The sequence below is a fragment of the Myxocyprinus asiaticus genome, chromosome 10 (assembly GCF_019703515.2).
Source record: "Myxocyprinus asiaticus isolate MX2 ecotype Aquarium Trade chromosome 10, UBuf_Myxa_2, whole genome shotgun sequence".
In the NCBI taxonomy this organism is placed as follows: domain Eukaryota; kingdom Metazoa; phylum Chordata; class Actinopteri; order Cypriniformes; family Catostomidae; genus Myxocyprinus; species Myxocyprinus asiaticus.
Genome location: NC_059353.1, coordinates 50,662,034 through 50,779,592, shown reverse-complemented (window position 1 = coordinate 50,779,592; position 117,559 = coordinate 50,662,034). Strand labels below are relative to the sequence as shown.

General features: G+C 37.2%; 1 protein-coding gene across 3 annotated transcripts; it reads left to right on the top strand.

Moving 5' to 3' along the window:
- The first annotated feature begins 29,823 nt into the window (after positions 1 to 29,823).
- On the top strand, positions 29,824 to 98,591 carry LOC127447006 (neuronal membrane glycoprotein M6-b-like). Of its 3 annotated transcripts, none has more exons than XM_051708443.1 (7): positions 29,824 to 29,902; positions 72,322 to 72,508; positions 73,750 to 73,906; positions 78,653 to 78,821; positions 79,309 to 79,382; positions 81,174 to 81,239; positions 92,625 to 98,591. In XM_051708443.1, the coding sequence occupies exons 1-7, from the start codon at positions 29,899 to 29,901 to the stop codon at positions 92,772 to 92,774; spliced, it is 807 nt and encodes a 268-aa protein (XP_051564403.1). In that variant the 5' UTR covers positions 29,824 to 29,898; the 3' UTR covers positions 92,775 to 98,591. The 3 variants fall into 3 exon arrangements, with proteins under 3 accessions (XP_051564403.1, XP_051564402.1, XP_051564404.1); XM_051708442.1 differs by lacking the exon at positions 29,824 to 29,902 and adding an exon at positions 60,936 to 61,133; XM_051708444.1 differs by lacking the exons at positions 29,824 to 29,902; positions 92,625 to 98,591 and adding exons at positions 60,997 to 61,133; positions 83,962 to 89,953.
- The last annotated feature ends 18,968 nt before the right edge of the window (positions 98,592 to 117,559 follow it).

The window sequence follows — 117,559 nt, the reverse complement described above, 5'->3', positions numbered from 1 at the left end:
AATAAACATAAGTAACAATACATGCATGAATTTATTTGTTTATTTGTTGTTTATATAATGTATATATAACAAAAAACAAATACATAAATAATGATACATAAATTAAAATGTAATTTTATATTGTATATGCTTATATACGGTATATTAAAAACAAATAAACAAATAAGTAACAATACACAAATACATTTATTTGTTTATTTGCTGTTTATAATATATAAACAAATAAATTACAATACATAAATTAAACATTGTATATTTTATATAATTGTATTAACAACAAATAAACAAATAAGTAACAATTTATAAATCAATTTATTTATTTGATTTGCTGTTTATATAATACATAAACAAAAACAAACAAATAAGTTACAATACATAATGTTATTTGACTGTATATGCTTATATATATTAACAACAAATAAATAAGTAAAAATGCATAAATTAATTTATTTGTTTGTTATTTGTTGTTTATATAACAAATATAAACAAAACTAAATACATTACAATACATAAATACAAATGTTATTTTGTTTTATATATATATATATATGTGTGTGTGTGTGTGTATATGTATCATTTCTACCAAATAAAAATAATGCATAAACAATAGGCTCACCAGCATACCTCTTGGGAACCCAGGTTGTCTTGGAAACAGATTCACTTAGCACATGATTGCAAATGCTAAAAGGTTGTGCTTGTTGCCGGGTGCAGTGTGTGAGTGACAGACGGACAGAGAGGGTCACGTCTGCATGACTGACTGCTGAATCACATTAAATATACACACACATGAGGGAGGTGTTTCTTGTGGTTTGTCTTAGCTTTTTGTTTTTGTGTTCATTGAAAAAATAGCTGACTTCAATAAAAGCTTTGTAGTCTTTTATTATTCATGTGTAAATCCTTTTAAAATAGGATTTATAAAAGCAGCAGTGTGTAACAGTGATTTTACTGTGCTTTGTGTCCAATAAAATCCTTGAGTAACGTATCGCTTTATTAGCAATAAGATAAAACATTTTTACACTTCTTTGCCTCACATGAAAAATTAACAGCATTTTTTGTGCAAACACTGCCATGCACAGAAAATTATTTGTGAATAAAGGGAAAAGCAGAGAGACTGACAGGAAGATGAGATTCAAAACATTAATGTATTATTAAAAAGCAGCTATCAAGATCATTTTATTCAGCAATATAAACACAAACGGGTTCAAACTTATGTGAGTTTTCTGCCAAAATAAACTGACTGACCTGGTTTCTTTCTCATTTTTTATTATTGCCAATGATTAATTCAGTAATATGAACAAAATAACACAAAAGAGAAATACATACTGTACATTAAGGACAAAAACAAACAAAAATGTATCCAAAATGAGTTCAATTCAATGGGATTTTCTCAATGTTTTGAAGGACGATTTTCTGAAGAGAAGTTTGTTTAAAGTATAATCTCATTACCAGATCAGATGGAAAATAACCATTATGACAGAAATATTAACAATGTGATACACAAGAAAAAGGTTTTTCTATAGTCTCAGGTGCTTCACCTTGTTCTGTATGATTCGGTGTGAAGCTTCAGGCGGTGAATAATAGCTCGTTGATCTCCAGTGTGACAGTCACTGTCACTGAAGCTCTGATGCCGTCGAAACTCATTTCCTTCAACATCTTTAAATCAAACACTGTCTGACCTACAAAACACACTGACAGTCCATATTATGCGTATTACCTCCAATCATGTAATCTGTGTCTGTCAGTGTCAAAACAGACAAGGACAAAATAATATGTGCTTTGTTTTTAAAGGGATAGTTCACCCAAAAATGTAAATTCAGTAATTGTTTACTCACCCCTGTGTTGTTATAACTCTATATGACTTTCTTTCTTTTTCTGAACACAAAGGGAGAAATTGTGAATAAATGTTGTGCTCAGTGATGTCATACAGTGGCAGTTTATGGTGACCACCTCTTCAAGCTTCAAAAGAACACAAAAGTATAATTCAGAAGTCTAGTAAATTATATCATGAGACTCATGATTGTTATGAAAGTATACGATAAGATTTGATGAGAAACAAACTGAAATCTAATGTATTATTTAGTGAAAATGTTCACTGACCGTTGATCTCTTGTGTGCGTTACATTTACATTTATACATTTGGCAGACACTTTTATCCAAAGTGACTTCCAGTGCCCTTATTACAGGGACAAACCCCCTGGAGCAACCTGGAGTTAAGTGCCTTGCTCAAGGACACAACGGTGGAGGCTGTGGGGATTGATCCAGCAGCCTTTTGCTTACCGGTTCAGTGCTTTAGTCCACTACGCCGCCACCACTCCTGCATTCATGATACGGCACGAGAGCAACAGTTCACACAGCTCCCTCGTGACACTGGGGCGTTCAAGCGAAAACTCGTATTGTTTATCTAAAAACAGACAACAGAACTTACTAAACATGTCTGAAGAGTTTGTAGTTGAAGAATTGATGCATTTCTATGCCCAGCCTTATTTTTTGGGACCGGTTCCAGTACACAGCAGACGGAGTTACCCGCGTGATGCTGAAAATAGAAAACAAGCGATCGATAGAATGAACCATCGCTTGTTACGGCTGGCTAGTATAAAAACTCTGATTACCATAGAAAATATACGTTTTATCATGTGTCATTTGCTGTCACGTTAGGACACGGTGTGAATGTGTTTGATTTCCGAGTACTCTGTTCAAAAAAACAAGGCTGGGCATAGAAATGCATCAATTCTTCAACTACAAACTCTTCAGACATGTTTAGTAAGTTCTGTTTTCTGTTTTGTGTGCAGTTGTGTTGTCATTATCACTGTGGAGGAACTGTACTTGGATAAACAAAACAAGTTTTTGCTTGAACGCCCCAATGTCGTGAGGGGGCTGCGTGAACTGTTGCTCTCATGTCCTATCATGAACACACACAGGAGATCAACGGTCAGTGAACATTTTCACTAAATAATACATTAGATTTCAGTTTTTTCTCATCAAATCTTATTGTATGCTTTCATAACAATCATGAGTCTCGTGGAATAATTTATTAGACTTCTGAATTATACTTTTGTGTTCTTTTGAAGCTTGAAGAGGTGGTCACCATAAACTACCATTGTATGACATCACTGAGCACAACATTTATTCACAATTTCTCCCTTTGTGTTCAGAAAAAGAAAGAAAGTCATATAGTGTTATAACAACACAGGGGTGAGTAAACAATGACTGAATTTACATTTTTGGGTGAACTATCCCTTTAAGGTTCTTCAGAAATGTTTCTTTTGTGTTCCACAGGAAAAAAATATAAGTAAACTGGTTTGAGGGTGAGTAGCTAAAAGAGTGACAAAAGAACTATTGCTAATGTGAGCTAAGCCAGTGGGTCTCTTCACAAGACAGGTGAAAGATACAATCCTCCAGCGTGCCTTTGACTGGTCATTAAATCCAGTGAATGTTGAAACTTTGCTCTGGTGGGAAGGGTAATTATGTAGGAGAGGTCTGCTATATTAAAGCTGTGAATTGTTCTTTTTATATATTCTTTTAATATAATATAGTCATTAACTCTGAAGTGATTGCTGTCACAATATCAGAGTAATAGCTGTAATGAACGAAGAATCAGTTTAAGACTCTGTATATGTCAGGTTCGCATGTCTTGTGTGACGCATCATCTTTTATCAGGGCGGTCAGGGTTGCACTAATGGGGGAAAAAAAAGTTCTTCATGAGAAATGAACCATTTCTGTTTTAAATAAAACTTCAGACGAGTTATTTAGCCATTAGAGAGAAACCGGTTTTCTGTAATATAACACAACTTTCTCTGAAACTCTGTGCGGAAAAATGTTTCCTCCAAACCACAAAAACAAACCCCCGTTTATTCTAGGTTACGTTTAATTTATTGATTTTATGTTTGTCCATGTGAATACAGTGCATCCGGAAAGTATTCACAGTGCTTCACTTTTTCCACATTTTGTTATGTTACAGCCTTATTCCAAAATGGATTAAATTCATTATTTTCCTCAAAATTCTACAAACAATACCCCATAATGACAACATGAAAGAAGTTTGTTTGAAATCTTTGCAAATTTATTAAAAATAAAAAACGAAAGAAATCACATGTACATAAGTATTCACAGCCTTTGCTCAATACTTTGTTGAAGCACCTTTGGCACCAATTACAGCCTCAAGTCTTTTCGAGTATGATGCTACAAGCTTGGCACACCTATTTTTGGGCAGTTTCTCCCATTCTTCTTTGCAGGACCTCTCAAGCTCCATCAGGTTGGATGGGGAGCGTCAGTGCACAGCCATTTTCAGATCTCTCCAGAGATGTTCAATCGGGTTCAAGTCTGAGCTCTGGCTGGGCCACTCAAGGACATTCACAGAGTTGTCCCGTAGCCACTCCTTTGTTATCTTGGCTGTGTGCTTAGGGTCGTTGTCCTGTTGGAAGATGAACTTTCGCCCCAGTCTGAGGTCCATAACGCTCTGGAGCAGGTTTTCATCAAGGATGTCTCTGTACATTGCTGCATTCATCTTTCCCTCGATCCTGACTAGTCTCCCAGTTCCTGCCGCTGAAAAACATCCCCACAGCATGTTGCTGCCACCACCATGCTTCACTGTAGGGATGGTATTGGCCAGGTGATGAGCGGTGCCTGGTTTCCTCCAGACATGACGCTTGCCATTCAGGCCAAAGAGTTCAATCTTTGTTTCTCATGGTCTGAGAGTCCTTCAGGTGCCTTTTGGCAAACTCCAGGTGGGCTGTCATGTGCCTTTTACTGAGGAGTGGCTTCCGTCTGGCCACTCTACCATACGGGCCTGATTGGTGGAGTGCTGCAGAGATGGTTGTTCTTCTGGAAGGTTCTCCTCTCTCCACAGAGAAATGCTGGAGCTCTGTCAGAGTGACCATCGGGTTCTTGGTCACCTCCCTGACTAAGGCCCTTCTCCCCCGATCGCTCAGTTTGGCCAGGCGGCCAGCTCTAGGAAGAGTCCTGGTGGTTCCAAACTTCTTCCATTTACGGATGATGGAGGCCACTGTGCTCATTGGGACCTTCAATGCTGCAGACATTTTTCTGTACCCTTCCCCTGATCTGTGCCTCGATACAGTCCTGTCTCAGAGGTCTACAGACAATTCCTTGGACTTCATGGCTTGGTTTGTGCTCAGACATGCACTGTTAACTGTGGGACCTTATATAGACAGGTGTGTGCCTTTCCAAATCATGTCCAATCAACTGAATTTACCACAGGTGGACTCCAGTCAAGTTGTAGGAACATCTCAAGGATGATCAGTGGAAACAGGATGCACCTGAGCTCAATTTTGAGTGTCATGGCAAAGGCTGTGAATACTTATGTACATGTGATTTTTAATAAATTTGCAAAGATTTCAAACAAACTTCTTTCACGTTGTCATTATGGGGTATTGTTTGTAGAATTTTCAGGAAAATAATGAATTTAATCCATTTTGGAATAAGGCTGTAACATAACAAAATGTGGAAAAAGTGAAGCGCTGTGAATACTTTCCGGATGCACTGTATATGAGAATTAGAATCAACATGAAATGCTGTTCACGACCTATTTTTATTCCGTAATCTGGCATATTTCCGAATGAAATATTATATTCAATGAGAAAAAAAAAATGTACGGTGGGACTTTATCCATTGGATATTGATCATACGATGCCTTTTGGGGCCTGCGTAGCTCAGCGAGTAAAGATGCTGACTATCACACCTGGAGTCACGAGTTTGAATCCAGGGTGTGCTGAGTGACTCCAGCCAGGTCTCCTAAGCAACCAAATTGTCCCGGTTTCTAGGGAGGGTAGAGTCACATGGGGTAACCTCCTCGTGGTCCCTATAATGTGGTTCTCGCTCTCGGTGGGGCACGTGGTGAGTTGTGCGTGGATGCCACGGTGAATAGCATGAGCCTCCACACGCGCTACGTCTCCGCGGTAACGCACTCGACAAGTCACGTGATAAAATGCGCGGATTGACTGGTCACAGACGCGGAGGCAACTGAGATTCGTCCTCAACCACCCGAATTGAGGCGAGTCACCACGCCACCACGAGGACTTAGAGCGTATTGGGAATTGGGCATTCCATATTGGGAAGAAGAAAAAAAAATGTCAATAGTTGCCGATATTTTTCATAATTTCGTCATTTCAAAATAAAAGTATTTTTAATTATGCACCCAATCTTCATTTGTTCTTATTATTAGGATTTTGGTTGAACAAAAAACTGCTTGAGGGATTTTATTCATTTTGGACTCTGTCTTTGCCCGCCATAGCAAAGAAAAAAAAATGTTTTTACATTCTATAAATTGATTTTAAAAAACAATCGGCCAACTAATTGGTTATCGGCCTTTCCCTCCACCTTAGTTATCAGTATCGGCAAAATACGCTATTGGTCGACCTCTGTGGTAAGACCAGATGTGGTAAGTGATTTTATCACACTAAAATTATATTATGGATTGACCCCATTGACTTCCATTGTAAGTGTCTCACTGGAACACAGATTTAAAGAAAAGGAGGGACGAGTCAAAAATTAATTTTTGTGGTAATCAACATTATGCCACAATAAATGCTGTCGATTGAAAAGTTTTTGGGTGGAAAATCGTCTTGATAACAGACTGAATGTTGTGTGACTGCCATTAAAAAAAACGGTGTCTTGAACTGATTTCTAGCAGCCAGTGAAGGGAATGTTGTTAGAGGTGGAATTCTGTTCTTGTGTTTAATATGGAGTTTTGATGACAGAGTGCAGTTTTATCTCTATAAATAAAGTATGTGACTCCACTTATAGTGCTTCCTGTAGCAGCTGAAGCGAGGGTTAAGCAGGGGATATTTCTGAAGGTCCAAACGTTTGGACTGCAACAATGTCTTCAATTATTGAGTGAAGTACATCACTACTTACTACTACACTTTCAATAAAGTAAACCATGGTACTTCCTCATGAGGGGTCAAACCTCTGCCATGAGCCACATGTATACAGTGTGGTTGATTATGTTGTTAAAATTTCACAATGACTATCGTATGAATTTGTATGGACTGCATTTATGATACTTTTAATAGTGTTTTCTGTCATGTTTGGAACTTTTCCAACTTTAAATTATATTATTATTTTTTTTTGTGTGTGTTTGCAGGATAAATAACAGCATACAGGATCAGAATGAGTAAATAATGGCAGAATGTAAACTATTCCTATTAATTGTTTCTTTGTTTAATTGCTTTTGATAATAAGCCATATCCAAAAAAAGAATCTTAATTAAAAGAGTGCTTTATTAAAGCATAAAATACTAATTTCTATTTTTTTTCCTTCTGGCATTAATAAAATGCATATCAAATACAGTTGAATGCGTTTGGAAAGGTTTGTAGTCTGTCACAATGGATACTTTGGAACTATGTTTATTTTTTGTTCATTCTGCTCATAAAGCTATGTGGCAAGTATTGCAGAGAATGTAATTAATATCTAAATTAAACAATTCTAGCCTGTAATTATAATGTTGATAAAGCTAATAGTGTGTCCTGCTGTGAAGTCTCTCTTTAAAATGATCTATTATCTTCATTGCTCCTCATTACTGATAGTAAAACCGTTCTAATGACTTAAAGGCCTCCTGCAGTGAGAATAATGAGAAAAATTGACAGAGAACAGATAAATGGCAGTTTTATATCATAATAGTAGATACTTTTAACATAACTGAATACCAAAATTACTGATGTTATACATGTTAATTTGGGAATGAGGGCTGACACAGTTTAATCCACAAAATGCACATTTATTTAAACATTTGGAAAAGCAGAGAAAAATACAGTATATCCATTCTAGGTGCCTTGTGTCTATTTCATAAGTGCCCCAGGAACAATGTTTTACCATTTTTTATTTTTTATTTTATTTTATCTTTTTATATAATATCTGTTTCCAATAAAATTCAGTTTAAAACTACACTGTACATTTTAATTAATTTATTTTTTTATTTTAATGGGAAAAGATGTAAAAATGCTACAGGAAGAAAGTATTAATTACTTTAGTTTAACAGTAAAACATTTCATTTCTAACAAGACAATACATGTAATATTACAGTACAAAAGAGCTAAAAAATTATTCTAGATGTAAAAAGTATGAATTACCTTATAATTAACAGTGAAATTTTATATTGTTTAACAAGAAAATGCATGTAACTTTACAGTAAAATATCGCATAAAATAGCATTTTAGATGTAAGAAGTATTAAGTGCCTTAGTTAACAGTAAACGTGTAATTTTAAACTAGATGTAACGTAACATTACAGTAAAAAAGGCATAAACAATTCAAGATGTAAAAACTATTAATTGCCTTATAGTTTAAGATGTACGTTTAACAAGACATGTAAATTTACAGTAAAATATTGCATAAAAATTGTTTTTAGATGTAAAAAGTATAAATTATCTGATCATTAGCAGTACATTTTATATAATGTTTAACAAGACAATACATGTAATATACCAGTAAAATATTGCATAAAAATAGTTTTTTAGATGTAAAAAGTATTAATTACCTTAGTTTAACAAACAATTTGTCATTTTTAACAAGACAATACATGTAATATTACAGTAAAATATTAAAAAATGTTTTTTAGATGTAAAAAGTATGAATTACCTTATAATTAACAGTAAAAATTAATATAATGTTTAATAAGACAATACATGTAATATTACAGTAAAATATTTCAAAACAATTTTAGATGTAAAAAGTATGAATTACCTTATAATTAATAATAAAAATGTATATAGTGTTTAACATGACAATACATGTAATATTACAGTAAAATATTAAAAAATGTTTTTTAGATGTAAAAAGTATGAATTACCTTATAATTAACAGTAAAAATTAATATAATGTTTAATAAGACAATACAAGTAGTATTACAGTAAAATATTTCAAAACAATTTTAGATGTAAAAAGTATGAATTACCTTAATTAATAATAAAAATGTATATAGTGTTTAACATGACAATACATGTAATATTACAGTAAAATATCGCAAAAAAATTTTTTTAGATGTAAAAAGTATGAATTAACTTATATTTAACAGTAAAAATTTAAATAATGTTTAACAAGACAATACATGTAATTTTACTGTAACATTTCGCCAAAAAAAAAAAACATGCTTTTTAGATGTAAAAAGTATGAACAGTGAAATTTTATATTGTTTAACAAGAAAATACATGTAAATTTACTGTAAAATTTTGCCAAAAACATGCTTTTTAGATGTAAAAGTATGAATTTTCTAATATTTAACAGTGAAATTTTATATTATGTTTTACAAGACAATACATGTAATATTACAGTAAAATATCACAAAGAAATAGTTTTAAGTAATTACCTTAGTTTAACAGAAAAACTGTCATTTTTAACAATACATGTAATATTACAGTAAAATATATTTAAAAAAAATTTAGATGTAAAAAGTATGAATTACCTTATAATTAACAGTAAAATGTTATATAATGTTTAACAAGACAATACATGTAATATTACAGTAAAATATTGCAAAAAAATTTTTTTTAGATGTAAAAAGTATGAATTACCTTATAATTAAAAGTAAAAATATATTATGTTTAAGAAGACAATACAAGTAGTATTAAAGTAAAATATCGCAAAAAATATTTTTTTAGATGTAAAAAGTATGAATTACCTTGTAATTAACAGTACAATTTTATATAATGTTTAACAAGACAATACAAGTAATATTACAGTAAAAAAAGGCATAAACAATTCAAGATGTAAAAAATAATTAATCGCCTTAGTTTAAGATGTATGTTTGACAAGACAATACACGTAAATTTACAGTACAATATTGCATTAAATAGTTTAGATATAAAAAGTATGAATTACCTTATAGTTAAAAGTAAAATTTTGTATAATATTTAACATGACAATACATGTAATATTACAGTAAAATATTGCAAAACATTTTTTTAGATGTAAAAAGTATGAATTACCTAATATTTAACAGTGAAATTTTATATTATGTTTAACTAGACGGTACATGTAATTTTACAGAAAAATATTGCAAAACAATTTTTTAGATGTGAAAAGTATGAATTACCTTAGTTGTAACATGTATATAATTTTTGACCAGACAATACATGTAACATTACAGTAAAATCTTGCAACACAAAACATGCTTTTAGGTGTAAAAAGTATGCATTACCTTATAATTAACAGTAACATTTTGCATAGTGTTTATCAAGACAATACATGTAGTTTTACTGGAAAACATTTGATTATATTTGATTAATATAATAATGTTTCTTCTTATTTTATATATCAGTTATGTGCATTGTCGTGTTTTGTTACATTTTATGTTTTAGTTAAACTTTGTCACAATATTTTTTAGCAGCCACAGTTACCAGTTTGTTTATGGTAAATGTAACACACATATATAGTTATTTCTTTTGTTTTTTTAAAGTGTATCCAAACACACATGGCTTACCTACCAAGGAGCAAAAGCTTGCCTGATAATATGGCGAAAGACAGCAGTTGCAATGGTAGGATTGGACAGTAAAGTTTTTAAGGTGGGGCTTTACGAAAGGTACATTGAAGAAGAATCTGAATTTGTGCTGCTGTTAAAGTGGTCAGGCTGCAGTTTTACACAAGCTTATTTTGCATGACCTGCACTGCAAAAATTTACTTTTAGGTTCTGTGTGTGTGTGTGTGTGTGTGTGTGTGTGTGTGTGTGTGTGTGTGTGTGTGTGTGTGTGTGCACATTCCCTGGGTGGGACGGTCCTCATAACCCCTTGTCCTTGTTCAATTTCTTCTCCTGCTGGTTGCTGTGGCAACATACAAAGCTTCTAAAAGCGTGCAATGGCACTAGACAGACAGTCCTGTGTGCATCTGTCATATCATAGTATTCAGTGTAAGCTAAATTCATTACAGACACAACTTTTATGCCAAATCGATTTGTACCACCTGATTCTAAAGAATGTTTTTATAATGTTCATTTGTCATTATTAACAGGATAGGACATTTCTTTTCACATTAGACTACATAGATCTCTCTGTGCCATCATCTGTGTGCCATTTTTAGAATACCAGCAGGGTGTAAACAGTGTTACCATGGAAATATCACACTGGCAAGGGAGCTGGCGTGCTGTATGGCCTCCTCTGAAGGTCTTTAAAGCTGGAGCCATCTTCAACAGGAAACACTGTTTAACATGTGCAGAGAATGTGAGAAAACTCTTCATTTTATTGCTTGATAAAGTTTGCACATGACCAGATATGTGGTCTATATTTACTTGAGTGGATAAAATCAAAATAATAATTAACCCTTGTGCGGTGTTCGTTTGCGAGTCACACTCGTGGTGTTCAGTGGGTCATTTTTTTAAAAACCTTTAGACCTTATTTAGCTTGTTTAGTGTTTAGACCTTATTTAGCTCTGAATTACTAAATTACACCATTCATTTTCATTTTCAACATGCACATTTTATGTTATCTTCACTTCAATAAAAAAAACCTTAATTTCAGTCAATTGAAAGAGTGTCAAAACATCACCATTTGTCATGCATTGGGGGTGTCTGGTGACATCTGCTGGAATAAAAATAATAATAATAATTACATGAAATAACAACCTTGGCCAGTAGATGACTTCAGTGCTCCATGCATTGGGTGATCTCTATAAACTCATGTTATAACAAACTTAATTTCTAGATATTATCTCAAGTTACACATTGGGTATATATTTAGACATTATTAAAAACTATTATTTGTCAAATTATAGCATTTCTTTCTAAACCACTTGTTGAAGTGTCAGATTTTGCAATGATGCTCCACTATGCGGTCAAACCTGACCATGGTGTTACAGTCAAATCTGACTGTGTTACAAAGAAACACAGAGTCATTTATTTGAAACGTCAAACATTAAAATTCCAGCATAAACTTTGTCAAACTGGGGTCAGACTCAGACTTCGACCTGTATGGTATGTTTGGTATATATAGACAGGTTTGTCTACACTTGTGAGGGCCAAATGTCCTCATCAGTAAAAAATAAATAAATAAAATAATCTTTAAAAAATGGGTCAGATGATCATAAATGGTTCAGATGATGTTGATCTTCAAAGTAATGTGTGATGTGCACATGTATGTGATGGTTATGTTTAGGGGTAGAGTTTGGAAATAGAAAACATCATTAGTCTGATATGAAATCAATGGAAGTCAATGAGAGATTGCTAATATAGTCAAACAAACCTTTATTTGTGTGTGGGTGTGTTCGTGTGTTTTCTGCATTATGGATGTTTTATAGTCTCACCCCTTCATTTATGTGTGGTTGTTTTCTGCACTGTGTCTGATTTATTGATTTTTTATTTGAGAAATAATATGTAAAAAAAAATCTCTGTATTTTAGTATTTCCCATTCATTTCCAATGACGGGTCGATTTTGACCCGAAATACCACAAATGCTGCTGTTTTTTTTTTTTTTTTTACGACCACTTAGACTTATCGAATCAAGTCGAGGAAAAGTCACCAAGTCTTGTACTGCTCAGATAAAGGATACCATTTTTTTATTAAATAAACAAGATCAAAGTGGGTCAGAAATGACCCGAGCACCACACGAGGGTTAAGAAATGTATAAAATTTGTCATCAGATTTAAGTTTCTAAAGTCTTGAGGGCTTTGTGTAAGAAACAGACTGGAACTCAAGTTGGTATTTGCTAATTATGTTCCCCTCCGACTCAGCTCTGAAATCTCATTCGCACTTCACAACATTCAATCCAAGAGCCTCATGATCAATGAAGTGATATGTGAGAATCAAGAGTGTCCAAACGGACCTTAAAGTTGTCTGTTTTTAATCTGATGGCACTTAAAAAAACGCGGTGCTCCTGTGCGAGACGTTAAAAAAAACAGCTGGATGCAATGCAACGGTCAAAGACATTCGTCTTGCACGTTTACATAGGAAAACAATGGGAAAAGAGTGCAGATGGACAAAAAAAAAAAAAAAAACGCATTTGGTTTGAACAATCCTTAAGGCTTCTGAAGACTTACAGCACACACGTCATAGACTACTTTTCTGGTTTTTGATAATATAAATCACCAACCTCTTGCATTGTACGAAAAAGAGTAGCTCAGATGTTGTGATCTCATTTTGTATAACGCATGAAAAAGACAATAATACAGCTTTGGATTGGCAAAAAAAATTGGCAACTAAATTAGGTAACTATTTCTTTAAAAATCTGTATTTGTCTTATAAATCACATTGCAGATCTTATAAATCATGCAGTGTCAACATGCAGCAGTATTGATTTTCATCTGACAAAACTATTCATTTTGTTTATAGTTCTTTCAATTGCTCAACATTGTTTTCAATGGTTTACTTCAGATGTGTCTGTTTGGATGGAGATGCCAGTAGTATTTCTCCCCTTCAGGTACAAGCAGTAATGGAGTAATGGCCGGTATTTTCTCTCATAACAGCAGCGACGTGCAGATTCCCATCCAAACATTAATATTTCAGATTCAGAGCCCTGTGGAACAGTAAATCGTATTTTAGAGGAAAAGAGAGGTGCATACTTCTAGACAAACACTGTTTGACAAAGTGAAGTTCACTGTGACTAGGAGGAGGGCGTGGCTGGGCCATGAGGACGCACGCCTGGTGCTGAATTGTCCTAATCAGCCGGGAGGGGGATAAAGACGAGCCGGAGGCGCCAGTTCGAGAGAGACACACACGTGGCTGCTGTGTGTGTGTCTGTGTGTTTATGTTTGTTTAAGTTCAGGTATGTCATTAAAATTATGTTGACTGTTCTGCCGGTTCCCACCTCCTCCTTGCCCGTCCTGTGAACCCTGTTACATTGGTGCCAAAACCCGGGAAGGAGGAGGGATGCGCTGTCGTGGAGTCCGTGCTGCTGCCGTCCGCCATGGGAGGAACCGCTGCCGTCTGCCTGGGGATGGAGGAGTTGCTGCCGGCCGCTGGGAGTTGGAGGAACCGCTGCTGTCTGCCTGGGGATGGAGGAGTTGCTGCCGGCCGCTGGGAGTTGGAGGAACCGCTGCTGTCTGCCTGGGGATGGAGGAGTTGCTGCCGCCGCCAGGGGAGGAGTGGCTGTCATCCGTCAGAGGGCGGAGGAGTGGCTGAGGACCAGGCGAAGGCGTGTCCGGGGACCGGCGAGTGAGTTTTTCTCTCTCTCTCATCTCCCTCTCTCTCTGTCTCTCCCGTTCACTCTTTCCCTATCCCCTCTCCCTCCCCTCATCTCTCCCAGGGCTCCAGAGAGGCAGGGAAGACCTGCCAGCTGAAGGACGGCCGGAAGGGCAACACCTCCACTCCAGGAAGGTTTCTCTGACCTGAATCGAGTGTGATGAGGAGGAGGGCATGGCCGGGCCATGAGGACACACGCCCAGCACTGAATTGTCCTAATCAGCCAGGAGGGGGATAAAGACGAGCTGGAGGCACCAGTTCGAGAGAGAGAGAGACACACATGTGGTGTGTGTGTGTTTGTGTGTTTATATTAGTTTAAGTTCAAGTCATTAAAATTATATTGACTATTCTGCCGGTTCCCGCAGCCTCCTTGCCCGTCCTGTGAACCCCGTTACATTCACCTTTTTTAATCAGCCTTTTTTATGGTTCTTAAAATTCTTAGTAACAAAGGGTGACGCACACAAATGAACTTCCTCTTGCTTTTAAACGTAAAATGAGAACTCACACTCTGTGTGAGAAACATTCAGTGCTAAGATTCAAAAAGATGAGAATAAATTGTAATCGCTAATGTAATTTTTTATTTATATGTAGATTTTAAATGTAATCTGATTACTTTGGGATTACTTTTATAAAAATTTAATAAATTTTTAATTAATTAGAAATTAACTCCTTTTTTTTAAACATTAGTAAAATTATTTTGAAAAATAATTTTTCTGCATTTTTTTTTTTTTTTATTGTTCCAAAATAATCTAATCAAATCGGTACCAAATTTACTCGAATAGTAAAAAATCGTAATTGAATCGAATTGTTGTTGGAGCAAATATTTCCACCCCTTATTATCAGTAAATTATGCACTAGTTATTACTGTTGACAGGTTGGTAATGTAATCAAGAATGTAATCATGTAATTCATGAAAGTAACTGTAATCAGATAACACATTTTAAAATGCATTGTAATTAAATGACGAGTACTCAATTTATCTGATTATGTAATCCAGATTACATGTAATCCGTTACTACACAACACTGGCTGCAATATATTATATACTGTATATGCAGTACTGGATAGTAGCAGATTACATGTAATCTGGATTACGTATTCGTGTTCCTGTAATTAGATTAAATTACATAAATGAATGGCATGAATGTGTCCTTCTGTAAAACACATTTTTTGACACTCAAGTACAAATATAAATGTGCCAAAGATGTTTTACGGGAGGCTGTTAAAAAAATAAATAAATAAATACTGCATGACTTAAAAAGGAAAGTTTGTCAAGACAAAATTTGATGTTGGCTTTATAAAACTTTTCAAATATTTTTTTTTTTAAGTCTACAGTTTATTGACTGAAGGTTATACAAGGTGGACAGAGAGATGGAGAGGTGCTGACTGGAAGACTATTATCTAAAAGTCCTCAAATAATACAAAACAGACATTCTGTTCTCCACAGAGCAGCACACACTGACATCTGCTGTGAGATAATGTGAACTGCAGTCTGTCACAGACGACTCATCAGACACTAAATATTTGTAATTTACATGTTATCAAAAGCACAAAAAATAATACTTTTTATAACATATATAATAAGTTTTACTTGACAGACACATTGTTTTTAATAAAATAAAAAATGAAGCTGTTATTGAGATGTTTAGTGTGCAGTGGTCAACATACAACACTAGAGAGCAGCAGGATTGGATTATTTGCCTTTCAAATGGGTTCATTTATTGACATCTAAATATGCCACATTATTACCAAAATAAGGTCTGCTTAAATGTGAACTTGAGTGACAGGAACTGATTATTCTACTTAATTTAATGAAATCCTTGTCTTGACAGATTACAAACAGCACAAGTGTCAAATCTTACAGTGTATACACAGTCGGTGAATCTCACAGAAACATGTTATTTTTTGTTTTGCAATAAGATGTTTAATTGTCATGAAAATAATCCAATCACAATGGCAAAAAATGGTCCTAAAAATAGACCAAATTTTTCTTCAAGTAAAATATAATTTCTTATTTCTTTATTTTGATTTTGAGATTAAATATGACCTTGACATGATCGACATTCACTGTAAAAAATAAAAAGCTGAGTAAACTTAAAGCAACCAGCTGCAATGCATTTTTGAGTTTACTCAACATTAGGCAAATTAGTTGAACCAACTTAACAATTTAAGTTGAATGTACTTAATGCAATAAGTTCAACAAACTCAAACATATGAATGATTTACACAAATAAATCTAAGGTCAATAAACTTCCATTCTGGACTTTAAGTACCATAAATATTAATATTTGTAACGTAAACAACGAAGCAAAATGTATATTTTCTATCATATCTTCATTTATATGAAACAAAGATAACCTGTAGTTGGGCTGACTGTACACTGAAAACCCTAATAAGTTGACTTTACTCATTTAATTGGGTAAACTCGTCCCCTTAATTGATTTAAGTAAAGGGGTCTCTAAAGCATATGTAATTAAGTTCAATTAACTTGGTGTTCTTATAGAACTAACTTTACTATTTAGGTTAAGTTAACAAGATGCAAGTAGACTTAACTCAGATTTTCTATTTAAATATTGTTGTTTCTACTGTTGTTAATCATTTTAATTGAATTTATTCAATTTTAGGTAAAACAATAGCACAGCTCAAATAAAGGTCATAACTGATTGTAGGTCAGTCATTAAAAAAACTTAATTCTCCAAAGAAATGCATATACACCTGCACTTTAACTGCACAAGAGAATGAGTCAACAGGGTCAGTCACCCTAATGGTGACATCACACGAAACAACTACTTGCAACAAAACGTAAATAATACTACAAAAGAGCTAAAACCTCTATAAATTCTTAATTACAACTATTTAACTACATAACTTCCCTTTGACCAAGGAAACATAATTAAATCATTCAAGTTTGAGTTATTAACACTTAAAATCTAGTCTATGGATTTCTTAAATAAGTTAAATGAACTTAAATATTTGAGTTGAAAACCTGACATTTCAAGCAATACTTAATAACTTGATATTTCCAGTAATGACAATTTTAGGGTTTACAGCGTACAAGAACTGCCAAACTTGAAATTCAATGTTCTCACTGATTCAAATTTTAAGTTGCTTATACTTAAATTGCATACAAGTTGACTGTACTGATTGTTTGGTGTAATCGTAACTTTTTACATTAGGTAGTCCAATCAACTTTTAAAATAAGTCGCGTTCACACATACAGCCTTATCCAGAAAATTACCTACAATTTCCAGTTTAGAGGTCATGTGTGAACACGACCCTTTTAAAAATACTGGTCAATTCAGCTCTGGCAATTTTCCTTAATGCGAAGTTGTATCATTGCCTATAAATTCCCTTATTGATGATATGTGTGAACAGAGCCAGAAGATTACCAGTTTGAGATCATAGAGTTGACTGATAAAATGGAAGTTGGATGTTTTTATGGTAATTATAATAATTATTTTAAGTGCCCTCTGTACATCTTCCAAATCACTGTTTTTTACTGTTGTTTTTTTTTTTTTTTAATTAAATAAAGTGGTGGCGCAGTGGGCTAAAGCACAGAACTGGTAAGCAGAAGGTTGCTGGTTCGATCCCTCGTGTCCTTGAGCAAAGCACTTAACTCCAGGTTGCTCCGGGGGGGATTGTCCCTGTAATAAGTGCACTGTAAATCGCTTTGGATTAAATCATCTGCCAAATGCATAAATGTAAACATGTTGAGACAAAGAGATGAAAAATAAGACAATAAATGTCATGACCTTGCTGCTCTACTAGTTCATTTAAAGTCCACATATTCAGACTACCAACTACACATTTTGTCAAAATTGAGGAATGATCAGGGGACCTGGGTAGCTCGGCAAGTACAGACGCTGACTATCACACCTGGAGTCGTGAGTTTGAATCCAGGGCGTGCTGAGTGACTCCAGCCAGGTCTCCTAAGCAACCAAATTGGCCCGGTTGCTAAGGTGAGAAGAGTCACATGGGGTAACCTCCTCGTGGTTGCTATAATGTGGTTCTTACTCTCGGTGGGGTGCGTGGTGAGTTGTGCGTGGATGCCGCGGAGAATAGCGTGAAGCCTCCACACGTGCTATGTCTCCGCGGTAACGCGCTCAACAAGCCACGTGATAAGATGCACGGATTGACGGTCTCCGACGTGGAGGCAACTGAGATTCGTCTTCCGCCACCCGGATTTAGGCGAGTCACTACGCCACCACGAGGACTTAGAGCGCATTGGGAATTGGCCATTCCAAATTGGGGAGAAAAAGGGAGAAAATCCAAAACAAATCAATAAGAAAATTGAGGTATGACCAAACCAGGTCTCGACTCTGATCTGTCTTGTGACAGACTGGTTTGACTCAACCATACTCTGACTCAGAGAAAGCTATTTTTAAAACTATAGTGAGACTATTTTATATTCCACATTTGGCAACCAAAGAACTTTGAAACCAGTGTTGGCTAGTCGTTTAGGGGGGATGCCATCCCCCTTGTTGAAAGAAATAGCAAAAAGCATACCCCTTGTAAAACCACCATCCCCTTTATCTATACTGTGTCATGTATTATTTAGAAGTAATCATGTTAGTAAAATACTTTCATTCTGTACGTTAATAATAAATAACAAATGTTAAATGACGACGATTAGTCGAGCCATATAGATTAAAGTTAAGACATGTTTGGGGTTGCCAGATATCAAGAGGTGCAATCCCCCTTTCAGATCTTTACATCTGCACAGTTTGGAAATATTTGTCGTGTCCTTCCCAGTGTTCACATGAGACTCATGCCACTGAATGCAATGCAAGTTTTTGTCAGTTCTGCGAACCTTCAAAAATGACCAAGAGAACAGTTCAATAAAAAGAAGGTTAGGATAATATTGTAATGGTACGGTATGTGGAAATCCCTGCCATGTGGCCTGTGAGCAATGCATGAAGTAATAAATTCTTCTTCTAATATCCATTTTTGGCATGAAAAATTATAAGAGCGGCCTCCCTGTTCTGAATGCACGTCACTTTTGGACTAAACGTTCTATTAGATGATGTTCACTGAAGCATGCAAGAGATAAATCATTGGGAGTTTACACTATTGAATGGGTATGTGCGCATACTGTCTACCTTCTCCACTCCCACAGTTTGTGTTTTTAATGAATTGTAAGTTGCTCCTGTGGTGCTTCTCTGTGACATGTCTGTTCCAGTCATTATACGTAGGAAAATTGGTTGAACAGCATTCCGAAAAAAAAAGGGTGCACACATTTCCCCTCTCTCTGCTCTGTAGAATTCATTAAAAATGCTCCGTCTGAAAAATGTGTGGAATTTTGTTTTGTTCCTCTCACATCCCGAGTTCTTCATTCTCTCCGCAGTTTCATTTGTGTTGCATGTTGTGAATACTGCTCTAGTAGTATGCTCTCAATTAACCACAGCGTAAATAAATATATCCAGACATTACATGTGATCTGTGTGGATTTAATAATGCATTTAACTACCAGCAAGTCTGGTCCACTTTAAAGCTTATTCTGACAAAGGACAGCCTTTCTGAGTGACTTGTAAAGCAACAAATCACAGTTTGGTTTGTTTTAACGTTTTCTTTGTTTATACCACAGAGACAGATGAGTTTAGACAAATCTTCTGCAAAATAAAAGACTCATTATAACCTGATCTCGAGTTATCTTCATCTAAAGAAAGCTTCTTGAAAACATTGATGCCACTTTATCATGTCAAAAATACTTGTCATTCATGCGTGTTTCTTTAACTTCAGGCAATTTCATGTCCCAAGAGTTGATTTTTAGAAAAACTAACAGATTTATTTTATATATATATATTATATAAAATATATGATGGTCTCATTAAAACTGAATCATAAACGTTTTACCAGGCCTTCATAATTTATTTTGGGTACTTTTCGGAAGTCTTTTATGCATAGATTTGACTTTTAATTTTGTAACATTATTACATTTTTAAAACTATTATCATTTAAACAAAAACTGAAATAAGCAATGCCTAGTCACATGCTAAAACATGCTAGCAATGCCTAGCTACATGATAAAACATGCTAGCAATGCCTAGCTACGTGCTAAAACTTGTAAGCAACATGTTAACAATGCCTAGCCACATGCTAAAACATGCTAGCAATGCCTAGCTGCATACTAAAACATGCTAGCAATGCCTAGCTACATGCGAAAACCTGTAAGCAACATGTTAACAATGCCTAGCCACATGCTAAAACATGCTAGCAATGCCTAGCTACATGTTAAAACATGCTAGCAATGCCTAGCTACATGTGAAAACTTGTAAGCAACATGTCAGCAATGCCTAGCCACATGCTAAAACATGCTAACAATGCCTAGCCGTGTGTTAAAACATGCTAGCAATGCCTAGCTACATGTTAAAACTTGTAAACAACATGTTAGCAATGCCTAGCTGCATACTAAAACATGCTAGCAATGCCTAGCTAGTTGTTAGCAATGCCTATCTACATGCTAAAACTTGTAAACAACATGCTAGCAATGCCTAGCCACATGCTAAAACATGCTAGCAATGCCTAGCTACATGCTGAAACATGCTAGCAATGCCTATCTACATGTTAAAACTTGTAGGCAACATGCTAGCAATGCCTAGCCACATGCTACAACATGCTAGCAATGCCAAGCTACATGATAAAACTTGTAAGCAACATGCTTGCAGTGCCTAGCCACATGCTAAAACATGCTAGCAATGCCTAGCTACATGTTAAAACATGCTAGCAATGCCTAGCTACATGCGAAAACTTGTAAGCAACATGTCAGCAATGCCTAGCCACGTGCTAAAACATGCTAACAATGCCTAGCCGCATGCTAAAACATGCTAGCAATGCCTAGCTACATGTTAAAACTTGTAAACAACATGTTAGCAATGCCTAGCTGCATACTAAAACATGCTAGCAATGCCTAGCTAGTTGTTAGCAATGCCTATCTACATGCTAAAACTTGTAAACAACATGCTAGCAATGCCTAGCTAGTTGTTAGCAATGCCTATCTACATGCTAAAACTTGTAAACAACATGCTAGCAATGCCTATCCACATGCTAAAACATGCTAGCAATGCCTAGCTACATGCTGAAACATGCTAGCAATGCCTATCTACATGTTAAAACTTGTAGGCAACATGCTAGCAATGCCTAGCCACATGCTACAACATGCTAGCAATGCCAAGCTACATGATAAAACTTGTAAGCAACATGCTTGCAGTGCCTAGCCACATGCTAAAACATGCTAGCAATGCCTAGCTACATGTTAAAACTTGTAAGCAACATGCTAAAACATGCTAACAACATGTTAGAAATGTATAGTAATTTCCATCCAAACAATTTTGCCCCTAATTAAAGGTGCTGTAAGAGATTTCAGCGTTCTACTTCCACAAGACTGAGCCGTTGAATTAGCCTTGCCCCCTCTTTCCAAAACCCCACCCTCCAAAGATACCAAAATGAGCTTTATTGAGAGCAGAAACGGTTGTTAAAAACAACAGCTGCAAAATAGCGTTGTCAACTGACAACTGTTATGAACAACATGGCAAAAAAATTGCTTTAAGCCTCAATAATTCACGGCAACTACAATACTATGAAAACACACAAAATAATTGACAGTCAGAAAGCGTCAGAAACGCGGACACATTTTTATTTTACTGTTTACAAAGTCTAGAGCTGTCACAGAGACCGGTGAGATATCTCACGACACTGATTTCATTAATATCTTTCAGGGAGTAGGACATTTTTTTTGCCTACCTTTCCATGAAAAAATCACTTACAGCACCTTTAAGTTTTGACAAAGGTTAGTGTACTTGTTAACCAAGTAGACAAAGTGTCAATGAAGAGCATGTTTGGGATGAAATATGAGACAAAACAAAGAAAAATCAAATGAAATATCACTTTTTATTGTGCGTCATTTCCAATCAAGCTGTAATTTTGCGAAATTGTGAAAAATAAGTGTGAAAATGTAATTTTATTGTGTGTATTTAGGATACATCAAATGTTAGCTATGAAATTAGCCTTAGCAAGACAAACCAGTTGGTCATTCTATTTGAAAAACGTTAAAAATGTAATTTCTATCAGCCTCATTTCCTGCACAGACTTCTATCAAAGACATTAATGATGTTCTTTAGGTTGCATTTAACCAAGCGATTAAGGTTTGGCTAGTTATAAAGGTTCATTTAACCCCTGCTGATGTCATAACTACACCACAGAAAAAGCATGTTTCTCCATTAACAGCTATTAAAAAGTATCCCTGAATTCTGACAAAATTTCAATTTTTGTTAGTAATTTCAGTAATTTATATGAGCTCCATTCTTCAAAACAGCTTTTTATTCAAAACGGGTGATGTGTGTGTGCAGTATGTGTAAACCTCACTCCCCTGGCCTCAAGAGGTGCACTAGTGACTGACGCTAGAGGCTGTAGCCTTAGCCTCCTCGTTAGTGCGCCCGCCACCCATGCCGGAGACCTGGATGCAGGACCGGTTATAATGGTGCCGTGACCCAGATGGGAGTGAGGTTGGGGGTTGGGGGGGGTAACGGGAGCCAGCTGGTAGGTAGCTGTGCAGTGTGTAAACCTCACTCCCCTGGCCTCAAGAGGCGCACTAGCGACAGATGCTAGAGGCTGTAGACTTAAGCCTCCTTGTTAGAACGCCCGCCTGCTATGCCGGAGACCCCGGTTTGAATCCCGCTCAGAGTGGGTCAAGCAGGACTGGTTACAGTGGTGCCATGACCCGGATGTGAGTGAAGTTTGGGGGGGTGTAACGGGAGCCTGCTGGTAGGTAGCTGTGCAGTGTGTAAACCTCACTCCCCTGGCCACAAGAGGTGCACTAGTGACTGATGCTAGAGGCTGTAGCTTTTAGCCTCCTCGTTAGTGCGCCTGCCTCCTATGCCAGAGACCCCGGTTTGAATCCGGAGCGGGACCAGTTACGTGTGCCTTACTTTAAGGTGGAGTGTGTAATTTCTGTGCTACTATTGGCACCAAATGGAATTACAAAAAAAAGTATGTTTCCAAACAACCTTTGCCAACACCCTTCAGACTCATCACGCTCTTTTGCACTCTCTGATTCCCTATGAACAAATAGGCCATTCTAAATAAAAGATGGTAAACGTTTAACGTCGTAATGAAGAAGACCACTATAACATAGTGTTGCAGAGGAATCAGCTTGTCCGATAACATTGCCAGTGTTACGGTTCAACTGCTTTCAAGTTAAAGGTGGAGAAAGCGATTCCTGAGAAAGACTGTTGACTATTTGAACTCAACAGCCAAACAAACACACCCTTCCCTTCAGTGCACCTTCAGAAGCTCCGCCCCCCCCCCCAAATTCATGCACGCCCATTGCTAGTGCTGTATTTTCCCATTTGCAGAGCCAGGGCTTTTTTTCAATGCACACACAGAACGGACAGCTAGCGGACTGTGAAAAGATATTCACAGATTTTGACAAAAAAGTGTATTGGATTATAATTACACACTCCACCTTTAACTTTTCAAAAAAGAATCAAAAACTGTTTAAAAGAGGAAGAAGAAGAAGAAGAAGAAAAAAAAACAACACAGACTTTACAATAAATACAACAAATTTTTTTTTTTGGAAAGCCAGACAGAACAGAACAAGCTGCTGTATGTCAGATTCTACAGCAATAATTGAGAGTAAGACAAACTTTCTCTGTGGTGACGTTTTAAACGTATGCAATCATTCCAGTCACGTCGTTTAGACTCTCTTAAGGATTTTCTCTTACCACACTCTCAACAACTGTTGCCACACTTTTCCTTTGGATTTAAAGCTTGTACCTATCGGTGAAACCTCTTACCTATTTCCATTGAATTTTTACCTTTAAAGCGTCTTTTGTTGTATTAAAGGAAGGAATTCAGTTCAATGAGGTTTGGAGAGTACCAAAAACCCTCAATGCCCTCATCAATAGAAATGCTTAAAATGGGTATCCAGAAGTTTAGACCCTTAAAGTGACAGTTCACCCCAAAAGTTTTATTCTCTCATCATTATCTCAGGCTCCAAAACTTTGAAGTTAAAGCTGCACTATGTGAGCTTGTATGGTTAAAAATTAACAAATTGCCATTATTGATTGAGTTAATAAACAACCAGTGTTCAAAACAATGTTATTACCTTACCCCGATTCACTACGGTAAGCCTGTAAAAATGATTTGTATTTTAAGCTGTTGGGTCTGATTTGGCACGAAATTGCTGGCTTATGACATACATCCTTGCGTCATTACGTCATGTCCGCACACACAGGAAAGAAGTACCGGCTGTCTCGTTCCCATGTAAACAGTAGATTGCGGTAACGCACTGTTTTAGGTTAAAAAGAGTTAGTTCAGTTCAGTCAGTCAGTCATACTTATACAGTTCACAGTATATCTGCAGTTCGTATAGATGATTATCTGTTATTCTGTACGTTTGGTGAAGTTGTTTACCTGCTATCATGCTTGGACATGTTTTCTGGTAAAGTTGTTGAAGCTAATATTGCTTGTCATGCTTTTATGAATCGAACATTACTCGCGATGTATCTACGTTGTCCGGTGAAGTTACTGTGACATGTTTGATATGTATGACTTGTGACATTGACTTATTGTAACTGTTATATTGCATATTTAAACATATTATTTTCATGTTTAATAAAGTATATTTAATCCCCATCATTGTTGAATCCTTGTTTTATGTTTTTAGTTTACAGTGTTATTGTGTGCATTACATAGACATACTATTGTAGTATAACGGTTCACTTGCATTATCAACTGAGGCTGAAAAATACAATATAACAATAATAAAGTCTTCCATTGAACTCGTATCAGCCATATCACAAGTGTCACCTCTTAAATTGATAAGTGTAGTACAATACAGACATTAATAATAGATAAAACACTTGATAATCATATTAAAATATACCGGTATTGATTGAGGTGATTGAGTCCCCTGTTCTTTATGCAAAAGCACTATAAGTGTAAAATTAATTCATTCAAAATATGTGAATACGAGTGTTGTTTATCTTCATCAAAGCAAGTAATATTTCAGTTTTAAATGTTTAATCGTAGAACATTATATCAACATGAAAATAGCACGATATTACTCCGGCTCTGAATATCTCAGTCATGATCACACACCGGCAATGATGTCCAGGTAAGCTCAAATCATGAGATTCATCTGCCAGAAGAGCAGTACCAAAACACAACTGATGTTTAGTGTTCTTCCAGAAATATTAATAGCCATAGAATGTAGAAGTGTTGGCACGCCTAAGAACATGTAATATTTAATTTGTATTCTTTCTCATTTTCACATTATTGAGGCAAAAACGTTATTACGTGCAGTGCTGGGCGGATTACTTGTGAACTGTAATCAGGTACTGACATATCTAGTTAATTTTAAGTGCATAAAACAATAGAAACATTACATTAATAAACAGTAATGAACCTGAAATCAACAGCAATGACATTTCTAGGTCAAAGCTAACAGCTCAAAATTCTGACACACTTACGTTTAACCCCTGACTACTTAGTAATAGTCCATCTCCTATTCCATAGCTGATATGAATATCTTACTGTTGTAATGTAAAAGGAGCACATGCTCAAAATGTTCATCTGTAAGACTATTGTGCTTCGGGGTAAGAATATGATGATGTAGATATGAAAATGATCAATAAATTAACAATTTACTGATGTTGCCTTATTAATATGTAATCATTTAATCTATAAAAAGTAACTGTAGTCAGATTACAAGTATTTTGAAATGTAATTTAATCAGATTACAAGTACTTGATTTTTGTAATCTGATTATGTAATACAGATTACATGTAATCTGTTACTACCCAGCACTGGTTACTTGACACTTGTGAAAGCGACATTACCTATACATGATGAGGTAAAACCATCCAAAACTCTTTGAAACCAGCAGACTTTGGACGATTGATTGAGTTAAGATTGAAATCGCAATATGGTCTTGCGCGATTGCAAAAGCTTGAAAGGCTGCTTTTAAAAATAGACTGCAATCAGCGCTTCAGTCAGCATTGTGTAAGCAAGCGGCGCCCTCTAGCGCTCTGGACAGTATTTTACATGATTCATTACACCACTATAATACAGAGCTTAAAAAACTTTTTATTTTTAATTGATGTGGTTGACATTTCCCTGGAATTGCCCAACATAATATTTTTGCATAATATGAATTTGTGATGTTCTATTATATACAGTACAAACATGTAAAACATGAGTTCTGCAAAAACAGAAGTGCAAAAATGTTTTAGAAGTCTAAAATAACCTTTTTGTTCATATCAATCATCATGCTATAATATTATGCTATTTTTCCAATATTTTTAAAAATCTTTTTATCTTCTATTTATCTTTCATTGTGGCTCTTTTTTTTTTTTTTATCCTCTTTTCTCCCAATATGGAATGCCTAATTCCCACTACTTAGTAGGTCCTCGTGGTGGTGTGGTTACTCACCTCAATCCGGGTGGTGGAGGACGAGTCTCAGTTGCCTCCACTTCTGAGACCGCCAATCCGTGCATCTTATCACATGACTCGTTGTGCATGACACCGCGGAGACTCACAGCATGTGGAGGCTCATGCTACTCTCCGCGATCCATGCACAACTTACCACACGCCCCATTGAGAGCGAGAACCACTAATCACGACCACGAGGAGGTTACCCTATGTGACTCTACCCTCCCTAGCAACTGGGCCAATTTGGTTGCTTAGGAGACCTGTCTGGAGTCACTCAGCACACCCTGGATTTGAACTCGTGACTGCAGGGGTGATAGTCACTGTCAATACTTGCTGAGCTACCCAGGCCCCCTCATTGTGGCTTTCTTTAACATTTTGGCCTGTCATGTGTTCAACAGATCCAATCCATGTTCAATGGAAATTATTTATTGTTAGAACAAAAGCTTTTGTACCTCATCTGATCTGATGACAAAGTAAGGTAAGTGGCAAAGTATCAGTATCAGCCAATAGGTTTTTTTTTTTTTTAATCGGTATCGGCCAAAAATTTTCTTATCAGTGCATCAGTTGTCAATTCTCCTTAATGTCCAGTAGGTGGCGATATGCACGGAAAATGTGAATCATCAAAAACAAAAGTAGAATGTGGAAGTAAAAAGGACTTACATATTGATCTGTTTCTCACCCACACCCATCATATATCTTCAGAAGTCATGGATTAAACCACTAGAGTCGTAAAAATTACTTTCATGCTGCATTTATGTGCTTTTTTGAGCTTCAAAGTTCTGGACCCTGTTGACTTGCATTGTATGGACCTACAGAGCTGAAATATTCTTCTAAAAATCTTCATTTGTGTTCTGCTGAAGAAAGAAAGTCACACATCTGGGAAGAATTTCATTTTTGGGTGAACATTTTCTTTAAGGAAAATAATGGGAAATACTCATTAACATAATTTACTGTATTTAAAAGATTGGATATTTATAAGTAAAATAAGTTGAGTGTTAAGGGAGTGGGGTTTGAAGGAGTTTAAAAGGCCTTTGATTACATCAACACAACAAAGTCAAGCCAATGATTATGTCTTTATCATCATAATGACGGATGATACAATTAAAGGGATAGTTCACCAAACAATGAACATTTGTCGTTCCAAATACAAATGACTTCCTTTCTTCTGTGGAACACAAAAGGAGATGTTGGGCAGAATGTTAGCAACTTATAGCCTCAGTCACCATTCACTTTCATTGCATCTTGATTCATGCAATGAAAGTGAATGGTGACTGAAACTGAGTAAATGATGCAAAATTATTTCTAATTGTGCATGCTTGAAGTTGCTGTCCAAAAAAATGGACTTCTCTCAAGACATCAGCTTAGATGAGGATATAGTGAAGATAGTTAGATTTGATATTCAAATCACTCTATAAAAATCTGACATTAAACACGCGTTGACCGTTTAAACAGTGCAAGTTCAGTAGTAGTTATTTATAGCTCTATCAAAATTTCTCAAAAGTTATTTCTAATATGTAGTGTACTTTTTACAGAAGAATGTATCCCGTCTGTCAGCGTCTGGGAAAAATTCAAATGACTCATTTTGAGAACAAATGCAAATGATTTACTGCAAGTTGCAATATTTATGATATCATGCATCGATCACAGATGTTCATTGGTCGTTAATGATTTTTTTAGTTTTCACTGGATGATATAAGCTACACTGAATCACACATATCTACATGCCATTTAAAACCGTTCCTGGGAATACTGCTTTCACTTTCTTTGATTCTCAGATTTTCCATTCACTAAAGCCATTTGGCATCTATTGAAAGGGGTTGCAGTTTGGGCCCTTCAGGCTGCTTGGATACCAAATTGCAGTTTGCTGGATCATCGAACACTGAACCAAAGAGCTTGAATCTGACAGTAATGCACTAGGAATAGTGATGAGATTACAGCTCAACTTTACGAAAACTGCTTCAAAAATAAGATGAAAAACAACAACAATTCAACAAAGGACTGTTCTTTGTGCCATCCAAATCAATAAATTGGACAGCTAATGGTTAACATTTAATCCAATATTATTAACACCAAATGAACCAGCCACTTTTAATTTCAGTTATCTCAGATCTCATCTTTTAAAATTGTATGTGTACATAAAAAAAGCCTATTTTTAAGATTTACACATTTCATTTTCATAACAAAATTCCATCAAATTAAACTGTATTTTTATTTATTTATTTATTTATTTATTTTTAATGAAATTAAGTTAATAAAACGTATTTAGTTTCTTTTTCTATTTTATTTAGTTAAAGATTGCTTAATTCAATTTAATGGAATTTTGTTATGAAATTTTAATGTGTAAATCTTAAAAAAAAAAAATTAAGTGGATGTAACGCTACACTGGAACATACATTATTGACATAATTAAAAGTTATTGTGTAACAAACATCTGTGATAGTGATTGTGGTCATCTAAAAATAATTCAAGGAATAATTCACATAAAAACTAATACACATTTTATCATGGTAAACTGTTGGATTCAATACATAAAACTTACTTTAACATGATTTATGCATTTCATTTTCATAACAAAACTCCATCAAATTAAATAGTGTAATTTTATTTTTTGTAAATTAAACTAATAAAACGTATTTCGTTTTATTTTATTTTATTTAGTTAAAGATAACAATTCAATTTGATAGAATTTTGTAATGAAATTAATATGCATAAATATTTTTTTCTTTGTTTACGTAACGTAACACTATGCTGGAACATATGTCATAAATTAAAATGATTGCGTAACAAAAGCCTGTGATAGTGATCGTGCTTAGTGATAATCTAAAAATAATTAAGGGAATAAATCACATACAAATTAAAACACATTTTATCATGGTAAACTGTTGGATTCAATACATACAATACTTTAACATGGAAAAAAAAACTTGATTGGCTGTTTAAAAAAGGTATAAATGCATACATACTCATTTAAAATATTTATAAAAATTATTCACATTAAATCAGATTTTAATAGAGAATGTTTATTATTATTTTTTTAATACCTTTTATTAAACTTGCCAACTAAATTGCATTTTGTATGTAGTACACTTCATCAAATGTTTGGACACATTTAATTTAATTTTCTTATATAAATAACAACAGCAAAAATAATGTATTATTATTATATTATTATTATTATTATTATTATAGCACATAAGGGATAAAGAGGGCGTTCCTGTCTGGTGGGGGCGGGTCATCCCTGCTGCTGACGTCACGCGCCGGTGCAGATCCTGCAGTCAGAGCTCGCGGAATCAGCGTTCCCGTTAAACTCTCCACAGTTGATGCGACTGCAGTAGAAGTCCTGGGACGCTTGAAAATGGGTATGTAAACTTAAAACCGACGTTATTTAAATCTCCGTCACGCTGTAGCGTTACATTGTAACAATTTATGGAATCTTTTTCCCCCACACTGTAACAGTTTACCTTACATTTGCAACAGGACGCGCGTAAACAACTGTTTGAGAAATAATTCGTTCATTCTTTCTTTGCAAAGTCTGTGAGTTTCTGTGTATTTGACACGGGTTTGAGAGTGGCCTTATTCTGGAGAGGTAACTGGGCCACTAAGTGAGATTATGGATTAGACTAAAGGGATTTCACTCACATCAGCTGCATCTAAACCAGCACAACAAGCGAAACTTTAGTGAATAGGAGTATATAGACTGTAGTATGTCGCGTTGGGTTTTTGTAGGCATTTAGTTTAACTATTGGGTGGCTTTATATGGGACTCTTCCTTTGGCATCAGCAAATCTTTGCCCTTCTTTGATTGTTTGAAGTAGGAGAAAAATTAGTTTTCATGTGCTGCGCGCTCGCAGAGTACGAGCTGGGTCGTAAGTATTCGTACGACTTTTGCAACAGCCAGTCATGTGACTCTTCGTCGTCTCCTCCTAAAACGCGAACAAACTCGTGTGATTTCACACGATTTAGCCAACTCGTACGACTTTTCATGAGATCGGGTTTGGCTTCAAATGTGAACGCTTGTGAATGTGTGGAGTTGGTTTTGTAACGATATAAAGACAGAAAGTGCTCGTACTGTATCTTTAAGAGATCCTCGACTCATTCATGGAAAACATCATGAGCATTGCGCGCCTTGTTTGTTAGCAGATGACAGTGAACAGAGCACTAATTCACTTTGTAGCACGAGCCACATATGACTACGTTTATTATAGGAAGACCAATATATTGGTTTTACATATTAATCGGCGCCGATAGTTGCTTTTTGGAACTATCGGTTACTGGCAAAAATCTATGTTGAGAGTTGCCGATAGTTTTTTCGTCATTTCAAAATAAAAATCACCAGCGTGTTTCGAGCTTGTTTATACTTAAAAGTCCCGCATTATGTACCAAATCTTAATTTTTTCTGGTTATTATTGGGATTTCTTTTAAACAAAAAACTGCATCTGGGATTTTAGTAATTTTGGACTCTTTTCTTTGCCCGGCAACATTTTTGGACAAAAACGATCGGCCAATAGTTATTGTTATCGGCAAAATCCACTGTCGGTTGACCTCTAATATTTATTTAATAAAATAGTAGCCTTTTGCGTTTTAATAATCACATTGGTTTACGTAGTGACCTGCTTTTCTGGAAGTGAGAAGCTACCGTCAAAACACACTGAATGGAAAGGGCTTCAAAATAAAAGCTCCGCCAAAATAAAAGCTCAATTTAAATGGAAAAAAGTACAACAGAAATATATATCACTACTGTATAGTTATGTAATATTCACTGTACTACTACTACTAATAAATCAATAGTAATTGTATTATATTTAAGCAATATCTCACATCTGATATTCTCTGTAACACAGCACTTTATTTTACAAAAATAACTCCAGTGTTGTGTTTTGGATTGTATAAAAGCACTTCATTTGATAAAAATAATACAATATTAACCTTGTGCAAACCCCGTGTACACATGCGTGGACATTGTATTTTGGCTTCACTATACACAACGCATAATTTAATTTCATTTAAACCAACTGATCTCAGTTCAGAAGATTCTGTGCTGTCAGTAAAGGGTTAACCTTTTGATATACGGAGTCATGTGACACAACAACATGGCGCTGACCACAGCGGAGTTTGTCTTTGGGAGAAACGGCAACAAAACTACATCTGGTAAGAAACCTAATTAAGTTTTCACATTGAAACCTGTTTGACTCAAAACATTAGAGTGTCTAGTTTCATCCAATATGCTATTTTAAACATTTGAGCGATATATCGAGAAACAGCATGCTGATAAACACAGTGTACACTAATGTGTACTTTAGTGCATACTTTCCTTAGAAATCCTATATTTACATTGAGAATAAATGGGTTAATCCAAAAGCTGAAAAATGTTGCTTTCAGAGGCTTTATATGGCATTATGATGAAAATAAGGTGCATTTCAAACTGTTCTGAGACCAGTGCAGACAGACTGGAGATTAAGTCATTCACTAAATAGGGAGCAAGGGAGCATCCTATAGCTCTCTATGCAGCTAAGTTAGAGAGGGGCCATTCTTCTACAGGGTTAATGCTGGTATCTTCATTTCAGTTTAGAGAATAATATGTCCTATACAGTTTTGTATAGTTTTGAGTGAAGAGAACAGAGTGTCATTTTGCTCTCTGGGTTCACTCTCTGAAGCATGCAAAGAGGCGCCATTTACACACGTTAATCACTATTTAAATGGTCCTGACTGAATTATGGGCTCTGGGACACTAAGAAGGGCTGTGGGCCAGATGGGCAAGCACTGAGACATAGATCAACTCTGTGTGTGTGTGTGTTCACATTCAAACCTCAGGAATCTGATAAACTATGTCTCATCACTTGGTTATGCTCTTAAAGGGATAGTGCACCCAAAAATAAAAATTCTCTTATTATTTCTGCTGAACACAAACAAAGATTTTTAGAAGAGTATCACAGCTCTGGAGGGCCATACAATGTGTGGTAAATGGTGACCAAAACTTTGAAGCTCCAAAAAATACAAAAATGCAGCATAAAATTAATCCAGTGGTTAAATCCATGTCTTCAGAAGTGATATGATAAGTGTGGTTGAGAAACAGATAAATATTTAAGTCATTAGTTTACTATAAATTCTCAGCCTTGCTTAGTAGGTAGCGATGTGTACGAAGAATGCAAATCGCCAAAAAACAAAAGGAGAATAATGTGGAAGTGAAAGTGAATGTAGAGATTTATAGTAAAAAAAGGACTTACATATTGATCTGTTTCACACTCACACCTATCATATCACTTCTGAAGTCATGGATTAATCCACTGGAGTCATATGGATTACTTCTGTGCTGCCTTTATGTGCTTTTTGGAGCTTCAAAGTTCTGGTCACCAATCACTTGCACTGTATGAACCTACAGAGCTGAAATATTCTTCTAAAAATCTTCATTTGTGTTCTGCAGAAGAAAGAAAGTCACACATCTGGGATGGCATGAGGGTGAGTAAATGATGAGAGAATTTTTTTGGGTGAACTGTCTCTTTAAGCTTTTTTTGCTGGTTAGTTTTAGCACAGCAGCTACAGATAACTTATAATAATTCACCCAAAAAAGAAAATTCTGTCAAATTTATTCACCATTCTAAACCGGTATGCTGTTGCTTTTTCCAAAAGGAGAATTTTTGAAGAATCTTCACACAATGCTTTTCCATACGATGACAGTTCAGTTGGAACAACATGAGAGTGAGTAAATAATGACAGAATTTTCATTGTTGGGTGAACTATTCCTTTAAAACATCTTGTTTTTATTTATCCTTCAGCAGCATTTCCTTGTAAAGTTGACGCTGTTTCAACCCAAGTGGGCTTTCTTTTTACGGGATGAACTGAACCGTGTGTTCTGAGTTTTTCAGAAATTTTCTTCAGAGAAAAACAGACCTGGGTTTATTTGCCCCGCCGCAGCTGACAGTGTGAGAATGTGTGAGAGCTTTGGTTTGTTCTCTCTCACAGCACTGGCTTTGTGTGTCTAATTCATCCGCCGTGTCTTTGTGCAACTCCGGAGACTGTTAGCGTTGAAGTAGCTCCAGTGAGCTGGGACGTCCTGAGACGAAGAATACGTAAATGAGGGGCCTCCTTTAATTAAGTTCGTCCTGCATCGCAGCTGCATGTTATCCATAGAGTTGCAGCTTTGACAAAGTAATTATAAAAGTTTCTTTCTTTCTGAATGGGTCATTTCTTTTCTCAGTGCAAAGCTGTGTTTCCTACTGATTTTTTTTACAGATGGATTCAAACATGAGTCTTTTTTAATGATTTGCTTTGTTTCGAGACCCAAGCGTGACTGCTGTGTGCTTTTTCCATTTCCCTTTTTAATTTGTAACTAGTAGCACCTATTAAACATGCAAATAGTTTTCCTAAAAATGTATATCCACATATGTGGACAGCGGGACTAAATTGTGACATTTTTTTAAATAACACTAAACTATAGAAAGTCAGATTTTTTTCATCAAACTATTGATTATGTTTCCAGGAGTGTTGATTATTCATGTTTTTAAGACGTTACAGACATTACATCAGAAATTATCATAATTAATTCAGATTCAAAGTAATGTCCAGCATCATCCAATCACTTTCAGTCATGTTAAAATAAAATGATACATTATAAATTCTGAATCTATGTACTGATTATCATTGTCACATGTCTGTCAAACATGTTGAGTGATCCAAACATCATCTGCAGCCTGAAACTGAACTTTTGATCAGATTTTAGGAGTGAATGCACTTAACTGCATAGAGAGCTATAGGATGCTCCCTTGCTCCCTATTTAGTGAATGACTTAACCTCCAGTGTGCTGTCTGTCTGCACTGGTCTCAGAACAGTTTGAAATGCACCTTATTTTCATCTTAACTCCATATAAAGCCTCTGAAAGCAACATTTTTCAGCTTTTGGATGAACACATTTATTCTCAGTGTGATAATGCACAGTAAATATAGGAATGCATTTATTAATGTTAATGAGTAGAATCGTATTATACAGTGATAACAAAATATATATTAAAATGAAGTGAAATGACCCACAGATGTGTTCATGTTGAAAGTTATTTAAAATGTAACAAGTCTTTTCTACTTTTTTGGGAATAATGTCCCAAAATCCATGTATGTGGACCATGTTTATCAGCGTGAAAAATTAAAAGATTTTTCAATTGCATATCAAATGAAACTAGAGACTCTACTCTTTACATCCAAACAGATTTCAATGAAACAACTTAGAGGTTTCTTACCAGAGGCACTTTTGTTGGCGCTGCATCCGTAGCAGCACTTCACGGAAATCGACGGCATGCTGTTGTGTCACGTGACTCGGTGCGGCAGAAGTTTGACACTTTAAATGACAGTCTAGAGTCTTGTGAACAGTATTCAGTCAGTTTAAATGAATTTAAATTATGCTTTGTGTATAGCGAAGCCAAAAATACAACGTCCACGCATGTGGATGCAGGGTCGCACGAGGTTACACAAAGTTTGATTTTTTTTATTTTATTTTATTTTTGATTTTTTTACTGACCAACCGTTCTAATGCACACTTGAAAACGTCAACATTGGAGAAAAATTCCTTACTGTAGAAGGAAACGTGAAAACATGAAATTTAATTATGTGCATGTCTGTTTAAATGCCGTTAAAATAAATACGCTTAAGAAATGTGAGTATTGCTATTTTCCTTTTAATATATTTTTAGTTCAGTTTATTTTTAGGGTGTGTTCACACTTTTAGTTCGGTTCTCTTGGTTCTATTGGTCCGTTTAGACGTCTTTGGTCCATGATGCATTCATATATCAGTCGAACCGCACCAGAGTTCGTTTGTAGGCAGACCGTCCGAGACCCACTATTCAGGGGGTCTTGATCCGCTTGTTTGGTGTGCACCAAGGTTTGGATAGCAGCTTTTACGTCCTCGTGATTCACGTAGTGATTCGCCTTAATCCGGGTGGCGGAGGGCGAATCCCAGTTGCCTCCGCGTCTGAGACCATCAACCCACGCATCTTATCACGTGGCATGTTGAGCGCGTTGCCACGGAGACTTAGCGTGTGTGGAGGCTTCACGCCATCCATGCTCAACTCACCACACGCCCCACCGAGAACGAACCACATTATAGCGACCACGAGGAGGTTACCCCATGTGACTCTACCCTCCCTAGCAACCGGGCCAATTTGGTTGCTTAGGAGACCTGGCTGGAGTCACTCAGCACACCCTGGATTCGACTAGCGAACTCCAGGTGTGGTAGCCAGCGTCTTTACCACTGAGCTACCCAGGACCCCACCAGAGTGCATTATAATTGAACCAAACCTGCCAAGTGTGAACACATCCTTAATGTTTAATGTAAATGTTTTAATTGTTTAATTTACAGTTAATATATTACTGTTAATTATAACTTGTATAGAAGATACAGATTCGAGTTCATTAAAACTTCATTGTAGATTGTGGGATATTTCAGAATGTAATAAAGCCAAATAATAACACGCTGAGGTGTCTTCATTTAGTGACATCAATGTTCTGAAATTGTTTGCATGCAGCAATCTGTTTGGCCATTAAAGTTGGTCTGATGTACAGCATGGATAATTAGGGGCTGTACAGTGGATGGTCATCCAATATCATTTTCAGAAAAGGCGTCTGGGGAAGTGCTGACGAGTTTTCCCTTTAGACGGGATTTTCAAAGAGGAAGTTATTTGTATTGAATAGTCAGACTTCTGACTATCAGCATAAAATCTGGACCAGTTTGCATCTCATTTCAGCCAAGAAATGCCCATGTAGAGACTGTCTTACTGACATGAAAAGCGATCAATCACAGTTTGTTTTGTTTTTACATGCTGTTTTGGGGTGGGTTTATCTGCAACGGTTAGTCGACGTTATTGATGGTCCAGATGCACTCCAAACACCTAAAAGGTGATGTAGATTGCAAAGGAAGAGGGAATTATAATGCAAAAATACAAAATAAGTAAATACAGAAGCGGTGTCATTGTGAAATAAAGCGGAGCCAGATCTGACATTCCACTTTAGCAAAACTTGCATGTTAGAGTGTCTAAAGAGGAAACAACCCGCCGTTATATCTTTAATGCATCCTTTATTAAAGTTCAAATAATAAGGAACCGGCTCATGCAAATAAACAAACTCTGAAACTCCGGCATTTCTCTGTCGGGTGAAGTGTCCCAATCTAAGGGGAAGAGATTTAAACTCCACATTCTGCATATGCTGCAGTTAGATTATAACATATTGAATCATAATATACTGTATGTGTCACGCTGTGTATATAATCATGAAGAAAATTGGTGATACATTTAAATATGGTTCAAAGTGAACAAAAAGGTAAGAGAGTGTAGTCATAGCCCATTATACATGGCAACAAAATATGTTTTTGATTAAAAAGATTTGGCTTGTTTTCCAAAATAATATCTAAAACTCCTTTAAAACAATGTACATTTACTTTAGGAGCTATACTGCAGAAGAAAAAATTGTTATCTGAGAATGTTGAATACAATATTTAATATTTAAATATTTTAAAATATCTAAAAATCCTTAAAACAAGATACATTTACCTGAGAAGCATCAATGAGATATTTAGACTTGCTTTCAGAGAATATATCTTGAATATGAGTTTTGTCTTTACTGCACTGGCAGAAGTATGAACAAGTGAAAAAAATACACTTATTTTCAGGATATATTCTCTGAAAGCAAGTCTAAATATCTCATATGTTGCTTCACAGGTAGGGATGCACTGATGTATCGGCCGCCGATATTTATCGGCCAGTTATTGACCAAATGAAAACCATCGGCAAATCGGTTTTTAAGCATGAAAACACAGATGGTTTATTTTTAGTTGATTATCATCACACCTGGTAAAAACAAATAATGATAGCCACAAAATGTAGAAGGGTTGGCACTCCTAAGAACATGTAATGTTTATTCTCATTCTCACATTAATGAGGAAAAACTGTTGTTACAGATGTAACAGTTGTGAAAGCAGCACTTACCTATAGGGCTGTCAAATTAAAATTCGAATTTCGAATATTCATCGTATTTAAGAAAAAAATGCACATTCGAATGCTAAAACTGTGTATTCGAATTTTGGATTTGTGCTAAGCACTTACGATGACTTCAGATCGATTGCATTCTTGCGCTAAAAAGGCTAGACACAGTGCAACAAATACAGTTTAACAGAAAGAAGGTGTCTCGATGCTTTTAAAGTTCTTTGTAATTAGACACGTCATCTAAAAAACAGCGCTTCTGCACGAGACACCGAATAAACAAAAACAGGGAAACAAAGATGTTCGTCTAGCGTGCATTTACATAGAAAAAACGAATGGATGGTTGCAAAAGCGTTCGGTGTGAACAGCCCCTTACAGTTGGTGGAGGTACGTCTTGCTCTTTTAGTAAGCGTTTCTCAGAATAAGCAATGAGTTTTTTAAACGCTTTGTCAGGAAAGGAGTTCGACTTGGAAATGTGTGTCTTGAGATCCTCGTGTTCAGTTTCATTCTGTTGTGTTCTGTCTGTTTGAACAGCCCCTGGCCTGTGCACATAGTCTGAGCTGCTTTATGGACCGGATATAATTTTTATTCATTTATCTTATGCACATTAGTTGAAAATGGAATGCTCGTTTTTTAACAGCCAGAAATGTTATTTGCAATAATATATCAAGGTGCTGTATGGTTTATGTATTTAATTGCACCCTCTTGTGGACTAAGGAAACAACATCACTTTTAAAAAAAAATCGGCTGACTTTAAAATTGGAATATTATTAAGGTAACAATTCTAACTTAGTTTATCTGCCCAGTTGACAGCCCTACGTACCTATACATGATGAGGTAAAACCACCTATATGCTTTGAAACTAGCAAACTTTGACTTCTTGGACATTGGTATGGTATCTATTAAGGCTATTGAGTTAAGATTGAAATTGCAATATGGTCTTGCATGATTACTAAACCTTGAAAGCTTTAAAATAGACTGTATTAAGCAAATCGGTCACCATTGTGTAAGCAAGTGGCGCCCTCTAGCGGTTCAACAGATCTAATCATGTTCAATGGAAATTATTTATTGTTAGAACAATAAAAAGCTTTTGTTTCTGTTTGTACATTTTTAAAACATAATTTCTTTGCAAAACAGTGATCTGATGACAAAATAAGGTAAGTTGCAAAATATCGGTATCTGTATAGGCCAATTGTTTTTTGTTAAAATCGGCATTGGTATTGGCCATAATTTTTCATATCGGTGCATCCCTATTCTCAAGTAAATGTATCTTGTTTTAAGGATTTTTAGATCATTTTAAATGGAAAACAAGACAAACTCTAGATAATAATAATAATAATAATAATAATAATATATATATATATTTTTTTTTTGCAGTGAATTTTTTTACTGAATTAAACTGAAAATGTTTTCTTTGTAATTCAATGAATGTCATCTAGAGGTATTTTTAAAAGATGATTTTGTCCTCTTTATTGTTAGTAAGCAAGTTTAATACAACCTTTTAAGCCGTGGCACAAGCAGAATAATCGGTTAAGAGCTAATGAATAATCGTTTCAGTAATTGGCCGAATAGTCGAATAATCGCTCTAATAATCGTTAGATTAGTCGATTATCAAAATAATCGTTAGTTGCAGCCCTAGTGTATATAATAGACTGGTGTGCATGGGGAAAAAAACAGTTCAAACAATTATGCACGCAACCACCAAAAAATAAATGCGTGGAAATGTGTGTCGAATTTGCTATAAAAATTTCTGTCCATCCAAATGTAATAAGTACCGATTATTTCACAGACATAACTCATCCACAAGCAAAACTGTATATTCCGCTTTCTACTAAATGCCGTAAACAAATCTCGAACTATTTTTCAAAGATTTGATGTTACGAACAAGAGGTCAACCAATAGTGAATTTTGCCGACACCAATAACAAAGGTGGTGAAAAAGGCTGATAACCGATTAATCGGCCGATAGTTTTTAAAATTAATTTATAGAATGTTAAAAAAAAAAACAACTTTCTTAGCCTTTCTCTACAATGACAGCCACAGAGGAATAAAACAAACTATCGGCAACTATCAGCATTGTTTTTTGCCAATAACCGATAGTTCCAAGAAGCAACGATTAATCAATATAACCGATATATCGGTCTACGTCTACTACATTCCTGGCAAACTTTGGCCTATTCAGTGACTTGTTATTCATCAAAAGTGCTCGCTATAAACACAAATTCATTTTTAGATGGACTGGTGCACCCACTTACACCCGAAAGTTGCATAGTGTCACCAATCAGATTGGAAGTGGTGATTTCAGCCAGCTCTTGCCATCTGTCCATGAAATATGTATTAGACAGTCATTAAACAGACTCTGGACATGTTGTGTTATATAAACTAGCTTCTTCTTCAATGAGACAAATAAATACTGTAGACTTGTTTGTTTAGGATTGCCTTGTGACTACAGCGAGTTAGAGGAACTAATCAACAAATCATGAGCTGAACTTTAGCCTCGATGTTTTCCACTGTTTTCATTTTCTTCACTTTTCAGCATCAACATAATGAACTCTTGGAAAGTTTTAGTCACTACGTTTCTTCAGCATTGCCTCAGTGTTTACAACATTCAAAACAGCATAAGTAATCATGTTGGCTTGTAATGAAATGTTATGATTTGGTGTCACAGGAGAGTTTATATATTTAAAATCTCATGGGTGTGGTTGTATTTATGTTGTTTGATTTAGTTTGTCAAGTTTGATGGGCAAGTATTTCAGCAGTCTATTTGTCAGAAGCATTGTGTCACACTTGTGTCTTTGTCAGGATTTTGTGTGGTTGGTGGACCTCGGACCCTCTAGGGGGGTCCGGTGGTATGCCCCCCCATGAGGAAAATGTTGTGCATTTAAAAGTTAAATGCATCAATCTGGTGCACTTGAGAGCAAAATTAAGAGGCTAGATCTATGAAGAACTGTGCTCTAGTAGTAATTTAATTATAAACACATTGGTTGCAGGGCCCACGTTGTGTCCTCAAAATGCCTTGGTGTCTCTGATGCGCGTGTGGGGTGGGGGGGTGGGGGGTGGGGTTGCGCTGACTGACTGACTGACTGGGAGTGAGGAATCCTTTGCCGAAGCAACGGCTCAAAACACAACGTTAGAGATCTTTTATTTGTTGGGGGGGGGGGATTACTCCCCTTTTCTCCCCAATTTGGAATGCCCAATTCCCAATACGCTCTAAGTCCTCGTGGTGGCATAGTGACTCGCCTCAGTCTGGATGGCGGAGGACGAATCTCAGTTGCCTCCGCGTCTGAGACCGTCAATCCGCGCATCTTATCACGTGACTTGTTGAGTGCATTACCGCGGCACTCAAAATCGCTTCAAAACCGGATTTAAAACACCAAAGTATGTATACAATACATGTTATTATTATTGTTCATGGTACAATAGATCAGTTATTTAAGACAACCAAAGGTGGTTTGATAATTAATTTGTTTATAACTAATTGCTGCACTGGAGAACTGCATTGCCGACAAGGAGAAGAGGATGCTAACATTAAAGCTAACATTAGCTTTTGGAATGGTTTCAAAGTTAAGGATGGAAACTGCTTACCTTTCCTCTTAATAAGCTGTTTTGAGTAAAGAAAAAGTCACTTATGAGTTCGTGCAGATCTGTTGAGGTTTTTTTTCCGGGGTTGATTCAGGTTATAAACGTGAACGCTCCGAAGAAGTTTTGTTGTGAAGCAGATTTATAAGTTAATTATCAGTAGTAAATCATAATTGCATTTTCACATGAGGTTGACATTAACATGAAGAGTTTTTGCTTTTGCATCAGAAGACCGAGCGCGAGCACAGTACATTGAGTGAACGCACACTCACATGAACAGTTTTATAGTTTTTTGACTATAAAGTTTACCAAACTTTTCTCCATTCTGACAAAATAAACTTCTGTCCTAGCTACCTAATTCCATTGACTGAAAAGTTTTCATTCATATTATACATTTTAAAAACTATCTGATCAATCGGCTATCGGCCCGTTTTCCCACCTTAGTTATCAGTATCGATACAAAATAATGGGTGCAAAACCCACTAGTGTTCGAACTCTACTGCATACACCCCATTGTGCTTTTTGTCTGAAAAGTGTTGTCAGAAAGTCAGTAAGCAATAGTGATGAATGTATGTCCATTGTTTACGTCAAATTTCTGAGAGAATAATCGTGCATAAACATTCTCCAACACAACGCACCTCGAGCAGTTTTTTTTGTGTGTTTTTTTTTTTTGTAAAACTGTATATGATCTATTCCCATAGACTCTTAAAAGCAAAATTAAGCCGCGTCTGAATTACTACTACTACTATTTTTTTTTATTTTTAAAGAGGTATTTTATTAGCCAAACAGCTTGATAGCCAAATAAATATTGGAAATATGCCTCGACAAATAAAAGCTTGCAGGAGCTTAATTTTTTGTCATCATCTTGAAATTTGAAACAACTAATTGAGACTCATGGCTTATATTATATATTATAAAGGTTGACAGCATGCCAGCTGAGAAGGTGAGATATTGTTTCTCCAGCTCTTTGAGTTCAAGTTATTGTGATGGAAAGTTCAAAGCAAAGGTCATGCTGAGCTGGTTAACCGTGCAGCGTGACAAAAAAGAAACAAAGATAGCATTACAAGCGTCATCATCTCGATAGTTGTGAATATTTCTGCAATGGTTAGTTCTGGAATGTGCTCATAATCTCCTCTCGTTGTTTGTCCATTATGTTAATTTGTTTCTCTTGATCATCACAGGGAACAAAGAGGGACATTGTGAATTGTGATATGAAATGATATGGAAGCGTCAGTGTGGAGTGGGAGTGTTTGCTCAAGCATGGCAAATTTTCCTCACATTTGAGCATCAAAGACCCATTCACTGGCCTAAGATAAGATCTTTTGGAGCTTGCCATTGTTGAGGAATTTTTTTCAGTGCCACTTGTTGGAGAAAGCAAAGAGCTAAACAACAAGATGTTCATATAAATAAGTTTTGCTGTCTAAATTAGTACAACTGAAAGGGGTCATGAATTGGAAAATCAAACTTACCATGATATCTTTTTTTTTCATGCCCAATTCCCAGTGACTCGCCTCAATCCGTGTGGTGGAGGACGAATCTCAGTTGCCTCCGCGTCTGAGACCATCAACCCGTGCATCTTATCACGTGGCTTGTTGAGCGCGTTGCCACGGAGACATAGCGTGTGTGGAGGCTTCACGCCATCCACCGCGGCAACCATGCTCAACTCACCACGTGCCCCACCGAGAACGAACCACATTATAGCGACCACGAGGAGGTTACCCCATGTGACTCTACCCTCCCTAGCAACCGGGCCAATTTGGTTGCTTAGGAGACCTCGCTGGAGTCACTCAGCACGCCCTGGGATTCGAACTAGCGAACTCCAGGAGTGGTAGCCAGTGTCTTTTACCACTGAGCTACCCAGGTCCCCCTACTTACCATGATATCTTGACATATAAGAGTTCATAGCACTATAAAAACATACTGTCAATTTCAGAACCGAAAACTTCTTCGTTACTCCTAAAACAAGGCTTTATTGAAACCAATGTGCCAAAACGACTGGTTCTCTACTTCCCCCTCACTATTACGTCATAGTGAGGTATTACATCAGCACAGGCCAGCCTCTGCATAAACAGATCAACGCCTATTTTATCGTCGACACTGCTTAGGCCCGCCCACCGGTCTTGCGGTTAGAGTAGGTGAGATTAATTTTGGAGCAACAGGAGGTATCAAAATGACCACGAAGATGTCAAGACATTGTGCAGTGCCAGGTTGTGGGAAACTAGATCTCTTGCATTTGCTTCAAGGATACCAACATTAAGAAAGAGTGGCTGACGTTTATTTTTAATGAAGTCCTGGATCGCATCGGTAAGAACATGTTTGTTTGCTCGCTTCATTTTGCCGATGGTTCTTTCACAAACAAGACACAGTTCGAAGCAGGCTTTACAGAGAGACTTAAATTAAAAGTTGATGCAGTGCCAGCTATATTGGACCCGATAGTGATGTTGCAACAAACAAGTGTGAGTATCCATGTTAATTGTTTTGCTTCGTATGTTACAGACTGTTAGATGTGTACTAAGTATTTGATTTGATCCTAGTGATTTTAGACACTCGTGTATTAGTTTTAATGCACAGGGATCTCTAAGCAGCATACATTTTCTTGTTCTGTTGGCATGATGGCACAGTTGCCACAGATGCACCTAAAGAGTATTGATATCAATATATTTAGACAATCTCTTTCCTTTTTAATGAAAACATGACTCATTGAAATGAACAACGTATGCGTTTGTCACTACACTGAATATATGATGAAAGGTGAATGTATCCTGTATACGTTTACATGTTGCACAGTAAGTGTATCCTTTCCCAGTTATAAAAGTGATAGCACCATGTATTTACACTTTATTTGGTACTCTCATGCGTTTCTCAGCATTTGTAAAACACCGAAATGTTTCACCGGTGGAAGATGCCCCAACTGTGTAACAAGATACAAACAGTTGTGTCGCGTCTTGGTTTAAACAAGAATAAAAGTAATACCTATTACACAAATTGACAAATAATTACAGTGATTACTTACCACGCTGTCACAGACTGCAGTATCCGTGGTATTTGTGGAGGGGGTTAATTCGGGATCAGACTGTGGCTCAAACATGTATGGATGAATTCCTCCGGTTGTCATTTTTTTTTTAACTATCCGAAGTTTTCAAAACAACCCCCCACACACGTAATGGCAGGGGCGTTTACACTTATCCACATGCAAAGATGTTACCCAATCACAGCAGTGGGCGTTTACACTGAAGTCTTCAAGAGCACACGCCCCAAAAAAATGGAGCATTTGAATCAGAGGCACAAAAACTGGATCTGAATTATTATTAAATTATGACTAATTTTAATGAAAAAATCATATTTACATTATAAGTGGACCTCAAGGAACATTATCAAATAAAATAAAAATCCAATTCATGACACCTTTATAACTTCAGCATAAACGTCCACTGTTCTGATTGGCTAACATCGTGCAGCCCCTCAAATTCAGCAGACTCAATCGGAAGTGAATCAACAAGCTCCACAACATTATAAAACTAAATTTCAGGGTTTACACATCATGCACATCCAACGCATTTCATCTAAATATAGTAAACTGTATGATTTTGTGATCGGGTCTAATGGTGTTATTAACTGCCCCATCCTTCAATAGCAGTTCCTTTGCAAAGCTTAAATCATATTATGACAGATTCACAAATAATCCTCGCTGATATGATCCGAAAGAAAAACCCCACACAAAGTCCAAAGCATGCTGAAACAAGATGGTGATGTGGCAGATCGATCAAATCGATTAAAGGCGTCCATCTAGTTCATGTTTTCATACACCAACAATTAGATGGGCACAAGAAGGGCGCGTTTGTGCTCAAAACAGCAAGAGGCACAGCTGCTGATGATGGCGTCTCCTTTTCAGAGTTGTAACTTGACACAATGTCCTTGTAGAGCCGAGGAGGGCGGGGCCGGGCTGGAATGAGACACACCCGGTCCCCAATCAGCCTGATGGGGCGCGCGAGGGATAAAGGCGGCCGGGGACGACAGTTCGAGAGAGAGAGAATTGCAGGCAGCTGTGCTGTGTGTTTGGTTGTGTGTTTTGTTTAAATTGTTCATTAAATTATTATTTAAGTTGTCAAGCCGGTTCTCGCCTCCTCCTTTCCACTGAACCCCCTTACACTGGTGCCGAAACCTGGGTGGACGGCAGTGTCGAGGACCCTGCGACGGGAATCCCTCCTCCTTCCCGGGTTTCGGCACCAGTGTAAGGGGGTTTAGTGGAAAGGAGGAGGCGAGAACCGGCTTGACAACTTAAATAACAATTTATTAACCAAAAAACACAACCAAAACACACAACTGAAAACACACAGTACAGCTGCCTGCAATTCTCTCTCTCTCGAACTGTCATCCCCGGCCGCCTTTATCCCTCGCGTGCCCCATCAGGCTGATTAGGGACTGGGTGTGTCTCATTCCAGCCCGGCCCCACCCTCCTCGGCTCTACAGTCCTTTAAAAGTGGCTCAAGATACATGACCACGGTCAAAGACGTCTGTCTATTGCATGTTTATATACAAAAATAATTCAAAATAGTCCAGATGGGTCCACTTTGGTGTCCAGGAAAATTAACCTTCTCTCTCTCTCTGTATACAAATGGAGCGCTAGTGGGCGGGGCCAAGGATACAATGACGTAAAGTAGGCGCGAAAGTAGAGAACGAGGCGTATTTGCAGCTTGGTTTCAATAAATGCTTTTATTGCATTGGGGATTAAGTCTTGATTTCTAAAATTTACTGTATGTTTTTTAAAGTAGAATGACCTCCTTATATGTCAAAATATCAAGGAAGTTCGATTCCTCATGACAAGACTCCTTTAAAAGTCCAGACTTTACTGGTTATCCTTGGCCTTTCCGAGCCAAATGTCAGTGAAAACACCAAAAGGCAAACTTGTTATCCTCAAGGAGTTGTTCAATATTTATATCCACCTCTTTGTGAACATTCATTTGTGTTTTTGTGAGTCCCGAATGAATTTGTCATACAGTAGTTTATAAATTACTAAAGACCGTTTGGAATATTTTTGTCCATTTTGTTGGCATAGCTTATTGTTATTAAAGTTCAGCCTGATTTCATGAAAATTATGTGACTGGCGACATTTTTACAAAATTATATTATTTGTGGTTCATTACATGTATTGCAGCAGTTCCAAGGTGAAATGTCCACTGTGTGGCGCTAAAAGCGAGTGAAATGTTCTCTCAAACAGATGAGGTTAAGGTTAATGCTCTATCGAGTTTTAAATCAACAAAACCAACCTCCCTACCCTAAACCATAAACCTAACCTATAGTGTCAGAAAAAGCAAATGTGAGATGAAAAACACAATTAACGTTATTTTATGCTGCTTCTATGACACTTTGGGCTCATGTGTGGACTTGTGAGCTCTTCAGGATTCATACCTCGTTTGTTTTGACTTGGTATGCTTTTTCTTTTCTATTTGATTGGACTAATGGTTGTCCTAAATTTTGTAACTGATGATCAAATATTCCTTAGACCTCCATTGGAAATTTCTGTCTGTAATTACCCAGAACTAGTGATGTCAAAAGTACCGGTACTTCGGTACCAAGTCGGTACTAAAATAAAGAAGATGTCACGATACCAGTGTTTCTGCAGTTCCAGTACAGAGCACCGACTCAATCAGATAACCACTAATCCACTGTGAATCGCACAACACAGGTAGACTATATATTTATATAATTAAATCACAGTATTTGCGTTTTAATGATCACACCGGGTCATGTAGCGAACTGTTTATCCTTCAGAAAAAGAAGTGAAGCTTCCGTCAAAACCATATGTCAAAATAAAAGCACGATACAGGGTACCTTTACACGACAATTATGTACTAAAAATGGAAACGTTTTTTAAAAGTTTCGCGTACAGACGACATCGTTATCAAAATGATCCTCGTTCACACGGATCTGCGAAAACAACCAAAAAGTTGTATTATGCATGCCAGGCCAGTAGTTGGCGATGTAACTTTGTAAAGAAACACTACGCGCCTGCGCACATAAGCATTCTTCCACAGAGCGGTGAATACAAACAATGAAGATGGCGAAAGCATCAAGCAATTTTGTCTGGACGGACGATGAGGTTGCTTTATTACTACAAGTGACCCTGGACTATAAAGCATGCCACCTTATTAAGGACTCCAACTGGTGATCTCATGTTGGTCTGTTCGCCCTGGAGGTAAGGACGAAGTTCTCGAAGTTCATGCCTATAGACTGAACATGTAATACGCGTGCGCATGACGTCATCATTTTCACAAATTCGCGTTTTTTTAATGGTTTTTTTATGTCACAGAGATGATAACGGCATCGTTTTCAAAAATGTGCACTTTGAAACCCGTTTTCAAAAGTTTGTGTTTTCAGGCCCCAAAACGCCGTTGTCGTGTAAATGAACAGCCAAAACGCATCAAAAGTTTTCTGTTTTTAGTTGAAAACGTTGTGTAAACGGCCCCTTAAAATAAAAGCTAAACGCCTGTAATTAAAGAAATTGCAACAGAAATATATTAAAACTGTATAGTAAATTTTAATAGTCACTGTAATAATAGTGATAATAATAATAATTATTAATAAATAAGAATAGTAATAATAAAACTTAAGCAAAATATCACAAGCAAGAGTGCTGCTGTTGTACTAAATAAAAATCCAGTTGTATGTTGAAAATAAATTGTTCTATTTTTTTACGTGTTTAAAGTACAATTTTTTAAGAATTAATTTGATTATACACCATTTTGATGGTGAAATTAAATTAAACATTAAAACATAAAATTCTGTTGATCTAACGGTGAGTATCATATGCTTTGATTTGCACTGAATGCATTCCAAACACATCCGTTTCATGAAAGCTTTGTTGAAATAAGTTCACACTGTATATTCAGTGCACATTTCTTTCCATGACACCATTAAGCATCGCTATACTCTGTGTAGACTGTATTGATGAGAAAGGGTGAAAGAAATCAATACTTTTTGCTGGGTTGACCTAATTAAATTCCTGTAAGCGGGGAACCAGGACATACGAGTAAAGAATATGTTAATAAGTCAAGGAGAATCAAGGCTTGGATTAGACATTTAATACAGGTGGTAAACTGGCCTGTCAATCATGTAAATTAAGGGACATGATTGGATGCTGCATTGTAGGGAGTTAGGTTGTATGACCAAAATATTGCATCATGATATCAGTAATTTGTATCCCTGTTATATACTGTATATAAATATAGCTGCAAGCAGCAATTACGGGGCCAAGCACACCAATGGCATGTATGGAAATATGTTTGGACATCACTGATTATGACTAAGAAAAGTAGCATAACATTAATATGATGCTTTCAGGGTGCGGTCACAGTGACACATACAAGGTTTCATGTCATTACAGCAAAGCATTGCCGAGATACTGTCTTAGATGCTTTTGGTGTCTTGCCGTCTAATTCGTTGGTGCACTATACGAGAACTGTTGGGTCTATTGAAAAGCTTTTGATATCTTTTTGTCTTGAGTATCCCTAGATGATACATGACAAATTTTGTGCAAATCGGACTTGCGGCCTAGGAGGAGTTACAAAAAGTAGGCTTTGCGGTCTCAAATTTAAACAGTTGGTGGCGCTAGAGAGTTTGAGTTAGAGACCCCAAATTTGGGTCAGTAATAGTTTAAAGTGTCCTCTATTAGTGTGCCAAATTTCACAACTTTTTACCATATGATGTTATGGGTTGCCAGAGGAAGAATAATAATAAGAAGAAGAATACTAACAGATACAATAATAACAATTCATTTTTATTATCAACACCTCTTAATAACAGGTTCTTGGTTTAAATGGAAATTGAGAGATATGTAGTGTCATTTGGTGTTCAGTATGCAACCTATTTCCTGTTATCTGCTGTGCTTGAATGAGGCTGCTATTTTCCTTCAATGTGTTTATTAGTTGTTCCTACTGGCCAGATGTCAAACCCCTGCGTGAAATAATATCCTCTATCCTCCTTCACTCGTAATTCTTGGCGTTGAAATTAGTCCTCACTCTTTGCATCAACTTTGTAGGCTCTTTATCAAAACATGCAACGGCATTCGAAGTAAAACACGATCAAGTAGCAGCGATCTTTAAGCTTGTCAAACCTTTCAATTCCAACTGTACTCGTTTGCCACAGAAATGAAGAGGATAGCTTTTTTTTCAGATTTCCATGGTCTTGGAGTGAACGTTATTGTTAATGTTGGTTTAAAGGGAGTCTAAAGGGCTGGAGTTGTTGGCACTGGGCCTGGGAGTGCACATTCAAGTCTTCACAGATAGCTCTTTGTGCTGCTCTCATTTACTGTCGCTGCCGCTAAACAAAAGCCTCTGAATCTCTTTATTTGGCCATAGATGAGCTCTCACCATATGAATGACCACACGGAAGTCTTTTTAGCAAGTCAGTCCACTCGGTGGCCATGTTTGGAATGCTCTCGAGCAGCTATTTTCTACATAAACAAGTGGCATAAAGGTACAGCTCCTATCTACTTGAATGGGGAAAGACTGAAATCTCTAAAATGGTTGATCAAGATTACAATCTTACAAACATATTTAGAATCAGCAGTAAAATCTGACAACACTGGTATCAAAAATACAATTTTACCGGCTTGTATAGCTAATGCGCATTCTCGTTCTCAAGTTGATTGACAGGCAATGCCTGTATCTAAAAGTTGGTTGGCTCTTTTACCTGTTAGGCACGACAACCTTTTCTGCTTCTCTACATCTGTTGACCATTGACTGCCGTTGGGTGTTCCAATTTCTTCCATTAATTTTAATACAATATAGTATGCAGGACTGTACATTTTATTTAATATTTCACTTTTCATTATTTTAGTCACATTTTAGAGTATTGACGCTGACTTCCGCCCCTGGAGTCGCAAGTTTGAATCCAGGGTGTGCTGAGTGACTCCAGCCAGGTCTCCTAAGCAACCAAATTGGCCCAGTTGCTAGGGAGGGTATAGTCATTAGTGGTTCTCACTCTCAATAGGGTGTGTGGTAAGTTGTGTGTGGATCGTGGAGAGTAGCATGAGTCTCCACATGCTGTAAGTCTCCACAGTGTCATGCACAACGAGTCACGTGATAAGTTGCGCGGATTGACGGTCTCAGAAGTGGAAGCAACTGAGACTTGTCCTCTGCCACCCGGATTGAGGTGAGTAACCGCGCCACCACGAGGAGCTAGTAAGTAGTGGGAATTGGGCATTCCAAATTGGGGAGAAAAGGGGATAAGAATAAATAAAACATTTGTTTGAATGCTTGATTTTGATTGGTTGACGGATGTTCTAAGGTGTGCAATTATTTTTCCAGTAAACGCACAGCTATGAAGTAGTTCCAGTTCTTCACTGTATAACGGTTCCATAACACTTCACCAAATTATTTCAGTTATTTCAAAGAGCTGTACAGGCTACCACAGCAAAATAACCAATTAAAACAAATACACTGTTAAGTGTACAATGTCTATAATATCCTAAATTGCTACTCCAATAAGTCCTTAAAAGCAGCGAGCGCAGTCCTCCGTTGCTAGTTCTAAAGTGACGTTTTCGAACTAGCAACAAAGACTTGTGCTGTATCAAAGCTAGACGCTGAATCCGTGGCGGAAGAAAGTAGTTCCACTCACAAGAGTGTTTTAGGGATGAAAACCATAAAGTGTCTTGAGATAAAACCCTGAATGACGTCTTAAGGTGTGGTAACCATGGTATAAATGGAATAATGCACTCCATCCCATTTCATTATTGAAAAATAATGCACACCTGAGGTGTAATGAGCACTCCGCTGTGCGTTGTAACCGCATTACCAACTCAGGTGTGCATTATTTTTCAATAATTCAGTGGTCCGTCATCAATTATTCCTTGCTTATTTCTTGTGGTCATTTTTTTGAAAAACTGTACAAAAAATGCTATAAAAAAATCCTTTATTATTTTCAACTAGATTTTTATTTCACACATTAAACATTTTGTATTTACTTCACTACAATGGCTGTTTGGTTGAAATTATGGTTCCTCTGATTAAAAACAAGTCAAAAGTCAATAGAGTCCATCCTCAAGTCTCTATGATATGGTAATCTGGTCTATGGGATTTTTTTCACCAATTTTATCGTCTATCTTTAGTCAGATGGCTTACAAAAGTAATAGTACACGCCATAGCACAAACCGTGCTGAAGTTTTGGCTATTAATTAGATTTGGAGTTTGTTCAAATCATATTGTCGAGTCCCTCCAGCAGAACTAAAGGATGTTATGTAACATCCATGATTCATCTTATTTTTTGATATTTGTTTCAATTTGCATGTGACACTGGGTCTGTGTTGCTTGGGTTTACAAGGACCACTTTCAGCAGGTGTGCCATGTTCATTTCCCAGCCAAAATTGTTCCGGATTTTCCTCGAAGTATGAAATGAGGAGCTAAAGCGTGTAAAGATCATGTGTGCCAATTGAATGAACATATCCCAGATTATTAAGCTTCCCTTGACAGGAAACGACAGCTGGATGAAATTTTATATCGTGAGAGTTATCAGAGTATTGTCAGTTTTGGGAATTGGAAAAAACAGTGTTGGATGAAATGCAAAATTGGTCCTGTGACCCATATAATGTGTCTTATAATTTATTATTTAGCCTTTATAATGTGATAAATGTGATAGATCTCAAAGAGGGAATTGGTGGGAAAGTTCCAGCCATGGTTGAAACCCAGCTGTCATATGCATTCAATATATGTTACAGGCAACCACATGCATTTTCAGTTTGAAGCCCTATTTATATTTGAAAAACAACCAGATATGTATTGTTAATCATTGGGAAAATCTTCTGATTAGCATTACAAGTTAAGCTCAATCGACAGCATTTGTGGCATAATATTGATTACCACAAAAATTAATTTAGACTCGTCCCTCCTTTTCTTTAAAAATAGCAAAAATCTGTGTTCCAGTAACTATGTTTCCAGCCAAGGATTATAAAATGTTTAGCGCATCAAAATAAAGATCATGGAATTATCGATACAATTTTATCGATGTCGATAAAATTTCACAAGTGTTGACATATATTTTCCATTTAACTTTAGTGCATAAATTCTACGTCGACACGTCAAATGTCATGAAAAACTAGTTTGGAAACCGTTTTTATCGAGAAAAATAGCATTAGCGCCACATTTTTTGTCACATGAAAGAATTTGCATCACATCCGGCCTCTCAACAAACAGCGTAGCGTAGAAGAACACTTGGAGTGATGAGGAGACTAGAGTTTTCTTCAATTTCATTAAAGACAATGACATTATTCTTGATGGAAGTTTTTCCAGACTTTTTATGGACTGTGCGCTTGCAATGACTGTGGACTATTGCAATGCACTCCTTGCTGGGGTCTCTAAATTTACACTAAACAAACTGCAAATTGAGTGGTGGTGGCGTAGTGGGCTAAAGCACCTAACTAGAGCCAGGACAAGTGATCACATCACTCCTATCTTGGAATCCTTGTATTGGCTACCTGTCAGGTTTCGTTTTGATTTTAAAATCCTCATACTCACTTATAAAGCTTTGCATGGTTTGGCTCCTCTGAGCTTTTAACCCTTTACACCCAAAATGTAATCTCTGCTCCTCCCAATCTGGTCTCTTGGTTGTCCATCAGACTCATCTATGTTCTATGGGTGACAGGGCATATAAGAGAAGCACAGACTTTAGGCATTTTAAATATTTTCTTAAAAATATTTCTTCAGGATAGCTTGTACTTGACTCTTTTATTTTTGTATTCTGATTTATAATTATCTGTGATTTGATATACACGTTTTTATACTATATTTGTTTCAATGCTTTGTATTAATATATGCTTGTGTAATGCGCCTTGAGAAGCTACTTTTAAAGGGGCTAAAAATAAAGTTTATTATTATTATAATGTTAATGGACTGTCCATATTTTTAATTCAGGGGTGTAATATAGGATTACAGGCTCACTATAATGCCACCTCTTCTATTTTATTTCTTCTAATTATCCCAGATACAGACATACTGCTCCATTTTGATGTCATCTTCTGGTGTTTCTTACGATTGCAATTATTAGCTCAATACTCTCTCCATTTTACACAAATATGGGGACATCTGGGACGTGAAAGATACACAATTTGCGATATTTGCCTTTTGAATGGAAATGAGCAGGAGACAGCAAATTTCGCAATTTTTTTTTTACGCATTTTCACTTTGTCGATAACAGAACAGCGCAAAAAGTGGATGGAAACTTGGTTGGAAGTGGTTGGGGCCAATTTTTGGAGGGTTTAAAGGCAGAAATGTGAAGCTGTAATTTTATAAAAGCACTTATATTTTAAGTTATTTATATCGTCGTTTTTATTGTCGTTTAGGCATTTACTGCATTACGTCGTCATGGTAAGTTTAAAATTGTATATAAACAATATTAATGCACTAAAATCACGATAACACACTGTGACGACGAGGAGGCGGGGCCGGGCCGTGAGGACACTGAAACGGGCTAATCAGCCGGGAGCGAGATAAAGACGAGCCGGAGCCGCCAGTTTGAGAGAGAGAGAGAGAGAGAGAGAGACGCACGCGGCCGCACTGCATGTGTGTCTGTTCAAATATTTATGTTGTTTGAAGTTCATTTATATCATAAAATTTTACGTTGACTGTTCAGCCGGTACCCACCTCCTCCTTGCCCGTCCTTATACTGTTACAGTGGTGCCGAAACCCGGGAGGGAGGAGGGATGCGCTGTTGCCCGGTCCTCAACCGCTCCTCCGCCCTCTGGCAGACACCAGCTCGCTCCTCCCCCGGCGGACAGCAGCGAGTTCTCTGGCCCCTGGCGGCTGGAACCGCTCCTCCCCTTCTTCAGCGGACAGCTGCAGTTCCTCCGGCTCTCGGCGGCCGGCAGCGGCCCCTCCGTCCCCAGGCAGACGGCCACGACTGCTCCCCTGGAGGATGGCAGCGGCGAGGACTCCATGACAGTGCATCCCTCCTCCCTCCCGGGTTTCGGAGGCGGAAACCGACTGTCAACGTAAAATGTAATTACATAAATGAACTTAAAATAACATAAAACATAAAGGAACAGACACACATGCAGCGTGGCCATGTGCGTCTCTCTCTCGAACTGGCACCTCCAGCTCATCTTTATCCCCCTCCTGGCTGATTAGCCCGATTCAGGGCCGGCCGTGTGTCTTCAGGGCAGGCCATGTGTCCTCACAGCCCGACCCCGTCCTCCTCCTCATCACACACACACTGTTTACGTCTTGTGGCTATACTTTCGAAACAGTGAGTATTTTAATGTTGACAGATTCGCTCCATTCACTTCCATTGTAAGTGCCTAACTGTAACACATTTTTGCTTTTCTTTAAAGAAAAGGAGGGACGTGTTGAAATTAATGTTTGTGGTAATCAGTATTATGATGTTCTAGTGATCTAGGAAACTCCTGTTCACAAGAACTATTGTTAATTTACAATATCAATAGCCATTTGATCACCAGCCCAATTAATCTTTGGAGTCATATTTCTAAACAAGTGAACAATGGTCAATAACAGCTTTAACACAAACCAAGTTCTCACGAAGACCGTGCACAGACATGTGAATTCGGCCGTACTCGCATGTCAGAGCTCTCACAGGATAAAGGAGTTAGCCATTCAATTCAGTGCTTTTTAAAACACGTTCAATAGGGCAGCTGTTTATGCTCATGAATATTCAATGAGCTCAGACAGAGTCAGCCTCTTGGATTGATTCAATGCTCAACAAGTCTACTATTCTTGATCATTTGAGATGTGAGACAAATAATGGACAACATTTGAGGTTTGTACTGAGATGAAGTGAATATTGTCCTTTTTTTTTAATGTATTTATTTATTTATTTATTTTTTTAAGTAGAATAGTTAAGAATAGATTTTTTCCCCATTTGTTATAAGACGGTCTGTGCTTGATTATTTTCTATGAGGAACATCTGTGCTCATGTTTTGCTAAGAATCATTTTTGTCTTCTCTGAGGTGCCGGCCAGCGGGTGTAAAGACACATGAGGTTTTAAAACAACCTCAGAACAGCTCAGTTTCCCCCAAGCCCTGAAAACCAACAACACAAACATGTAATTACAGATATGCTGATTCAGGGATCCTGGGGAACATTCAGTTGAAGGCTACCAATTAAATTTAGGAGGGATACGACAAAGCAATCAAAAGTTATAGCATTACAAATATAATTTATCATAGTGTCCAAAAACGTCTCCAAACAAATAAAACATAATAATTGTACATAAGAACTAATTACAAATAAAAATACTACAATGAAAAATACAAGGAGGCTTTGAGGTGCTGGTAATGGACACAATGTGTTTTGAACATGGAATTAATAGTGTCATGTTCATTCATATTAGTTCTGCCATTGACTCAAGCCATGAAACGGGTCAACAGACACACGATGATTGACAAATGTTTCTGGGTTGTGACTCTGACAGTGAAATCGATGATCTGATTCTGAAAATTTGTTTCAAACAATAGAAAGTGGGTCAGTGTTGCAACATGCACGGATATGAAGCTGTTTGCAATCAGGGGTTGCACTGCAGATAATCAGTATATTATTGTAATTGTTATATTATTTTTATCTGTATTACCATAGGGCTTTTAAGGAAACTATGGTTTGACATTCATCTATGTTTTACACAGATGGAGAAAGAAACCAGGACCTATCGAAGGCGTCTTTTGCTGCTCGACAAGATGATTTTAATTGTTATATGATAAAACATCTAATATTGCTACGCTGGTCAGCACACCCGCTAGAGGGTGCCACTTGATGATGCATTGCTGACTGAAGCGGTCAATACAGACAAACTAAAACGCAGCCTTTTGCAGTTTAGCAAGCACGCAAATGGCTCCAGTTTGTGTCGGGTGGTCCTTTGCCTCCACGTCGTGCATTAAAATTGTTTAACTAGCTGTGCATTATTCCTTACTTATATTTGCATTAAAAGAAGCATTTTTCTCACGGTCTCATGAATAAGAGTGCTCTTGTGCATACTAGAGGTGGACCTATAGTGGATTTTGCCGATACCAATTACTAAGGGGGTGGGAAAGGTTGATAACCAGTTAATCGGCAAATAGATCTTATAATAAATTTATAGAATGTCAAAATTGTTTTATTCTTTCTTTGCTATGCCGGGTGAAGACATACAGTCCAAAATGAATAAACTCCCAGATGCAGTGTTTTGTTCAACCAAAATCCCAATAATAACCAGAAAAAATGAAGATGTGGTGCATAACGCGGGACTTTTAAGTATAAACAAGCCCGAAACACACCGGGGACTCTTATTTTGAAATGACGAAATAATGAAAAAACTATCGGCAACTATCGGCATCGATTTTTGCAGAAACCGATAGTTCGAAAAAGCAACTATCAGCACAGATTAATTGGTAAAACCGATACATCGGTCAACCTCTAGTACATACACGTATAAACATTGCGTGGTCAATGAGAGAGAGAAGACACGAGAGGATGGTTAAAATGAAAACTAATGCGCAAGATTTGCAGGAAGCAAAGCAAACACTTTCTGCATATGTTCAACTTAAAAGAGAGAAGCCTCAGTTTTTGCTTGAACTGAAAACAATGCCCAGTAAATAAAAAAGATAGCTATTATATCATTATTAAAATATATATTTTTTATTGATAAAGTTGTTTCGTTTCATTGCAATGAACATGATATCTTTTTTTATTCAGAAGAATTTGAATAACATTCCATAAAATACAGTTGAAGTCAGAACTTTACATACACTTAGGTTGAAGTCATTAAAACCATAAAAAAATTTTAACCACTCTACAGATTTAATATTAGCAAACTATAGTTTTGGCAAGTCGTTTAGGACATCTACTTCGTGCACGACATGAGTAATTTTTCAAACAACTGTTAACAGACAGATTGTTTCACTTTTAATCAACTATATCACAATTCCAGTGGGTCAGAAGTTTACAAATACTAAGATAACTGTTTTTTTTTTCTTCCATTTTCTCCCCAATTTGGAATGCCCAATGTGCTCTAAGTCCTCGTGGTGGCGTAGTGACCCGACTCAATCCGGGTGGTGGAGGACGAATCTCAGTTGCCTCCGCATCTGAGAACGTCAATCCACGCATGTGTGGAGGCTCACGCTATTCTCTGCAGCATCCATGCACAACTCTCCACATGCCCCACCGAGAGCGAGAACCACATTATAACGACCACGAGAAGGTTTACCCAATGTGACACTACCCTCCCTAGCAACTGGGCCAATTGGTTGCTTAGGAAGCCTGACTGGAGTCACTTTATTGCTGAGCTACCCAGGTCCCCCAAGTTAACTGTGCCTTTAAGCAGCTTGGAAAATTCCAGAAAATTATGTCAAGCCTTTAGACAGTTAGACAATTAGCTTCTGATAGGAGGTGTATTGAATTGGAGGTGTACCTGTGGATGTATTTTAAGGTCTACCTTCAAACTCAGTGCCTCTTTGCTTGACATCATGGGAAAATCAAAAGAAATCAGCCGAGACCTTAGAAAAAACTTTGTGGACCTCCACAAGTCTGGTTCATCCTTGGGAGCAATTTCCAAACACCTGAAGGTACCACGTTCATCTGTAAAAGCAATAGTACTCAAGTATAAACACCATGGGACCACGCAGCCATCATACCACTCAGGAAGGAGACGCATTCTGTCTCCTAGAGATGAACATAGTTTGGTGCTAAAGTACAAATCAATCCCAGAACAACAGCAAAGGACCTTGTGAAGATGCTGGAGGAAACAGGTAGACAAGTATCTATATCCACAGTAAAACGATTCCTATATCGACATAACCTGAAAGATTGCTCAGCAAGGAAGAAGCCACTGCTCCAAAACCGCCATAAAAAAAGCCAGACTACAGTTTGCAAGTGCACATGGGGACAAAGATCTTACTTTTTGAAGAAATGTCCTCTGATCTAATGAAACAAAAATTGAACTGTTTGGCCATAATGACCATCGTTATGTTTGGAGGAAAAAGGGTGAGGCTTGCAAGCCGAAGAACACCATCCCAACCGTGAAGCATGGGGGTGGCAGCATCATGTTGTGGGGGTGCTTTGCTGCAGGAGGGACTGGCGCACTTCACAAAATAGATGGCATCATGAGGAAGGAAAATTATGTGGATATATTGAAGCAACATCTCAAGACATCAGCCAGGAAGTTAAAGCTCGGTCGCAAATGGGTCTTCCAAATGGACAATGACCCCAAGCATACCTCCAAAGTTGTGGCAAAATGGCTTAAGGACAACAAAGTCAAGGTGAGAAGCTTGTGGAAGGATACCCAAAACATTTGACCCAAGTTAAAGAATTTAAAGGCAATGCTACCAAATACTAACAAAGTGTATGTAAACTTCTGACCCACTGGGAACGTGATGAAAGAAATAAAAGCTGAAATAAATCATTAATCTCTAATATTATTCTGACATTTCACATTCTTAAAATAAAGTAGTGATCCTAACTGATCTAAGACAGGGAATGTTTTCTATAATTAAATGTCAGGAATTGTGAAAAACTGAGTTTAAATGTATTTGGCTAAGATGTATGTAAGCTGCTGACTTCAACTGTATGTGTATATCATGATATATATCGTTATCAACCAAAAATGTAAACACATGATATGACTTTTTGCTTAAGCTAATGCAATACACTTGAAGCCAGACTTCCAACTTGGAAACCTGTTCAAAAATCCACAACACTGGAGTAGAGGTAGACCATATATTAGTTTTACCGATTAATAGATGCCAGTATTTGCTTTTTGAAACGATCGGTTATTTTTTTATTCCTCTTTGTTCCTCTGTGGCCGGCATTATTTTGATTAGACAATCAAATGATCTAAATTTAAGCTAAGTCATGCAAAGAAAAATGCAAGACGTCCCCCATCAGCACATACAGTACTTTATATCTCCAACTTCATATCTTGTGAATAATAATAAACCTTATTCCTTATTAAACCTGTATATCCTGGTTATATATATATATATATATATACACACACACACAAACTCTTCATCTATTGAGTATTTAGGCTATAAAAGCTTAATTTGGTAAATACTTAAATATGGAGCATTTTAACAGAGCCAAGTCTCTGTCATTTCATAATAAGTGTCCCTTGTGTGTTAATGAACCAAATCTTTATTTTTTTACTTTTTTTTTTCATAATCAGAATTCAGCTATCCTCTTCCTGTAGACAGCTTGTGGAAATCTCTGCTCTGTCTTCGGCCTTGAGAAGCTGAGAGAGATGTTTCTATTGGTGTGTGTCTATTATGAGAGAGGTATGGAGCTCGTGGTAATGAGAACTTTCTGCTTTATATGTCAGACAGTCTGATGTTTACGGGTGAGTGAGCGCTGGGCGACTATTCAACCTCTGTTTGCCCCATAATGACAAACACAATGCACCGGCCTGTTCACACCATCAGCTGTACTGAGCCCTGTCAAACACTGCAACCAAAGGCAAATATAGTTTACTAACTTCAATATTTAGGAACTATTTTGGAGTCAACTTTCTTGCCTATAATTTTGGCCATATTTATTATTCAGAATGATTCTGAACTGATCTACTGATGTTATTTATGGGACGAAGGCACATGAACGCCACCACAGTCGTACTCATCACTTCTTCCTTCTTTCAAGTTTGTTAATTTTGTTTGTTCGTTTTTCTTTTTCATTGTTTCTGTCTTCCTTTTTTATTTCATTCATTCTTTTTTCTTGCTTTTTCTTTATTTCATTTGTTCATTTTGTTTATTCATTTGTTCTTTTTATTCATTCTTGCCATCTTTTTAATTTTCTTTTCTTTTCTTTTTCTTTTGTTTATTGTTTTTTGTTCATTTGATTAATTTTTTCTTTCGTACGTTTTGTTTGTTCAGACTTTTCTTTGATTCTTTTGTACTTTCGTTTGTTTGTTCTTTTTAAGAATTCTTTCAGTCTTTCGTTTTTATTTAGTTTGTTCTTTCATACATTCTTTCGTACATTTTGTTTGTTCATTCTTTTTTCTGTCTGTCTTTCATTCGTACATTCTTTTGTTTGTTAATTTCGTTTGTTCATTCTTTCTTTTTCTTTTTCATTCTTTCTGTCTTGTGTTTTTAATTTGATTTGTTCTTTGTTTCTTTTTATTTTTTACGTTCTTTTGTTTTTTAATTTCGTTTGTTCTTTTATTCATTCTTGCCATCTTTTTAATTAATTTTTTTCTTTCTTTTGTTTATTGTTTTTTGTTCATTTCATTTGTTAATTCTTTCTTTTGTACGTTTTGTTTGTTCAGACTTTTTCTTTGATTCTTTTGTACTTTTGTTTGTTTGTTCTTTTTAAAAATTCTTTCAGTCTTTCGTTTTTTTTAGTTTGTTCTTTCTTTCATACATTCTTTCGTACATTTTGTTTGTTCATTCTTTTTTCAGTCTGTCTTTCATTCGTACATTCTTTTGTTTGTCCATTTTGTTAATTCATTGTGTTTCTTTCGTTTGTTTATTTGTTCTTTTTTATTCTTTCAGTCTTTCGTTTTTATTGTCTTTTCCTTTTGTTTATTCTTTTTTCTTTCTTTCTACCTTTCACTGTCCCCATCTCCTCCTTTTTCCTGCTTTTCCTCCTCCTCTACATCCACCATACGTTCTGTCTTTCATTGTTGACTGAGATTCTTCCCGGTTTCTTTTGCTTCTCTTCCTTGTTCTCAGGGGTCAGGCAGCAGATGGAAAGCGAGTTTGTGGCCAGTGGTTTTTAAATATGTTAATATATGCATGAGGGTGTGTGGTGGACTTCAGTGTTGTGGCGGTCTCCCCCACCTCTTACATTGTACCGGTCTGGGAATGTGTCCGTGATTTTGTGCAGACGTGATTGGGAACATTTTTAGTTGGACACAGTGTGAGTGTCTGATGGTTTTTGGGGTAAGAGAGTGATGTTAAGTCCAGGAAAAAAAGCGTGAGAGATCGAGAGTGGAGGAAAAACTGTGGAAGGGTGCAAGAGAAAGTGAGGCAGTGAACGAAGGAAGAGAACTGCCAAAAAAGGCTTCAGGGAGGAGGAATATTCTTGATTTGTGCAGAACAGCCATGGAAACTTTATATGAGGACAGTGAAGATGAACGTAAGGAGAAACAAGGTATCTCGCACAAACACCTGACGCTCACTTTAACTGAAGGATTTTCCATCGTATATTATGTGTTTAAGAATGCATCCATTTAAAACCTCAAATCAACTGCAGAGAAACAGAGAAAATCTGTCAAGCCATCAACAGGAAGTTGGCAGAGAGTAAACAGCTTGCTGGTCGTCTCCAGAGCAGAGTGGTATTATGGGTCTGGAGGTCATACTGTGGTTCTCGTCCGAAAGTGTTCTGATCTTGTTCTGTAGCTCAAAGGCCCATAAAGGTCACATTCTGTGCTCTGGGACACTGGACTCTTTGTGTGTTTGTGTCTATGTGACTGCAGCTCAGGCTGTCTGCTGTTATTTTGGAAACAGAAGTTTTGGACTGTATTGCATGAAATGCTGGTGATGAGGTAACCGTAGTTTGGCACTGAGTCACTGCAGCTGCGCACTCATGTTTACTTCATACGCTCCTCCTCTGTCATCATCTTCTCCTTCTCCCTTCTATTCCTCCTTCTCCCTCTGATCCTCCTCTGTCATCATCTTCTCCTTCTCCCTTCTATTCCTCCTTCTCCCTCTGATCCTCCTCTGTCTTTTCTGTCTTTTCCTTTTCCTCCTCTTTGTTGTCTTCTCTCCTTTTTATTCTTCTATTATTCTTTTCCTCCTACTTCTTATTTTTCTTCTCCTTCTCCTCCATCTCTTGCTTCTCCTCCTTTTTTCTTCTTCTTCTCCTTTCACTTCACCTTTTCCTCCTCCTATTTCTTCTTCTTCTCCCTCTCCAGTGTCTAGTTATTCATTGATTTCTTTTTCTTCCTATTTTTCTTCTTCATCTTTTTCTTTCTGTTCTTCTCCTCCATCTCTTGCTTCTCCTCCTCCTTTTTCTTCTTATCCTTCTCCTTCTCCTCCTCCTTCGTCATTTTCTCATTCTCCTCTTTTTTCTCCTACTACTTTGTCTTCTTCACCTGTTCCTCCTTTCCTTCTCCTTCTTTTTCTCCTCTTTCTCATTCTTCATCATTGTCTTTTCTTCTCCTTCGTCATCTTCTTCTCCTTCTCCTCCTATTCCTTCATCATCTTCTCATTCTCCTCCTTTTTCTCCTACTACTTTGTCTTCTTCTCTTCTTCCTTTCCTTCTCCTTTCTTCTCCTTCTTCATCATTGTCTTCTCCTTCTTCTTCTACTTATCCGTTTTCTTCTTCTTCTCCTTCATCTTCTTCTCCTTTGTCATCTTCTCATTCTCCTCCTTTTTTCTCCTACTTCTTTTCCTTCTCCTGTTCCTCCTTTCCTTCTCCTCCTCCTTTTTCTTCTCCTTCATCGTTGTCTTCTCCTCCTTTGTCTTTCTCCTCCTCCTTCTTCTTCTCATTCTCCTCCATCGTCTTCATCTTCTTTTTCTTCTCCATCTTCACATTCTCCTCCCTTTTCTCCTACTTTGTCTTCTCCTCCTCCTTTTTCTTCTTCTCCTTCATCGTTGTCTTCTCCTTCTCTTCCTTCTCCTTTTTCTCTTCTTCGTCATCTTCTCCTTTTTCTTATTCTACTTCTTTGTTGTCTTCTCCTGCTCCTCCTCTTTCTTCTCCTTTTTTGTCTTCTCCTTCTCCATTTTCTTCTTTTTCTCCATCTCCTTGTTCTTTTTCTTCTCCTTCTCCTCCTCCTCTTCTTCTTGTTCCTCTACTACTACTTCATTGTCTTCTGCTGCTCCTCCTTTTTCTTCTTCTTCTCCTTTTTACTTCTTCATAGTCGTCTTCTCCATTTTCTTCATCTCCTTCTTTTTCTTCTCCTCCTTCTCCTCCTCCTTTTTCTTCTTATCCTGCTTCTTCCCCTATTCCTCCTCCATCATCTTTTCCACCCATGCTTCACCTCCTCCCCATGCTTCATCTCTGATCTTCCTCTTTGTCCTCCTCCTGTATTCTCCTAATTTGTCTTCTTTTCTCTCTGATTTTTTGAGTTTTGATGATATGACTGAAGGTAAGATGATAACAGCTGGACATTATTTAGGATGTTCACTGAGAGCCCTGAAAGTGTATCAGGTTCATTGGAGTGGGGGAAGGTTTTGAAAATCAACATGACTCTCATTTTGTAGTTTATTTGTGTGACTGTCCATGCTGTGAATGTTGTGTTCATGCCCAATGAAGGAACCATTCTAAAGGCCTGTCTAATATAATGAGACTTTTCGGCACTCTGACAGTGATCTTTAAAGCCGAAATCAACACTCTCTTTGTTTTTTGTCAATACAAAGTCAATTTGTGCTAAAGAGATGATCCAATCTGAATTCAGACCACAGTGAATAGCCTATATGAGAGGAAAACTGACTGACAACAGCAGTGAAATATGACTGTGGTCAAGAATCAGGCATAATTACTGCTGTAAACTTGTATGGAAAATTGGAAAGAATGAATAATGTGTGTGTTTGTCAGTCGCATTCTAACAGAGATGTGTAATAACCGTGTTTAAGCAGTGTTTTTAATGATACTAAATACAGCGTCAGCTCGTAACACAGTGGTTCCACAATTCAAAATGAAAGCCTGTTTTCGTTTCCCTGTCTCCAGTGTTTTCACTCGCATGTGATGTTTAACATATTAAATTAGTACAAAAACAATTTTCATTGAATTTCCAGCAAAGAGAACTGTTTTGTGATATACAGTGTTGCCACAAAATACAATTACTCATACGATTATATCACCCACCCCTAGTTGACCAATACTTCAGAATGTTTCCCTTTACCTCTTAAACATTTACTGACAGTAAGCAAGATTTCCCCAGTGTTTCTGAAGGGTGGGAATAGTTTGTAGCATTTCCTTTGAGATGGGAGCATTTAAGTGTGTTTTCTAGTCTGAGTGAGTGTGTGTGTGTTGTGGGTCGTGAGAGACTGTGCCGTGAGCATACTCATTGGGTTGTGGTTAACTCGCTGCTATGGCAACGGCTATTCACTAGTTGGGACAGAATGCTTTCACCCCCGTGTGCCTCATAGAAGCCGGGCACAAACTGTTGGACACAGACTGGCTTTGAAAGAGCTTCTCTCTGCTCCTTCATATATCTGCTTTATTTTGCCTTTGTGTGCTGGGAAAAAGACCTCCACACAGAGGAACCTTCAGGATTCAAACTGTGCCCAATGAGGACTTTAATTAAATCACTCTTGTGTTTTTTTTCACCCCAGATGAAGCTGATATATATATATATATATATATATATATATATATATATATATATATATATATATATATATATATATATATATATATATATATATGTATGTGTGTGTGTGTGTGTGTGTGTATATATATATATATATATATATATATATATATATATATATATATATATATATATATATGTGTATAGACTCATATATATATAGAATGAGGCTGGTTATGCATGTTATATATGGGTGAATTTCATGAAACATGTCAAGGATGTGTCATATTTCACCCCAAAATCAAAAGGAAGGTATAAGACATGAAGAAAGATTCAAATTATTAATAAATAATATTGTATACGTTTACAATGTTATGATGAATATAATTTGTTTGTTGTCTTAACTTTGTAAGCATGTAATTCTGGTTCTGTTCGCTCCATCTCCCTCCAAATAGTCTCATTTTATTCCACTATATGGCAGCAAGTACTGGAAAAATATTTTTTCTCTATCACATTCCATCAAAAATGCATTTTAGGCCTCATAGATGTGCTCGTTCAGTCTAATTTTCAGTTCAAGCACTACCTCCATTGCTTCATTTAATATCTCGACCTCTGAGTGGACTAGAAGCTCAATCTAGGTGTCATTCGAAAACGTCATGGTTACTTTCGTAACCTCCGTTCTCTGATTGAGGGAACGAGATGTTGTGTCGATGTAGTGACACTAGGGATCACTCTTGGGAGCCCCAAACACCTCTGCTGTTTTGAAAAAAGGCCAATGAGAATTAGTGAGTGGAATTTGCATGCCACTCCCCCGGACATACGGGTGTAAAAGGAGCTGGTATGCAACCACTCATTCAGGTTTTGTGCTGAGGAGCCGAGACCAGGTCCCGGCCATTTCAGCGGGTAGTTCAGCGTTGTGGCAAGAGGGACACAACGTCTCGTTCTGTCCGTCAGGGAACGGAGGTTACGAAAGTAACCAGTACGTTCCCTGTCTGTCACTCACTCGGCGTTGTGTCGATGTAGTGACACTAGGGGTCCCTATACAAAATGCCACAACTATCTGAACTATATTACATGAACTGGTGGTGTGTGACGGGCGGACCGCTGTGTGCCTCATAGCCAGCACACCAGGCCGTCACATAACCTCCCCCAATGCTCTTATGAGCGTCGAACGGTCCATCGGGAACAAGTCGACTGCCCAACTATAGGGATAGGCTGGACCAGCCGAGGCCTCTTTCCCTCTCTTTTCTCACCAAAAAGAGTGGAATTTGTTAACTGACTGGGAGCCATAAGTGTCTGCGTCGAGGGGTGTCCCTCCCAAAGGAAAGACACCGCGGAGACCACACCCCACCCAAAAGGGGAGGGGGGGTATTTCGAGTGGAATACGTCACATGGTCTTACCGAGTCTTGTCGGAAGTATGTCATGTGGAGAGGTCCCATGGTAGGTCCTACCCGAAGGGGGAGGAGTTTCTACAGAGCATGGCGACTGGGGGCAGAGGGGCCTCTGTCCAAGGAAGATGCAGTTTGCCGACAGGGAAACGATTTTGCGGAAAATATCACATGGGGTCGCCTTCGGGGAACCAGCACATGTGGAGCACCTACCTCAGTACAGGGGCTCATTAGCACATGTACTGGGCTAGTCAGCGAATTTCTCCACAAACTCAACTGCCAGAGGGCTGAGGAATGTCATCCAGGGATCACAGTCTGTGAACACGACTGGGAGTCAAGAGCGCACGTCTTCACCTCAAGGGAGGGGAAAGGCACTATGCGCAAGCGGTACACCCAGCCAGCTGTCCCGGAACTTACCTGCTCGTGCCTGCCAATACACGGGACAAGTCTGGCTCAACCCGGAGATTGTAGAACCTCGCAAAGGTGTTGAGTGTTGCCCAGCCTGCTGCTCTGCAGATGTCTGCCAAAGAGGCGCCACTGGCCAGGGCCCAGGAGGCAGCCACACTCCTGGTAGAGTGGGCTCGTAACCCCGCAGGGGGTGGCATGTCCTGAGCCTGATATGCCATCGCGATTGGATCAATGACCTCTGTTTGGAGACAGCGCTTCCTTTCCTCTGTCCACCAAAGCAGACAAAGAGCTGCTCGGAGCTTTTAAGGCTCTGCGTGTGATCCAAATTGATGTGCACCGGACACATCAACGCCAAGGCTGGGTCTGCCTCCTCTTGGGGCAGTGCTTGCAGGTTCACCACCTGATCCCTAAAAGGGGTTGTGGGAACCTTGGGCACATAGCCCGGTCAGGATCACAGGATCACGTGCGTAACCCAGACCGAATTCGAGGCACGATTCGCTGACAGAGAACGCCTGCAGGTCCCCTACCCTTTTGATGGAAGTGAGCGCAGTCAGGAAGGCAGTCTTCAAAGAGAGTGCCTTAAGCTCAGCTGACTCCAAGGGCTCAAAGGGAGCTCCCTGTAGACCCCGAAGGACTACAGAGAGGTCCCACGAGGGGACGAGGCACGGTCTGGAGTGATTCAACATCCTAGCACCTCTCAGGAACCTGATGATCAAGTCGTGCTTCCCCAAGTACTTACCATCTGCTGCATCGTGATGAGCCGATATAGCGGCTACATACGCCTTCAAGGAGGAGGGGGACAGCCGCCCCTCCAGCCTCTCCTGTAGGAAGGAAAGCACCGATCCGACTGCGCATCTCTGGTCTTCGAGTCGGGCAGAACACCACTTAGCGACGCCACTTCAGGGCATACAGGCACCTCATAGAGGGAGCCCTAGCCTGAGTGATCGTGTCAACCACAGCGGGTGGTAGGCCACTTAGGTCTTCCGCGTCCCGTCCAGGGGCCAGACGTGGAGATTCCAGAGGTTTGGTCATGGTTGCCAGATGGTGCCCCGTCCCTGAGAAAGAAGGTCCTCCCTCAGGGGAATTCGTCAGGGGGGGCTGTCATGAGGAGCGTGTGATCCGAGAACCACGTCTGGGTGGGCCAGTAGGTTGCTACTAGGACGACCTGCTCCTCGTCCTCCCTGACCTTACACAGGGTCTGGAGGAGACGGTGGGCGAGTTGTGACATGCAGTGGGAGCGTAGACCGTCTTGACGGTTGATGTACGCTACCATCGCTGTCTTGTCCATCCAGACCAACACGTGCTTGCCCTTGATCAATGGTCGGAACCTCCTCAGGGCGAGCAGTACTGCCAACAACTCTAGGCAGTTGATGTGCCAACGCAGCCACGGGCCAGTCCAGGAGCTGGTGGCTGTGTGCCCGTTGCATCCGGCGCCCCAGCCCGTCTTGGAGGCATCTGTTGTAACCACGACTCGCCCGTAGAAATGCAAGGTCGGTCCATTGGCTGAAGAGGTGGCGACAGATCGGCGTGATGGTCACGCGGCACCATGCCCATCTCGGGACTCAAGTATGAAGCCAGTGCTGAAGCGGTCTTATATGCATCAACCCAAGCGGTGTGGCTGTGGCTGAGGATGCCATATGCCCCAGGAGCCTCTGAAAAAGTTTCAGTAGAACCGTTGTCCTCCATCTGAATGCCTTCAGACAGTTCGGCACTGACTGCGCACTCTTGTTCGTGAGGCACACTGTCATCGAGACTGAGACTAACTCCAAACCGAGAAAAAGATGCTCTGAACCGGGGAGAGCTTGCTCTTTTCCTGGTTGACCTGAAGCCCCAGTCGGTTGAGGTGCCAGAGCATGAGGTCCCTGTGTGCACACAGCAACTCTCGAGAGTGAGCTAGGATTTGCCAGTTGTCGAGATAGTTGAGGATGCGGATGCCCACTTCCCTTAGCGGGGCAAGGGCTGCCTCTGCGACCTTTGTGAAGACGCGAGGGGACAAGGACAAGCCGAAGGGGAGGACCTTGTACTGGAATGCCTGGCCTTCGAAGGCAAACCGCAGGAAGGGTCTGTGTTGAGGTAAGACCAAGATATGGCAGTACGCATCCTTCAGGTCTACCGCCGCGAACCAATCTTGATGCCGGATGCTCGTTAGAGTGCGTTTTTGCCTCAACATCTTAGCAAAGCTCAACTCATCTGCAAAGCCCGGTTCAGTACTCGCAGGTCCAGTATTGGTCGCAACCCACCACCTTTCTTCGGTACGATGAAGTAAGGGCTGTAGAACCCTTTCTCCATCTTGGCTGGAGGGACAGGCTCAGAAAATGGTTTGAGTTCCAGGACTGAGAAAGAATATTATATGTAACATTGCTAACATTGTTCTACATTACAGTGAAATACTAAACCATAATAATGAACCTTTAAAACATAAATTAAGTGCTCAAGCGCACGCATAAAGCTTGCCGCAGTGCACCGGCAAAAGTAATGATTATGAATGTGTCGGAAAAAACAGAAAGAAGACTCTCTGTACATTTTACACTTGGATATGCGCCTAATCATAGCACACATTTATCTAGGTTATCGTTAGAGCGAGCGGCCATGTTAAGTGGCTAATGTTATATTATAATGCTTACATGTTTCAAATGATAAGCCATGTTTGAGGTCAATGAATGATAGGCGAATGTTTGGATTTCCTGCCAGACATAATTACCACATGGACCAGCTGTGTTAACTATCTGTCCATCACGGACTGCGTGACTTCGCCACTTCCTGTAGAGTTTTTTTTTCTGCGACCAACCGACTAATTAAAATTTGGTCGACCAAGCCTCTTCTCATCGACTAACGTGTGGTTGACTATTAGGGGGCAGCCCTAGATTCTAATCTTTGAAATGATACCTCATATGCCTGACTTGTGTATACAGAGACTTTAACGTTTTAAGCGTAAACTTTTTTCGTGACATAGCGCCCCCTTTTGGACCCGTCGGTTAAGAGATTAAAGAGAAAGAGGACTATTTTTGTGTTGTGACAATTTTCATGAAATTTTTGCATATTTCCCCATTCAAATTCTCAGTACTGTAATGTGAAAAGAAATGTAAGTGTTAATGTAAGTTTTAGGATCAATGACGGAAAGCAAATAGTTTTTTGTCTGGATCTATTTACTAGTTATGCAAAAATACATAAAAAATGCAATTCACACATGAACATGTTATCAATAACCGAGTTCAAAGTTAGTTTGATATTTTTTTTCTTGGGCTTAAGGCAAAATGTCATGTGGTGCAACCATCCAGACAGTAATAGAAAAAACAAAATCTTATTAAAAGCTGAAATTAAATTAGTGCAAAATAAATAAATATTTAAATAAATATTAAATGTCTTAAAAAATCAAGCAGTGAAACAGTTTTGTTTCAAAATATGATTAATATTTCATAAAAAAATCAAGTGTACCAAATCAAAGTCATCATGTGGTGTTACTAATATGTAGGTTGCCGTTTTGTTGTCATATGGCAAATAAACTTAAAACAAAGAGGAGACCTTCAGACCCTCAAGACAAAAAATATCAGATATTTTAACCTTTTTATGAAAAGGCACATTTTGTTCATTTGGTTTAACTCTAAGAAAACTTTCTGATATTCATGACTCAAAGGTTCATGATATTTGTAAATAAATATTTTTACCATGAAATATATATATATATATATATATATATATTTTAATTAATGATTAAGTTGGATACATTTATTCAAGGTGCAAGGAAAGTATTTTAAAACATTTCAATTGATGGTTACACCACATGACATTAAGTGATAATATATGTCCTTTTTTTTTTTTTTTTTTTTTTTTTTTTTAAATGCTGTTAATGTTTTTCAACATTCCAACAGGGACAAAAAGATGACATTTCTACGAACTTGACACTTGTTTTAAATTTTAATGTTTTAATTCAAATTTTTATAATCCCAGACAACCTTATTTGTGAATGACCTATTAATACATAATGGTAGTATCTGTTGCACTACTTGAATTGTGTTGATTTAAATAAAAATATTTTTACAAATTTAATAATTAAAATCTAATATGAATCACCATTGAAAATAATGAGTTACATTAAGAATAGAGAGTTACAAAATAAGTAAAAGAGTATTTTGGAGGAAATGTAATTAATGTCACAATGCAAAAAGGGTCCTTAAATTAAGCTTCATATTCTTTGTCAAATATGTTGTAGAATATGTTCTTTTTTTAATACTTCCCATTTCGGATGTCATTTGAATTGCGAATGAAGCTATGCAAACCTGCACTAAATCATTCAATCATTTCAAAAGACAAGGAAAGCACAGGGCCCAGATGGTGTTTCACCCACTTGTCTAAAATCCTGTGCTGACCAGCTGGCCCCCATCTTCACACAGATCTTCAACAGATCACTGGAGCAGTGTGAAGTTCCCTGCTGCTTCAAATGCTCCACCATCATCCCTGTCCCAATGAAACCCAAAATCAGAGGACTTGATGACTACAGACCTGTCGATCTGACTTCTGTGGTCATGAAGTCATTTGAGAGACTGGTTTTGACCCACCTGAAGGACATCACTGGACCCTTTCTGGATCCCCTTCAATTTGCTGATCGAGCAAACAGGTCTGTGGATGATGCAATCAACATGGGATTGCATCATATCCTGCAACATCTGGTTAGACCAGGGACATATGCAAGGATCCTTTTCGTGGAATTTAGTTTGGCTTTCAGCACCATCATCCCAGCTATACACCAGAATAAATTACACCAACTCTGTTCCCACGTCTATCTATCTGTCTACCAGCTTTCTGACGGACAGGCAGCAGTTAGTGAGACGGGAAATTCACTTCCAGCACATGTACAATCTGCACTGGTGCCCCCCAGGAATGAGTACTCTCTCCACTACTCTGCTCCCTGTATACAAATGACTGCACCGCCAAGGAGCCCTCTGTCAAGCTCCTGAAGTTTGCAGATGACATTACTGTCATCGGCCTCATCCGAGATGATGATGATGAGTCTGCATACAGAAGGGAGGTTGAACAGCTGGCTGTCTGGTGCAGTCAAAACAACCTGGAGTTGAACATGCTCAAAACAGTGGAGATGATAGTGGACTTCAGGAGGAACACCCCAACACTGTCCCCCCTCACTATTCTGAACAGCACTGTGGCAGCAGTGGAGTCATTCAGGTTCCTGGGCACTACCATCTCACAGGACCTGAAGTGGGACACCCACATTGACTCCATTGTGAAAAAGGCCCAGCAGAGGTTGTACTTCCTTCACCAGTTGAGGAAGTTCAACCTGCCACAGGCGCTGCTGATACAGTTCTACTCAGCGGTCATTGAGTCTGTCCTCTGCACTTCAGTAACTGTCTGGTTTGGTTCAGCTACGAAATCAGACATCAGAAGACTACAATGGACAGTTCGGACTGCTGAGAGGATTATTAGTTGCCCCCTGCCCCCCCTTCAAGAACTATACACTTCCAGAATGAGGAAAAGGGCTGGAAAAATCACTCTAGACCCCACTCACCCTGCCCACTACCTTTTGAACTGTTGCCTTCTGGTCGACGCTTCAGAACTCTGAGCACCAGAACCGTCAGGCACAGGAACAGTTATTTCCCTCAGGCTATCCATCTCATGAACAGTTAAAACTGCCCCTTTGAGCAATAATTATGTGCAATACACAGCTTAGTCTATTTATATTTATCCAACATATCCTACCTCTTCTGGCATTACATTCCTTTGCACTATCTGAATATAACAGATTTGTATTTGTACATATATATATATATATATATATATATATATATATATATATATATATATATATATATATATATATATATATATGTGAAGATGTGGTACAAAATGTTTGCAAATAATAATTTGTGATCTGCATGCCATAAAGATTTAGTTTAAAGCTTAAAATGCCCAAACTGAGAAAGCCAACACACACACACACACACACGCATGCAAATCAATATCTTTGACAGTCTTTGTTTTCAGTCCTTGCTTTACAGTGTGTTTAATGAGGTGTTTAGCAGTTTAATGGCACATTTATTAAAGGACTAGTTATAATGACTTAAATTTCAGTCAGTTCCTCATACAAAGCTATCACATGATCTAAAAATACTTGGAATGTAGCACACAAGTCAAATGAACTACTTTTATGATACTTTTATCATGCTTTTTTATAGTATCTTACAGTATTCATGGAATTTAATCTGGTCATTTAAACAGTGTAAAGCTCTTGAAACTGTAATGACAGTGTTGTAATGTGTTTGTGTTTCTCTGCAGGTTGTTTTGAATGCTGCATTAAATGTCTTGGTGGCGTGCCGTACGCGTCACTGCTGGCTACCATCCTGTGCTTCTCGGGTGTGGCGCTCTTTTGCGGCTGTGGGCATGTCGCCCTGACGGGCACCATCACCATCCTGGAGAACCACTTTTCTAAGATCACCACAGATCACGCAATGCTTACTGACATGTGAGTGTCATAACAATACACTGTGAAATTAGTGTTTGATTTGTCTTACAATGGATGAGTCTCACTAAACCACGGCAACGTCACATTGTACCATAAAATAAAAACAAATGTAACTTTGTTTGATAAAATATTTTTGCATTGTCACATTAATTGTTCTTAGTTAGGGATGCACCGATGTATCGTTTGCTGATATTTATCGTCCAGTTATTGACCAAATTAACAACCATCGGCATGAAAATGCAGAAATTAAAAACCGATGGCTGATTTATAATTGAATAGTAACACACTTTGTGTGTTAACTTAAATTTAAATGCACAATCCAGAAATAATAATAGCCACAATATGTAGAAGGGTTGGCAATCATAAGAATATGTAATATTACATTTTTATTCTTTCTCGTTTTCACGTTAATTAGGAAAAATCCCCATAAACAAACGTGTTGGGTGTGAAAGCGGCACTTACCTATATAAGCTAAATGATTAGGGAAACCATCCAAAACGCTTTGAAACCAGCTGACTTTGACTTCAGAGATGTCAGTATGATATCCACGAATGCTGCATGATTGATTGAATTAAGATTGAAATTGCAATATGGCCTTGCACGTTTACTAATCCTTAAAAGGCTGCGTTTCTGCATTCAGCTCTTCAGTCAGCACTGTGTGAGCAAGCGGCGCCCTCTAGCGGTTTGGACGTCATTATCCGTTATCCATTACACCACAATAGAACTTAAAAGGGCATTTTGTTCCTTTTAGTAACTTTTTATTTTTCCATGATATGGTTGACATTTCCGTGGAATTGCATAGCATATGCATAATATGAATTTGTGATATTTTATTATATACAGTACATACATGTAAAATGTGAGTTAGTTTTGTCTCTTAGAATGGAAAAAATTCACCTGTTATCAGGCTGTAATCAAGTCTCGGCTTTTAGTGCTATTTGTTTTGCATTCACTTAAAGCTTCTCACATGTGTTGATAATTCATCTGCGCTACACATTTGTTCTATTCACCATCTTGAGACTGTAATTAAATTCATATGCCATGATGAGATGTTCTCAAACAGTACTTCTTCCTTCAGGGCAGAGGTTAACGATATAAGTCACTTTGCACTAACAAGGTTTTGGGGGCATATGACAACACACTTGATTTCGTGAAGAGCCCTGTCCAGATGGTTTGGACAGGCAGTAAACACACATGAGCAGTAACAGCTGTGAATTTTTGTCTATCTGCTCTCTTTCCAGAATCCAGCTGATGCAGTATGTTATATACGGTATTGCCTCTTTCTTCTTCCTGTATGGGATAATTCTGCTCGCGGAGGGATTTTACACCACCAGTGCTGTGAAGGAGCTCCACAGTGAATTCAAGACCACCATCTGTGGACGCTGCATAAGTGGAATGGTACGATGTGACTGTAACTGTATTGCAAAATAATGTGCAGTCTCGCTGTGGACAACATTCTTGACTCTTGTAAAACTACACCATATCGCCTAAATATAAATGGACACCCCCTGCTAATTAATGGGTTTGGCTATTCCAGCAGTGTTAATCTCGTCAATGAAATTACTGACGTAAATGTTTGTTGATGAAGGGTGTTTTTGATTTCATCAACGATAAAAAAGAGACGCAAAAGAGCATCATGACGATAATCAAACAGTTTTAATTAAAGCATACAGTTGACGAAAAACAGAACAAGAAAAATTCTTCAAGATATCATTAAACATTTTTTTTTATATACAGGTGCATCTCAATAAATTAGAATGTCGTGGAAAAGTTCATTTATTTCAGTAATTCAACTCAAATTGTGAAACTCGTGTATTAAATAAATTCAATGCACACAGACTGAAGTAGTTTAAGTCTTTGGTTCTTTTAACTGTGATGATTTTGGCTCACATTTAACAAAAACCCACCAATTCACTATCTCAACAAATTAGAATATGGTGACATGCCAAGCAGCTAATCAACTCAAAACACCTGCAAAGTTTTCCTGAGCCTTCAAAATGGTCTCTCAGTTTGGTTCACTAGGCTACACAATCATGGGGAAAACTGCTGATCTGACAGTTGTCCAGAAGACAATCATTGACACCCTTCACAAGGAGGGTAAGCCACAAACATTCATTTGCAAATAAGCTGGCTGTTCACAGAGTGCTGTATCCAAGCATGTTAACAGAAAGTTGAGTGGAAGGAAAAAGTGTGGAAGAAAAAGATGCACAACCAACCGAGAGAACCGCAGCCTTATGAGGATTGTCAAGCAAAATCGATTCAAGAATTTGGGTGAACTTCACAAGGAATGGACTGAGGCTGGGGTCAAGGCATCAAGAGCCACCACACACAGACGTGTCAAGGAATTTGGCTACAGTTGTCGTATTCCTCTTGTTAAGCCACTCCTGAACCACAGACAACATCAGAGGCGTCTTACCTGGGCTAAGGAGAAGAAGAACTGGACTGTTGCCCAGTGGTCCAAAGTCCTCTTTTCAGATGAGAGCAAGTTTTGTATTTCATTTGGAAACCAAGGTCCTAGAGTCTGGAGGAAGGGTGGAGAAGCTCATAGCCCAAGTTGCTTGAAGTCCAGTGTTAAGTTTCCACAGTCTGTGATGATTTGGGGTGCAATGTCATCTGCTGATGTTGGTCCATTGTGTTTTTTGAAAATCAAAGTCACTGCACCCGTTTACCAAGAAATTTTGGAGCACTTCATGCTTCCTTCTGCTGACCAGCTTTTTAAAGATGCTGATTTCATTTTCCAGCAGGATTTGGCACCTGCCCACACTGCCAAAAGCACCAAAAGTTGGTTAAATGACCATGGTGTTGGTGTGCTTGACTGGCCAGCAAACTCACCAGACCTGAACCCCATAGAGAATCTATGGGGTATTGTCAAGAGGAAAATGAGAAACAAGAGACCAAAAAATGCAGATGAGCTGAAGGCCACTGTCAAAGAAACCTGGGCTTCCATACCACCTCAGCAGTGCCACAAACTGATCACCTCCATGCCACACCGAATTGAGGCAGTAATTAAAGCAAAAGGAGCCCCTACCAAGTATTGAGTACATACAGTAAATGAACATACTTTCCAGAAGGCCAACAATTCACTAAAAATGTTTTTTTTATTGGTCTTATGGTGTATTCTAATTTGTTGAGATTGTGAATTGGTGGGTTTTTGTTAAATGTGAGCCAAAATCATCACAATTAAAAGAACCAAAGACTTAAACTACTTCAGTCTGTGTGCATTGAATTTATTTAATACCCGAGTTTCACAATTTGAGTTGAATTACTGAAATAAATGAACTTTTCCACGACATTCTAATTTATTGAGATGCACCTGTATATCCTAAAAAGAATTCATTTAAATGATCCACTCATAGTATGTTTGGGATTTAAACTGGACTGCTTTACAAACTAGTAGATTACCTCACTCAAACACAATCTCTCTCTCTCTCTCTCTCTCTCTATATATATATATATATATTATTGCCATTAATTGGTCATAAAATGTAATGTCATCTTCATCAAAGTCACAAGTATAGACAAACACAATGTGCTTAAGCTAACAACACACAAACAATTATAATCTTTCATGTATTTATTGAACACATCACATTAAACATTCACAGTGCTGTGGAAAAAGTAAGTGAAACTTTAGATTTAAAAACTGGCCGATCCTCCTTTGGCACTGCTTTTCAGCCAGCTGCGTCAAATCATAAAGACAGTCAGACACACGGACAAGCTTCGTACATCTCTCTCCCGTCCGCCGCTGTCCCCTCCCCTCAATGGAACGCGAGGCCGGAGTGGCACGGAGCCTTGCTCTGCCCAGATGCCACTCGGCTCTGCGCTGCTCATCACAGACCTGCACAACGTTCAGAAGGAATTTTGGACCATTCTTCCTTACAGAACTGCTTCAGCTCAGCCATATTCTTTGGATGTCTGGTGTCTCTCTTGAGGTCATTCCACAGCATCTCTATTGGGTTAAGGTCTGGGCTCTGACTGGGACACTCCAAAAGATGGATTTTCTTTTTTTAAGCCATTCTGTAGAGGATTAACTTCCATGTTTAGGGTCATTGCCCTGCTGCATTACCCAGCTTCTACTGACATTATCCTGTAGGATATCTTGATAAACTTGGGAATTCATTTTTCCCTTGATGATGGCAAGCAGTCCAGGCCCCGAAGCAGCAAAGCAGCTGCAAATCATGATGCTCCCTCCACCGTACTTCACCGTTGGGATGATGTTTTCATGTTGGTATGCGGTGCTCTTTTTATGTCATATGTAGTGCGGCGTGTTCTTCCCAAACAATACAACCTTAGTATCAACAGTCCACAAAACATATTTCCAGTAGTGTTGTGGAGTGTCAAGATTGCCTTTGGCAAACATCAGGCACGCAACAATGTTTTTGTTAGAAAGCAGCAGCTTCCTTCGTGATGTCCTGCCATGAACATCATACCTGTTTAATGTTTTCCGTATAGTAGACTCATGAACAGAGATGTTAACCAGTTCCAATGATTCCTTCAAGTCTTTAGCTGTCACTCTAGGGTTCTCTTTTACCTCATTGAGCATTCTGCGGTGTGCCCTTTGAGTCATCTTGACTGGACGGCCACTTCTAGAGAGAGTACCTATAGTACTAAATCATCTCTATTTATAGACAGTTTGTCTAACTGTGGACAGATGAACATATAAACTCTTTGAGAAAACAGCAATTCTTGATCGTAGGTCTTCTGAGATCTCTTTTTTGCAAAGCATGGTCCACTTCAGCAGATGATTCTTTTGAATAGCAAATTCAAAATGTTTTAATGCTTTTTATAAGTCAAAGTAGCTCTAACCCACACCTCCAATCTTGTTTCAGTAATTGGATGCCAGATTTGCCAACGCCTGATTCTATTTAGCTTTTGTTGATGTCTTTAGCCTAGGGGTTCACATACTTTTTGCAGCCTACACTGTGAATGTTTGAATGATGTATTCAATATGTACAAGAACAATACAATAATTTGTGTGTTATATGTACATGGACAAAACAATAATTAGTGTGATATGAGTTAAAACATATTGTGTTTGTTCATTATTGTAACTTAGATTAAGACCAAACCATATTTTAAGAGACATTTATTCATAAAAACAGGTAATTCCAATGGGTTCACAAATTTTTCTTGCAATTTCTTACAGTATTTATATTGTATGTATACAGTATATACATTTATATGTAAATATTTGTGTGTGTGTGTGTTTTATATATATATATATATATTAAACTTACACAGACATCAAATCAAATGAACAGTTAAACTTGAACCAAGTTAAACGCTAGTCAGAATGCGCAACTTGCGTTGAGAGTATGCCGTTTCCTTAAAAATGCGCTACACAAAACGCCATATCCTAAAAAGATAGAATAGTCGGATTGTAAATAATTCACAACACAACTACTAAAAATAGCTAATACTTAGGTATGTTATTAATTATATAATTATATTTAATGCTACTATGTTTCAGGTGCTCAAGTTTTTAGGACAGTTTTCTCATTTTGTTTATGTTGATAAATCTTTAATATGCTTGATTACATGATTAAAAAATTAAATGTTTATACTTTTTTCAAAATGTTGAAATATTTGGTTAAAGTTTGGTCTGTTACAGTTTGATACTTTTTTGTAATTCTACATATTATTCTTTTTTTTTTCTTCTTTTTTTTTTTTGGACTAAAATGATATGCCATTTTAATCTGGGTAAAAGTCACTAAAATTATTGAATATGACATGACAAAATATTAACTACATTAAAAGGACTTTTTAATTAATGGACAAAGATTATGAATAAAAATTACATTGGTAGCCATGTTCAACATCCATTTAAAAGCACCAGAAGAGTGTAAGTCCCTAGTAATGACAATAATTTTGAAATACAATTTTTAACAAGCACATATGGGTGTGGTATTCATTTGGCAATATAGTGTATGAATGGCAGTGTATTTTCATAACAATTCACAATAATTCATTATATTCAACACAGAAGTCTTAACCGGTTTTGCATTGATGGTCTCTTTTGATGACATCATTAGATGTTTAATCAATAGAAATATTTTAACAAATGTACTATGAGCAAAGCTGCTTGCAGAACATGAAATATCTTCTTCTAAGATACTTTAATGTTTTTAAATGTCTCTTTCTCAGTTTGTATTCCTCACATACATCCTTGGCATTGCATGGTTGGGTGTGTTCGGCTTCTCTGCGGTTCCTGTGTTCCTGTTTTACAACATGTGGTCAACTTGCGCTGCCATGCGCTCACCGGTGGCCAACCTCACGTCCATCGAGACAATCTGTGTGGATGTGCGTCAATACGGTAAGGAGTTTTTCAGCTGAATGATATAACTGATCAATGAGCCTGACTTCGTGCCTAAGAATGCTTGGAATAACCGAATACTTCAGGCCGATTTATACTTCTCCGTCAAACCTACGTTGAAGCCTCCAAAATTGTAATTATACGTTGCATCTACACAGCTGTGATTGGTCTGCTTTGTAACCTGAGACCGTCAACCAGGATGGTTAAAAAAAAGGTAGCTTAGGTAGTAACATTTTCTTCCAAGATTATTGCAAGATCTATGCATCATATCCCATTGTATTTGAGCTCATTTGAATCAGGTGCATCTGCTATTTTATTCTGTTATTATTATTATTATTATTATATTATGTTTTATGAAGTTATAAGCGAGAACATGACAAACAAATGTTTACAACTTATAAATTCTGTACTTTCAAGGCTTTATACTTTATAAAGATTTGGTCTGTAAGTGAAACAACGTGTAACTCTAATTTGTATTGGGATACAGGGATTATTCCATGGAATGCAACACCGGGAAAAGCATGCGGCTCAACACTTGAAGATATTTGCAACACCAGTGAGGTATGGCAATAGTTTCCATGCATGGATTTACCAAAGTTCACACAGAGTACTTACTCAAATACGTAGATTTAAGTACACACAGATTTAGAGTCTTTACGCACAGTAATAGGAGAGGATGTGGCCACATTTTTAAAAGAGTGTTACAAAGAGCTGGACAATAAACATTTAAAACTAAAACATCTAATATTCTAAAAAACATTATACAGTATGTTAACATGAGACAAGTGTAATAGAATCAAACTCCACTCACAGGAATTACATCAGTAACACATAACCAGATGTTCATCCGCTTAGAAAAGTAGTCTCACCTCGATTTAGACACTTCAAAGCTCAAATAATAGTCAATTTCTTTCTGTGTAATCAACATTATGCCAAAAATGCTGTTGACGGAGTTTAGATTGTATTTGTAACAGGGGGGATTAAAATGGGAAAGGAGGAGGCGGGAACTGGATGAACCATCAAAGTAATATTTAATGAAACGGATACAAACATAAACACACACATGGTCTCTCTCGAACTGCTGCATCCGGCTTGTCTTTATCCCTCTCCTCGGCTGATTAGCCCGATTGGGGGCTGGGTGTGTGCACTCACGGCCCGGCTCAACCCTCCTCCTCGTCACACTCCTCCCTCCTATCGGAACCCCTGGCATGACGTACATCCCCCCTCCTTTCCGAGGTGGGGGGGGGGGGGCATTGCCCTTCTGGCTGCACCTGCTGGCAGGCTTTCCCCACCTTCCTCGACCTGGGAGGGAGACAAGGGGAGGGAAAGAGTGAGGCGGAGCGACAGTGAGAGAGAGAGAGAGAGAGAGCGGAAAAAAATAATAATAATTGCTCACTGGTTCCCAGACACGCCATCGCCTGGTCCTCGACCACTCGATGACAGCCACTCTTCCCCAGGCGGACAGCAGCGAGTCCTCCGACTCCTGGTGGATGGAACGCCCCTCTGCGTTCTGGCAGCCGGTAGCAAGCCCCTCCGCCCCTGGCAGCAGCTCCACCGCTCCAGGCAGCCGGCAGCGAGCCCCTCCTCTCCTCGCAGACGGCGGCTGTTCCTCCGTGTCCAGGTGGCTGGCAGTGACTCCTCTGTCCCCTGGTGGACGGCCGCGGCTGCTCCTTTGGGTGGATGGCAGTGGTGAGGACTCCATGACAGCGTATCCCTCCTCCCTCCCGGGTTTCGGTACCAATGTAACAGGGTGGATTAAAATGGGAAAGGAGTAGGCGGGAACCGGACAAACCATCAAAGTAATATTTAATGAAAACTAAAACAAAAAGACACAAACATAAACACACAAATGGCAGCTCCGTGTGGCTCTCTCTCTCTCGGACTGCTGCATCCAGCTCATCTTTATCCCTCTCCTCGGCTGATTAGCCCAATTGGGGGCTGGGCGTGTGCACTCACGGCCCAGCCCCACCCTCCTCCTCGTCACAGTATTCAACTCAGAACATTCATTTTACCAAAGGGCCTTCAGAATTAAATCAATAACATGTAACCAGAACTTAATTCGCCTAGACAAGTAGTCCCACCTCATAAAGGACTATTTAGATACTTTACAGTTCAAATAATAAACATGTTTATTTGTGCTTTTAAAGCATCTGGAACGCTGGCCCCATAGACTTCCAGTGTAAGTGTGTTAATATAACTGTGATTTTTGCTTTATTTTTTTAAACTCTAGGGAAAGTAAATTATTTTCTGTGGTAATCAATATTTTGCCACAAATGCTGTTATTAGAGCATTTTTAAGTGAGTGTGAGTGAAGATATCTCTATAAACAATATTTTCTGTTTGTGTGTTGTAGTTCTACCTGTCGTATCATCTATATATTGTTGCCTGTGCTGGAGCCGGAGCTACAGTCATCGCTCTGGTAAGATCATGTCTCTTTCTAGATGAGGGACTGTTATGGTCAGATATGGGGTGTTTGCTCCTCTCCCTTTTTATTTCGTTGTTTCCCTGAGAATCACCCCTCCCTTCATTCCCAGAGCCATCTACTGCAAACCATGTGCTTCAACGGCTCACATCTAATGGTTCGCTAAAGCTGGCATCTCACTAGCCGACTTGAAAAAACTTGATTTTGATCGGCACATAGTGTCAAACCTACCAACTGTTTTGTCTCGCCCTCTTCTGTCGTAGGTTTGTCACACTCACTGATTAGGGATGTTTGAGGGGTAACAGATTAAACCACTGCAACTCTTCAATTCCCTGTCGTTTGAAACAAGAACATGATGCAAACATAAGCAATTGTTCTAGATTGAATTAGAAAACAATTAAATTGGAATACAGATTGATTGTGTATTTGTTCCTTCAGTGGTTTGCCCTAGACAGTTTACATTCATACAACATTATTTACATTCAGTAAACACATACCGTTCTGCTTAATTTAAGTGTAGAACTGTAGAAAAACAGCATCAGAAAAAGCTGACTGAACTGGCTGAAAATCGGCTAGTGGGATGGCTATGGAGCCATATTTGTGCCAAAAATAAAACAAACAAATAGAACGGAAAATGTAGACTGTGGATGAGAAAATCGTGCACATGACTCCATAAGTGGTATGAATTTGTTCATATTGAATTTTGTATTTGTTCATCGATCCTGTAGCATTTGTAGAATAGATTGTATTTATTTGTGGAATATGAATTAGGTTCATATGAAACACTTTTTTATTAGGGCTGTCGATTTATTGCGTTAATTCGGTGCAATTATACAAAAAATTAATTATCGCAATTAATCATGTCCCCGTATCGTAATATGAGAAATTTCAGCTTGAAGTACCACCTGTTTTCACCAGGGGGCAGTAAGTGAAACTCACTGTATAGGCAATGCACAGCTTATACAGAGAACAAACCACACTCACCAACAGCAGACAGCACAAGATGAGAACACACTCTTGCATATAAACATGGCTTGATGGAGCGCAAATCCGAATGCAGGGATCTCAAGATGTGTTTTTCTACGTTTCAAACTTCATTTAACTTGACACAGCAACCTAAAAACAGTACGTTACGTGTAACTGAGACGATCCAAAAGCGTCCGACTGATGCAGGTGTACATTAACGCATCCTTAGAAAAGCCCTTATGATAAATCTCGGACTGATTGACGAATTCAGTTGCAAAATGGATTGCGTTTTCACTCTCGGGCCAGATGAGGCCTGCTAGTGCATGTCGGGGTAGTTGCGTTCCCACTGTCACTTCAGGGGCTTCATCGTGCCTTCTCAGGGCCAACGGCCAATGGCCCGCCGATTACCCTTTGGCCAAACAAGGCCAGCCGGGGATTAATTTGGGTTTAATGTCAAAGGCGGAGTTTCGCCGAACTTCCCAGATTGTGTATCCAGTGCACAATGGTACAGGTTTGGGAAAAATAAAAAATATAAAATATGGGCACAATACAAATTCGTTAAAATGCCCAATGGACAAAGAGGTGCCCAAAGAAATTACTTTCCATGGTTTGGTGAACTTTCATAGACTGTGTGCTCGGACATCGTCCCACTGTTAGTGGAGAGACCACTCGGGACACCATCGCAGTTACACTCAGTGTGTTGTGAACGCTAACTTATCTAGCTAGTTAGCTAATGTTTACAAACGATATAAACTCGATATTCTAGATAACTAGATAACATGACACCTCAGCTTGAACTTCCCTTTCGCTTGTGAAATGGGCAGGGTATGTGACGTTGGCACCGCAGGTCCAAGGTCCGAGGCTATTGACTCCGGCTGGCCAGTTGATAGCCCTGGCTCGGAATAATGGAAAAGCGGCTAATGAGTCTTATGTTCAGTAATATGTAAATAAACAATATATTAATGCTTTACTTGTGTGCCAAAATAATGTAATGCATTTTAATTATCTGTATTATTATTATTTTTAATATATATATATATATATATATATATATATATATATATATATATATATATATTTATAATTTAAATATAAATATTTATAATTATTTAATTATTATATATTGATTTATTGTTATTTTAGGGGCTTTCTAAGCAAATAATTTTGTATGCAATTAATTGCGATTAATCAGCATACCATGTAATTAATTCAATTAGAAATGTTAATCAATTGACAGCCTTAATTTTTTATTTGTTGTAAAACACAGTGCATTTCTTTAAGCCAGTGGTACACGACAATTGCCCTTGAGTTTCTCTCAAAAGACCCTTTGTATTTGCATATCACTTTGTGTTTGTTTGAAAGTCAAGGTTTTCTTTGCGAAGCAGAATGTGTTTGTTTGCACGTTATTTTAGTTTGTTTAGTTTTGGCACAAATTTAGCTCCATAGAGGCTGCATTAGCAGTGTGGAAACTTGCTTGTTTTTCCTATATCTCGCTGACTGTTTGCATTGAAATCATTAGATATTTTTCTTCATTTTTGGGGGTTTGATTAAAACAAATTACAGGACTCAATATAGACAGATTAATATACTTCACTGATCCATGAAGGGAAAGTAATTTATCTTAAAAATAATAATAATAAAGCCATCTGAATGTGATTGAACAAAAGACTTCATATAGAGTTAACTGTCACTATAACACTACAAGTTTATCAGTCCACCATGATGTCTCATTCCTTGTTTTCTCTTCCACCAGCTCATCTACATGATGGCTACCACATATAACTTTGCTGTTTTGAAGTTTAAGAGTCGGGAGGACTGCTGCACTAAATTTTAACATTTTTGCATGAAGTCGCCTAGAATGAGCAGCCACTGACAATATGGACTAAAAGCATAGAAACAAAAGCAAACAACATTACTTTTGACATATAATGTGTAAATATAGGATTGTATACAGATGTAGTGTTTTTGATGCAGGTGCTGCGCTTGTCTGTAAACATGTTTATCAGGGGCAAGACTTTTTTTTTGCTTAACCACTAATTTTGCTTAATTTTGAGGATAGCGCAAAGCCCCTTTAAATTGCTCTCTGAATCTTGTTGGGCTACAGGATTATTATCAGTTAGTGTTGGTATAAAGCACAGTAGTGATTCGTCTTGGCTCCGGAAGTATTTTCCCTTTCATTTTCTCCACAGTAATTTCAAGTATTTAAAAATCAGATAAAGATAAAAGAACATAACAGTGTACTACATTTATGAGGGAACTACTTATCCCAGTGGTACAATAAAACCTATTGATTGTAAGTGTAAAACACAGTAGGTCTGTTCTGAAAGGTTTTTATGTTATTACTTAAAATAATGTTTGCTATGGAGAAAATGAATGATTTTATTTTTCTTACGGAACCCGACTGGAAGAAATAATTTTTTTTATTTTTTTTAGAAATGTGCCAATTCTACACGTGCCATTGAAGCCCTCCAGTGTTTTTATAGTATTTTTCTTTCATACTTGTTTACAGTTTTCATTGTTGTGCTTTTTATAATTTCCATGCATTTGTTTGCGAGCAGTATTATGAAGGTTGTTGGTATTTTTAATCTTAATTAAGTGACACGAAGACACTATACAGATGCTTCAAAACTAACTTTAGTTGTTCTTTTACCTGATGGTTAGTTAAAAAGGTGCGGTTGTTGGCATAAATGTAATTAAAGTAATATGTATAGAAGTGTGGCCTTTTTCTATCAAATATAATTTTTAAATATAAGTGAAAAGTGATTAATAATGTGTTAATTGCTGTCACTATACTGATGAGCCAAAACATAATGACCACATTTCTAATATGCTGTTGGTCCTCCATGTGCCACCAAAACAGCGTTGACCCGCTGAGGCATGGACTCTACAGGACCCCTGAAGGTGTCCTGTGGTATCTGGCACCAAGACATTAGCAGCAGATCCTTAAGTTGTCCTGTAAGTTGCGAGGTGGAGCTGCCGTGGATCGGACTTGTTGGTCCAGCACATCCCACAGATGTTCAATCGGATTGAGATCTGGGGAATTTGGAGGCTAGGGCAACACCCTGAACTCTTCATCATGTTCCTGAAACCATTCCCGAACAATGTATGCAGTGTGACAGGGCGCATTATCCTGCTGAAAGAGGCCACTGTCATCAGGGAATACTATTGCCATGAAGTGTACCTGGTCTGCAACGATGTTTAGGTAGGTGGCACGTGTCAAATTGACGTCCACATGAATGGCCGGACCCAGTGTTTCCCAGCAGAACACTTCCTCCACCGGCTTGTCATCTTCCCACAGTGCATCCTGGTGCCATCACTTCCCCAGATAAACGGCGCACGCATATACGGCCGTCCACGTGATGTAAAAGAAAACGAGACTCATGGGAGCAGGGGACCTTCTTTCACTGCTCCAAGGTCCATTTCCGATGCTCGTGTGCCCATTGTTGGTGCTTTCGATGGTGGACAAGGATCATCATGGGCACTCTGACCGGTCTGCGGCTACGCAGCCCCATACGCAGCAGGGTGCGATGCACTGTGTGTTGTGACACATTCCTTCCATAACTTTCATTAAAATTTTCTTTGACTTGTGCCACAGTAGACCTTCTGTCGGTTTGAACCAGATGGGATAGCCTTCGTTGCCCTCGCACATCGATGAGCCTTGGGCGCCCAACACCCTGTCACCAGTTTGTGGTTTGTCCCTCCTCTGACTATTGTCGGTAGGTACTCACCACTGCTGACCGGGAGCATCCCACAAGTCTTGCCATTTCAGAGATGCTCTGACCCAGTCGTCTGGCCATAACAGTTTGGCCCTTGTTAAAGTCGCTCAGGTCTTCACTCCTGCCCATTTCTCAACACGTTGACTACGAGAACTGATTGTTCGCTTACCATCTAATCTACCCAGACCTTGACATGTGGCCTTGTTAGGAGATGATCAACATTATTCGGTCACTTGTGAGTGGTTATAATGTTTTGGCTCATCAGTGTATAGAATTAAACAAGTTAAGTTCAATCGACAGCATTTGTGGCATAATGTTGTTTACCACAAAAAAAATTAGTTGGACTCATCACTCCTTTTCTTTTAAAAAAGCAAAAATCTGTGTTACAGTGAGGCACTTACAATGGAAGTCAATGGGGTCAATCTGTAAATGTTAAAATACTCGCTATTTCAAAAGTATAACCACAAGACATAAACAATGTGTGTTAACATGATTTTAGTGATAAAATCACTTACTAACCTTTTCTGTGTAACTTGCGTAACACGGTAAACCCTAAAATGACTGTAAAAATGATGATTTAAACAACTTTACAGCTCAAATAATACACAGGTTTTAACAGAAGAATTCATGTAAGTGTTTTTATAAAATTATAAGCGTCACATTTCTGCCTTTTAAACGCTCCAAAAATTGCCCCCATTGACTTCCATTGTAAGTGCCTCATTGTAACCCCAATATCTGCTTTTTTTAAAGAAAAAGTGGGACAAGTTGAAATAATTTTTTGTGGTAATCAACATTATGCCACATATACTGTTGATTTAGCTTAACTTGTATTGAACCCGGAATATTCGTTTAATGATACACAACTATTTAGTCATGTAGTCAAAAAAAAGCACATTGACAAAACCAGATTAAATTCAAAACTAAATCTATATAATCAGAACACAATAAGGTATGTCATGACTTGCTCATAATTGTTATTCACTATCCTAATGACTGCATATTTTAACATACCTGGAGAAATGAAGATAAAAACAAACAAAATCTTAGCTAGTGATCGCACATGGGTTTGTGCCACGCGCCTGAGAATGCCGATAGGTTTTAGACTTTTCTCTCTGAAGGTTATTCACATAATTTGTTTTCAGTTGGTGTTAATAATTCAAGCTATGAAATAAAGAAATATATAGTTGGGGTATGAAAAAAGGTAACACTTTCTATTAGAGGTCGACCGATAGTGGATTTTGCCGATACGATAACTAAGGTGGTGGAAAAAGTCGATAACTGATTAATCTGCAGATTGTTTTTTTTTATATAATCAATTTATAGAATGATCAAAGACTTCTTAATCTTTCCTTACTATGAAGGGCTCATACATTGAGGCTACAAGAGTCCAAAATGAATACAATCCCCAGAGCAGATTATTGTGCAACTAAAATTCCAATAATAACCAGAAACATTAAGATTTGGTGCATAAAGTAGGACTTTTAACTATAAACAAGCCTGAAATACATCAGGGACTTTATTTTAAAAAATAAAAATGCAACTATCGGCACTGATTAATCAGTAAAACCGATATATTGGTCTACCTCTACTTCCTGTGAAGCCCATATTCATAATGCACTGTAAGGACATTATAAATGCATTATAATGCATGCGAAAAGTCTCATATAATATGTTGTGACTTCTCATAAATAATTGTAACCACAATTATAATACATTATAATACATACCTATTCATAGTAATACCTTAGAATACAATGCATAATCATAAGAGTTATCATTTATTTTATCTATTTTTATTATGAATAATATAGCTGCAAGCAGTGATGACGGGCCCAAGCATTACAGCGCCTTCGCCACCTGGTGGCACTAGGAAAACTAAGCATGGTGGGCGCATGCATTTGAGAGGGTAAATATAAGAGGTATATTTCAAAGTCACAAAGTGTCACACTTCATTTTGCCAGTTGGTGGCGCTAAGACCGTGACCCACAATCCACATCCACAAGCCACATCCATGCGATCAGCCCCCATGAACAAACAGCACCAATATGATTTAAATCACACAATACACGAAGAAATATGGAACACTTCCTGTTTCCCACTTTTTCCATTAATTTATTGCCTCACCATGGCAACACCATTCAATATATCAAAACTCTGTTTGCAGTTTAGCATAATCAATGTCTTGCATAAGGTTGCCTAAATTTGGTGACAGTCACATGAATCTCCTAGGAGGAGTATTCAAAAGTTCAGAGCCTGCAATCTTCCTGATGGGTGGAGCTAATGACTGTAATTTTGAAAGTTGTCTGGCTTGATGAGAACAATATATGTAACAAGTTTGGTGACCGTAGAAGAAACTAACCCTACCACTTTTGTCAAAAGGTGGTGCTAGAGAGCTCTCCGGCCATGCCCATGTTTTAACTTTTGCCCAGGCCTAATGGCCGACAACTCTGATGTGTGTGCAAAATATCATGAATATTCAAGCATGCCAAGTACCTCAAAAACATGTGAATATACATTAAAAGGAATAATGACATTTAATGCGTTGCCATGGCAACACTATTTAAGATATCAAGAATCCCATTAGAATTTCAAAGTCTATTCAAAGTGCCACACTTCCTTCCGCCAGTTTGTGGCGCTACAACCGTGACCCACAATAGCCACATCAGTGTGATCAGCCCGCAATGCCAAACATATGCTTAATTTGGATGTAAATCACACGATGCACGCAGAAGATATGAGACACTTCCTGTTTCCCATTTTTTGACATTGCTTTATCGTATCACCATGGTAACACCATTCGATATATCAAAAATTCGTTTGCAATTTAGCATCGTCAATGTCTTGGCATGATGTTGCCCACATTTGGTATCTGTAACATGAAATCCCTAGGAGTATTTAAAATTCCTGAGCATGCATTTTTCAAACAATCCAAAATGGCCGACTTCCTCTTGGGCGGAGCTTATGACTGTCAAAGCGAAAGTTGTCCGGCTTGATGAGATCTATATGTGTACAAAGTTTGGTGACTGCAGCTCAAAAGGGATGTTCTACAGAGCCCCCATGAACATGCCCATATTCTAGGTGGCGCTACAGAGCCCCCCCTTTGCACTTTCAGTGCTTGGGCCCTAGTTAGGTATGCTTTAAGTGACAAAAGTAATGTCTTATTAACATCCATTAAATATTTTTACATAGTTATAAGATATTACAAGACATTACATATGTTTTAACCTTGCTTTGCAAGTTTTTCTTAATGTCTCAAAATTTACATTGTGAATGTGTGTGTTCCTTTGTATTCTGTGCATTTTACTATAAATTCCATTATATAAGCTTGACTTGTAATATTTTGTATATTACAACTTTATGACAATACCTAATTTATACTGTATATTACACTACTACTTTTGAGGATAAAATTGGATGTTTATTGTGTTATAATGCATTATACTCTTAGGTATAACTATGAATAAGCTAAATATTATAATGTATTATAACTGTAGTTGCAATTATTTGTGAAGTTATAACATATTATAAGACGTATTATGAGACATTATCAATGCATTATAAAATGGGCTTCATAGAAAGTGTTACCAGAAAAAACGTTTTAACGATAAGTTCTGAGTTGACAAGTTTTTATTGAATGCACGTAACTGTTTGGTATTAAGTTGCAATGTTGCAAAAAAAAAAAATATATATATATATATTTTTTTTTCTAGTTATAAGCATAAGAACAAGACTTAATATTTCATGCCATTCTGCTTTTTAAACATTTTTTTCTTGTTTTAAGGATGTTTTCATATTTTTACTGTAAAGTAGGACAAAAATACAGAATTTTTTTTGCATTGTATTGCCGGTTCACAATTCCTTCTCTTTTAGTTATTTTGATATTACCTCTAAAAATACTTCAAACAGTTTTGAATTAACACAGATCACATGCTTCATTTTTGCTTAGTTTTAATTTTATTTTCCAAGATTTTGATGACTGTAGGTTTTTACTTTCTATAAGAAAAATAAACGTTCTTTTTGTGTACAAAATATCCTTAATAGTCTTTATTTTGAGGACCTCACCAGGGTTGAAAAGATCATTTTTTATTTCTAAATACAGTTTGTGTTGTGCTGTGCGTTTTCATTACTAACCTTCATTTCAAGCTTGCTTTTCACCGCTTTGCATTAAATTCACATCCTTCTGTTTGCTCACACCCCAACACTCTAATACATCCCATTCCTCAATTCTAATAATATGAATTAGTTTGTGTATTGAAGTATGTGTACTGTGTTTATTAATAGATACGGTAGGTGTAGTCTCTTGTTGCAAAATGTTTGTGTCTAACTTTCTTGTACATATAGGGTGAATTCAAATACAGTGGCGGCAAAAGGTATTTAGAGACTTCAGAAACACTTAAAAATGTCTGAATATCATTGTATTAAATATTGAGTATTGAATCTATTGAGTAAAGTATTTAATTGTTCATGTTTACAGATAATGTGATCAACTACACTTGTGGTTACTCTGTTAGGACGAGGGCTGGGTATTGATTCAGATTTCCTGATTTGATTAATAAGCTCTTGATTCGATTCAGATTTCTATGCGACTTCATTAGATTCCAATTCATTTGGGTATATTTCAGTTAAAATGTCCATTTTGCTTAATTTGACAATTCACAAAACTAATTTTGACAACAAAATACAAAATAATAGAAGCAATACACATGCTCTGCAAAAAAATATTTTTATGCTATGGTATTTGGTTATTTTTGACGGAAATAAATTTCTCATTTAATAAAAATGGTTTCAAAGACTTGGTGACTTTTCCACCATTTGCCATCTGAACATAAAAAAAAAAAAAAAATTGGACTTGATTCGATAAGTCTGTGGTAGTAAAAAAAACAAACAAACAACAAAAAAAAAAACTTTGGTATTCACGGTCAAAACTGACCAACCATTGAAAATTAATGGGAAAAACCAAAAAACAGAGCAATTTTTTTTTTTTATCTGTCAAATACAATCAATAAATCAGCCACAATGCAAAAATAAAAACAGACAGAAATTACAGGGTGAGACTCTAAAACATCCTCACCCAAACAAACACCCACTCACACACAAACACACTTACACACACAAAAACGAACTGGTGAGACTATAACAGAGCTTTTTTTTTTTTTTTTACATTTGTCAAAAAAACTATAAATAAGTCACAATGCTAAACACACACACTCAGAAATGAAGGGATGATATGATAACACACTCACAATGCAGAACACACACACATTTGCAAAATACATTTTTACTATAGAACGTTTTAAATTGAAAAATGATCACTCTGATTCTCCTGTTTTATACTCTAATTGAATTTTCTGAATTTTCAGTTCATTTCTCTTTCTTGATGTTCATTTTCTTGACATTATTATGCATTTACTTTGAGTTATACAATTTTATGTTTGAAATAAATTATTGGTAGAAAAATGTTTATTCTGTGTCTTCTCTTTGTAACACCATGGTCAGGTCTGATTGCAAACATAATGACATAATGTACAATTTAGAAATTTACATGTAAATAAGATAAAAATATTATAAAATCCCAAAAGAAATGCATAATTTTATTGTTCTTACTTCAGGGAAGAAGAAATGGTATCATTATCATCATCAAAAAAGGGGGGTTACTTATCTAACCCTTCCGGTCAAAAATTATTTTTTCTTCCGGTGAAAAATACATTTTTCAGTATAATTTTTATCTAAAAAAATTCTCTCAATTCTCTGCATTTTTTTTCTTTTCAAAAATGTGTTTAAAAAATAAATAAATAAATAAATAAAAAACACGACAACAAATGCCATATGAAATATATGTAACCTGAGGTATAAGCATTTCATTGTGGGATTTCATTTATTAGTAGACTTTCAAACATTCCGTTTGTATTGTTGTTTGATTAATATTAACAACATACTAGACAGTGAAAGGTGCATTTACATTCAAGTCTGCTATTTTGATACAAATCCGCTTTCTTGTCCTGCAGTTTAATAATAATACGTTTTATTTATATAGCGCCTTTCTAAAACCCAAGGTCACTTATGTGTTTGCGTTCACTTTACACATAACTGACTGTGTTTACATTAATACCTCACAAGACAGGCACTTTCACTTAATATATCATATATTTATCATGGTGTAAATAACCATTTAGGCACATATCCGCGTTTGCTCAGATACCGAAACGATGATCTTCAAGATTGATGTTATTTGTGTAGTTTCTCGGTTTACTCTCTTTTCCTTTTGGCCTGTTAGCGAGATTGACATCATGAACACCCCTTTCATTGAGTAAAAGATCAATCTTGTGATTTTAAGAATTGTTATCAAAATCGTTCAAATCAAGATTGCGGTTATTCGGAAAAACTATTTTTTTACCCATTGCTAGTTAGGACAACTTGAGCTGAACTGACTTCATACATCCACTAAAAATCTCCAGTTGATTAAAAATTATTGAGCAAACATGTTGGTTCTGAGAAAAACAAACATTGACATTCAGACATTTTTAAGTGTGACTTAAGCGTCCAAATACTTTCTGGGGTCACTATAAATTCGCCAACTTTTTGCCTCCGAGTCGAATGTTTATTGGCTGAATTCACCCGACACCTTCACATATTAGTTTAGCGTGTGGCTTTGCGTCATTAACATGCTCACTGGCCCTCCTCCTCGACCTCTCTCTTCCAGATCCATTACCTCATGATCCTCTCGGCAAACTGGGCGTATCTGAAGGACGCCAGTCACCTGCACGCCTACCAGGACATTAAAATGAAGGAAGAGCGAGAACTGCAGGACATCCAGTCACACTCCAAAGAATGCCTCAATTCATACTCGTAAGAATGTCCCTCACGGGGGTCAAGAGGTCAAACCAGGGACACAACGACACACACTAACCAGCTCTAACACACTAATGCATCTACTGCTTTCTTTGTCAACTAACATGCAATTTGTGGGGACTTTGTTTGTATTCTATGTTCTTTACGTTTTATATACATTTTCTTTGTCCTTTTGTCGCCCGTAAAAGTGTGAAACGTTGCACTATTCAAAATAAATAGTTTTGTGATCAGTATTTTTGTGTCTTCAGGTAATAAATATCTAAACATCTTTAACCCTCTGAGACCCAGCGTAGAAGAATTGCAACGTTTGTTTACATCAATTAAATAGTACCTTTTTTTTTTAAATAAAAAATTCAGAGCTGTCGTTCTGAATTGTATCACAACAACAGTTTTAGTGGGAAAAAAACTGCAAATTGAATGTCACAGTTTGCTAAGGTCACGCAAAATTCTCCCCCGAAACAAAATATGCCTAAAAATCGAAAATTTTATAATCGGTGGCTTCTTTAAAACACGATCAAGGAGGAAAATAAACAAAATACGATCAGTCTCTATGCTTGGGTCTCTGAGGGTTTATTTGGTATTTTACCAAATTGGCAAATAATGTATTTCTTGTTTTAAGCTTAAATGTTACAAAATTAATTGAGATTTTTGCTAAAAAAAAAAAAAAAAATTATGATAATAAAAACCCCACTTCTGAATCGCTTTTGATTCAAGATCTTTTTCTAGATGTACTACGTCTTGCACAGTTTTGCTTCTCAAGTAAATGTATCTTGTTTTAAGGATGTTTAGATATTTTGTTTACTAAAAAAAAGAAAATACTGAAGAAACAATGCTGTGAAAAATTAAGAGCGTTCATTAAAGAAACTGCCCTCAAATGACAATAAAAAAAAAAAAAAAAAGCAAATCGGATTCTCTTCATACCATGATGTGATTTGCCTTAAAAGATGGAAAATATTTTTATTTATTTTTTATTTCATGTTGGCTTGAGTGCAAGTGATGGCTATAAACAAAGTCCACTATTTTTGCATCCTCTTAAATTTGGAAATATTTAGCTTAATTTTTTGTCATACTATTTCAAGAAATATAATCACAGATTATTCTGCAGTTATTATAATGTGAATATTGTATGACATGAATTTGATTAGACTGTACAGCTGGTTTCTATTGTTGAAAAGCATGCAAATGTTTCTATGCAGTGACCTAAAATGACCTTCGGTAGGCACATGGTTTTTACCCTATACCTCTCATTTACCACTATGTGTTTTCATATAGCCCATAACTAGTATTATTTACAGTGGCTCCAAAAATCATTTTCCCCCTTCATTTAAACCTGAAAAAAGATTCTGAAAAACTTAAAGTGCTATAAAATTAAGAAATATTTCAGATTTGGGACTATTTGTAGGTCCAAACACTAAGAAATAGTATTTCTGTTAAATGACAATTTTCACTCAAATGTTATGTTGATATATGTAGTGAAAATGTTTTGTATTAAATTAGAAAAGAGTGACTACTGCTCTCAGACATTGGCTGAGTTTTGGCATTGCATACTAGTAATAACCATTCTCGATTTCTGCCATATCTTTAAACGGCACGAATAGTAAAAGTTGTACGATAGTATGCTATTCCAAACTCTGCCTTATCTTCATTGTCTTGAAATGTCACAATGCAAAATTATATCTCAAATATCTTAAACAAGTTTCCTTCTCAGAAGAGGAGTTTGACACTATGCAGAAGCACAATTTGATTTCCATTGATAATTTTACTTGTAACAAACTCTAGAGTAAAGTGTAAAGTGTACTGTAGAGGCTCATCTCGCCTCTTTTGTCATCTTTTTGTTTTTCTTTGTATTATTCTTCTTTCCCAGCAGGTATAAATTGCACCAATGTGAATGCAAAGTGGAACTAAATGTGTTTTTTGTATGTTTGTTTTGGCGATGTATCACAACAAACATCAAAATGTGCAATTGTAAATACTGACAAAAATTGCCGTCCTGTTTCATAATAGGTTGAAGACATTATTATAATGTTTGACCACTTTTAATGAAGGATATATCTGTGGTAATACAGCTGTGATCATTTGTACTGACCAATATTGTAGGCATCATTTGCCTGGCTTTTATATATAATGTGTGGTTAGTGTTTTATATTTTTATTAGAATTTGTTTAGTTCGAGTTTTGTGTTCATTGCTATGTATTAACATACAGTGCATTCAGAAAGTATTCAGACCCCTTAATTTCTTTCACATTTTGTTTTGTTGCAGCTTTATGCTAAAATGCTTTAAATTATTATTTTTTCAAATCAATCTACACTCCATACCCCATAATGACAAAGAAGAAACCAGATTTTTTGATAACTCTGCAAATGTATAAAAAACAAACAAAAAACAACTGAAATATCACATTGACATAAGCATTAAGACCCTTAACTCAGTATTTAGTTGAAGCACCTTTGGCAGCGATTACAGCCTCAAGTCTATTTTGAGAACGATGGGACAAGCTTTGCACTCCTGGATTTGGGGATTTTCTGCCATTCTTCTCTGCAGATCCTCTCAAGCTCTGTCAGGTTGGATGGGGACTGTCAGTGGACAGCCATTTTCAGGTCTCTCCAGAGATGTTCGATTGGGTTCAGTCCGGAGCTCTGGCTGGGCCACTCAAGGACATTCACAGAGTTGTCCCTAAGCCGCTCTTGTGTTGTCTTGGCTGTGTGTTTAGGGTCATTGTCCTGTTGTAAGGTGAACCTTCAGCCCAGTCTGAGGTCCTGAGCGCTCTAGACCAGGTGTTCATTAAGGATATCTCTGTATTTTGCTATGTTCAGCTTTCCTTCAACCCTGACCAGTCCCCCAGTCCCTGCCGCTGAAAAACTCCCCCACAGCATGATGCTGCCACCACCATGCTTCACTGTTGGGATGGTATTGCACAAGTGATGAGCGATGCCTGGTTTCCTCCAGACATGGTGCTTGGAATTGAGACCAAACAGTTCAATCTTTGTTTTATCAGACCAGAGAATCTTGTTTCTTACATTCTGAGAGTCCTTTAGGTGCTTTTTTGCTTTCTTGCACTGAGGAGAGACTTCCGTCTGGCCACTCTGCCATAAAGCCCAGATCGGTGGAGTGTTGCAGAGATGGTTGTCCTTCTGCAAGTTTCTCCCATCTCCACACATGATCTCTGGAGCTCAATCAGAGTGACCATCGGGTTCTTGGTCACTTCTCTTACCAAGACCCTTCTCCCCCGATTGCTCAGTTTGGCCGGGCGGCCAGCTCTAGGAAGAGTCCTGGTTGTTCCAACCTTCCTCCATTTAAGAATTATAGAGGCCACTGTGCTCTTGGGAAGCCGAAATATTTTTGTAGCCTTCCCCAGATATGTGCCTCGACACAATCCTCTCTCTGAGCTCTGCAGCAACTCAGCAAAAAAAGAAACGTCCTCACACTTTCAAGTGCTTTTATTTTCAGCAAACTTAATGTGTAAATATTTGTATGAACATAAAAAGATTCAACAACTAAGACATAAACTGAACAAGTTTCACAGACATGTGACTAGCAGAAATGGAATAATGTGTCCCTGAACAAAGGGGAGGTCAAAATCAAAAGTAACGGTCAGTATCTGGTGTGGCCACCAGCTGCATTAAGTACTGCAGTGCATCTCCTCCTCATGGACTGCACCAGATTTGCCAGTTCTTGCTGTGAGATGTTACCCCACTCTTTCACCAAGGCACTTGCAAGTTCCTGGACATTTCTGGGGGGAATGGCCCTAGCCCTCACCCTCCAATCCAACAGGTCCCAGATGTGCTCAATGGGATTTATATCCGGGGTCTTCACTGGCCATGGCAGAACACTGACATCCTGTCTTGCAGGAAATCATGCACAGAACAAGGAGTATGGTTGGTGGCATTGTCATGCTGGAGGGTCATGTCAGGATGCACATGCAGGAAGGGTATCACATGAGGGAGGATGTCTTCCCTGTAATGCACAGCGTTGAGATTGCCTGCAGTGACAACAAGCTCAGTCCGATGATGCTGTGACACATCGCCCCAGACCACGACGGACCCTCCACCTCCAAATCGATCCCACTCCAGAGTACAGGCCTCGGTGTAACGCTCATTCCTTCGATAAACTCGAGTCCGACCATCACCCCTGGTGAGACAAAACCGCGACTCGTCAGTGAAGAGCACTTTTTGCCAGTCCTGTCTGGTCCAGTGAAGGTGGGTTTGTGCCCATAGGCGACATTGTTGCCGGTGATGTCTGGTAAGGACCTGCCTTACAACAGGCCTACAAACCCTCAGTCCAGCCTCTCTCAGCCTATTGCAGACAGTCTGAGCACTGATGGAGGGATTGTGCATTCCTGGTGTAACTCGGGCAGTTGTTGTTGCCATACTGTACCTGTCCCGCAGGTGTGATATTCAGATGTACCGATCCTGTGCAGGTGTTGTTACACGTGGTCTGCCACTACGAGGACGATCAGCTGTCCTTCCTGTCTCCCTGTAGTGCTGTCTTAGGTGTCTCACAGTACAGACATTGCAATTTATTGCCCTGGCCACATCTGCAGTCCTCATGCCTCCATGCAGCATGCCTAAGGCACGTTCACGCAGATGAGCAGGAACCATGGGCATCTTTCTTATGGTGTTTTTCAGAGTCAGTAGAAAGGTCTCTTTAGTGTCCTAAGTTTTAACTGTGACATTAATTGCCTACCGTCTGTAAGCTGTTAGTGTCTTAACGACCGTTCCACAGGTGCATGTTCATTAATTATTTATGGTTAATTGAACAAGCATGGAAAACATTGTTTAAACCCTTTACTATAAAGATCTGTAAAGTTATTTGGATTTGTACAAAATTATCTTTAAATTATCTACAGTGTCCTGAAAAAGGGACGTTTCTTTTTTTAAATTTTTTTTTGTTTTTTTTTTTGTTGAGTTTTTGACCTCATGGCTTGGGTTTTGCTCTGATATGCATTTTCAGCTGTGAGACCTTATATAGACAGGCCTTTTCAGATCATATCCATTCAGTTGAATTTGCCACAGGTGGACTTCAATCAAAGTGTAGAAACATCTCAAAGATGATCCAGAGAAATGGGATGCACCTAGTGTCATAGCAAAGGGTCTGAACACTTATTAAAAAACAAATGTATTAAAAATAAAAAAAATGAAATACCACATTGACGGTATTTCATTTTTTATTTTTATTTTTAATAAATCTGCAAAGTTATCAAAAATCTGGTGTTTGCTTTGTCATTTAGGGGGAATGGAGTGTAGATTGATGTGAAAATAATTATTTAAAGCATTTTATCATGAGGCTGCAGCATAACAAAAAGGGTTCTGAATACTTTCTGAATGCACTGTATGTGAATTATATATGATGCCACTTTTGTAACCTAATAGTATACTGTAATTTTTAATTCATTTTAGGGGATTCCCTTTATTTTTACGTAAACTATTATAAGAATAAAAAAAGTTAAAAAAAGAAAGAAAAAAAGCTTTTTTTTTTTCCTACAAGATGAAAACCGATGTCTGACAGTGAGCATATTCTGCACAAACCTTTTTATAATTCATAACTCTCTTTTATAAACCTCAATCATTTATTAGATAATGATTTTTATTTATTTTTATTTTTATTAATAGACCAAAATGTATTTACATATGAATACTGCATGTTTTTCCCCAAGGCTTTAAAAACTGGTAATATTCACCAGTGACGACCATTGGAATTCACTCGAAGTGGATGTAGAATCAGATTTATTTTATCTGCTCAAAACTAATAATTTTATGATCAGCTACACTGTACATGTATTCAGTTCTTTGTAAAAAAATAAAATAAAATACAAAAATACTTTCTAGATAGACTTTTCTCTTTTTTTATCTGTAAATCTTTGAGATTGCACTATTGTTTTCCCAGTGAAGTTCCCAGAATTTTCTAGTTGTACGTGATTACTGGAAAAGTATTAAAGAAAAAGCATGGAGATTGTGCTCACAAAGAACATTGATGGAAAATTGAGCATAACTAGGAAAGTTGATGTCTATGTCTTTGTAAAATGTAATTTCCATGCCTGGAAGTCAATTTGAAAAACGTCCTGCTATTTCAAGGTTTTTCATGATTGTAGGAACTTTATTAGAAATATTCATCAGAGCGGAGATGTGATTCAATCCTTAAAACATTCAGTCACGGTTAGGATTCATGTAATAAAATATGCAATGTATTCAAGTCAACCTTTAAATAAAAACAGAAATACACACAGGTTTTTGTTTGAATCAGAACATTAATATAAACAAATAGGAAATTAGCACCAAACATAAAACTCTACACCGGTAAACACGGCGATGTTGCTGGTCTTGGAAGCGTTTCACCAGAAATCATCGTCAGGTTCTTTGTGTGACAGCGCGCCGATGCTGCAGAACAAAAGGTTTGTAAAAGACAGAATAAACAGAATTATTTCTCAACTTCCTATTCAACAAGTACAAACGTATATTTACCACACACAACTGACCTGACGTCTTTGGTGTCAGACAGCAGAATATCTTGAGCGCTTTGCTCTTGTGACGCCTCTTTATTTGGGCTCTGAAAATTCATTCACACACATCAAGTGAAACACAACAACAAACAAATACAGAACAGATGTTTTTAAGAATTTGCATGGTAGTATTTGTGGTACTGTATGCAGATTATTATAATGTAATTTTTCCCGCAATACAGCGTGAAGTTAATGGGGGGCATGCTTAATTGTCAGTGTGTTAACCTTCATATGGGATTGAAATTGGCACCTCCCTTTGGTATTCGTGGTCATTTTTGCCCAGAAGGGTCAGATGTGTAACCCTTTTTTTTATGATGATAATGTTACCATTTCTTCCCTGAGGTATACAATTATGCATTTCTTTTGGGATTTTATACTATTTTGATCTTATTTACATGTACATTTCTAAATTGTACTATTAATTTGCATATACAAATAAGCACATTTAAAAATAAATAAATAATACATTTCAGAACCTACACATCTATAAGTTGAAACATGAAGAAAATATGAGAATGTGACATAAATTGGAGGCAGATTTCTGCCATCTGGTGAACAAAATATAAATAACATGACTTGAAAACCACGTCATGCCAGTAACAGCCAGTATATGTCTGTAGTCACCTAATGTGTAGTCTGATGACTTGTTGTAAATTAATTTTATATTTTATTTCAAGATATGCATTTGGATATATATTTAAACATTATCAAAGTATTATTTGTCAAAGTTTAGCATTTTAAATAGATTTGAAGTGTCAGTTTTTGCAGTTTATGTCATTATGCTTGCAATCAAACCTGACCATGGTGTTACAAAGAGAAGACACAGAATAAGCATTTTTCTACCAATAATTTATTTAAAACAGAAAAATGTAATAACTCAAAGTAAATGCATAATAATGTCAAGAAAATGAACATCAACAAACAGAAATGAACTGCAAAATTCTTAAAATTAAATTAGAGTATAAAACAGAAGAATCAGAGAAAAGATGGCTGTAGAGCTCCACTTATTGATGCCCTGTGTGTGTGTGTGTGTGTGTGTGTGTGTGTGTGCGTGTGTGTGTGCGCGCACGCGCACGTACGTGTTCTGCATTGTGAGTGTGTTGTAGTCTCACCAGTTCATTTTTGTGTGTGTGTGTGTGTGTGTTTGTGTGTGAGTGGGTGTGTATGTTTTGCACTGAGGATGTTTTAGAGTCTCACCCTGTAATTTCTGTCTGTTTTTTTCTGCATTGTGGCTGATTTATTGATTGTATTTGACAGATAAAAAAAATCGCTTTGTTTTTTTATCTTTCCCATACATTTTCAATGGTTGGACAATTTTGACCGTGAATACAAAAGGTGTTGCTTTTTTTTAATGACCGCTTAGACTTACTGAATCAAGCCCAATTTTGGTGTCACATGACCCTCTGTTTTCTCTCTCTCCTTTTTTGCTTGTTTCTCATATTGAGCTTCCTGGAACAACATAAAAAATCAACGTTTGAATAAAGTCTCGTTTTAGTTGTGTTAACTGAACTATAGGGTTTGGGTTAGCTATGGGAATCAGATTCCTTGTGATGACATATATCAGTCATTAAGTCAGCGTGTTACTGCATGATATTAAAACATATGGAAGCCCTGAACCGCAAGGTAAAAAATGTCACCTTTTTTTAGGTGTCCTAGTGCCTTCCTGAGCCTATGTCCTTTTATTTTGTTTTCTCCTTAAGATGCAATACATGATCATTTTTTTCCTTGCTAGCTAACAATTAGCATGTTGTACCATCCTCAGCCACTAGGTGCCACTACCAGTAAGGATGAAATATTATGCTGACAAGGTGACAGAATATGGTGAAAGTCATCAAACAATCAGAAATAACTCCCGCTGTCAAACTTTATAATGAATGCCATATGAAACATGAAGTATATTCATTTATTGTGTGATTTCATGTATCAGAAGACTCTCTAACACTTTTGTTAGAAAAAATTTCACAGAAAAAAAGAAAATGCTGAAAAAAAAGTTTGGAGGAAAAAAATTTTTTTGTAGGACATAAGCCGCCTTTTCACTGCAAGTCCTTCATTTCCAATGGAGAGTTTTTATTACAGTAAATGTGTGATTAAATGTGTAAACGTGGAATTTATTTCAGCACACGCAAAACCTATATATTTAAATTCACATTTATTAATTTCTGCTTCCTATATGCTAAATTATAGTTGTTGTTGCTGTTAATTATCATAATATTAACTATAAAAATAGTAATAATGATAAATAATATTATGAATAATAAATACTGAGTGAATATTAATTCTGAATTTTATTTAATTAATTCATCTGCTCAACAAAATCACACATAGTAATGTCATTCTGAGGTAAACCTTTGGTAGCTTCTCCTAGTGTATTAAATCCATTGCGAACAAAATGACAATTCAACACGACTGCAACTAGAGAAATACGACAGTCGTATGTGAATGTCGGAGACAGTGAAAAGGCGGCTATAGTGCCACATAAAAATAAATTATAATAATTTTGACATTGTTATAAAAATATTACAAACTTAATCTCATTATACTATGACTTTATTCTTGAAACTTTATGAATTTATTTTCATAAAAGTTTATGAAGATTATTCATGTTATGAGATTATCCTCAAAACGCTTTATTTTTTACTTTATTCTCTTAATACTATGACTTTATTCTCGAAATCGTATTTTTTATTTTGATGTGGCACTAAAACACCATTGTAGGAAAACACTAAGACACCTAAAGAAAAAATTTCACCTAGTGATTTTTTTTTTTTTTTCCCTATCGAATTGTTTGTTTTCTCTTATAGCAGCGTGTAACGGTCAATTTGTAACTCTTGTTTTAGTGCATTTGAATGGATGAGCATTTACCCTACGAGCCCAGTGTGGTCACATGTGTTTTTGCCCACATTCGACCACCTCTGAATGTGGTTGAAGTAGACAAATCTCAAAACGTTTTGGATCCCGTTTGTCTTTAATGTCGTCATCTAAATACCAAGTGTGTTTTGGGGTCTCATCACTCCAGCTGAAATCAAGTAACTGTGTGTGATGATCTAACCAGCTCTCTCTCCTGCACGTCCTCTCTCTCTCTCTGTCCCCTCTCCTCCTGCCATCCCTCCTCATCATGCGTGTCCTTCTGTACAGTAACGGCTGATGATGATGATGATGATGATGATGATGGCAGAACATCTTAAAAACATCAAAAGCATTTCTGTCTTTATTGGCTGTCATTTCTAAATCAAGCTGTAACTTTGCCAAAAAAAAATTGGTAAAAATATTAATAATTACAGTCTTGACCAACACAAAATAGGTATCATTTGAAAGCTTAGAAGCTCTACTTTCCAATGCATGTAAACATTATGACCAAAACTGAACAAGTGCTTTGACATTTGCAGACAAATCAGAAGTGTTCCATTTTGATCATTTATATAAAAACAATTTGCACTGTACACATTATTGCAATCAGTAAAAACATCAAACTGATCAAATAGCCATGTGTCATATGTTGTTGGAAAGTTCTCAAAGAGTACAATACAACCAGCCTATTTGTTTTACTCACAGACAAAAATATAGTGAGTAACAGCTAAGTATATGTCTTTGACAATTATGTTGGTGTTGCTTATATGCAGCGTATTTGCTTATAACTTCATGAACAATAAACAGAACATAAAATATCACATATCACTACTTAGAGGAGGTGATTATCTTTCAAACGAGTCCACACAAGATAATCAGATGCATAGATCATTAGATAATCCACATGAAGCACAATGTTACATATGACCACCAGGAGATGGCGCCAAATACATGACACAGACTCAATGATGACTCAAATGACACAGAATGAAACTCATTCTGTGAAATCTCATTACTAAAATCATGTCTGCATGCTATACAAACCTTTAGTCATTGTTGTGTTTGCATGTGTAATTAGTTCTTATGTACAATTATTATGTTTTATTTGTTTGGAGAGGCTTTTGGACACATTGATAAATTATTTTTGTAATGCTATAATTTTTGATTGCTTTGTCGTATCAACACAACTTTTTTCTCAGATAAAGTTGACATGATTGGAAACAAAATAATTTCAGAGCCACCTTATTTACACCCAGAGATATATAGTCAAATGAGAAAAATGTTAAATTTTTGGCTCAGTTTTTTTTTTTTTTTTTTTTTCAGCAGTTTCTTAGGCTGAGAGTCTCTGAATGTATCATAATCTATATAATTAAAAACAACTGAAAAGTTTTCTTTAAAATGATAGGGTTAATTGTGTGTATTTAGGATAAATCACATTTTAGCTATGAAATTAGTCTTAGCAAGACAAAGGAGTAGTTCATTTTATTTAAAAAACATTAAAAATGTCATTTCCATCAGCGTCATTTCCAGCACAGAATTCTATTAAACACAATACAGAATATGAGATGTGCTGGAAATGACACTGTGGTGGGAATTTCCATGACAGAAATGACACATTAAATTATTATAATAGTTATTAATAGTATAGTAGTAGATTATAATAATGAAATTAATACATTTTTATTCAATTAAATAGAGTGTGAAATATGCTTTAACTAGATTAAACATTTTAGAAATTCACAGGGCTGAAAGTGCCTGAGATTATGTATATTGAATATACAGTATATATATATATAGTATTTAGAGAGGTCGTACGTGTCACAGGGTCAGTGAGGTCATGAAGGTTGATCTTCTCTGGCTGAGGGGATGTCTCTTGAGATGAACACGAAATCACCTCCTGTCGTTTGGGTGGAATGTCCAATCGAAACACAGATATCGCATGACACACATGAGATGATTGAAGTTACATAATAGAAAGATTAAATGTGCTCCAGTTTATCAGCTATCAATAGAAGTGTTTGTGTTCACAGTAGGTGTAATACTGAACATTCAAGATATATTTGTGATGATTTTGCTGCCAATATCAAACTAAGTAGCATTGAGAATCTCTCAATGATTTTAAAGCGCTTTTTGTTTGGCCATTAAGTTTCCTGAAGAGCATGTCATAAGACTAGTTTCACAAATCTTCCTTGTCTCGTGACACGTTACGAAAGTGTCATAGAAGTGACACGTAATTACGTGGTTGCTTCAGAAAATATGCTTTTCATGTCGCATTTGCTTTTAGAACACTATTGGTTAGGTTTAGGTTGAAGTTTTAGGTTAGGGAGGAATGTTTTACTAATTAAAACCTCCGTCTAACATTCACATTCAAAACCTCGTCATGATTTCACTCGGTTTTGGCGCCCCCTGCTGGACATTTCACTGTGAAACTGCAGAAAAATGTGTAATGAAGCACATAATGTGTTTTTGCAAAAAGTTGCCAAGGTCACGTAAATTTCATGAAATCAGTCCGTTTAAGAAAGATGTATAATTATCATTTTAATTGATTTAAAACTTCCATTCAAAAGCTTGTTTGCATCATCATCATCATCATCATCATCATCATCACACACACACACACACACACACACACAAACACACACACACACACAAATCAGAAGTCCCTGTTTGGTATTCTTTGTGTAATAAAATGTTTTAGTAAAAATATCTATCTATATATATATATATATATATATATATATATATATATATATATATATATATACATATACACACACACTAAGGTGTTGGAAAAGGAAGATAACCGATTAATCGGCCGATAGTTTTTAAAACTGATTTATTGAATGTTAAAAAAAAAAAAAATTTATTTCCTTACTTTGATGGGCACAGACATACAAGAGTCCAAAATGTAGTTTATTGTGCAACCATTCCTATCATAATCAGAAAAAAAAGAAAAGAAAATGAAGATTTGGTGCATAACGCAATGTTTTAATTATAAACAAGCCTGAACTCTCTTGGGGTCAATGCTTCCAGCTCGCACAAACAAATAAGGGAAACAAAACTTGCACTCTTACAGTCATCTACAATGTATTACAATAGAAACATTATAAAAGTAAACATACATTTCCGGTATTCCAGGAATATTATTAAAACTTTTTTCCTTTTTTTTTTCTAGAGACACAGTCAATCAAAATCAACATGAACTCAAGAATAAATAAATGTTGCATATGACTGAAAATAATTTTAAAAAATGTTCTTGTGCTTATTTAGTGAAAAACATTATTTTATGTCTTGCATTAAACATTTTGATTGGCAGTTTGATTGCAAAAATAGTTATTTCAGAACAAATACATAAATATCAAGATACACATACAGTTGAAGTCAGAAGTTTACATACATCTTAGTCAAATACATTTAAACTCAGTTTTTCACAATTCCTGACATTTAATCGTAGAAAACATTCCCTGTCTTAGGTCAGTTAGGATCACTACTTTATTTTAAGAATGTGAAATGTCAGAATAATAGTAAAGAGAATGATTTATTTCAGCTTTTATTTCTTTCATCACATTCCCAGTGGGTCAGAAGTTTACATACACTTTGTTAGTATTTGGTAGCATTGCCTTTAAATTCTTTAACTTGGGTCAAATGTTTTGGGTATCCTTCCACAAGCTTCTCACCTTGACTTTGTTGTCCTTAAGCCATTTTGCCACAACTTTGGAGGTATGCTTGGGGTCATTGTCCATTTGGAAGACCCATTTGTGACCAAGCTTTAACTTCCTGTCTGATGTCTTGAGATGTTGCTTCAATATATCCACATCATTTTCCTTCCTCATGATGAACGTCTATTTTGTGAAGTGCAGCAAAGCACCCCCACAACATGATGCTGCCACCCCCATGCTTCACGGTTGGGATGGTGTTCTTCGGCTTGCAAGCCTCACCCTTTTTCCTCCAAACATAACGATGGTCATTATGGCCAAACAGTTCAATTTTTGTTTCATCAGACCTAGAAAAAGTAAGATCTTTGTCCCCATGTGCACTTGTAAACTGTAGTCTGGCTTTTTTATGTCGATATAGGACTCGTTTTACTGTGGATATAGATACTTGTCTACCTGTTTCCTCTAGCATCTTCACAAGGTCCTTTGCTGTTGTTCTGGGATTGATTTGCACTTTTCACACCAAACTACGTTCATCTCTAGGAGACAGAATGCGTCTCCTTCCTGAGCGGTATGATGGCCGTGTGGTCCCATGGTGTTTATACTTGCGTACTATTGTTTGTACAGATGAACGTGGTACCTTCAGGCATTTGGAAATTGCTCCCAAGGATGAACCAGTCTTGTGGAGGTCCACAATTTTTTTTCTGAGGTCTTGGCTGATTTCTTTAGATTTTCTGATGATGTCAAGCAAAGAGGCACTGAGTTTGAAGGTAGGCCTTAAAATACATCCACAGGTACACCTCCAATTCAGTACACCTCCAATCAGAAGCTAATTGGCTAATTGTCTAAAGGCTTGACATCTTTTTCTGGAATTTTCCAAGCGGCTTAAAGGCACAGTTAACTTAGTGTATGTAAACTTCTGACCCACTGGAATTGTGATATAGTCAATTAAAAGTGAAACAATCTGTCTGTAAACAATTACTGGCAAAATTACTCATGTCATGCACAAAGTAGATGTCCTAAACGACTTGCCAAAACTATAGTTTGCTAATATTAAATCTGTGGAGTGGTTAAAAAATGGGTTTTATTGACTTCAACCTAAGTGTATGTAAACTTCTGACTTCAACTGTAGAATGAAAAATATATCAAGATTTAATTTCTTTAGTAATATCGCACAACTCTAGCATTGGTTGTGTTTGTGTGTGTGTTCCTGCTGTGGTCTCGTGTTGTACTTTTATTTCTCAGGATGTCTGGTGGACTGACTGAAGCTCCAGCAGTGATTGGTGAGATCTGCCGCTCTGTGCTCAAATCAGCAAACAGCTCTGATGGCCGATCAGGGTCAGAGGTCATCCTCAGCCCATCTAATAAGTCACAGCATAAAATCATACACCTTGCTTCTATCTTTTGTGTATTTGAAACACTAAATCGCCAGATAAATGGGACAATTCACCCAAAATACTCACTCTCATGTCGTTCCAAATCCATAATTGATAACAGGACTTTTGTTTTTGGGTGAATTACCCCTTTAATCACACTGCTACCTTGAGTGAACGAGCAGCCGCTCTCATCAGCATCAGTTGTGCGTTTGATGTTGGAGATGGAGACAGGTGTAGAAGACAAACGTCTCGATGGATGAGTTAGTCGGAGTTCCTCCACTGTAGGTTCGCGTTTCCTCTCGACAGGAACTCACAAGCAGCAAATGCCACTGTGTGCTGAGGCAGATGTCGGTCTGATGTAGGTGGAGGTAATTCGGGAATGCGTGAGATCTTGATCTGCTCTCTGCTGGTGGCTCCTGTAGGCCTCCTCAAGTCTTTCCGCTTCCTTTTCCAGCTCTCGAATCTGAGCCATCGCCCCAGAAACAAACTCAGAGTCATGATCCAGGGCTTCACCGCGAGACCACGGCTGCCGCGGGACACTGAGGGCCGCCCCTGCTTCACATAAATCACCGTCAGAAGGCCTGGTCTTCATGAATAGAGCGCTGTCTATGTAAACATCAGGAGGAAGTGGTTTGTCAGAGCTCAAACTGAGAAGCGAACGGTCTACCAGGGAAGGTTTGGGATTTTGAAGGATCTCATTCTCCAGAGCTGTGCTCCAATCACGGAACAACACAACAAACAGAAGAACAGAAGGAGAAAGAAAGAGTTCGTAGAGATAAAGACCAAACGCCCCAACATTACAATAGAATACATACATTTTAAAGTTTCCAGCTCGCAAACTAGTCTGAAAGGCACACATCCTAAATATACATGTGAATCTCATGAAACCAGTCAAGAATATGGATATAAATTGTAAGGATTTTACCATTCTGATTCTTCTTAACAAATAAACAATTTATTTATTTTTGATAACAATAAATAGAAATTATTTAGAGCAGGCTATGCAGGTAGTCAACGGGCCTTTAGAAGAATGGCAGAGTAAAGCGTGGACTCAATGATGTTAAACTTGGACTGGAAAATGGTACACTTGTTGTCTATTTGCATGGCTTTTGCTCTATGTGGAAAACAAATGCGGGGTTGCGGAAACGGGAGCAGTCGGCAAGAAAATCACTGTGGGCAGAGAGCGGGTGAACATGGAGTAAAATTAAGCAGGAGCATTCGGGTGCAAGTGTGGGTCCCACGCAGACCTCTACTGTATGATTTGTGCTGTTGATTCAAAAGAACTGGCTCATAATAGTCATTAGTTCGGGAATCGGACAACACTGGATGCACTGTATGTTTCATGCTGCTGATTCAATAGCAGTGTTGCAGTGCCACTGAATGGTAGCAGTAAACACTGTCAGAGTATTTATTTTTTAAATATAAGAACCAGTTCTTGGTTCCCAGCCCTAGTTAAGACACTGTTCAGATCATATTTCACACTAAAAATCACAAGAGAGAAAAGTATATTACTATATTAAATATATTATATACTTATATATAAGAACATAAAGCCTATTTTTAGGATCATTCAGATTTTTTGGATTGTGACATTATTTTCTTGAAAATTAAGCACATTTGCCCCCCAAATTCACAAAATCCCATTCTCGTTTTTGCAATACACAAAGAAAAAAATAAAAGCAATAATAATAATATTATATATATATATATATATATATTAGTGCTTTCAGTCGATTAAAGGTGCAATATGTAACAATTTTTCATGTAATATTCACCTTTTCTTTGCCAATGTGTGAACGGCTTGTAACGCAACTTAAAAAATTAGCCCTTCCCGGACTTCCTAGGTTGCCTATTAAAGCCTGTAGACTGATTTTCTTGCGAAGGGAGCGGGTCGCTTTTGCCGGGAAAATCCAAAGGATGTGACGTTTATGCGCGCTCCCGAGAGCCTCAGTGCTTCTCTTCCGCTATTCAACAGTGACAACAAACTGCAACACTAGGTAACATTATCTTAGAGATGGAATCCAGCAAACGTCCGGCTCCCAGCACAACACCGACTCCTACACAAACTCAGAGTAAGCCAAAAAACAAAAACAAAAAACAAATATAAAAACATTTATCTATTGAATCCCGTCTGGATAAGCGGGAACGTGATCGTGGTCGAGCGAAAACTAGAGTGAACATCGGCAGGGCATTTGATTCCTGGAGGGACCTTCGTTCAGTTTTGTGGATCAAAACCGACCCTGAATTGGCGTTCTTCTTATTGGACAGGTAAACTTACATAACTGCAAAACATGTGACATATAGTGCCATAAGGATTGATCTGTGTCATTTTAGCTAACTTGATCTTGTCTGCTAACGCTGACGAATTGCAAGCTACCCTGCTTCGTAACTTTCAAATAGTTTCAACGATCTTCTCTTTATACTAAAAGTCAGGTATACAGGATAAATTTAAGCAAATACGCTGGTTTCTTGATCGTAGTACAACAGATGACATACAAAACATACAATAGTGCAACATAACCGTGCAACAGTAAACTGTCTGGTATAGTTCAGTAGTATGTAGCTGTATGTGTGTATCAGTATGCTATGTTAGCTGATAAGTAGTTTTAGTTTAGTCTCAAAGTTTGAAGTAAAACAATCATAACTGTGTGATTTTAATTATGCTACCTCATCTGTCAGCATGATGACGGTGGATCACGTTCAGTCTCTTTGTACGTTACGTCATTGTTTTGGCCGATGCTCGCTCACGTCGCTATGGAGTGTGTGCACGAGCACGAGCAACAGGCTGCAGTTCACTTAATGGCCACAGGTGTCACTAAAAACAAGGGTTTGTGAATCTTACATACTGCACCTTTAAAACAAAATGTATCGCGATTATTCACATAATTCTTTGTAGTTAATCACGATTAATCGCAGATTTTAAAAGTGCTGAAATTTGACACTATATATACTTCTTGTCAAAATTCATTTATTTCCATCTAAGGAAAGAAAATAAAACAATATGTAACAATATAATGCTTTATTAACATTTTCCAAATTAAGCCTTCCACAGTATAAAGATAGCACTAAAATATCACACTTCAAGTCACATTAAACATTTCCCAAAGTCTAAGTGGGAGTTTGATAATTGAAAAAACTAGCCCCAACATACACTGGCGGCCAAAAGTTTGGAATAATGTACAGATTTTGCTGTTTCGGAAGGAAATTCACCAAAGTGGCATTCAACTGATCACAATGTATAGTCAGGACATTACTGATGTAAAACAGCACCATCACTCCAACACCTTATCCTTGAGTAATCATGCTAAATTGATCATTTGGTACTAGAAAATCACTTGCCATTATATCACAGCTGAAAGATATTTGGTTCATTAAATGAAGCTTAACATTGTCTTTGTGTTTGTTTTTGAGTTCCCACAGTATGCAATAGATTGGCATGTCTTAAGGTCAATATTAGGACAAAAATGGCAAAAAAAGAAACAGCTTTCTCTAGAAACTCATCAGTCAATCATTGTTTTGAGGAATGAAGGCTATACAATGCTTGAAATTGCCAAAAAACTGAAGATTTCATACAAAGGTGTACACTACAGTCTTCAAAGACAAAGGACAACTGGCTCTAACAAGGACAGAAAGAGATGTGGAAGACCAAATGTACAACTAAACTAGAGGATAAGTACATCAGAGTCTCTAGTTTGAGAAATAGACACCTCACATGTCCTCAGCTGACAGCTTCATTGAATTCTACCCGCTCAACACCAGTTTCATGTACAACAGTAAAGAGAAGACTCAGGGGTGCAGGCCTTATGGGAAGAATTGCAAAGAAAAAGCCACTTTTGAAACAGAAAAACAAAAAGAAAAGGTTCGAGTGGGCAAAGACACACAGATATTCATCTTACTTGCATATTCGAACATATTTCCAAATGAAAGGATAGTAAACGAGAATTTTTTTTTCTTTTTATTGATTGATTGATTGAGGAGGAGCAAGTTAATAACTAATTTACTTAATGCAAAATAGGATTTCTTGTTTTTATCTTTACTTTTTGGGGTGCAATATGTTCTTGACAGGTTTTATGAGATAAAATGAAACATGATCACAACATTTGGGACATGAAAATTCAACACATACAGTGTTCCTTAATTGAAGGATTGAAAACAAAAACAACAACAAAATGTCCTCAAGAGTTCAGACCCACCTCATGTTGGAGTTGCGTGTGTAGCACTTGTTTCTGCGTCTCAAACTCCTCCTCGTCCAGTCTGCGAGCCGTCTCGAGTCTCTTGAGCTCCGTCTGCAGTGCCAGCTGCTCTTTAGACGGTGCGTTGAGCTCTTCACCAGCAACACAAACACATGACAACTCATTACAGCTCTCTTCACACGATCATCTCATCTGAACGAATGAGTTCACACACAGAAGACTGATTCTCTGTATGAACACAGCCTGTCGTGAATCTCAAATGCTCTTGCTGTAATAAACACACTGCTAGCTGAAAAGTTTCAATCATTAGTCATGCAGTGAACTTTTGGTCCGATTTTTGGAAATCATATTGTCTTTGCATGGTTTAGTTGATTTCCCAGCAAATGCACAATTCCAGCCAAGAAAGCAAAACCAACGAACAGAACACATCCAAACGTGTTTATTTTCAATCTTCACAAACAGTGATGGTTTCAAGAACAGCGCCTTCCTCAGACAAATCATACAGTGTTTTTTATTGCATATTTAGTCTGCAAATGTTTGTTGTTTTTCTCCCTCAGAATAGATGCACAAACAAACTGTCTGCAAACATGAAGTTTGTCGAAATGGAATCAATTATAAGTTGACGGTTCACCACTTGGACTTGGCCAAATAAACTTATCGGCTCCTTCTAATTGTAACAAACGCAAGAAATTTACTTGAAGTGGAACAGGTTTACTTAGCTATTATAAAATGTACTTATGCCTCGAGTAATAAAAACAATTCTCTGTTATCTGTTCAGTCCATTTGAGTAAATTCAAGAGTTATCAGTAAGGCTTGGTGATATAATGAATATTCAAAATATACTGTAATTAAGTGACATTATTGTCACTATTATCACTAGGGTTAAAAACGTTGTTCCGTTAGTGATTTTCGATGGAGCATTTTTTGCCCATTTGTACACAGCAATAAAACACTCCGTCAATGTTTCCTGTATTGCTATTAAGTGGTGCCACAATGCCGTCTACAGTGCAAAACACTGACCAGAAATAATGACTCCTATCAGTCGGGTTATTTTAGTAATGCAAAAACATCTTGTGATAATTACTGACAGTATTTACTGACTAAATGTTCATATGAAAATACACTGATCAGCCACTACATTAAAGCGAGTAAAGATGAGTAAAGACGCTGCCTGACACCTGGAGTCGCGAGTTCGAATCCAGGGCGTGCTGAGTGACTCCAGCCAGGTCTCCTAAGCAACCAAATTGGCCCGGTTGCTAGGGAGGGTCGAGTCACATGAGGTAACCTCCTCGTGGTCGCTATAATGTGGTTCTCGCTCTCGGTGGGGCGTGTGGTGAGTTGTGCGTGGATGCCACGGAGAATAGCGTGAAGCCTCCACACGCATTAGGTCTCCGTGGCAACGCGCTCAACAAGTCACGTGATAAGATGCGCGGATTGATGGTCTCAGATGTGGAGGCAACTGAGATTCGTCCTCCGCCACCCGGATTGAGGCGAGTCACTACACCACCACGAGGACTTAGAGTGCATTGGGAATTGGGCATTCCAAATTGGGGAGAAAAAGGGGAGAAAAAAAACAACAACAACAAAAAATACATTAATCCTTGACATTCATTCATTCATTCAAAAACTATTAAAAAAGATAATTATTGATATCTATAACTGTATTTTCACTTGTAGAATTTCACAAATGATCTGTCTTTGACTTTGATACCTATAATTAATTTCTAACTAATTGAAATTTCAAAAACACATATCAGCAAAGTAACTCACAATTAAAAATTATATTTTTTTGATATCATAAATTACATTGTTACTAGTACAAATATCAATCCCTGATATTAACAATGTAATTACAACTAGTGAAAATGCAATTTTTATATTTATTTCTGTGAACATTTGTCAACATATTAGACTTAGTATTTCACATATCAATAAATTGGAGAGTAATTAAAGATATCTAAACAGGCTTTCTTATAATCACATTACAGATATCCGAAATTAACATTCAATTGTTGATATCAGGAATGGATATTTGCATTAGTAACAATTTAATTAAATTTTTACTAATTAGCAGTACATTGCTAATGTGTGTATTTGGAATTTCAACTAGTAAGAAATTAATTATAGATATCTATAATTGTGTTTTGAAGAGGACTAAATGACAGATCATTGTGAAATTCTAGTAGTAAAAATGCAATTACAGATATCAATATTAGTACAAAAGTGTATTTCTGCGAGTAATAGCCTAATGTCATTTTTTATATCAAGAAAGTGCAAATTTAATTACTCATATAAAAAATTTGCACTTTTACTAGTAGTCATTTTATTCCTAATAGAATTTGCATTTTAACTATTGAAAATTATATTTTGATATCTGGCATATGATTAAAGTCAGTTTGGCTTGCCATACACACAAGACAACGTTCATTTACCACGTATGAATGGACAAATACAGCTTGTGACCACCACGCATCCTAACTGCTTATCAGTGGAACTGAAACATACTAAAAAAACCAAACGCAAAAGGAAAACTGTCTCTTCACATATTGCATTTGCCATCAGTCACTGTTTGACAGTATCCCTCAGATGGCGAGAGTAAACAGCGCGTGAAAGTCTCTACAACTGTATAAAGTGCATTCATATTTAATGAGGTAAGCACTAAGGCATTATACTATTGGTTGTATGTCCATAAACAACTTGTTGAAATATTCTAATGGCACATTGTTTCACACAGTAAACCTTTGGCACAGCAATGCGCAGTTAACCCTTTAAGCTCGGATGGGCCCACCGGCCAGAAAAATAAAATAGTCAAAATATTAATAATTACAGTCTTGACCAACACAGAATAGGTTTCGTTTGAAAGTTTAGAAGCTCTATTTTCCATTGCATGTAGACATTATGACCAAAACTGAACAAGTGCTTTAAAATTTGCAGACAAATCAGAAGTGTTCTGTTTTGATTATTATTATTATACTTTTAAATGCGCTGTAAATATCATTCCAATCAGTAAAAACATCAAACTCATGAAATAGCCATGCATCATATGTTGTTGGAAAGCTCTCAAAGAGTAGAATACAACCAGCCTATTTGTTTTATTCACAGACCAAAATAAAGCGAGTAACAGCTAAGTATGTCTTTGACAATTATGTTGGTGTTGCTTATATGCCGCGTTTTCTCTTATAACTTAACAAAAAATAAACAGAACATAAAATATCACATACCATTACTTAGAGGAGGTGATTATCTTTCAAATGAGTCCACACACAAGATAATCAGATGTACAGATCATTAGATAATCCACATGAAGCACAATGTTACATATGACCACCAGGAGATGGCTCCAAATACATGACACAGACTCAATGATGACTCAAATGACACAGAATGAAACTCATTCTGTGAAATCTCATTACTAAAATCATGTCTGCATGCTATACAAACCTTTAGTCATTGTTGTGTTTGCATGTGTGATTAGTTCTTATGTACAATTATTATGTTTTATTTGTTTGGAGAGGCTTTTGGACACTATGATAAATTATTTTTGTAATGCTATAACTTTTGATTGCTTTCTCGTATCAACACAATTTTTTTCTCAGTTACAACTGACATGATTGGGAACAAAACAAAAGCAGTTTATTTACCTTATTTACACCCAGAGATATATAATGTCAAATAAGAAAAATAAATAAAATAAAAAAAAGTACATTTTTTTGTGTGTGTGTGTGTGTGTGTGTGTGTGTGATTTTTCAGCAGTCTCAGAATGCATCATAATCTATATAATAACATTTTTTGAAAAGTATTCTTTACAATGATACCAAACACTTGACCCTCCTTGTTTTTTATTTTTATTTTTTTTTTATTTTTTTTTTTTTTGTCAAGTTATAAGCCTTTAATTTTGGGTATGCCTCTGAAACACAAAATCTTTAAAAACACCTTCAGAGCTTAAAGGGTACCTTGCACCGAAGCAGGGTTTCATAACCCCAGGGTACAATTACAAGTGTAAAATGTTGCCTTACCCAGGGTTAAAAGTGTACTTTCCTTTTCGGATGACGTCATCAAGCCTGTTGTTTCTCAACCACTTGTCATATAGAGAATGCTTTTCACCATCCAATCAACTCTTCATGTATAAAATCAAGTTTCATTCTAAATTTTTTATCTAATTGAATATCCTGATCCCCTCAGAAACACATCAGGGAAATAAAATGAGTTGCAAACGATGTATCACACTACACTTGCCTTCACTAGAGACTGCAAAAACAAATACTCCAAGAGTGCCATCTGCAGGACTGATGAACATCAGTCATAAACAACAGAGAAATCTTTTTGAATGAATGAGTTTTAAATTTTCAATTAAAAATGTAGAAATGTGAAGTATTAGTGACAACATCTGTGCTCACTTTATCAACTCGCTCTTTAGTTTCTGATCGAATGAATCTTCCCTGCTCTTCACAGAAAGTTCTCTCCTCCTCAGAAGATCATCCATGGTCTTCATCTTCTCCTCATGCACCTTACATGTCCTGTCTTCAGGGGTATTACAGTATAAAATATTGACATGTAATGTATGATAATAGCACTCAGCTAAAAATACAAATCCAGCAATGTACTCACTTGCCAAAGGCCTCCATTCCTCCATTCAAGTTGTGCCTCTCTGCTCCTCACAGATTCAATGTCTTTCAGCAGCGCTTGTCTTTGAGCGTAAATCTCCTTCTCTGCTACCTGAAGTGGACAGAAGATTGGAGGTTTAAGGGTTGAAGTTAGTATTTATCTGGTGACAGTATGAAAGTTTTGTACCTCTTGATCTTTCTGTAATCGCTCAATTACCGTGACAATGTGCAAAACAGTGTAACTAGAAAAGGAAAGCTCGTCTAGACACACTTTGACAAAGACAAAAACAGTTTGAAGTTTTTCTTATGTAGTTTGATAAAAAGTTTTATATGCCTTCTTATGTGGTTGCTAAGGTGTTTTTGGAAAGCTGACATTTTCTATTTCATCTAAAACTATTTTAAACCATTTTTGTACTTTTAGAAATTAATTTGTCATAGCAGGACCATAGAAATTAACTAGAGAAGGCAAACATATGGAGCTAAAACAATGACAAAAGTATTTGAATCTGAAATTTGTTCATTTGAATTCTAGACATGTGACATTCAACAAAATTTAAAAATGTTATGGGGTATTGTATACATTTGTATGGAGCCCCCTAGTGGACAGGGCGGAAATTTTTTTCTGAAATAGTTTTGCGTGCCCTCGCAATAAATTTACCATGTTTTTACTACAGTAACCATATTTTAACCTTGATATTCATAGTGAAACCATAATGATAATACAAGAAAAAAAAACTATGGTAATAAAATTCATAATTTTGTGGTTATGACAAACACCAAACTTTAACTATGGTTTTACTCTAATAATATTGTAGACTGTAGTAACCATGGTTTACCTTGTGGTTACGATGGTTTTACTTCAAATACACGTATAAAACCATAATAACCACAAAATTATTACTTTTCTTACAAGTTTTCACTTTGCTGTATTATTACTATGATTTTACTATGTATATCCAGGGTTGTGAGGGTTACTTTTGAAATGTATTCCACTACAGATTACAGAATACATGCTGTAAAATGTAATTTGTAATGTATTCCGTTAGATTACTCAAGGTCAGTAATGTAATCTAAATACTTTGGATTACTTCTTCAGCACTGGTAGATTTTTTCACTTGTTTTGACTATAAAACATCTGCCAGTACAGTAAGACACAATACACATGTTAAAAATACATTCTCTGAAAAACATAAATATCTTATGCAGTGTTGTTTCTAAAACAAGATCAATCAAACTGATCGCCCTGATTTTTAGATATTTTTACAGGAAAACAATACAAAAATTATTATCTCTGAATATGATTTTTGCCCTAATATCAAAGATCTTACTAGAAAAAAAGAAATTATGATCCAACGTTATGATCATATCTGGTAACATGTGCATGTAAAATGGCTAGAAATATCATTTTATCTTAGCGTAAAGCTGACAATTTACACAAGGTTTATTTCTATTTCTTCTGCTCCAAACTTACTTCAAACGTACTTCTCTGTCTGCTCGTATGAATGTAACACATCATAAGAAAGTGTTTCACCGCTGTTCAAATACACTTTGGATCACATCATTTATATGTATAAATGTTTTCCATCTGAAAGGACTAAATATTAAATGAAACAAAT

Coding starts and splice junctions, on each gene's coding strand:
- LOC127447006 (XM_051708442.1), top strand. CDS start 61,085: ATGGAAACTTTATATGAGGACAGTGAAGATGAACGTAAGGAGAAACAA. Junction 61,134..72,321: donor TGAACGTAAGGAGAAACAAG/GTATCTCGCACA, acceptor GTTTCTCTGCAG/GTTGTTTTGAATGCTGCATT. Junction 72,509..73,749: donor CACGCAATGCTTACTGACAT/GTGAGTGTCATA, acceptor CTCTCTTTCCAG/AATCCAGCTGATGCAGTATG.